This window comes from Ambystoma mexicanum, chromosome 7q, assembly GCF_040938575.1.
Source record: "Ambystoma mexicanum isolate Mex_15411 chromosome 7q, UKY_AmexF1_1, whole genome shotgun sequence".
In the NCBI taxonomy this organism is placed as follows: Eukaryota; Metazoa; Chordata; class Amphibia; order Caudata; family Ambystomatidae; genus Ambystoma; species Ambystoma mexicanum.
This window is the reverse complement of record NC_090941.1, coordinates 300,189,463-300,333,641: the sequence shown is the minus strand read 5'-3', so window position 1 is coordinate 300,333,641 and position 144,179 is coordinate 300,189,463.

Below are 144,179 nucleotides of genomic sequence, written 5' to 3'. Positions count from 1 at the left end.
ACTTCCCGCGCACCCCAGTAATACACGTACCCTGCTGAAATCGCATGTGAAACTTCCCGCGCACCCCAGTAATACACGTACTCCGCTCGCACAGGGCCAATCATGTGTGAAACTTCCCGCGCACCGCAGTAATACATGTACCCTGCTGAAATCGCGTGTGAAACTTCCCGCGCACCCCAGTAATACACGTACCCTGCTGAAATCGCGTGTGAAACTTCCTGCGCACCCCAGTAATACACGTACCCCGCTCGCACAGGGCCAATCGCGTGTGAAACTTCCCGCGCACCCCAGTAATACACATACCCTGCTGAAATCGCGTGTGAAACTTCCCGCGCACCCCAGTAATACACGTACCCTGCTGAAATCGCATGTGAAACTTCCCGCGCACCCCAGTAATACACGTATCCTGCTGAAATCGCTTGTGAAACTTCCCGCGCACCCCAGTAATACACGTACCCCGCTCGCACAGGGCCAATCGCGTGTGAAACTTCCCGCGCACCCCAGTAATACACGTACCCTGCTGTAATTGCGTGTGGAACTTCCTGCGCACCCCAGTAATACACCTACCCTGCTGAATTTGCATGTGAAACTTCCCGCGCACCCCAGTAATACACGTACCCCGCTCGCACAGGGCCAATCGTGTGTGAAACTTCCCGCGCACCCCAGTAATACACGTACCCTGCTGAAATCGCGTGTGAAACTTCCCGTGCACCCCAGTAATACACGTACCCTGCTGAAATCGCGTGTGAAACTTCCCTGCGCACCCCAGTGATACACGTTCCCCGCTTGCCGTGCTGGTACAGGGTTAGCGCAGCCCTTTGCGCTGGATTGGGGAATTTGATGGATTTTCCCTGCGCGAGGGGCGTTCTTGGGGGCGTAACTGGCGCTGCTGCAGGGTCGCTGCGCCACTGTGCGCCACGGCTGGTTTTGGTAGCTGGAATCCATGAATACGCTGTGCCTCGAAATGGATTTTAGCGCACGCGGCTGGCGCAGGGATTTGCACGCGCACACTGTGCGCCAGCCGCGTGCGCCACTTGTGCGCTAAATTCTATGAATTACCTTTTTAGAGTGTGTGAAGAATGTTACGTTGTTCATGCTGCAATCCCTGTCATTTGAGTTTGTAATAAAGACAGTTTATCTTTGTCTTATGGCTGGGTCTTCTGTTCTTGATTCAGGGGATTTCAGGGCCCAGTTCCTCTTGCATGTAAACCAGAAGGGGGGTGCAGGGGGACATGAGTGGGACATGAGTGGGGGCCTGCTGGCAGGTGCCCCGCAATGCTGGGGGGTGGGGGTGCAGGGGGACATGAGTGGGACATGAGTGGGGGCCTGCTGGCAGGTGCACCGCAATGCTGGGGGGTGGGGGTGCAGGGGGACATGAGTGGGACATGAGTGGGGGCCTGCTGGCAGGTGCCCCGCAATGCTGGGGGGTGGGGGTGCAGGGGGACATGAGTGGGACATGAGTGGGGGCCTGTTGGCAGGTGCCCCGCAATGCTGGGGGGTGGGGGTGCAGGGGGACATGAGTGGGACATGAGTGGGGGCCTGCTGGCAGGTGCCCCGCAATGCTGGGGGGTGGGGGTGCAGGGGGACATAAGTGGGACATGAGAGGGGGCCTGCTGGCAGGTGCCCCGCAATGCTGGGGGGTGGGGGTGCAAGGGGACATGAGTTGGTGATCAGTAGTGCAAGGAGACATGTGCCTTTGATGGGGGGCATGCCCATGTTGGGTGGGCTGCCTGCGGGACATGACCAGGGATGCAGGGTAGTCCCCTGTGGTGTGGGCTGCCTGCATGGGCCGTGGAGGGTGTACAGGGAACACCTGGGAGGACCCACACTGCCAAATCACGTGTGGGACTCCCTGGCAGCCCCAAAAAACACGTACCCTGCTGAAATCGCGTGTGAAACTTCCCGCGCACCCCAGTAATACACGTACCCCGCTCGCACAGGGACAATCGCGTGTGACACTTCCCGCGCACCCCAGTAATACACGTACCCTGCTGAAATCGCGTGTGAAACTTCCCGCGCACCCCAGTAATACACGTACCCTGCTGAAATCGCGTGTGAAACTTCCCGCGCACCCCAGTAATACACGTACCCTGCTGAAATTGCGTGTGAAACTTCCCGCGTACCCCAGTAATACACGTACCCCGCTCACACAGGGCCAATCGTGTGTGAAAGTTCCCGCGCACCCCAGTAATACACGTACCCTGCTGAAATTGCGTGTGAAACTTCCCGCGCACCCCAGTAATACACGTACCCTGCTGAAATCGTGTGTGAAATTTCCTGCGCACCCCAGTAATGCACGTACCCCGCTCGCACAGGGCCAATCGCGTGTGACACTTCCCGTGCACCCCAGTAATACACGTACCTTGCTGAAATCGCGTGTGAAACTTCCCGCGCACCATAATAATACACGTACCCTGCTGAAATTGCGTGTGAAACTTCCCGCGCACCCCAGTAATACACGTACCCTGCTGAAATCGCATGTGAAACTTCCCGCGCACCCCAGTAATACACGTACTCCGCTCGCACAGGGCCAATCACGTGTGAAACTTCCCGCGCACCGCAGTAATACATGTACCCTGCTGAAATCGCGTGTGAAACTTCCCGCGCACCCCAGTAATACATGTACCCTGCTGAAATCACGTGTGAAACTTCCCGCGCACCCCAGTAATACACGTACCCCGCTCGCACAGGGCCAATTGCGTGTGAAACTTCCCGCGCACCCCAGTAATACACGTACCCTGCTGAAATCGCGTGTGAAACTTCCCGCGCACCCCAGTAATACACGTACCCTGCTGAAATCGCGTGTGAAACTTCCCGCGCACCCGAGTAATACACGTACCCTGCTGAAATCGCATGTGAAACTTCCCGCGCACCCCAGTAATACACGTACCCCGCTCGCACAGGGCCAATCGCGTGTGAAACTTCCCGCGCACCCCAGTAATACACGTACCCTGCTGTAATCGCGTGTGGAACTTCCTGCGCACCCCAGTAATACACCTACCCTGCTGAATTTGCATGTGAAACTTCCCGCGCACCCCAGTAATACACGTACCCCGCTCGCACAGGGCCAATCGTGTGTGAAACTTCCCGCGCACCCCAGTAATACACGTACCCTGCTGGAATCGCGTGTGAAACTTCCCGTGCACCCCAGTAATACACGTACCCTGCTGAAATCGCGTGTGAAACTTCCCTGCGCACCCCAGTGATACACGTTTCCCGCTTGCCGTGCTGGTACAGGGTTAGCGCAGCCCTTTGCGCTGGATTGGGGAATTTGATGGATTTTCCCTGCGCGAGGGGCGTTCTTGGGGGCGTAACTGGCGCTGCTGCAGGGTCGCTGCGCCACTGTGCGCCACGGCTGGTTTTGGTAGCTGGAATCCATGAATACGCTGTGCGTGGAAATGGATTTTAGCGCACGCGGCTGGCGCAGGGATTCGCACGCGCACACTGTGCGCCAGCCGTGTGCGCCACTTGTGCGCTAAATTCTATGAATTACCTTTTTAGAGTGTGTGAAGAATGTTACGTTGTTCATGCTGCAATCCCTGTCATTTGAGTTTGTAATAAAGACAGTTTATCTTTGTCTTATGGCTGGGTCTTCTGTTCTTGATTCAGGGGATTTCAGGGCCCAGTTCCTCTTGTATGTAAACCAGAAGGCGTTTATTAGTCCCCTGAGTGCCATTACACGTGGCAGATGCTACCAGTAATGTTGGGGCACACAATGTTTTATAGTGGCTGGCTCACCGCTACAACTTCCTCTGTCATTCAAAGAGCAGTCTGTGAATTTGACTTGCACCCAGTCTTAGAGCGCCTGACCAAGCTTCCTTTCTTTATTGCTGTTGGAGGCGGCACTAATAAGCTTTGGCTCCCTTGTTTGATCACTTTGGGAATATTCCTGCCACTGGTCGCTGCAGGAACTTTGTCATCAGGGTGACCCAGTAGTTAGATCTCTTGAAGTGTAACGAGTTGTCTATTCAGACTCGTTGCAATGGTGCTGTCCTCACTCAAACCTCTTCTTCAGTAATTATGGTCAAGTCTCTGCCTCATTAGATCAATTTTGGTTGCAACCCCATCTTATTCATGTGAAAGTTCTTCTTTCATAGTTGTTATAGTGGCCATCACTTTAGATAGCCTGAATGATTGTGCAGAAGCGGCACCATCAACATTTTCACCCACTGCATCTCTGGTCTCTGGGGCTGCTGCCTCACGCCTCTCCCACGCTGGAGTGAGCTCTCTGACTCAGTGTGGGAGTGAAATGGGGGCATTTTCCTTTGCTGTTTGTTGTGCATAATTTATACTCGTAGGTATGCAGCAGTCATGTACTGATTCCCATGAGCACTGCCTGTTATAATGATTTTAGTTTAAAGTGTTTTCTTACCCAGTGAAGTGCCATTTGCCAATCAGGTGGCTGGAACAGCAGCTGAGCATGCACATTCCTCGCTCATTGTTTCCGGCCACCTGAGGCCCTTAACCAGGTGGTGCAATTATTTTTGTTTGCCTCTCCACCACCCCTCCCCACCCTCCGCAAACCAAACCAAACCAAACCTCTTCCCCACTCTTCCATTCTTCCCCAATTACCTGCTAAGGGATTTAGTCTCTTTTCCCTATTGGCAGCCATTTTGTTTTGCTTTTCTTTCTCTGGAGATTGGTGTTGCTTGCCCAGCCAATCTCCCGAGAAACATAAAACATTTACACCTTGGATAAACCCTGGGGTGCGAATAGCTTTCACCACCGCAGTGGGAGGGGAAACAGCCCTCACCGAGGCCCGCCGTTAAAGGGCATGTACGCCCCACACTGCGGGGTTGAAAGCCATAATCTTTGATGTATTTTTTCGGGGCAGTGGAGCATCTCCGGTCCTTGAACATTTTGGACTGTTTGCATCGTATGACTCCTAAAGGTCCTCTCTTTCAATCTTCACCTTTCCCTACTCTTATTCAATGGCTTACCTTCCAATCTTAGTTCTCCTCCAGTTCTAGACTTCTCTGTTGCTTTTATAGCTTGCAGATATTTTCTGTTTTTAGCAAGCAAGCTTGGTATTCTCAGTGTGTTAGGTTCCAGTGCATGGTTTCTATCTTTAGACAGTGTTGTGCAACGTCACTCCAGTAGCTTTATGTCACAAGATTGGTGGTGTGATCTTTTGGTTGAGTGCATCTGAGTTCAGCTGCACCCTCAATTGAGGCCAGGTCTTCAGCGTGCAGACTGAGGGTTCCGATGACAACGAAACCTCTCTCTTTGACTGAGGGCTGACAGTCTAAAAATGTTCACCTTACTTTTGAATTCAAGACCTACTGCTCTTAAGGAGTGTAACTCTAAGGAATTCATCCTCTGTTTTTTTTATTCTCTTTGGTATGACTTCGGTTGGGGCCGAGTGAGCCTTGACCTCTGTGATTCAGATTTATTTGATTACAATCAGGCCGAACTCTTTGTGAACCTCTTTGGTTTCTTTTGGTTTAGGCTGGAATAGGCACCGACGACAGAGCTCCATTATTTTCCTCTGTTTTCCCTTGTGCATTTTTGGGACCCTTTTACTTAATGTGGTTATCTTATTTTCATGCTTTCCTTCCACAGGTCCACAGTTATTTTATCATAAGTGTTGAGCGTTGTGCAGATTACTGTTTTACCATGGGGTAAACATCATGCATTTCTTTCTTCTTTCCTGTAGATCTCTGGAGAATGAATCAGCTAGTGGAATTTTTCATTGCTGACCTATCTTCATAATGGAGTCAAGGCTAAGTGTATGAAAATAATTTTTGAAGACCAGGGTTCTAGGCTCAGAAAAGGAGGCAGTACAAATCAATCGTGCCTGTTAAACTATCCCATTTCTAATTCACAATTCTGTTGGGGAATAATAGGACATGCAACTTATTTTAATTCTTTATTTTTAATAACTTTACTTGTAATTGCTTTCAAATTCATGCAGGGAGTGTAACCAGTAAAATCACACAAGTATTGGATGCATCCTTGGAAGAATCACAGAGAATATCATCACAATCAAACTTAGGACCGCTCCAGGTCACATCCAATCGCTTCAATCCAGTTTAATCTTCACCAATATGCCACAGATATTCTTACCTGTTCTATGTCCTACATCATTCCAGGAGGGCAACAAGGGAAAAAGAAGACAGGGGCTCAAGTGAGGAAAGATTGAAAAAGAAGAGAGAGAAGTGGGATGGGAGAAGAGGTTAAGGTGAGAACTGGGGAGACATGCCTTGCCAACCAGCATCAACATTTGTCAGTAACGATAGAGGCCTGAAAGTATTTCAAATTTGACTCAATCATCTTTCCATGATTTTGCGCTCGCGAGCTGCCAGTAATAACACATTAGTGAGCCAGGTCTCAACATCCGGTGTCCTCATATCTTTGAAGAGTCTTAAATTTACTGTACTTGTATATGTTATTGTGCGTGGGAACCATAGTTTATTTTCCTCTTGCAAAAGGTTTTAGGTAAAGGTGCTTTTAAGACAGCGATTGCTTCAACAGGGATCGGGTGAATTCTGGTCAAGATCTTCCAACAAAATGCTACCACTTTGGGACAGGGCTACATCATATGAAAAATATTAACCTTTGGGTTCGCACATAACCAGCACCTCTAGGGTCCTTTTCTGCATGTATCTGATCCTCACCTTCCTAGAGCAATTCTTCACATTATTGGCAGACTCCCCCAATCCTGATCACTCATATACACCGACAGTTCTTCATGTCATCTCCGTTTTAGAGCACTAAGATCCATCTTCTTCCGTTCAATGATGCACATGTCCTGATCAGTCCTGAACCTTCTCTTGTTTCATTTTGCAGAATATCTGTGACATTATTATGAGCCACGCCTCTCAAGATATCCTTTCTTCTCACTGCTTCCCAGAAGATCATTGCTGCATCTTCCAGCAGGACCATTTGTTTTTGCATTCAGTTGGAGAGCTGCAGCCCTACTCAATCTTGGGGTTTTCCAGGTCTGGTGCTCCTGTCACTCAATAAGGTTCCTCACTGTGCATGGCTGTCAGTGCCCTCCACTCTCCCTGAATGAACACTGCATTTTCTGATCCTGCTCCTCTTCAAATAGCAGGTTTGAGATCCCTTTGCTTCCGCTGCATGGAGCACCCACATCATTATCTCTTTCCCATTTTGCATTTTGATTAAGCTACGCAGCACTATGATATGTTCACAGATCCAAACGATGGGAACTCCCACCTATCCACCGGTAGGTACAATTTATCCAGACTCCTTAATGTCCCTAATCCCCCAGAATATTATCTTTTTTGCAGCTGAAGCCTCTTTCAGTCCCTATGTGGAATCTTCATTGGCAGAGGTCAAAGCTTTTAAAGAATGTGGTAAAGCACCATTACATTGTATTATTTTACTTTGCTTCACAACGATAAGCCCAGCTTTTACCCCATTGCACCATGACACTCAGCTCCTCTACTGGACTGTCTAGGTTTGCCTTGCTGTTTTTGACAGGTGACAGTGGAAGACCACACCTATCTAGAGAAAACATTCAGTTTCCATTTCTCATGTAATTTCTGTAGGACAAACCTGAAGCCTACTATTGATAGAGGCAGTACCCCGGACTTGTCTTGGTAGATCCTGTATCCTATGAATTGACGAAAGTGATGTGGGGGTCTAAACCCGAGCCGGAACAGAATAGCACAAGAATGTTGTTTGCGTACAGTGCAATTTTGTCTTGTCTTTCTCCCACCCAAATCCACTCAGGTCTGCATTCATTCTTATCGCCTGAGCTAGCAGTTCCAAGAGATTAAATAGGAGGGGCAACGGGCATCCCTGCCGCATAGCCCTCAACAACAGAAAGAATCAGACTACAGCCATTAACATGGACACAGGCACAGTGAGAGGTAACAGGACCTTGAACCTCTTCTTTATTTTAGGCCCAAAGCCACATCGATGATGAGTCATGGAAGAGCAGGTGCCAACAGACTTTGTCAAAGGCCTTTTTCCATGATAACTGAGACATTCGAGGATGGTTCAAGCTTGTCAGAACATATATGTTCCACGTCCAGGAGAAAGTGGCTGTTGTTGATTGCCTCACTTCCCCCACAAGACCTGCCTGGTTTGGCGTGATTAAGGCATGCAGTCTGCCACTCAAGGTGTTTGCTAAAACCTTTGCATATATGTTTTCATTCTGGATTAGATGGGAAATCGGCCTATAGATCTTACAGTTTGACTCTGGTTTACCTTCTTTATGTATCAATGTAATCATGCGCTAGCACTAGCTCTGGGCTATTAGCCCCTCATTCACATTTTCTGGCAACTCCTCCCCCAGTGTTGGCACAAGCAGGGTGCTGGAGGGCTTATGAAATTCTGTAGTGAACCCATCAAGCAGTGGCCTTTTCCCATTTTTCATAGGTTGCCTCATTTTTAGACTCATTGCCGCAGCAGTCTCAAGCTTATGGAGGTCAATGTGTTATAGGTATTGATCCATCTCTTCTTCTATGACTATGCGCTCTTCTGTATATAACTGTCTGCAGGGCATTGCATTTAAACACTTTAGAAGACATACAATCTGGCTGAGAGTGAAGCACATAATCTTATCATCAGCATTTTACGTTCCCATTGACAGTAATACAATTGGCAACAGCTAATAACAGCAAGTTCACTTGGCAGCTAGGCTGAGGTGTTCCACTTCACTTTCAGGAAAAATCGCACAAGAATGGACTTTGGCAGAGGTAGAAAGTACAGTTTTCAATCCATTAATGCAATCGAGTTGGTTTTGTGAGAAAAATGGCTGCATCTTTGAGCTGTGACTCTTTTGGCTCTAGTAGAGGAGAAGTACAATCACACACATTGACTGACAAGAGATCTTTTATGCATAAGAGAAGAGAAACTAAATCTCTCTCACACACACACGCACACGCACACGCACACGCACACACATATCAAAGCATAACGTGATTGTTTTGGGCACAAGACAAGCACAATTATCACAAACATTGCTGTGTGCAGGTTTTTGCAGAGGAGAGTAGAAACTAAATAGCACACATTCACACAGGATCACTTTTGGGCAAAGGAGAGAATATATCACACACATTTACCAATTATTTCTTTGTGAGAGAGAAGAAACCAAATCACACATATTGACATATGATTGCTTTGGGGCAAGAGAAAAATGACACACATTGGTTTGTGATTTCCTTTGCGGTGCAGGAGAGGAGGAACCAAATCACGCACATTGGCCCGTGGATGCAGGAAAGGAAAATCCAAATCGCACACTTTCATGAAACCGAATGGGATCAAGCAAACATCAGACATGAATAACCTTTCTTAGAATCCCTTTATTGAGGTATATTACAGAGGAAAAGTAAAACAATTGCCTTAGGTATAAGCATGAGCATAAAAGTAAGTTACTTGTGGTCACTCTGGTCATTTAGTGGAATCTGATCAGTGCTCAGTTTCAACACAGAGGTCAGTTTCTCAGTGGGAAGAACAAAATGTTCAAAAGGTACTTTTTTGTATGGTTGAGCCCGGGTCCTGATCTCTCCTGTCTGCTTAATGAATTCAGAAGCTGCGAAGAGAGTGTGCATGGTCCTACAAACAGACCTCTAAGTATTTCAAATGAAATGTCTTTCTTGATACCTCTCGATCCTAAACAAAAGGCAGATGATTCCAACCACAATGTCTCTCATGATTTCTCTTGCAACATCTGTGGTTCCCTCCTACTCTATCTCAGTATTTCAACAAAGTATCTTTTATGTTGAAGTGTTGTGTTGGTTCTCTTCAGAGGCGTTGCTAGTGGGGGGAGGGGCTGAGGGGGCTATAGCCCCGGGTCTTTTGGTTGTAACCCCGAACAGAAACTCAGGGACTACAACCAAAAGGCTTAAGCTAGCCCTGAATCCCGCCAGTCCCGACATTAATTTAGCCCCTGATCTTTTCCAGACCTAGCAACACCCCTGCATCTGTTCTACAGCTAGAGGACAGTGGGGATACCTCCAACTGTGTCTCGAGTATGGCGTGTAGTCTATTTGCTGGTTTGGTATTCAGCATTGCCTGGGAACCAGTCTTTCGAAGGATATAAAGCATATAAGGACAGGCTTCCCTAGGCTGTGTACTGGATTTAAATAGTCGTAGAGTTGGAGTAGTATGTAGAGGGGCGAGGAAGAGCATTCCAGAGTAGGGGCGAGAGCGAGGAGAGAGAGCAGAAACGAGAGGGAGCAGAAGGGTCTCTAGTGGTAGCAAGGAGGCGAGCTGAGGACACCCACCGACAACACCAACCGGTCAGTAAAATACACCCCCTCCCTTGGCTGGAGTCCCCAACTTGCCAGCATTTGGTCTGTTAACCTTGCTTCCGCTTGGGTGGCAGCTAGCGGCCTGACCGTGACTCTACACTTACAGTGATGAGGCCTGTTACTGACCCCTCAGTCTCTCTACCTTGATTTGTTGTCTCCTGGTCCCCAAAGATTGTATTCATCTTGGTGCAGTTTCAGTCAATGTTCCTCCTAGGTCTTGGGTTCCAGGGAAAGCGTTTAAGGAATTTGTCGGCTTCCGCTTGGGTGGTGAAGAACATTGAGCGCCCCTCGTGCTTCACCCGGTGCTTGGCTGGGAACATCATGGCATAGCGGATGCCTCTCCCTCACATCCTTTTCTTCACACCGATATATGTTCTTCGTGATGCCTGGGTAAGCGTTCAAGGAATTTGTCGCCATCTGCTGGGGTGGTGAAGAACATTGTACACCCCTCGTGTTCCACCTGGAGCTTGACTGGGAACATCATGGCATAGCAGATGCCTCTCCCCCACATCCTTTTTTTCACATCGATATATGTTCTTCGCGATGCCTGGACTTTCTCTGAGAAATCTGGGAAAAATCTTTATTGTGTCCCCTTGGTATGCGAGGGGCGCATTCTCTCTTGCTTTCTGTAGTGCTGAGTGCCTGTCCCGGTAGTTTAGCATTTGTGTGATTATTGGTCGTGGTGGGGTTCCATGAATTGGCTTCCTGCCGCTGGGTATTCTATGTGCTCTTTCCACTGCGAAGATGTTCGAAAAGACTTCCAGCCTTAATGCATCCCTTAGGATCTCCTCTACAATTGTTTCCATGCTCCTTTGTTCAGCTGCTTCGGAAATGCCAATTATTCGCAGATTGTTCCTTCTGGACCTTGATTCTAAGTAATCTTGCTTTTCTGTAAGCTCTTTCAGTGTTCTCGTCATTTGTTGCAGGTCCTTAGATGTTGTGGCTGCCTCATCCTCAACCGTTGAGATCCTTCCCTCCGCCTCATCCAGTCTTTCTCCATGCTTGTCCAGGCGAACTTGCATGTGGTCCACCTTGAAAGTCAGCGTGTCCATCTTCCCGTCGAGGGATTGTATACTTCTTTGCAACTGACTAAACATCTCCTTTATATCGTGGAACGCCGTTGAGGTGTCCTGGACGATCTGTGGGCTGCACCCCTCGGATCAATCCGTCGTCTCGATATGTCAAGGTTGTGAAGTAGCCTCGAACTGGAGCTTGGTCTGCTGTTTGCCGCTCTTCTTTTCCTTGGCCATCCTTCAGATGGTTATTATTCACCAATATCTCGCTTCCTCTAAACCCTCTTTGTGGGTTACGTACCCTTGTCCGGCGGGTGCGAGCACTGCTCTCTGGATAACATGATGTGAGGCTATTAAGTGACGTGTGACTGGTACTCCAGTAGTTTTGCCCAAAGTCTGTGTTTCAGTCACTGGAGGTGCTCCGTATTCAGAGCCCCAAATACTTGGCCTGATTGGAGTGGATCACTGCCTAATTTTTCAACCTCAGGCTTGGGCTTTTTAAGGATGAATGATTGTCTAATTTCGCTCAAGCCACCACATGGTTGATGGTGCGCCTGCTGTGGTCGTGGGGGCCTTCGGAGATTCAGGGTTGGGGAGTTGAATGTCCGACCTTGCGATGTCTACCGTTCTCAGCTCCTGTGTCCCACTAAGGGTTTGTTCTGCTAGTCACGTGTTAGTTCTGTTCTGGGTTTGTGTCCTGCTTTGTGTCCGGGGGATTCTCCCTCTGATGCTTGCAGTGACTATCTCGTTGCATGCCTCTTTCCACAGGGTGTTGCGACACAGTGGCATTGAGTGATGCGTGCTTCTTTAGTATTGTCTGACCCTTGTAATGTGCTCTTCTGTAGTTGTGCACCTCTGGAAGAAAGGAAAAATGGGCGGAACCCTCTTTTTTGTTGGGGGCCTGACTCTGGAGGGTTGGAAAGTACAGACCATTTAGTTTTGCAATTGGTAAAGGAATTCAGGGTCCACAAGTTACCCTGAATTCCTTTACCAATTGCAAAACTAAATGGTCCGTCTACATCATTAAATGCCCTTGCGACCTCATCTACGTAGGCAAATCCAAGAGAGAAATTAGACAACGCATGTGTGAACATCGGTCTTGTGTACGTAACCAAGTAGAAGATAAACCCCTAGTGGCACACTTCAAAGCTATTGTTAAAACTACACTAAACGCGTGCTTTGTTAACATCGATATTTCCCTCATTATGTTTTCATATATATTTTTTATGCTTAGATGTTTCGCAATCTTGACAATGTAACCGCACCAAATGCATTTGCACATCCAATGTTTTGTAAAGTTTACAATTCCGTCTCTAAATGAAGAGAATTGTTGTATCCGGAGATCAGTTTTTTGTGTCAACCATGACGACAATACACTAGCCCAGCTTCAATTAGAGTCCTACTAATCCATATACATATGCCTGCCATACATGACTATATGTGCTTATCCGTTACTCCACCACTGAGTTTAGGCATGATAGATGTTTTGGTTTTGAGCCTTAACGCCCCTGCGTTAAGCACTCACTCAGACACTGCCCTTCTGCACATGCGCGTTCGGCCACATTTTAGCCTCATTCTGGTTAAATAACCCTCCAAGGCACACATGCGCACAACTAGCCTGCAGTGATACAGCTCTTTTTCAATTCGGCACAGGTAAGAACTAGCACGGTCACATTTTTGATTCACTGCCGTTGGTCTCAGCACTTATTTATCAAGTGGCCTTCCTCACCTCTCTCACCCCTTGAGCCGGGGTATAATGTTAATCGTCACGATCAGATCATCCCCTAGCTACCTTCCTTTGGCCGCCATTATAATTTTAAAGGGCAATTTCAACAACAGCCCTCCCCCACTCAGGCACCAACCGCACAGTCAAGTTCCTTGCAGTACGTCTAACAGCCTAAATTATGCAATTAAAACCCATGAATGGCATTCACTTAATGCACCTTTCTCGAAAACCATTCACTAATACCTTGCACGACAAGATCTTACCTGTGCCCATTTTGTCTGAGCCAACCGCTAACTACCGCACTGTCATTTTCTGACCCCCTTCCAACTAGATTTGGGCATCTGACTAACGCAGACGGCCCACCCCAGCCGTATTTACCGACAGCTGGACAAACAAGACCACTGCCATGGCATCAACTTACTTGCACATGGTAGGTCCACTCCTTGCAGCCCTACTTTTACTATGTTTCAAATCTTGCATCACCGTTTCTAAAAGCGTTCTCCACCCTTAAACTACAGGATGACGCTCTTCTTACTTAACCAAGTCCGACTACGACTTGATGTCCTGAAGACAGTTCGGTACTACCTTGCAGCGCTGCCTCATTTCATCCAGCCACTGCCCTTTGTAACCTAACGATCCAGAAACACCAACCTATGTGTCGACAATGTTAAATGTATTGTGAATGTAAACAATACATGGAATATCTTGTCACTATTGTATGATTACTAGCTCACCGATATGCAACCTGTAAATGTACTTCAAGTATGCATACACTATGTGCCACGGCACATAAAGAATTGTGTAAACATGTCTTCCTGTTAAAATAAACCTTCCTGTTTATTATACTCCACGGTGATCCTTTTTCTCCAGCTAGTATTCTCCTAGCTCCACTGCAAGGAATATTGCGACCCCCTGTCACGCCTTAGGACTGGGTAGCCGTTGACTCTACTTCCTCTATATCGTTGTGCACCTCTGTCCAGCGGATGTGGGCACTGCCCTCAGGATGTTACAGTATGAGGATGTTGAGTAGTGTGTGGCGGGTGCTCCTTTAGCACTGTCTGCGATCTGCGTTGCAGCCTCTGATGGCCCCCTGTATTCAGCACCCGCAATGCTCGGTCTGCTTGAGGTGGATCGCCACTTTATTGTCCGGCCACAAACCTTTTAGGATAAGTCAGTGACTGCCTGTGCTCCAGCCCCCATGCAGTTGATAGTGTATCACTGGTGGTCGTGGGGGATTCGAGAGATTCAGAGCTGGGGAGCTAATTGCCTCACCTGCTGATGTCTGTAGTACTCAGTTCCAGTGTTCAGCAAGCGTCCAAGCTGTCCCGGGTTCGTGCCCTGCTTTGTGTCCAAGGGGTTCCCCCTCCGATGCCTGTATTGACTGTCTTCCGCCCTGTGCCCTTCTCTCGTCAAGACTCTCAGTGTTTGTGCACTGGGGTTGGCCTAGGGGGCTGACTGGCCGCCGGAAAGGAGAATGGTCTGCTTACTCCTTCTGCAGCCTCTCCTTGCTACGTGTTATTAGTGTCTTGTCACTGAGCACAGTGCGCCGTTATCAGGTGACTTTTCAGCGCTATGAGTCTTTGGGCAGGTGGAATGTACGCATTTTCTTGTTTTGCTGCTTTTCTAAGGGAATCCCGATGGTGGAGTAAGATTGCCCTTCGTCTTCACAACAAGCCTTACTCCTGGGGTTATCAGATGGTGCTATATTCACTGCAGCCACATATGTGTGAGAGTTCTGGGATACCACTGTATGAGTTCTTTCTGTGCTTATCGTGCCTTGTGTTGCTCTGTCATGTAACTGTATGGGTCAGAGGAGGTGTGTCCCCTCCGTGAGGCGTTGGGCCCATGCTGTTACTGCAAGCTGTGGTTTTCATTAGCGGTGCCTTTGGAGGAGGTTCTCCCTTCCTTCAGGGGGGTAGCGTTCCACTGCCATGCTGTTGCGCCTGGCCGTGGGTGTTCATGAGTCTCCTCCCTCCTCCGCTGCGTGCCTGGGGGTCCCGCTCATTCCCACCTGGTCAGGAGTGATTCCAGCAGGTCCGATTGCTGACCGGGTGGACTTGCCGTCACTTCTGTGGCCTGGGGGAGTTAGGAATGGGTGGCCCGCTGTTTGTTCATCCCTCTGCGTGCCTCTGCGCCATTGCCTCTCGCACCATGCAGTGGCCCAGCCCCGGTGCCTCCCAGCTCACCGGTGTTTACACTTGATCTCCAGGGCAGCCTCTGGTCTTCTTGGCACCCGGTAGACGGCTGGGAGTTCTCACGGGGCTCTCTGATCCTCCTCCTCACATCAAGTTGCTGGCACTCACCATGGTTGGGGTGTTTGCCCAGAGAGTTCCTCCATTGCCGGTCCTGTAGCGCCACCCTCTTCTTACTGCTTCATGTTTCTTTGCGGTCTCACAGCCCGGATTCTTTTCGTTTGTTTGTCAGTGGCGCAAGGCTCTGGAGGCCCCGGATCTCATCAGGGCGTGCCAGGGACCCTCAGTCAGCTTGTCCCACACGCAGAGTTGACTTTGAGGTAGTTGATTTTGAACTGATATGTTTTGTAGTGTGGAGAGCTCACGGGCTCGCAGCCATCCTGATCGGGCTCTCTAGTGCTCCCTTTGAAGTCATTATTAAATGAAGAATTTCACAATTTTGACAGGAACTAAAAACCGGAAAAAGATGTAAGATTTTTTTTTTTATAGCAATAATTGCAACACCCCCACTATGTTCCAGTGCCCAATTCTGGCAGGTAAAGGTATATCTGTCAGAAGTTGCCAGAGAGATCATGGGGCCACAGGTATCTGTGATCCAGGTTTCAGTTAAAAAAAGCATATCAAGATCTAACTCAAAGATATAATCATGGATGTTGATAGAATGCTTATTAAGTGACCTTGTATTTAATAAATCACATCTTAGGATCTGTGGTCGGATGGTACTCGAAGTTTCAGACCGAAAATCATTCTTTAAGGTTTTCTGATCTAAATGGGGGGTTATTTGTGAAGGCATTGTAGGTTCTCTGCTACAACTTGGATGTAAAATCAAAGGTTCAGAGGTAGAGACACCACATGGTGGGCAGTCCTCCCTTTCTCGTAAGGATGATCAGCATGATGCCAAAAGGAAGGCTTTATCCTCATGGTTAATGTTACTGTCAGCGTTAAGGAGGGAGAGATCAGCCTCAATTTTTGTAGGTGGCTTACGGTCAAAATCTCTGGGGTCGCATCGGAATGTAAAGTATGATATGATATTTTATTTGTATCACGCTCATACACAAGTGTTTCAGAGCGCGACGAGCAAAGGAGGGGAACAAGGGAGAACAAAACAACAGTCTTACTAGGCTCAGTGACATTGAGAACGCGCAAGCGCAGGCGAATAGGCCTATGATGGGATCAGGACTACACTAGTTAGCCAAGGGACATAGTGAATCTAGCTCATGTGTACGAGACGCACTAGTACCTGATATGAGAGTCGAAGAGGAATTAAGTTTCAAAGTTATGTATTTTTGTACTATGGTCAGTCACCTAGCTTTTGAATCACATGAAAAGCCCATGCTAAATCGTAGTAAACAGAAGGCAACTTAGGTGGACAAAGGAAATGAGAGATGCATTAATAAGAGCAGGCTGCACCAAGGCGTAAGCGTGGGTTGGGATATAAATTAAATCCAGTCACAAGAAGCACCAGCTTACTTAGTACCATGGGAGCTTCAAGAAAAACCTGGAGGACTATCGCACAAGTTCCACGGCCCGGCGTGGACTGGCGAAGACCGGCTTGGGTCCTGAAACACCGGCACTGAAGCATCTGACGTTTCGATAAGAAGCCTCTAAGCAGGCTGGGAGATGTAGCTCCAGTATGGAGCAATCAGCTCTGAACACTGTGGGAGTGCTTTATCTCTCTGCTTCAGTCCATATAGCTAACATAATGTTAGAAAACAATTGCTGTCAGAGCCTAAGTCAGCTAAACACTCGAATAAGCACGACAATGCAAAATCATCAAATGTCCATAAATATACACAATAGTCAGATTACAGCTAGATTACCTCCAACAAAGTTGTCCAAAGGGCATATAAAGGTGTTTATATATCAGCCATGATGAAGACAGGCAAAGAACGGCTTGGCTCCCAAAGCGCCAGTGCTGAAGTGTCTGACGTTTTGATAAGAAGCCTCTAAGCAGGCTGGGAGAAGGAGTTCTAGTATGGAGTAGTTGGGTTGGGATCGATCTCACTCTAGGACCATGCCCCTACATCCATACATTGTCATGCCTACGGGGAGCGGAGGGGCCAAAGGGGATGGAAGTTCCCAGCAGAGCTGCTGAAGGATAAAGTGATCACTGAAGCAAAAGATGATCAAATAGTTTTCTATTTTTCTACCAATGACACCCAAGAAATCAGATAAGAAGGGATATTGGACATGTTCAAAGGAGTAATGCAGGATGAACTGATTGCTCTCAGAGTGCAGAGGGAGAAACAATGGGGGAAAATGGAACCAGATCTGGAGAACCAACTAGGGGAAGTAATGCAGGCCTTTGCGGCCAAGCGGCCAAGGATTCTACAAAGGACATTGCGACATATCAAAGGTCAACATGACCAAATGCGTCCACAAAGAGCCGAAATGTCCCCATTGCATGCTAGGCAGCGGTATTATGTTAGGGCCAATAAGGCAGACCATCTTCTAGCATGACTGTTAAAGCCATCTACTGCTGCCCAAACCATTCTCCAAATTGCCAAGACCGATGGATCAATAGGGACAGATACTGCTTCCAACATATACGTGTTTGCAGATTTTTGTGAATCCTTATATACCCCTTAGAGCCCTGAACATAGGGAGGTCATGATGTACTTTGAGTCAATGCCCCTTCCGAAATTGACACACATGGAAAGGGAGACATTGGAAGCAGATATAAGGGTGTGTGATGTTGGAAATGTCTTTTGGGGGGACATGGCCTCCTAGTCCTTGTCCTACCAATTCTGTGTGTGTGTTTTCCTTATGTTTTCTGCCACTGAGGTTCAGCCTGGACCTCTGTCAGTGCAACTCTTTATTTCCCTTTTGGTGAACAACACCCATGGGATACCCTTATGGCACCCATGGGTTGGGGTACAGCCTTGTACCATTTATGTGTGTTTTGGGCACCTGTGTGTTTCCCAAAGAGCAGGGTATGGAGTGGTGGCAGCTACATACTGACTTGGCAGTGGCTTTGAGTGTCCTCCATTTTTGGGACACGCCGGCCCTGCCATAGGAATCAATGGATTCCTGAACAAAGGAAAGATGGCCACTGTAGCCTTTTGGTTTCTATTGCCTTTACATCTTGTTTCCAAAAGTCCTGGGAAGCCCTGACTCTGTCCCTTCTCCCTGACTGGCTGTTGGGTGGAAGAACCATATACGGCTCATGGGCTGCCTCCTGTCAGACTGACTGGAGCCTTCCCAGGGACTGTGTGTTGTGTGTACACCCTTGGGATGGGACCTGAATGAATGTAGTCTGAGGTCAACTCACATTCTGTGTTATGGGTGTCTGGTTTTGGTTGAGTGACACAATGCCTGAGACACCACTGATTGAAACTGGGGTGAATACAGTCTAGTGTGCTGAAAAGATGGGTGCTTACTCCAATTCACATTCTATGTTATGGGTGCCTGGGTGGAGTGAATGGCCTGAATGCCTGTGAGCCTGATTGCCTGTCTGCCTGCCTGCCTGCATGAATGAACTCGTGTATGATTGGCTGACTAAGCCGGGTCAGTCTGAGTGAATAGGGGATAAATGGGTACATGAAGAGACCCCTCACTCGCCAATTTGTTCTTGTTCTTACCTGGAAACTGAAGCGGAAGTCGAAGCTGAAGCCAGTATGATGGGTCCAGTTGGGGGAAGAAGTCTGCGGCTGCATTTCTTCATCTTTAAGGAATCCGAAAACTGCTAAGATCTGAGAGAGGACCTGGTTAGGAGACCTCTCCCTGAGCTACAAGGGAGCATCATGCAACCTGCTGCTCTTCATCAGAAGTAACCTGGAAGCTAGTCCAGTGTGCCTGCCATCCGGAGAAGGGGTCTTCTTGAGTCCAGAAGAGGAGTGCCTGGACATCTTGTGCCAAAGAAGTCCAGTGGTGTCACCCAGGGTCGGTAGGAGCGTTTGTGACCACTGGAAGCAGATTGCAGTGCAGCGCCCAGAAGAGGGGGTACTGTGGCATAGTGCTGCTTGACACCAAGAGCTGCAAAAGTTCCAAACACCTGAGGGATACTTCAAGGGACATCCTCGCCATCACTATTGACCACTTTTGCATGCCAGAGAGGGTCTAGAGTCGCTGAGTGCAGAGGATTGTGTACCAGTGGGTTTCCTACCCCCAGAATCCAACAAAGATGTCCTGAGGGTCCAGAGTTGCTGGTGGTCCATAGTCCAGACCACCTAAAGCCATCCAGACGTCCTTGCTGCGACTGAAGGTCCAGAAGACGATGAACCGTGTAATCCTACAACCCGATACCTACTTCAGGCCCTGCACCATTGCCACTGCAAGTCATGCAAGGTCCCCAAGGGTCTTATCTTCGCCTGCCAAGGATCTTTGGAATCCACAGCCAGTTTCACCTTCCTAGGACTTCCGCAGTCAGAGAAATCGTCCACTAACGAAGACCACTGCGAAGACCGAAACTGCTGTCCATGAGAGAGAGTTTGGTTCCATTTTTCATCTTGGACTAGACATCCCTGTGGCCCCTTCTTGAAAAGGGGACCATCCTCGAGGGGTACCATTGAGTAAAGGTAAGAAGCTCTGCCACTTCACCTGCCTATACACCAAATGTACTGTGACGAGGAAGATCGTCTTCCAGCCTCAGGAGTCATCCAGGGGTCCTAGAGTCATCTTGGATCCTGTTCTCCTCTGGCCTATCAGGTACATTGGGGTGGTATAACCTGTAAAAAGAAAGCAGAGTATTTTAGCGCCGGGATACCACCCAAGTCATGATAAAGCCCTTAGTCAGTTCGATAATCAATGTGCTTTATTTCAGATTTTCATTTGGTTTGGGATTCAATATGCTTCATTTCAGATTTGTATTCAATTCAGTATTCAACATACTTAGTTTCAGATTTCCATTCAATTCGGTATTCAATATACTTAGTTTCAGATTTGTTTTCAGTTCAGTATTCAATGTGCTTAAATCAGCTTGGTTTCAAGTTCTCATTCATGCGGCACTTTGTGACTTATGAACAGCCCGTGGGAAGTGCCCCGGCTTTTGAGTGATTTCCCCGGCACTCACTGGTCCTCAGCGTTCTACTCTTGTGGCTCCTGCTGCTTCCTTTCTGCTTTTTAGGTCAGTGGGCTGACCTGTGCGAGCCCTGCTTGCACGCCGGGTGTTGGCTTGCTCACGCTGGCAACTCCACTGCTTCCGCGTGGGCGCAGACGGCATCCTCTGTCCTTCCTTCTTGCTTGTAGTTCCAGCTGCTTGTTCTTCTACGCAGAGGCTCCCATACCTATGGCAGCCTAACGGCCCATCTTGCCTTGGGCTCCATAAGTCATTTAGTATGTCGGGCGGCATCCTGGCTCCTCCTCAGGTCCCACCATGGCTGTCTCCTTCCAAAAAGGGTCCCCTGCTGGTCTCTGCCACACAGGCCTCCCTGTTGCTCCCTTTGCTGCTCCACTGATCTCCCTTTATATACAGGCAACCACTTGACAGGTTTCAGGTGTGGATTCTCAATTGGGTTTGCCTGACCATAATTAAAGGGACATGCCTGACCCTCATAGTACTCTGCAGGCATCTTCTTCATCCCAGTACTAGAGTGGTGAAATGTGTTTTTAGTGTTCATTACTCTCAGTCGCCTCTTTTGCTTCCCAGTACTGTCAGGTAAAATGTGGGGAAATGAGGGGAGCTGGTTTACAGTAGTGTAGTATTGGTGGATGGAGGAAATCATCAGGAAGCAGGTATAACACCGGAGACTTATGTATATAAAAATGAGTATGTTTATTCTTAGTTACAAGGCAAGTTAAGTAGGAAAGGCAGGAGCTAAATAGGTAACATCCTTTCAGTTAGGTTCTCCCATCCTGTAATCCCAACTGTAGCTATTGGAACACTCATGTCCCATATAATTCTAAATGACATCACTGTATTCCACTATCTGTACAGTGTGCAGCCAGTACAGATAGGTACTATAAATGCTACACATCTCCCTCTCTTCCAAATAAACACACAACAAGATACCACAGCCCAAGCATTCAGAGACCATCAAGATTTCCACACTCCTGCACATCTGTAAAAACCATACAACAATCACAACCATTAAAGCGTATGCCACATTCACGTAACTAACATTCAACACAAGCAAGTACACAATTCACCACTTGCCCGGGACTGCCACTCCCGGGCCTCACAGCTGCCACCTGCGAGCACATACATTCATTGCCACACTCTCGACCACCGACACGTATCTCCTCCCACTCCATCTGCCACCTGGAGACAAGGGTCTGTCACACCCAGCACAACCGCGTACTCATGCAACCATCAGGTAACTAGCTAACATTCATATAAACCATGGATTTACATCCTTACCACAACTACATCACAACCATAATTACAATACACCACCATTCTTCTCAGAAAAACCTGTCATTTGCGCCAACCAATTATACAGTTTACATACACACTCCTGCCTGAAGAAAACACAGAAAAGTTGGAAAAGGACTGAAAAGGAAACTTACAAAACAAAGATCACATCAAAACAACACAGCTCAGAAAGAACAGCACAAGAGAAAGAAAAACACTGCGACAGAGACTGATCAGGTCTGAGTCCAAGTGTAAAATGATCTTTCATAAAAGAAATTGTGCATGCAGTCAAACTTGTGAAAGCATTCAAACAAACAGAAAATATGGCCAAATACAAACAGGTTGAATAAATATAATCATACGCAACATAACTGCGCACAAATAGCATGCTTCAATCTTACGCCCAACATCCGTGCATTAACACATCTTGCACACAGGCCATTCAACACAAAGGCAGTATTCATAATTCAATATCATACTTGTAGTGAGCTCATAAAACTCTTCATGAACATGACCACTGAATGAAGCAGTGTCACTAATATCACGAAGCAGTGTCACTAATATCACTAATGTTGAGCCTATTACCATGCCCATCATATAACAATATAATAATTCAATATCACACTTATAGTGAGCTTTTTGTTTTCATTTCATGAACATGACCACTGAACGATGCAGTGTCACTAATGTTGAACCTATTGCCATGCCCAACATACACACACATCATATAATCTTAACTAAACATACATGACAGAGCAAAATAAATATATATGTACAGATGGTATAATATGACCAATAGATGCAGTCCACATTTTTAGAAACTTGAAAATCCTGTAACTTTTGTTAAACACTACACAGAAATATATATATATATATATTTCTGAGGCTTGTGGAATCTGCTTAGATCACATGCTGTGCATAGGCCGACATCTAGTGGAAGCTGCGGAGTATTACAGTTTGTTTTTCGAAACTCGAAAATGGGCGTCGACACAGGCGTGCCAGTAATACTATCCCTAGTGTGACGTCCACTGTACCCAAGATCCCTCACGCGTCTGGGATCCTCAGATTGTTTTTTTCCGCCATACTGGTCGGAAGCATCTTGCGGAGTCCCCTGGCCTTAGCCATACTTTTGCTATTATATTGCAATTTAAAATTATTTATTGACATCCTTCCCCACCCCAACGTCGACCATCGATCTCGACGACGGCTGGAGAAGACATCGACCGTCGGCTGCACGACGGATCTGGGCCTAGGAAGGCCGCTGGCCTCGGCCCGGGCCTAGTAGGCCGCTGGCCTCGGCCCTGCAAGTAGGGAGAGTGGGGGGTGGTACATACTCTTCACTCTTGGTATATAGGTACACCTTATATATTTCCTACACTTATCAGCCCGCTGCCTCAAGGTGCGTATGGAGGGTACCCCTTTCCAATTCTGCCCCAAGTGCAATCGCAAATACCCTTGGGTCGACAGGCACGCCACGTGCAATCTCTGCTTGCCGAGGGACCACCCCGAAGCGAACTGCAGAGCGTGTAGTAGGTTTAAACCTAAGACACTTAAGGACCGTTCGACAAAGCGTTGGGCCCCACACGCCAGGCAGGCAGCCATGGCAGCGGAGGGCGCCTTCAGCGATGGCAGCGACGCCGTACTTTCGGACGGCGAGGGCATTACGGCGTCGAAAGACTGCCGAGCGCAGGTCCCCGACCTCGGAAGGTTGCCCGGCAGGGTGGCTATGGGGAAGACCCCCGGCGACGCAAGCGCTACACCTACACACACTAAACACACTAAGTCCAACCGAACCTCGACGACGTCGACTTCTCGGAAAGAGGCACGGATAGAACGGTCCGACTCGGTGTCCTCTGGGCGCTCTCGATCGAGATCGCCTCATGACGCAAGGCAATCATCCACTCTTGCCAAGAGTGCCTCGCTCCCTAGATTAACGGAAGTTCCGTCGTCAGAAGACGAAGACGACTTCCACCCCCAGGCCGCGCTCCAAGAGACCGAGAGCGCAGTTTACACCAGCGAGGCCCCACGCTCGAAACAAAATACCTCTCCAGACCCTCGGCGCCAGGCGTCGAAGGTCTCTGGGGCCTCTAAGGGGCAGGGAAAACATTTTTCCACGCACGGGGAGGGAGGGAAACAGCGGAAAGCTCAGCCTTCCACTCCTGTAAGACCATCCTTCCACCCCAAGCAGACAGATAAACATAAATCTACTGGGACAGCAACATCCAGCAAGGGTACCCTTGATAAGTCCTCTAAGTTGCCTACTAAACTCATACCCTGTTCCAAAGAATGGTCCAGTGAGGACATAGACAGGGTCATGTCAAGAATGTCTTCCTTAGCGGATTTTTATTACAAAAACCCAGAGCATTTCCTTTCGTATGACCCTCAAGGGGCCACACCCTCAGGCTCCTCTGATCCTATCCCCCTAAGTAAAAAGGCCCGGGTCGAAAGACCTGACCCCTTCGAGGTGCAGCCTTACTCTACTCCATACTCTACTCCTCACCCCAGATACCAAGGACAACCTTTCCCTGAAGGGGACCAGGAGTTTTCAATTATGGAGGAACAAACCGGGTCAGAATACTATGTGGAGGATAAGGACCTGGAGGAGGTAGAAGATGAGGAAATTTACAGAGTAGATTCCCCGGTAGAGAGCGAAGCCCCAGTTACCGACTCGCCAGTTGATAACCAACCCCTCCTTAATGAAGTTCTCGCTCGCGCAGCAGAACATTTTCACATCAACACCCACGGTGTACAGGAGGAAAGGGACTTCGCAGAAGAGTTGGTGGGAGAGAGGAGGCCGGTCGCTCAGACCATCCCTATCCTTAAATCCATCCAACGTAGAATAGATCCATCCCTGGTGAATCCTAACCTCACCAGAGCCGTCAACCCCAGAGTCGAAAAACTTTTTCGGGCAGCCCAGTCTGACCCTCTTTATATAAGAGGTCATCTTAAACCAGACTCCCTAGTGGTCACCAACACTCGGAAGAGGGCTGGGACACCCTTATCGTCGTCAGAAGCTCCTCCCGACAAGGAGAGCAAAAGACTGTACGGGTTTGGCAGGAAGGTAGCCTCAACGTCCGCCTACCAAGCAAGGATTGCTAACTCCACCACCCTGTTGGCAAGTTACAACTGCCATCAATGGGAAGAGGTCGCGGCGCTCATAGCCTCTGCTCCTGAACCGTTAAAGGGCCAGTTGGCTCGGATCTCGGCAGAAGGGAGGGCCGTGTCTGGTTGCATTTTAAAAGCAACTTTCGACGCTGCAGACAACGCAGGAAGATTGATAGCAGAAGGTACGGTTATCAAGAGACATGCGTGGTTGCGGCAGTCGGGGTTCAAGACAGAAACACAGGCGTCATTAATAGACAAGCCGGTGGAACCCGATCTATTGTTTGGGAAAGCGGTCGAAGACGCACTTAAAAATGCCAAGGACGAGTACGAGACTCTCAAATCCTTTGGCCAGCTTACCAACAAACCCCCGAACCAGAGGGGGAACAGTAATTTTCGTCGCCCACGCGGCCAAAATTCACAAAGAGGCAACTATGCCCAAGGACAGGGTACACAATGGAACAACAACCAGCAGTCTACCCAAAGTTACAGTAAAGGTAACAAGAGAGGTCGTGGAAGAGGCAGAGGCAGCCCCAACAAGGGAGGTGGCACGCCTCCGCCAAAGCAGTGACGCTCAGTTCAGGGTCCCTTCTCACGCAACCCCAGTAGGGGGACGCATTTCCAACTTCACCCAGGCTTGGGAAGGGATCACCTCAGACAGATGGGTGCTGTCAACAGTGTCCGCAGGATACTGTATAGAATTACTGCAGCGTCCCCGGAACCACCCTCCACGACAAAGAATACACTCCTTAGAACATCAGAAGATCCTTCTAGAGGAGATCGCCATTCTGCTAGAAAAGGACGCGATAGAACTCGTCCCAGGACACCAGGTAAACAAGGGTATCTATTCAACTTACTTCCTTGTGCCAAAGAAAGATTTGACAATGCGCCCAGTATTGGACTTACGGCCTGCCAACAAGTATGTCAAGCCCCAAAAATTCCGTATGACCACGCTACAAGAGGTAATCCCCCTCCTAAAAAAGGGGGATTACATGGCAACCTTGGATATGAAAGATGCTTATTTTCATATTTCCATGCTCCCAGCGCACAGAAAGTACTTGCGCTTCAAGGTGGACAGTCGCCACTACCAATTCAAGGTACTGCCCTTCGGGATAGCTTCAGCACCAAGGGTATTCACCAAGGTACTGGCGGTGGCAGCTGCACACCTACGCAGGGAGGCAATCCCAGTGTACCCTTATCTGGACGACTGGCTCATAACGGGGGAAACCCCAGGAATTTGCAGGTCAAACATTCAGAGGACTATCGACCTCCTCCACGAATTAGGCTTCTCTATCAACGAGAAGAAGTCAAGTCTGGTGCCAAGCACCTCAAAACAGTTCCTAGGAGCAATCCTAGATACTCAGAAAGGGTTGACCTTCCCTTCGGAAGAGAGAATTCGGAATATACTACTGCAAATTCCACATTATCAGTCAGGTCAACAAATAACGGTACGCAAAGCAATGCGGTTACTGGGCATGATGGCGTCATGCATTTACCTGGTCCCCCACGCGCGTCTGCGCATGCGTCCCATGCAGGAATGGTTGGCGAAACAGTGGTCTCAGGCAAGTGGTCAGTGGGACGATCTAGTGGTCGTTTCGCCAACACTCGTACAGAGCTTACACTGGTGGACAAGAGAGAATCTCGCAAGGGGAAAACCCTTTTACGATCCCGAAGTACAAGCAGTGGTGACTACAGATGCATGCCTGACTGGGTGGGGAGCTCACCATCTCCACCACACAGCTCAGGGTCTCTGGTCTCACTCAGTAGCCAAGAACCACATCAACCTGCTAGAGCTTCTGGCAGTATTCCGAGCGCTTCGGGCGTTCAAGCCCCATCTGCTAAACTTGTCGGTGCAGATCCAGACGGACAGCACGACAGCCATGTTCTATCTGAACAAACAAGGAGGGACTCGTTCGCCAAATCTGTCCAAGCTTGCCCAGAAAATCTGGATATGGGCACTCAGACGGAACATCTTCCTGTCATCACAACATGTTCCAGGGGAGCTCAATTCCCTAGCGGATGCCCTAAGCAGAGACTCCCTCCCAAAAGAACACGAATGGGTCCTTCACAGAGATATCGTAGAAGATCTCTTCTCTCAGTGGGGTTTCCCCACTATAGACCTATTCGCCACAAGCGAAAACAAACAATGCCCAGGATTTGCATCCAGGTTCCCCCAGCCAGACTCCCAGGGGAACGCCCTGTGGATGAACTGGTCAGGGATGTTTGCGTACGCTTTTCCACCAACCCCTCTCATCAGAAAGGTGGTGTACAAGATAAACAAGGAATCAATGACGCTCATCCTAGTTGCTCCCATGTGGGCGAGACAACCATGGTTTCCACACCTACGCAGGATGGCGCTGTGCGAGCCCATCAAACTCCCAGCCTGGTACAACCTACTGTCCCAGCAACAAGGTCTAACAGTGCACCAGGAACCCAGCTCAATGAACCTAGCAGCATGGCTCCTGAGGTCATAGAGTTTGGCCATCTCAATTTACCACAGAGGTGTATGGACATCCTAAAAGAATCCAGGAAACCAAACACAAGGCACTGTTACTTTGACAAGTGGAAAAGATTCGTTATTTGGTGCCAGAATAAACAAATCAACCCTGTTGATTGCACTCCTTCCAACATGGTAACATACATGCTCCACCTGCTGGATGCAGGGTTGGTTTTTAACTCTCTGAAAGTACACCTGGCAGCCCTCTCGGCTTACACCACATCCCATAACAAGGTATCGTGGTGGAAAGTACCAGTAGTTAAAGCCTTTATGGAAGGAGTAAAGAGACTTCACCCTCCTATTTCGAACCCACCGCCAGGATGGGACCTCAATGTGGTGCTAGCTAAGCTCATGGGGCCCCCTTTCGAACCCATGCATAAAAGTAGTCTCAAACACCTGACTTACAAAACTGCCTTCTTAGTAGCCATTACCTCCATAAGAAGGGTCAGTGAAATTCAGGCTCTGTCAGTGCAAGATCCTTTCTTTATTATCCACAAAGACAAACTGGTTTTACGCACACACCCTAGGTTCTCACCTAAAGTTATATCTAAATTCCATGTAAACCAGTCCATCGAGCTTCCGGCTTTCTTCCAGAACCCGCAAAGCTCGGCTGAGGTGAAACTACACACCCTTGATGTGCGTAGGGCGGTCCTCTACTATGTAAATAAGACCAGACCGCTAAGAAAAACAGATCAACTGTTTGTCTCCGTAGCTACAGGCAGAGAGGGGGATCGCGTCTCTAAAGGCGCGATCTCGAAGTGGATTATCAACTGTATACAGCTGTGTTACTCTCTTTCTGAAAGAACTCTGCCTTTTACGCCAAGGGCCCATTCTACTAGAGGCATTGGTGCCACTCTGGCTTTCATTGCAAATGTTCCCCTCGACACCATTTGCAAAGCAGCTACTTGGAGCTCCATTCACACTTTTACTCAGCATTACTGCATTGACACTCATTCCAAGACAGATACACAAGTGGGACAAGCGGTTCTAAGACACCTGTTTGCTCATGACCCTTCTCACATCCCACCTCCTTCTTCGGGTACTGCTCGCTAATCTATGCACAGCATGTGATCTAAGCAGATTCCACAAGCCTCAGAAGGGATACATTACTCACCGTAATCGTATTTCTGATGCTTGTATCTGCTTAGATTCACATGCGACCCACCCTTCCTCCCCTCCGAGAGAAGGCGCATGATTGCTTGTAGTCTTACCTTTCTGTCTATCTGCTTGGATTATCTGTACTCACGCTACTCCTCATGCTTCCTCATGTCAGAAAAAATACAATCTGAGGATCCCAGACGCGTGAGGGATCTTGGGTACAGTGGACGTCACACTAGGGATAGTATTACTGGCACGCCTGTGTCGACGCCCATTTTCGAGTTTCGAAAAACAAACTGTAATACTCCGCAGCTTCCACTAGATGTCGGCCTATGCACAGCATGTGAATCTAAGCAGATACAAGCATCAGAAATACGATTACGGTGAGTAATGTATCCCATATATATTTTCTTGGGTTGTTTGTTTGGTATTGGTTGGTGAGAGTTATAACATGCATACACCATGCATCCTCACACAAACATATAATGCATCACAAACATACAATGCAATGTGTGCCTTCCCAGCCAGGCACACCAGCATACACAAACAAGCATACATAACATCCTTACCAGAACTATTCACCATTAAGTTATCAGCAAAATCAATATTTATATTAAATCATTTCATACTCCAAATTGCCTATAATACATAATTGCATAAATAAAATTGTAGGTCCTTTCCTCGAAAGTATCCGTAACTGTCACTTCCATCAGAAAATCATTACGAGTCCTGCACTCGTGACTCGCCAACACTCCAAGAGCAGCTGTGACGTCACCATACTTCATCAATCCATGGCCCGATGCAGACCAACGGTCATATGGATTATGTATTACACTGCTTCATGTGCTGCATCACTACAGTGGGGAAATCGCCCAGCTCACAGCGGCAACGCACGGTAAAGTACAGTTCCATGTGTAACAGAATACTATATACTACACTTTGCCCTGTAACTCAGCAGCCGCAATAAGCAACGTGGTGTGGCCCTTAATTTAAATGTTGCTGCAATGCCCCAGCCAAATGCTGCACAGTACCTTAGATAGTAGACAAAACAGGATACTCCTCAGCAGACAGTTGGTCAGACTGCTACCGCGCATCGTGGCTACACTAGTGGCCCAAATCATTGCAATTGACAGTGCACAGGCCAATACTTCTGATGGCCAATATCTCATGTTGCAAATAACGCTCCAACGCAGGACCACATTAACCATAAGCTGTAAAACCCCAGCAAATGCTTGCGTAGCATGACACACTACCTTATGCTGGAAATGTACGTGATCCAGAGAAGACACTGCGTGCTGGCTGCCTGCCATCATATAGTAGCAGGACTTATACCTTGCGCAGTAGATTATATTGAACACCTTTCCTGGCAGCTGGCACGTAGGCTTTGTTACTGCTGGGCTCACCATGGATCTCTGGCATCAGCAACTTCATAACATCTGGAATTAGCAGTACTTCTCATGTGGGTCCTTAACATCTTTGGGACCAGCAGGCTATCCCCATCTCATCTCTGTTAAATTGGGGATCAACAAACACCTGTAGATCCCATCCTCGTCGCCATTTGTAGTATTGGTGGATGGAGGAAATCATCAGGAAGCAGGTATAACACAGGAGACCTATGTATATACAAATTAGTAAGTTTATTCTTAGTTACAGGGCAAGTTAAGTAGGAAAGGCAGGAGCTAAATAGGTAACATCCTTTCAGTTAGGTTCTCCCATCCTGTAATCCCAACTGTAGCTATTGGAACACTCATGTCCCATATGATTGTAAATGACATCACTGTATTCCACTATCTGTATAGTGTGCAACCAGTACAGATAGGTACTATAAATGCTACAAGTAGACTATAAAGGCTGGGGGAGGGTAAGGTTGGTCTTCAATAGGGAAAGGGGGGTAACATGTCTCACCTGTAGGCACCCCTCTGCCAATCCCCAAGGCCCTCCGTCCATGTGATCCTCCCTTACTTATCCACCTCCAGGGTCAGGATCCAGATGTGATGGCCTTTACCTGGCCAGCTGAGAAGGGGATACAAAGGGAGTAGGTGTGACAATGGGGGAGTCTCTGATGGGGCTTGCCGCTGGTGAAGTCACAGATGTTGCTGATGGGATTGCCATGTCAATTCCAAAACCCAGCATTGTTTCACAGGGAACTGCCCTGGAACTTGAGTTATTGAGGATGAAATAAGCCTTTGAATGCTAAAAGTTAGAGACTAAAGCTGAGTTGAAGAAAGGGGAGTTGACACAGCAAGTGATACCCAAAGAAAGAGATCTTGAACTCAAAGACAAAAATACTGAATATCAGAGAATCCATTGGAGAAAGCCAAGGTTGAGACTTCAGCTAGACCATTTGAGAAAGTCAGGCCTTCTACCACTACGTTCTTGAAAGATGTAGTTGCTATGTATGTGGAGAGTTCAGATATTCTCCAGTGGTTGTTAGATCAATAATGTTGACCAATTTAAGCGTTTGTTAAGTAGAGTACCTCAGACTGGTTATGACTGCATTCTGAAGTTGAGTGTGGGGGAAAGGGGCCAGTATGAGTGTATGAAATCTGCTTTGGTTGCCAGGTTTCGCAAGACACCTGCCCAGTACATTAAGAGGTTCAGGGATTATTAGAAGAGAGAGAATATGTCTTGGGTTGATTGGGTGAGTGCTGCACATATGAATATGATGTGGTGGATTGATGGTTACAAAGTTAAGTCTTTTGTGTAATTGCCTCACCTTTTGTTTTTCTTCACATTTTTCTGAGGCTTGTTCACCGGAGCTTTGTCAGTACATTGTTGACCAGAATATCTTGGACCCCTTTAAGTTGGCCAAGATGTTTGACAAGTGGGTCTCTCACAGTGTGTCCCCTAAGTAACCCAGTTGGAAGGACAAGGACAAAGAAAAAGGGACCTCTCAGAAGGCTGAGAGATCCAAGAAGCAGCTACATTCAAATAAAACTAAACCTTCGAGTAGTGGTGCTCCTTCTGCAAGGCAGGCCCCCAGTGGGTCCAGTTCAGTTCCTCACATTCTTGGCACCTGTTGGGAGTGTGGGACCATGGACCACAAGAAGGTTGATCCCAAGTGTAACGGTAAGGCACTTGGTGTCCAGGCTTTCTAGGTTAATTGATGCATTAGCCCTTCCCTCAATAGTAGCAGTGGTGAAATGCACAGCCCATACAAAGAAGCAGTACATTGTAACTGAATTACAAGAGGAGTGGTTTGTTCCCAATCTCCAAGAAAACGTAGACATTTCATATCCAACTGTACTACATGCCATCTGTTTAGTACAGGCCACACCCTGAAGATGCTGAAGCAAACATGGCCCTTCCGGCAGCTCCATATTGACTACATTGACATGTTTAACAGGTGGTGTAACATTTGTTATTTCATTGTTGTAGTGTTTCCATTCTCTCATTGGCTTGAAACAGGTCCATATGTCTACTCTGATACCAAATCGGCAGCTAGGTTTTTGGTATGCAAGGTATTTCACTTTTGGGGAATATTTGATGTCCTAAAATCTCAGAATGGGACACACTTTTTCAATGAACTCATTAAAGAAATGAGTTCTACACAATGCTTGATGCTACGTTCAACGCCTTTTGTCCACGTACAATAAAATCCACGCACCGGACCCTCTGAGGCAAAGCCAGCGCAGGCCAAAGGTGCGTTTTTGTGCTCCGGAATGTCTGCAGAGCATTCTGCCTGATGCTTTGTTGTACACGATGCTTGATGCTACGTTCAACACCTTTTCTCCATGTACGATAAAATCCACGTACCCGAGCCTCTGCGGCAAAGACCGCGTAGGCCAAGGGCGCACTGTTGTGCTCCGCAGGTCTACAAAACATGCTGCCCAACACTTCGTTCTACATGTCGCTTGACGCCACGTTCGCCTTTTCTCCAGGTACAATAAAATCCATGCACCCGACCCTCTGCAGCAAATCCCCCGTAGGCCAAGGGCACGGTGTTGTGCTGCGCAGGTGTTTGGTGTTGCAGAATGGAGCCGCTACGCTTGCGCTCCAACCAGATATATGGACACACTTCACCTGCCCACTGGATTTACAAGATATGTACTCCCATTTCGTCGGGAGAGTGACAATCGTACTCTTTCTCTCAGTATGGCCACAGCACTGCCCCCATTTTCCCAATTCCCACCTACCTTCCTACCCACATCCTAGCTCAAGAGTTCACCCTCAATGCCCCGACTGTCCCAAACAGCTCACCCCATACACCTACCCCTCGTCCCGCCAAACCATGCCTACCCCCGCCTAGTATCACATACCCCATGACTCCAGCCCAGTCACTAGTCCTCCTACAGCCACGCAACTACACAATCTCAGAATTGGACCAAGAGCAACACTAGGCCATATGCAACTTAAACAACACCTCCTGGCCCATAGCCCCAACACCAGCTGTCCGATATCCACGCGATTACGTAACCTCAGAATCGCATCCAGAACACCACTAGGCCATACGCAACTTAAACAATGCCTCCTGGCCCGTAGTTCCAACATCGGCCTCCCGATATCTACGTGATTGCGCAACCTCAGGATTGCATCCAGGACACCGCTGGGCCATACGCAACTTAAACAATGCCTCCCAGCCGGCTGCTCCAGCATCAGCCCTCTGATATCTATGCAACTATGCAATTTCGAGAATTGGCTCCAGACTCTCCCCATGCCATCCGCAACTCCCACAACCAACCTCTCAGTCCATTAGTACACCCACAGCCATCGCTGGTTTTCCCGCATCCAGCATTGACACCCCGCCTCTCCACCCACTCCTGACCACAGTATATCAGATGCCCCCAAAATCCCTTTGCTGTAACTAGCCCTCAGCAATGTCTGATCCTTGCCAGCTCATGCTCTGGACATCATCAACATCCTAACTACCAACAACCTTGATGTACTAGCAATTACGGAAACCTGGATCCACGCAGCTGCAGGACCAGCTCTCTCCCTTGCCATACCACCAACATACACCATCCTTTGGAGTGACAGGCTGGACGCTAAAGGAGGGGGTGTAGCCTTTATTAGCAAAGACCACCTATGCAACAGAGAAACCAACACCTCCCTCAACAACAACTGTGACATCCTATCACTAAAAATGCATATATCAACTTCCAACACTATCACCGCCCACCTAGTCTACCTGCCGCCTGGCCCCATCCTTACCTTCGAAGAAGACCTTCTCCAAATCTTACAAGAAAACACCAAACCTACCTCTCAAATACTCCTCCTCAGCGACCTGAATTTAGGCCTCAATTACCCTAATGACACACCAGCCACCTCTCCCGCAAACTCACTATCCGCACTTTGCTTCAATCACTGCATCAACTGCCGCACCCATGACAAAGGATGATCGTTAGACTGGATAGCTGACCATAATTGCCACATCAATATCATGTCAAACACCCCTTGCACATGGTCAGACCATCATATCCTCCTGTTCACGCATAACACACCAAAACTCCCACCATCACAATGCCCCCCTCCCTTGCCCGCAGTGCCTGCAAGCTCACTAAAGAAAACCTCCTGCCCTATCTAGAAGACCTCAACCTAGTTATCCCAACCAGCCTTGACACAAATAGTGTGGTTGACCTTTATACCAAAACCCTAGCTAAGGCCATCTAAACGATAGCCCCATTTGCTCCTAAAAAAGCGAAACCTCTTGGACACCAACTCCTGGTTTACCCAGGACCTCTCTGAACCCAGAACTAAAACAGACAATCGGATGTCTCCTGGAGAAACCGGCACTCTGACACCCTCAAACAAGAATTCCTGACTGTATCCAAACAATATAAAAATGCAATTATCCAAGCCAAAGCTAACACATTCAATTCCAGAATTGTCAGTGCAACCTCAAACACCAGAGAAATATTATCCATCCTCAAGAAACTGGAGACACCTCTCTCCCCGCCATCCCAGCTATCCAAAGATCACACATGGTGTCACAGCATCCAAAGTGCTACGTTAAATAAAATCAGGCTACTCCAAATCAAAATTGTCACCAAACAAAATACCCTGAATAACTCTAAACAACCCACCTTGACCACCATCGTCTCCGAGGCCAGACACACTGTCCCACCCAAGTCCACACCGCTATTAGAATTCAATTTCCAAACAGGACACTCTAAACATCATGAAAAGCCTCAAGCCATCTAGATGCAAAGGCAACATATGCCCATCCCCCCTGATCAAAGACTCTGCTGAAACTCTGACCCCGTTTATCACGGCAGTTATAAATTCCTCCTTCACTTCAAGTGTGGTACCCGCAAGCCTCAAAGAAGCATGGGTCTTACTGCTCCTAAAAAAAACACCTTTGATCTCACTTCGCCCAATAACTACTGCCCCATCACGACCATTCCCTTCCTGTTAAAAATACTTGACCGAGCAGCATACATCCAAATACAACACTTAGAAACAAACCATATACTTGGAATCCACCAATACGTCTTCCGCCCCGGGCATGGAACCGAATCTGCCCTCCTCAATTTAAAAAATCAAATGGATGATATCAGAGATAAAGGCAAACTGGCCCTCTTGCTGCTACTAGACCTCTCAGCAGCGTTTGATTCAGATGACCATAATATAATCTGCCGTCACCTCACCCAAGCAGCTTCCTTCTCACCAGACGCAACAGCATGGATAGCCTCCTTGTTAGAAGGTAGGAGAATGAAAGTCTTCAGTGCAACACCCTCACCAATCAATTGTGGGGTCTCCTAAAGTTAATGTGTTTACCCCACACTCTATAACATATTCACAAAACCCCTCTTTGATCTCCTTGACTCCCTTGACATTGCATATACAAATTACGCAGATGATACCCAAATTCTACTACCCCTCTCTGGCACCTACTCAGATGATGCGGCTACACTAAATTCAACCTTCGCCATCGTTCAAGCATGGATGGCCTACCACGGCCTCTGCTTGAATGATGACAAAACAGAACTCCTCATCATAGAACCCCCAACAGCTCTGAACAAACAGAACCATGACTACTCGACCTTCACTATCGATGGCATACCTATCCCAGTCTTGCGCTCAGTAAAAACCCTTGGAGTCTACCTAGATGCATCGCTCACACTCACCAGACAAGTCAACGCTATCGCCTCCTCCGCTGCATACACCACAAAACTCTTTAATGCCACAAAACCATACCTTGCGCCAGATAGTTGCCTGACAATTGCTTGTGCTGTGGTGGGTGCTATACTAGATTATTGTAATGTTTTATTTGCTGGCACCTCTTTCCACAATTGCCCACAGGAAGGTACATTCACTCCCCATCTGGGAATGAATTCTCTTCAAGACCCTAACCATTACACATAGATGCATTTCCAAATCAGCGGCACCATACCTCACTGTCATGCGCCGCCAACGTTGGGGAATTTGGTCACGGTGGAGACTGGGCGGCCATTAGCCACCCCTTCACGTCCCACCACGCACTGTGTTCAGCGGTCTAGTTGTTTCCGCGGCGTCTGCCGCGGTACGCCTATTTCTTCCCGTCACACCCGGAAGTCTGCGCGTTGCAACCCTCTCGCGTCAGGCTCCGGGTGAGACGCTAGTATTCTCCGTTCCTTTTTCGGTCCCTCTATTTGTCTGCCTGCCCTTTTCTCCAGTGCATCTCCCTCTCCCTCCTTTGTTCCTTGCGACTTTCCTGTACTCCCCTTGGTCCCCCTCTCTGTTCGTTTCACTCTCTCCTCCTGGCCTCCCATAGTATTTCGTCTGACTCCAGCGCTTCGGACTTTCCGCTTTGGCAGCTCTCGATTCATCAGTCCTCCTTACCTCTTCTTTGGACCTACTTACCACAGCTTCGCTAGGGTTTTTTTTATGCCATCAGGCTTTTTCCCCCATTTAGCTTGCTCCGGCAGAGAGGCCCCCTTTAGACCTTATTGTACCAGGTCAGGGTGGCTTCCTCCCGGGGTAGGCCCTATCCTCCGTCAAAAAAAACTGCTTGGTGGAAGAAGAGATTGGAACAGCCCCAGGAAACCATCGCCACAGGTGAGGAGGAGGTTGGAGGGTTGGAGTTAGAAGAAGAAGAGGGCAATTTGGAGTTTGACTCTGACAGTTTGCAACGCCCAAAAAAGACCATGGCTACCCCAGAACAGCTGCAAGAGCTGATTCAAGCCGTACAAGGAATGAACGTCGAACTACAGAATGTCAAAGCTGAAAATGCAGCATTAAGACAAATGATTACGGCTCGAGAATCTAGGGAGACTGATCTCCCCCCCATGTCCTTGTCTTCTGGTAAATATGACGGATCGCCGAAACGTCTCAAGGAATTTCTCGAATCTTGTGCCATTTATTTTGCCTTTCGCCCACATACTTTTGCCAGCGCTCACACCAAGGTGGGGTTCGTTATTTCTAATCTAACAGGAAACGCCCTGGCCTGGGCCTCCCCACTAGTAACCAGCAACAATCCGGTACTCCAGGACTATGGCGCCTTTGTCACCTTGTTTAAACAGACCTTCGAACAGGCTGAGATAACTCATATTGCCGCAGAAGAACTGCTAGACGTTCAGCAGGGTAGCAGCGATCTCAGGACCTATATCTCGTCCTTCAAACGCCTAGCGACAGAGGCCGGGTGGCCGGAACACGCGCAATTTACAATATTTCGCCGTGGTCTCAAAGAAGAATTAAAGGACGAACTGGCTCGTCTGGCACTTCCCACCTCTCTTTCAGATTTGATGTCCATAGCACTCCAGATAGAATTCCGCCTCAGTGAGCGGCGGGCTGAAAGACGGAAGCTGCGCACCCCAGTCAACTCACCCTCTTCTGGAACTCCTTCTCACCTGTTACCCTCAGCATCAAGCAAGGAAGAACCCATGCAGATAGGAGCCGCAAGAGCCCCATTAACACCTGAAGAACGTAGAAGACGGCGAGACACTGGTCTCTGTATGTATTGCGGTTCAGATGCACATCTACTACGAAGTTGTCCAGCGGTTCCCCCCCGGAAACCGGGAAACGACAGACCTCGGAACTGAAGGGGGCAGGTTTCCGAGGTATATCTTCTCGTCCCTATGTAACCTTAGCTGTCACTCCCCAAGGAGACACTATGGACTCTCGTTTGATGGTGGTATCCTTACAGATACAAACGTCTACCAAAAAGTTAACTACTCTAGCCCTCATTGATTGTGGTGCCGCTGGAGTCTTTATGGATACCGTTTGGGCCGATCAACAAGGTCTTCCTTTAGTTCAACGCGAGGATGCCCAGAAGGTAGAAGGCGTTGATGGGACCCCGCTTTCCTCTGGTCCCATCACTCACACTACGGAAACGCTCACTGTGGTTATCCAACATCATACTGAACGTATGAAATTCGATCTTATTCGAGCAGCCCACTTTCCAGTCATACTGGGTATCCCATGGCTGAGGAGACACAACCCCTCCATAGATTGGTTCAGGAATACCATTACCTTTGAGTCTGGATTCTGTAAGGAAGTCTGTATGCCACACCGATCACAGGAAATAGTGAAGGTTCTCGCGCCCGAATCTACCACCACGTGGGACATCTGTTGCATTCCATCTGAATTAGAGGAGTTCTACGAGGTCTTTGTTGACAGAATGATACTAGAGCTGCCCCCGCATCGTCCAGAGGATTGCGCCATAGAACTCGCCCAAGACGCATTAGTCCCCTTCGGGCGGATGTTTTCACTGTCTCTCACAGAGAAGGCAGCTCTACGAAAATACTTGGATGCCCACCTGACCAACGGATTGATCCGACCTTCAAGATCTCCCGCAGGGGCCTCATTGTTTTTCATCCCCAAGCGCGATTCTGCAGAATTGAGGCCTTGCATTGATTACCGGGGTCTCAATAAGGTCACAATAAGAGATAGATATCCTATGCCGCTTATCGCCGACATACTGGAGGCAGTGCAGGGGGCTACCATTTTTTCTAAACTAGACCTGCGAAGTGCCTATCATCTTCTGCGAATACGCGAGGGTGATGAATGGAAGACGGCATTCCGTACACCTTTTGGGCTCTATGAGTATCGGGTTATGCCCTTTGGCTTAGTGAATGCCCCAGCTGTTTTTCAGCGCTTCATGGATCGACTATTCTCTGAAGTCCTTTATATCTTTGCGGTTGTGTACTTAGATGACATCCTGATTTTCTCTCGATCCCCACAAGAACACGACCAGCATCTACGAAGTATACTAGAACGCCTTCGAGCCAACTGCCTCATGGTGAAACCAGAGAAGTGTGTTTTCAAGACCAACACGATTTCCTATCTGGGATTTATCCTATCCAAGGAAGGTGTTTCTATGGATCCCGGAAAGGTATCTGCCATACTGCAATGGCCCACACCCACCTCACTGAAGGACGTTCAACGATTCCTAGGTTTGACGAATTTCTACAGGAAGTTTATCAGTTACTTTTCTCAAACGGTATTACCTATCACGGCTTTACTCAAAAAGGAAGCTGGCTCTTTTGTTTGGACTGACCAGGCTGACAACGCTTTTGTGCAATTGAAGAAGTTGTTTTGCTCTGCTCCAGTGCTTCGCCAGCCCGATCAGACTATACCGTTTATAGTAGAGGCCGATGCATCCGCCGAAGCTTTGGGAGCTGTGTTATTACAAGTACATCAGGGGATTGAGCACCCCGTGGCCTATCTCTCTAAGACCTTGTCGGTGAGCCAGAAGAATTATTCGGTTATAGAGAAGGAACTATTAGCGCTCAAGACGGCTTGTGAGGAGTGGAGACACTTGCTACAGGGTAGCGCATCACCCTTCATTCTGCGTACTGATCATAAGAACTTGAAGGTTCTCAGGGGGATGGAATGCATTAATTCCAGACAAGCACGATGGGCACACTTCTTTAGTCAATATGACTTTGTCATAACTTACATCCCTGGCTCCCAGAATGGTCTCGCCGACGCCCTTTCCCGGCGGAATACCCCAGGGATGGGTGCCACCTCTCCGGCAGAAGTTCTAATTCCCCGCAACAGGATAGTGGGTATCATATCTACATTCCTTCAAGAAGTGAAATCCGCAACCACGGAGGGTATGGAAGACATACTACCTCCGAAAAACAGACAAGAGTTAACAAGGACAGGGGGGCTCCTTTGGTACAAACAGAAGTTATTCGTTCCCACTCAAGCTTTGCGCATGAAGGTTATGGGATGGTGTCACGACCATGTTACGGTTGGTCACCGAGGACAGAAGGGCACTTTGGAGCTAGTATCTCGTACGTTCTTTTGGCCCTCTATGACTAAGGATGTCAGGATGTACTGTAAGGCCTGCCCAGTCTGTGCGCAAAGTAAGGTTTCTGTATGTAAACCATTGGGGTTGTTAGAACAACCTGAAATACCATCACGTCCCTGGTCTCTTATCTCGATGGACTTTATCGTGGAATTACCCGTGTCCCAGGGCTATACTTGTCTCATGGTCACCGTTGACTCCTTCTCAAAATTAGCCCATTTCTCCCCCTTAGTTGGTGTCCCCACTGCCCCGGAATTGGCCGAGGTGTTTCTCAGGGACATATTCCGACTACATGGACTCCCTGATAGGATCATTTCTGATAGGGGGAGTCAGTTCACTTCTCGATTTTGGACAGCCTTGTGTCATCGCGTAGAGATTAACAGAGCACTGTCCTCGGGGTTTCATCCCCAGACCAATGGCCAAACCGAACGGCTCAATGCCACTCTAGAACAATATCTGAGGTGTTACATAAATCGCCACCAGGACAACTGGGTATCCCTTCTGCCCACTGCAGAATTTGCCTATAACAATTCTGTACACTCGGCTACCAACCTTAGCCCCTTTTTTTGTACCTACGCTCTCCATCCCCGAGGAATTCTTCCCTTACTCGGTTCCCCGACCAACATACCCTCCATCGAGTCTACATTAGCCGACATTTCCACTGCCCATAAGAGCGCCCTTGTCAGTTTGACCTCAGCTAGGGAAAGGTATAAGTCGCAAGCCGACCGACATCGCCAGCCGTGTCCCCTGTAGAAGGAAGGGGATCGCGTATGGCTATCCACTAAATACCTGCCTCGTTGGTTGCATCCTACAAAATTGTCCCCCCGTTTCGTGGGGCCGTTTAAGGTCTCACAGAGGATAAATCCTGTAGCCTTTAGGCTCAGTCTTCCCAAAGATATGCGACGCATACATCCGGTCTTCCATTCTTCTCTTCTACGCTCGGCTGATCCCAATACCCCCAGAAATAGGAACTTACATCTCCCTTCGGATCCCGACCCTATTACTAAAGAATATGAAGTTTCCCACATTAGGGATTCCAGATTTAAAAGGGGAAGACTGGAATATCTGGTGGCTTGGAAGGGTTATCCCCGTTCAGAGGATTCCTGGGAACCGGGGTCTTTTGTTCATGCCCCCCTCCTTACCCAGAGGTTCCATCGTTTTCACCCCGGCAAGCCTGGGTGGTCCAGGTATAGAAGGGGGCATACTGTCATGCGCCGCCAACGTTGGGGAATTTGGTCGCGGTGGAGACTGGGCGGCCATTAGCCACCCCTTCACGTCCCACCACGCACTGTGTTCAGCGGTCTAGTTGTTTCCGCGGCGTCTGCCGCGGTACGCCTATTTCTTCCCGTCACACCCGGAAGTCTGCGCGTTGCAACCCTCTCGCGTCAGGCTCCGGGTGAGACGCTAGTATTCTCCGTTCCTTTTTCGGTCCCTCTATTTGTCTGCCTGCCCTTTTCTCCAGTGCATCTCCCTCTCCCTCCTTTGTTCCTTGCGACTTTCCTGTACTCCCCTTGGTCCCCCTCTCTGTTCGTTTCACTCTCTCCTCCTGGCCTCCCATAGTATTTCGTCTGACTCCAGCGCTTCGGACTTTCCGCTTTGGCAGCTCTCGATTCATCAGTCCTCCTTACCTCTTCTTTGGACCTACTTACCACAGCTTCGCTAGGGGTTTTTTTATGCCATCAGGCTTTTTCCCCCATTTAGCTTGCTCCGGCAGAGAGGCCCCCTTTAGACCTTATTGTACCAGGTCAGGGTGGCTTCCTCCCGGGGTAGGCCCTATCCTCCGTCAAAAAAAACTGCTTGGTGGAAGAAGAGATTGGAACAGCCCCAGGAAACCATCGCCACAGGTGAGGAGGAGGTTGGAGGGTTGGAGTTAGAAGAAGAAGAGGGCAATTTGGAGTTTGACTCTGACACTCTCCCAGAGATTCTCCAAACCACTATCAACCAGGCCCGTCAGAACCCCCTATGCACACAGGGTTGTGCAACCCACTTTCAAATGCACCAAAGTAGGTGGCTCTAGCTTCCCTATCATTGCAGCCAAGTAATGGAAATCCCTCCAGCTCAATCTCAGGTCAGAAGACTCTTACTGGGCTTTCTGCAAAGGCCTCAAAACCTGGCTAGTCAATTAACTTTGTATGACCCTAAGTTCCCTCCACTTATGTACCCTTCCGCATTATCTTTGCATTGTTTATACCTTCTCTCAATTATATGCTACAGTGGAATCATTGCATCCATGGAACCTGCAACCTGTAACAACTGCAATATGTATGCACAATCTATACGACCTGTCTATATGCAATTAAGTATTTCAAGGCATCAGTGTAACTTGTAACTGCCTTCTGGCACCAGTGGCCTCTGTGTAACCTATTCGCCACAGCACCCTGATGCCTGAGGGCTTGCGCGCGCTATACAAATGCAAATATAATAAATAAATAAATAAATAATAATTTTTGTGATTTAGTTTAAACAATAAACTTTACACATCTTAACATGAGATTTACATAAAAGTTACATACAAATCCACTTCTAAACATAACTTAATTTCTTACAAGAATTTAATAATAAGAGCAAAAGAGAGGAAAGAAAACTGCTAGCAGAGTAAACCTATATAGATGAGTTTGCTAAAACAAGTGCGTAACAAACTGTGACCAATTATGTTCAATTCATAGCTCATATTAGTTCTTTCTAGCTACAAATGACTATACGTACACATTGACTTACAAACTTCAAAAATTACTTAAATGCCTTACAATGGGCCTCATTACGACCCAGGCGGTAAGGGGTTAACGGCAGCGTTAACAGCGCCGACCCTTACCGCCTGAGTACGAGGTCCCTTAGCGCCATGGCGCTTTTAACACCTGCTTTTAGCAGGTGTTAAAATCCATGGCGCTAAGGGACCATGGAGTTAATTACGCCACCGTAATTTACGGTGGCGTAATTAACGCCTTCCCCACTCCCATTATGCCCTATGGGGCAAAAATGGGAATGGGAAAGGGTAAATGGGGATTGGGGACTTACCGCCCCGCCAAGGTCGGAATGGGGCGGTAAGTCCGCCAACCACCAAGGCGTAAACGTAGTTTACGCCATGGTGGTAAAGTCACAGCCCAGGCGGTAACTTACCGCCTGGGTCGTAATGAGGCCCAATGAGAGGCTATATAACAGCAAAATGCTATGATTGAATTCAGAGAGAAGGATGGGAAATCTATGTCCCATGTGGTTGAGTGCAAATTCTGAAGGATTCGACCCCTAACATCACAGTCTAGCTAAAATTGTTCCCCAAACTATGCTCAATACTGGTGTGATAGGGGCTCTTTCTAACTAGCACCCACTAGTTTACTTATATTTAGATGCCCAACACCGTTTCAGTTTTCAGCCACACATTATAGAGTGCAATAAACAGACACAGTTAGAAGGACAACTCCCCAATTGTTTTCAGGTTATGGACATAGTTGCCAAGATAACGCTCATAAATTTGAGATAATGTAGAGCATTCAGTCAAAGGATGTTTAGCTGACTCTGGAGTTTCATGGTTTTTACAGAGTCGGCAATATTGTTCTTCCTTAGGGATTTTATGAATAATGCCTGTCACAGTCAAGGTAGGGAGTTGTGCTATTCTCAATAAGATTATAAAACGCCTAAGTCTCTTAGACGGACAAAGGTTGAGATAGCCCTGAGGCTTATTGAATGTATACAGCCTATGTGTTACAAACTGCAATTTACTTAACACACTCAAATGGGCATAATTCTCAAACCAATCCCAGAGTTCAATTCACTTTGCTAGTGAGTTCTGCATTCCCACCAAGACATTCCCCCCTCTAGGTGTCCAGGATAACTCAGCAAATAATTTCTCCATAGTAAATAAATAAATGACCTCCCTACTAGGCAAAAAGCACAAAATGTGATCTGTTTACCACACACAAGTCAATGGATTTGTAGAATGTCTCAATGGTCTGTTAAAAAAACGTTTGGCAAAACATGCAATTAATTACACAATAACTGGCTATATTGTCTTCCAATTGCATTGTTAGCCCTCAGGAATCAGCCAGGGAAAGAACATCATTTAAATTCTCATGAAATAATAACAGGGAGGAGACTGTTCCCCACTTACACTTGCATGCACAGCCTCCGATGCCCACAGGTCAGCGCAGATTTTAGGAAATGAGTTTGGAAGATATCTTAGGGCCTTAACCAAATCTGTCAGTCTTATCTATCTTCTGCCAGTTGGGGCCCCATTCAAGGGAGCTGGCTCTGAACACTGAAGCATCAATAATACAACAGGACACTGCATCTCAACAACCTCAGCAGCTCAACCCCGGGAATATCATTTGTGTAAAAATTTCAGCAGAAAAAATAATAAACCATGCTTTTAAGGACCATATACAGTCATCTATGCCACCCCTCACAGCAGTGAAGCTTGATGGCAGGAAATCCTGGATTCATTTGAGTGACAACCCGGAAGGCTAGCAGACTCACAACTTCCATTCAGCAGCAGTAAGAGTAAAAAGGACCTCTAAATATTATTTGAACTTTTTTGGCTCAGTAAGGCAGATGGACAATAACACTTCTTTTCAGATTTCAAGGACATGGGACAATGGGAAAAAAAATAATGCCTTGTGTTGTTTTCGTGTTCTTTTCTCTTTCTCTCTCTCGCTCTCTCTTTGTTTGTTGTCAAAATCATATATTGATCTTTTAGGGGTAGGTTTAATAATGATATCAACCTTGAATTGATGAAAAATAATAGTAGTGCTTCAGTCACCAGGATTAAGTGAGACATGGTGAATGCAGGGGGCTAAGGAGTAGCAAAGATGTGCAACACCCAGTGACTGACTATCTATGTTGCAACCACATGAGAGAGGTGGGAAGATGGAAGAGAAATGACTCCTGTTATATTTGTTCTTTAATACCCCATGCAACTAGCACACCCAGACTGTTTCTGCCATAAGGGATTCCACCTCTAATAGCACAATGCTTAGTGCACCTTGTCTTCTGTAGGATGAGTGGGTTGTTTCAGGGATACAGGTTTCAAGCAACCTTAGTAAAAGCAAACAACAGTGAGTATTTTGAGGATAATGGGCAGGAGCGGTTGCGGTGCAAAATAAGACCTCAATTACAGATGCGCCGTGCCATTTTTCACAACAATAAGTGGATTAAAGGACTGATATGGTGGAAAGCAAGTGAACTGGTGGGGTATTGGGAGGAAACAGCGGCGTATATCAATGAGACATGTTATGCTGTGTGAGAAAGATATGCAACTAACATGGATAAAGCAACGTGAGCAACACACTAAAGTACAGAAACGTACACAAGTCTACTTGTGTTCCAAGGGCAATGGCAGTGTGCCGGTTGATACCAATGCACAATGTAATAGGACACTCGACATTCCAGACCTCAATGGGGGAACTGCAGCGCTCATGGGTGTAGGTTGGACGTGTGGGGGCCTTGCATATTTCCAGCTCCCACGGTTCTGGAGTGGTGTCTGCTCTTTACATTCCCCTGTCCTCCTTATACCAGATACGCACCTCACCATATTGAATGAGCACCTGCCGGCCACACCCATATACCCCACCCAACAGTGGGCTCACCGGTCGCTGGGCCTCCGCCATTATAAACACTCAGACTATTTTTCCCAAGACTCAACAAAGAAGCACAATGCCATTCCTGAGTAGTATCGGCTGTTCACCAAAACAGAGACATTTTTCACCTCTTTGCCGACGCCAGGAGTACAGGCAGTGGTGGATTCCAAGTGGATACACATAATACCCTGGGAGATGATACAGCTGTCAAATGACACAGAGCATGGAAGAATTAAGGCCCATTAGATTAACGACACTGCAAAACAGACACATTCTCAACGTGTTCACCACCATGGAGGTTGGTGTGTGTGCAAAAATAGACAGTTCCAGTTTTACATACATCCAACCCCATGATTCAGATAACAGATCTCTGACATGCACAAATGTGTCCCTACACAATCTGTGCACTGTAATGGAAAAGGAAGGTGGGGTGGAGCAATATTGGTTATCATCAATATTCATTTGCGTCCCGTCGTGACTGAGTACTGTTTGCAAAGTATTGACTTCTAGTCTTGTAGTGGTGCTTATAACCTTTTGCTCTTGTCAACTCATTGTAAGGTGTTGCACAAAGATGCTGTCCAGAGAAACAACTATGATGTCTCTAACCCTGAAAGCAGGCAAAGCCAATCCCCTCTTGAATCATATGCACACACAGACAAATGGAATGGTGAGAAAGACCACTGTATGGTAAGGGTAGACCTTCCTATTTGCCCCCCAGGAACCCTTTCTTACCCTCTGCATGACCTGGAGAACTATTTTGAACATTGGGTTGAATGTGCAGGAGATGGGGATTGTTGTTTTCTGACATGTACAGCTGAGAAATATGCCCAGAGTGGAGAGAATTTGTGTAATGTGTGTAAAGTTTAGGTATCCAAGACAGATTCTGACAGAAAAAAGGAAGCCAGCAGATTAGTTCATGAATTAACTAAAAGGGGGGAAAGTTGGTATGAAGTTCAATATCCAAAACATGAAAAGAGGGAGAGGCTGTGTAAATTCTATTAACATGGAAAGCTAGTCCTTTCAGTGTTAGGATTTGTGGTTATTGGTTTCCATGTGTGAATTACACTTAGATTTGACACATTATCCGCAGCAAAAGATTCTGTCAATTATATTTTGAGTTAGGCCCAGGTTACTGCAAGGGTTTTCTTAAACAGCATCACTAAATTAGGTTGTGCCTTGTTTGTAGTTAATAGAGAAGGAATGTGTTGTTTTTGTAGATTGGAAAGTAAGTGTCAAGTAGTGCAAGCACTAAGTGGAAAAGAAATTGATTTTATTAGCATGAGGGCCATCTGCCACATCAACCAGAGTCCTGCCATTTTGAACCAGGCCCTATTAGAGTTAGGAACTTTCTGCCATTCAGGGTACTAGGCCGCATTTCAGAGCTTTGGTTATTGTTGCAAGACTTCGCTGTTTTCAGATGCTTCAGGCAGGAGATAACTAATGCTATGTTCCCAACATTTGATAAATGTAATGACGGGACGGACACATTTTGGTGTGAACAAGGCCTAGGGGTAAGACCTTTTTAGGATATTGAAAGATGTTGTGGTTATACTGCCCCCCATTGAGAAGTGGCAGGACCATTGGACCTGCATCGGACAGTCTAAAGAGAGCAAATAAATCGAGGAAATTAGTCCTCAAGTGCAGTATCTCGGTTGCGTTTTTTATAAAGTGACTTGGCTCCATAAAAAAGGGATATGGGGGATATGTGCTGGGAAAGCAGCATGTTTCAAGGTGAGAGTCGCATGAGGTGTTGCTAAATGTACAACTACAAGGCCTGATAATCGTTGAGGGGTGCCAAGTTGTCTGGTTCCATGAGAAAGTAGATTTGTGTCCATTTTGTTGCTATAGGGTACTGACTTCACTGTTCACATTTGCTTCAGAATTGGGTCATCTCGGGGGCATGCACATAATGAAATTGTCATGGCCAATGGGAAAAGGCCATTGTAGCAAAAGAAATATCAATAATGTTGTCCAATCAAAACTGAGTATTTTTGCTGACTACACAATTAGATCATCCTTCGGGAGCTGAATCTAAATGATCATGTGTAGGTTACTGACCAATGGGTTTAGTTTGTATAGGTTGTGCTTAGATTTGTGTATAAGGGCTAGCCAACAGGGAGTGTGGGAATGGCATGCAGTTGATATTTGTAACAAATGTTGTTTTGATGTTTTCATCTATAAAAACTGTAAACTGATGTGGGCGTGTCAGCAGCGTTTTCAGTTTTTCAGTTTTGCAGAGCTGACTGACACTCCCGGCCATATTTGCATGTAATAAAATTCAGATTTTCAACAATAACATTATAGAAAGTCATAATTCTATTAAAGACACAGAGGCAAAGAATTATGCTTTCTCCAAACTATAAATCCCAACAATGTATGAGTCTTTGGTAGTCCATACATGATTGGTGTGCAACAAACGCCTGACTTTCTTTTCACCAATCCCATGCTTTTATACATTCTAAAACTCTGTAAACCCTGTGTCCTCTTCCTCTTTCTTTAACTGGTCTTAATTCTTTAACTTTCGTGCTGAAACCGGTTGATGCCAACTGAAGTTTGTCTTCCACAAACTACTTCAAGAACCTTCTGGCTTGTTATCTGCATTGTTACCTGTAAAATAAACCATGTCTTAAAAATGAATCTAGTAAGGGTGGATAATCTTGTGACATCATTAAATTACAGTATTCATAAGAAACCATCATAGCATACAATAATCAATATATTCATGAGTGTTAGGGTGGGATAATCCCTTGCCTCTGTGTCATTAATAGAATTATGACTTTCGATAACATTAGTGTTGAAAATCTGAATTCTATGTCAACACCAGAGGATCAGATTATGCTTGTTCAAATCTTACCTACCACCTACGTTGAAATCCACTCAATCGGTTTACAATAAACATTTTGAAAGTCGACTCATGTGACCAATCATCCGTGCCCCTACGTTGTATGGTTTAGAGGCCATTGCCGGCTCAATGAGTGCACACTGTAGTGTTCCACTTCAATACCCACCTGTTGCATCACCCACCCACCCATCTCGCCAGGGTGGCTGGGGTAACTGTCACTCCTGCAGGCCTCAGGCTCTCTGTCATGATCTCATAAACCATCAGGCATCTGACTGGCCAATGTTTAGGCGGTCTGGGAAAGTGTAGAGGAGCAGCTGCATGCCTCTGCAGAAAACCCTGCCCCCCTTCCTCCCATATGGTGAAGACCTGAGATTGTGCCGTTTTTGACACCAGCAGTTGTGCCAATACAGCAGCGTGTGTTCGAAAGAAGATACCTGTTGAGACAACCCTACTGAATGTATCCCCGAAGTGATGACAACCTAAGGGAGGAACTCCCTGAAGGAATGTGAGAAAGAGCAGAAAAAAGAAGCTAGTGACATCACAAAAAGTACACGCAAAGTCCCGAGATACTGACCGAAGAGGATGTATAGATTCTAAAGAAACTAATGACGAAGTAAATAATCAAGTGAGCTTTCAAGTGTAAAATAAGAAGATTACTCTTGCACAAGTGTTGCATAAAATCAAACATTCAATAAATGTACAGATGCTGAAACGCAAGGTAGACTAAGTCATCATAGAAGCTGGCTATACGTAGTGAGTAGAACGCAGGTGAAGCCGCCATTGTATAGACGTTGGACATCGGTATCATGAATTTAGTAAGCCAGGACCCATGAAGCAGGAAGGGAAAGCTGTGTCGCAGCAAGAATAAGCAGAAACGTAGAGCTGCAAGACGAGGCTGTCTAGCCTGAAGTTAAGACTTAAGCAGCCATGGTTGGCTATCTCTTCTGGAAATGAGCTAATGTGCAAAGGATGAATCATCGCTTGTTAAGGTGCAAGAAAGAATACCAAGAGTGCAAAGTTTAATTCATTTAAAGAATTTAAAAGCTGCAAAATGGACCAAATCGTGGTCTCCTGTCACGTAAGCCAAGGATGAAAATAGAATTCGAACTTGGAGTCCCAGAACATAACAGTGAATGCTCTCAATCCCATGTATTCTAAAGACAAGGATACTTTGCAAGACCAAGTTCAAAGCCAATCTTCATGGCAGAATGCATGGGCTATGAGAAATGCTGGGCTAATAGGCAGCACCATGCCCCATCTTCTTGCACCTGGGTCTGGGTTTATGTGCTTCTAAGTGAGCCGAACGTTCCAGACCTGGCACAAGCATGCCAAACAATTGCAGTAGTCCATATACTGAAGGACCTAATAGTTTCAAATCCAATGAGAAACTGTGCATATAATGTTTCTGAAAATGAAATGTTTTAGAGTTAGGCATATGTTGTCCACCTGATAGTGGGCAGCCAATCACAATCCTAGTCCTTATAGAAAAGTATACTTAAATGTTCCCCTTAGCCAATCCCTACCCTTGATAGGTTTTTCATTATTTGCCACGTAGTATGACATCACCTCTGATGTATTTTTGATATAAAAGCTATGAGTTTTGTGAAGATCGCTGAGAGAAACTGAGCGTACGTCCGTTGATGTTCGCTGTAAACTCTCTGTTTTAGATAATTGCTAATAAAACAGTACTTTGCCATCTTCCTGAGTTGGTTCAGTTATTTGGACTTGGATTAATCAGGTGATCCCATCCAGTACATATGCACGTTCCTAAAGGGCCCTAAACTCAAAAGCATCATAGGACACTGTCCTCAAACCTATCTTTGTTCTTTTTGTGACAGTGAACGTCGTGCCCATTGGAGATATCATCTTCCTGGTAATCTCCAACACTCTCACATATGATACTCTCTTGCACAGTATGAGACATAGAAGAGTTGTCATCTTGGCTGCAAAGGCTTTTCTGGATAGCTCTGTATTTTTGGTCCATCCTGTAAACAACCTCAACACACCATCGACATTCCATACCTGCGTGTACTTCAAAGTTGGAGGCTTTAATAACCTTATGCCTCTCAGCAACCTACATGTGAAAGGGTGCTCTCCTACAGTAATCCCTTTGACACGTGGGTGTCCCACTGAAATTGCAGAGCGCACTGTATTGATTGTCCTATAAGCTTTACCATGCGCTGCCAATTGTGCTAGGATGTTAGCTTACGTGCACCACATCTGTTCTAGTGGAATGCACGTTCCTCTCCAGACCCCAGCTATGCCACAATACCCATGCTAATCTATACGCCCTTCTTGTCCCAGGAGCCCATGACTCCTCAATGATGTGATCAGTCTCTCTCAAAATTCTTGGCCTAACACAAGATCCTTGGAAATTACCCACGCTATCAGATTGAGATTTCCTGCCTGTACCAACGGGTGACTGTTCCCTGTGGGTCCTTGCACAATCATCTCCCGTCTTGGGAGAATAATCGGTTTGTCGAAAGCCATCTCTAACAGACTGGGAAACCCTGCTTGTCCCCTCCAATCTGGTGTTACCAACACCAGTGAGCCCTTCCTTCTCTTTGCTTGTGGTAGCATCCTCAGTATCACTGTAAATGGCGGTAAGGCATACTCTCTGTCCGGCCCCCTGGACTGGAGAAACGCATCTGTCACCTCTGCTTCTGGGTCCAGTCCCCAAATGAAGAAACAAGGAAACTGTTTGTTTAGCCTCAAAGGGAACAAGTCTGTCCAACATGGACACCATTGTGTCATTAGCTCGCAGAATACCTCTATATACAGCCGCCAGTCGCTGGAATCCCTGAGGTATCTAGAATTCCAGTCTGCGACTTCGTTCTGCAGTCCCGTTAGATACTCTTCTACTATCACTGAGATGTTTCTCTGTAGGCATAAATGCCAAAAGTCCTTCGCTAGCTCTGCCAGCATTTTGGACCTTATTCTGCCAAGATGATTGATATACCTGACTGCGGATACGTTGTCCATTTTGAGGAGTATACAACATTGGACTCTCTACTGGGTCCAGCATTTCACTGCAAAGGACAACGCTAGCAACTCCAGGCAGCTGATGTGTAGGTCGAGTTCCTGAGTCGACCATCTGCCTCCTCTCGTCATTTCTCTGCAATGGGCTCCCAAGCCCCATTGGCTGGCGTCAGACTCTATCACTAGGTCTGTGGATGAGCCAAATATTGCTCTGCCATTCCAGGCTTCTATATGCTGGAACCACCACTCCAATTCTACTCTTGCTTCCTGTGAAATCAGAATCTTTTGTTCGTATGACAGACCCTTTCTGAGATGCTGGGTCTGCAGTGCTATGTAATGGAATGAGACCAGGAAAATAGCCTGAATAGATGACACCAGATGCCCCACAAGTCTGGATAATTCCTTTAGTGATAACCTTTCCTTCATCAGGGTGGTTTTGATCTCTTTTTTGATGGTGTTCACCTTGTCCAATGATAAACTGAGAGTCCCCTGGTTCGTGTCTACCACAACGCCCAGAAACTCCATGGATGGCTCCAGGTGTAGTTGATACACATGATTAGCACACTAAGGGTCAGGAAGGAGGGAGACAAAGCTCAGGCTGTGCATCACAGGCATATAGCAGCAGCTGAAACAGCACTGGGTGATGTAATGATAGGGCGGCAAGCCAATCCCACGGGCACTCAGGGTAGAGGGGAAGTGGACCTGAGCCGGAGAACCGCTCAAATAGCCAAAAGTGCCTTTCGGCAGGTGGCTATGGGAATGGGGAAGCTCAGTAGAGTGCCGTTCCTGGGAGGAACAATCAGACGGTAGATTTCGATGTTCCTGGGAGGGGACCAGCCTTCAGAGTATCCATCACAAGGTTTGTGAAGGTGCCGTGTGAATGTTTCCCTTCCCACCAGAAGCAGGGTGTCCCGTGTTCCTTTCGTAATGGTGCTGACCAATGGCATAATAATAAAGTCCCAGCTGTCAGCACAAATGTTATTTTACTAATTGCAAACTAGTCCTGGGAGGTGTGTGAATTGATGTGGGGCCACATGCGAAGCAATGAGTTGGATGCTGTTGATCTGATTGCTCCAATCATGTTCTACTAACATGTGTTTAGCTCTAAGGATATGATGTAGTTTAGCCAATGAGCTTCTTGAAAAACATGGAAAATACGAAGATTTGGAATACACTTGTTTCTAATGCTTTGACCATTGTATTACTAGTAGAAAACTAATGTTCACTGTATGCTCAGATGTCAGCTCTCATCAACCAGTCCCAGTCCACTGTTCTGTTTTATTTGTGCTCGCCCAGCTGTAATAAACAGCGTTGATTCTTGCCCGGTGCGTGCTTCTTTTTTGGATTACGATGTTATATAGGTGGATCGGAGGACCCCGGTACATTTTCTTAATCGGGTCCACTGGATTCATCAGTTTGGTGTAGCACCAGGGCCCCAACAACAGTCTGAATGGCAGAAAAGTTAATTCCCATGTCTGACCTCCCCAGAGAAAACGCAGGAACTTCCGGTGCTCTACAGCAACAGGTACCATTAGATAAGCATGTCTGAGGTCTTTCCAGACAAGCCAATCCCTCTATTGCAGTATGCCCCTAGTGGATACCCTCCATTTTGAAGTGTCTGTACACTATGAAGCTGTTCAAATCTCTGAGGTTGATCACCAGCCTCAGTTTATGCTTGCCTTTCACCAGGAACATATTGTTTGTGAACCTTCTGTGTTTGACGTTTGAACAATGGCTTTCTTCCGTCCTACTTCTCTTATTTATGTGTCCAGCATCTGCTGGTCCCCTTCGCTTAGCATAATAGGCCCTGGTAGCTTTGCTTGAACTAGTAGCTGATAAAAATCCAATGAAACCCATGTACTGTATCCAGGAGTCTCCAGATATTAACTTCCAGTTTTCTATCTGCTGCGCAACTCTCCCGCCTACTGCAGGTACGTCTGTGTAATTTGGCTGGGAACGCTGTCCTGAGCTTGCTCTCACCTGCGTTACCATGTTGCTGACGCTCTGCATGACTCCAGCCCCTTCCTCTTCGCCTCGAGGGGAAAATGGGTATGGCTTTCTGTCATTTTCTTGCTCCTTCCAGTTAGTTTTTTTAAAGGGATGCTTGAGCTTTTTCTAAAGCAGCATTGGTACTGGCAAATTTGATCATTTCTTTAATAAATTAATCGCCAAATAGTCTGCCTTTGGCTGTCGCTGCGGCTTCCGATGTCGCCAATTCGCTTAGTTTAGGATCTATCTTCACAAGGATGGACCTCCTCCTCTTTGCGGTGATTGCGCTGTTGGCGTTACCCAACAGGCATATGACTCTCAGAGACCACCCTGGCAACACTGTAGGATCTTTGCTTTCGCCTTTCTCTTTTTTCTCCTCTGCCAACTACAGGATCTTTGTGAGTGGTCCCACTACATCAAGCATTTTATCTTGGCATGATCACCAAGATCTATCCAGTCCTTTCTTCACATCCTTGTTATATCTGCCCATGAACGTCAATATCCTCTCATCTATTTTTGGTGTTTCAGCAATTCCTTCAGGCAGATGTGTCCTGGGACACTCTACTCTTGTCTCTGTGACTCCCTGGGAATCACAGGTCAGGCTCTGGCGTGGCTAACCTCCTTTCTCTCCGACCGCCCATCCCAGGTGGAACTCTGAGACTTTCTCTCAACTATAGCTCTCTCAACCTGTGTCGTTCCCCAGGGATCTGACCTATCCCCCTGATTCTTCAATGTCTATATGGCTGCCCTGGCACGTGTAATTTGCACTTTCACCTCTAACTTCCAGTGTTACGCGGATGACACGCAACTTTCTTTCAGGCTACCCTCAGCCTCCTCCTCCTCCGCGCTCATAGCCGACTGTCTGTCTGCTATTCAGTCCTGGTGTGCAACTATCAACCTCTACCTTTATGCCATTAAGACTGACATTGTTCGCATTGGGACTCATGCACCCGCTTTCCGACATTCACTCTGGCCGGCCTCCCTTGGCCCTTTGCCCACACCCACCTGTGTGGCAAGAAACCTGGGGGTCATTTTTGATTCCACTTTCTCCTTAGCCTCTCATACTTCGGACATCTTTAAAAAGTCCAACTATCAGCTACACCTCCTCAGAGGTACTCTACCTTTTGTCACTTTTCCCCAACGGCTCCCTGTGTCCAGAGCTCTGGTTCTCTCTAGGCTGGACTATTGCAACAGCCTCTTTCTCAAACTCCCTTCTTCAGCCCTGCGCCCTCTGCAACTCATCCTGAACAGAACCGCGAGACTTATCCTTGGCCTCAAGCCCAGGGGCCACATCTCCCGGGCACTGAATTCCCTCCACTGGCTCCCCGTGGTTGCAAGGGTCAAGTTTAAGACCCTATGCATTATCCACAAGGCTTTCTGGGGCCTGGGACCTACCAACCTGCAATGTTGCCTACCTAAATATTGTCCCTCACAAGCCCTCCACTCATCTACCTCCAACCTTCGGCGAGTGAGCCGGTTCTCCAAGCAGAGATTTGGAGGGAGATCCTTATCCTCAGCAGGTACCTCCCTCTCGAATAGCCTCCCTGCCGCCCTCCGTCTTGAGACAGATCTTCTCAAGTTCCGGAAACTCCTCAAGACCTTCCTCTTCTCCCCTTCCTTCTCTCTCCCTGTACCCTACTAACCTAGCTGCCTGCTCTCCCCCTCTCTCCCTCTTGCGTATAACTTGTTGACTGGCAGCCTGGTGTACCCAAGAGTATCACAGGTCGCTGGCACCCCTGCCAGTCCTTTTTGCACTTGTCTTATGGCCCTACACCCCACCCACACTCACTGCACTTGAGAATTAACCCTAGAGAGTGGCTCTCTCTGCACTTACCTAAGTCTCCACTGACCGCTTGCACTTGGACCCCCTCCCTGTGACTGTGCGCATTTGTACGATACCTGGAGATTGTTTGTCAGTTTGCCCTGTCTTCACCCCTTAATTGCACTGGTAAAACTGCAGAATTGCTGTCAGGCATATTAGCTTCTTCAAATTGGTATATGTATTCTATGCACTTACTCTGCCTGTGCAGACAATTATCGCTCTGAATTTCAAGGGCTCTGAGAGACTGTTGTTCTTTCCCCTGTTCCCTGCCTGAGCACTTTGAAACACTTGCCTGTGTTTAGGCGCTATATAAATAAACACTACCATACCATACTCTTAACTTGTTTCTGTCTTCCTAGGCCAGTGGTGTCCTCAGCCTTTTCTTTAGATACGCACCTATACTAGCCGGCAGTTCCCATTCCGAGGACCTGGGATGGATGAGTGAGTTTGGGTCAAACTTGTCCCCGTCCTCCTCCTGATTCTCTGTTGTTTTCCTTTTCCTGGAAGTTTTTCTGTTCTTATCTTCACTGTAGGATGAAAGCATTTCCGCCTCCTCCTCACTGGAATGCTCTTGTCAGCTCTCGTCCAGGTCATTCGAACTTTCTGAGGAAACCTCTTGCCACCTGCTTTCCTTCACCCTAGACCTCACTGCCTTTCTCTTGCCACCCTTCATCTGTGGGGAGCCCGGGTGGGTCTTTGCACTGCGCACCCTGCATGCTTTCTTTATTCCCCCTTTCTTTCTCCCAGGCTCCCCTGAGATCCTCCATGCCTCGGGAGAACTTCTCTCCATCCTCCATTAGGGACATGTGTTGTGAAATATGCCTCAAACCAGCACCCAGTGCACCTGTATAATTCTAACTCACATTCCTAATACCAATGGGATTTTAAAGGAAAGTGCATGGATGCACATTGTTTCCTGCTGCGTGCAACTTTTTTTCTGAAGTGCGGAATCCCTGGTTAATAGCTGCTTTTGTAGAATTAGACTGCGCACAGCAGAAAGTTTCAATTTGTGTTTAATACGTGGATGTCAATGATCCTGTTATACACCCTAAGGACCAACCGGCCCACCAGGGTTGAAACCACTGGCACCACTTTTTGGGAACACAGCAGACTATTAAAGTGAGACTGTTCGGTACGCCTAATTTTGGTTCTATGTCCGTTCATCGACACCTATTTTTACAAAGGGTGTTTTGTCGCAGAGTTTTTTCCGTAAAACGTAATCACATTTTTTTACATTATTTTTGGAGGATTCCACCCCAAGCCCCTCTTCATTTAAAATGTGTTTTATTCCTGACACCTGTTAAGTTCCGACGACGTCGGAACTTGAGTAATGAGTTCCGATGATGATCGGAGCTCCGTACGATGTAATATGCTTAAATAAATCACAGGCGCACAATGAGACGCGGGAGCCGGGGCAGTAAGATCTGCTTTTCTTTATTGCCGGCGCCAAACTGGTGTCGGAGGCGGTGGCCCCGCCTCTTCCTTTCTCGTGGCCACGCCACAACCTTTTCATGAACAAGAAGAACGGACATAAATAACAACGATGAACAACATGTCCATAGAAAGAGGACACAACATCTCCCCCCCACTTAAATGAGGAGCGCACGTTATTTCATTTCTTCTATCCACCGAGTGGGTCGGCGAATGGTCCTCTTGGATGGGCTTCTCCGTGGTGTCTTCTCCCAGTGCACGGGTGTGTCACTGTCGCTGTCGTCCGCGTCTCGTACTTCCACCTGGTACTCTGACTCCACATCTGATGATTCATAGTCAGTCCTCGAGCGATCAGTGATCTGTTCGGAGTGTCCCTCAAAGTTCTTGAAGAACGACGAGTTTCTCGTAATGGTCCCTTTTGGACTGGCTGCTGTTATCATGGAGCCGTTGACGTGCGTCACCTCTAACGGTTCAGGTCTGAACGCCGGGGTGTCCTTGGTGTTTTGTTCTTGCCTTACTAACACCAGGTCGCCCACTTGAATGTGACAAGGTTTGGCCTGTCTCTTTTGATCAGTGTATGCTTTTGTCGTTTCTTTGCTCTGCTTGTCTCTTTTGATGGCGTCACCAACAGCGGTTGGCGACGGTTGGGCATGGGGATTGTGGGGCAGTTGCGTTCGTATGATGCGCCCGAACATTAGCGTGGACGGACACACCCCTGTGGTGCTGTGTGGAGTGTTCCGGTATTCGCGTAGGAGGGTGCAGATGGCCTGCATGAATGAACGATTTGTGATAGAGCATACTTGGAGAGTTCTCTTGAGAGAGCTCATGAACTTCTCAGCCATTCCGTTTGCTTGTGGCCACAGTGGTGTGATTGTTCTATGCTGGAAGCCAAGGTGTTCCGCGAACATTGCGAAGTCATGACCACTGAATGGCGGGCCATTGTCTGACTTTACTATTGAGGGTATGCCATAATCAGAAAAGGTCTTGTCCAAAGCAGGTATAACAGCTTGGGCACTTGTTGAGTGAATGAGATGTACCTCTGGGAATCGTGACATTTCGTCCACAATTACCAGCACGTATTTCCCGTTTGCCAGGGGTCCAAACATGTCTACGGCCACTCGGTCCCACACTTGCGGAGGCATCTCTGACGGTTGGAGGGGTGCTGGGAATGTTCGGGGCCCCACCGCTTGGCAGGTGAGGCAGTTACCTAGGATCTGTTCCACTTGTTCATCCATTTTGGGAACCAGACCTTTGTTCTTAGTTGTCTCTTGGTGGACACTATTCCACGGTGGCCAGCGTGAGCTATGTCCAATATTTGTTTCTGCAGGCTGGTGGGGATTACAATTCGGTTCTCTTTGAGGAGCAATCCTTCTGGAGACACGGATAATGAGTGACGTATCAGTTTGAAAACACGAAGTTGAGCCTTTTCTGCTTCTGTCAGTTCTTTGACATGCCACCGGCCCGTTCGCAGACACTCCTTTATGATGGGCATCAGCTTGTCTGCAGATGTGGCTTCCACAAGTTGAGCAATGGAGACATGCTTTGGAAGTGCATTGTTAACTAAGAAGTTAATGTATTGGTTTGCTTTTATGGACTGTCGTTCCACTTGAGCTGGTAGTGGGTATCTGGAGAGAAAGTCAGCAGGGTTGTTTTCTTTCCCTGGGCGATGTATGATTTTGAAAGAATATTCTTGTAGGCGCAGACCCCATCTGGCAATTCGGGGTGGCATTTTGGCAGTGGGTTTGCCATATATCGTGGTCAGTGCTTGGTGATCGGTCACAACGGTGAATGGGCGGCCATATAAGAAGAGGTGGTAGTGCTCACACGCCCATACAACTGCGAGACTTTCCTTTTCAGGTTGCGAGTACGCGCATTCTGCCTTTGATAGACTCCGACTGGCATAGGCTACAATACGCTTGGGTGAGTTGGGTGGTGCTCCCGGTCTGGATTGAGCTAAAAGGGCACCCAGTCCCACGGGACTGGCGTCCACAGTGAGTTCCGTGTCGTAATCGGGGTCGTAGTATGCCATGCACGAAGCTGATGATATGCGTCGTTTGATTTCCTGGAATGCCTTTTCGCATTCTGTTGTCCATTCAAATTCCTGGTCTTTGCCTGTGAGAACTCTTAACGGGGTGCTCACTGACGCAAAGTCTTGAATATATCTCGTGCAATAGCTCGCCATGCCCAGAAATGATCGTATACCCGATGAAGAAGTGGGAGTGGGGGCATCCACCAGGGCTTGTACCTTCTCTGGATCTGGCCGCATGCCCTTGTTCGAAAATATGTGTCCAAAGAACTTGAGTGTGGTCTTGTTAATCTCACATTTTTCCGGGTTGAGCGTGAGGTTGGCATTTTCTAGCGCCATGCAGACCCTTCTTAGCGTGTTATCATGACTTTCTTGGGACGTGCCGAAGATAAGAATATCATCGCTGTAATTTAGGCAGTGTGGAATGTGTTTGATTATTTGATGTATTTCATTCTGAAAGATCTCGGCCGCAGATGATACTCCGAAACTTAGTCTCTTATATCTGAAGAGTCCTAGATGAGTTGAGAATGTGGTTTTATATCGTGATGACGGGTGAAGTTCAAGTTGATGGTAGCCTTTATTCAGGTCGAGCTTCGAGAAGATGGTGGCTCCATGCAGAAGGTGTATCATGTCAGTCATGCGTGGAGCTAGATGTCGTTCTCTTTCAATGGCTACGTTTGGAGCATGCATGTCTACGCAGATGCGTATCTTGGAGGTGCCATCTTTCTTGGGTACCGGGACTATTGGTGAAACCCATGGAGTCGGGCCTGACGCTGGTTCGATTATGCCTTGTTGGAGTAGTGAGTGAATCTCATCTTCTACTTGCCGTTGTATATTGAGGGGAATGCCCCGGTAATGTTGAGCAATGGGTTTTACCTGTTGATTGATGTGTAATTTGATTTGCTTATCCTTTAAACACCCCAGTCCTTTGAAGAGTGAAGGAAATATCTTTTGTATCATGTCTTTGGCGCTGGAGGTGTATGCAGACATGGGGCCTCATTACGACCCTGGCGGTAAGGGGTTAACGCCAGCGTTAGCTGCGCCGACCCCTTACCGCCAATTACGAGGTCCCTTAGCGCCATGGCGCTTTTAACACCTGCTTTTAGCAGGTGTTAAAATCCATGGCGCTAAGGGACCATGGAGTTAATTACGCCACCGTAATTTACGGTGGCGTAATTAACGCCTTCCCCACTCCCATTATGCCCTATGGGGCAAAAATGGGAATGGGGAAGGGTAAATGGGGATTGGGGACTTACCGCCCCGCCGACCTCGGAATGGGGCGGTAAGTCCGCCAACCACCATGGCGTAAACGTAGTTTACGCCATGGTGGTAAAGTCACGGCCCAGGTGGTAACTTACCGCCTGGGTCGTAATGAGGCCCATGATCTGATACATGATGCTGATGAGACCCATTTGTATCGCTGTGCGGAAGCTTAGGATGCTTCCTCCCGGAACTTCCCCTTTGATTACATATATTTTTACTTTCTGGCTCTTCTCCTTGTAGTGACAGTGAGCGTTGAACATTCCTATACAGTCTAGCGGTCTGTTGGACCCGTAAGGGTATATTAGCGTGTCAGCTTTCTTTAAGTCTTTCTTGATTTCCAGCGATTTGTATATGATGTCGTTAATAACATTCACAGTGGCACCTGTGTCGATCAGAAATTCTAGGTTTTGGCCATTTAATTGGAGTAGCAGGGTCGGACTGTATTCAGCCGCTGTGGCATTTCCGATGGCCCAACCCTTTATGTGCCCTTTCCCACCCCTCAATAAGAATGGGAAAAATGCCTCCACGTAAATTCCTTAGATTGGTGTAAACGTTAAAAAACATTTTGGTATTTTTCTAGCTGAAGCAGCATTCTTCTTATTCATAACATGTTAGAGTTTCAAATAACATCCATCTGTATGTTCTAAAAAAAAAATGATATCTGGCTTTCGTCGGTACAGCATGCATACGTGGTTGTGGGAGGTTAGTTTGTATAAAACAGTGCAATCGACCGAAGGCAAATGCTGAGGTCACGGTGTAGCACGCCCGCTTTCAGGTAAATGTACTCATTTTTAAAGGATACCTATTGGTGAGAGCTTACTAGGTGAAAGGCGACGCACATATGCGCAGGGTGAGCGAGCGTGGTTGTCAATAAGCCTGTTTAGGAAATGTCATCAGCCATATTGAACATTAATTAAGTGCCTGACTCGGGTAATGAGCCTGCCGCTTGGTTTTTGTGAGGGCAAAAGGGCAGAGCCACTGTTGTATGTTATCCTGCATCCCATGGTAGCTTGTGGGAGGCAGTGTTTGGCAATCTTCAGAGCCACGCTCACTTGGATGCCCCGCCCACCCACAGATGGCTTACAGCCATACAAGCAGCGTCAACATGAAAAATGAGAAAATACAGCGGCATAGCACGCCCTCCAACAGCTCCATCTTGGGTTTGGCCAGTGATGCCTTTGTATCTCCGTCCCCGCCCATTCCTGTCATCTGTGGGGATGCAGAATATCAAAAAAGGGCAGGCACGCAACGAAATGTTAGCTGCAACAAAAGGAGCAGAAACATAGGACGCATTTTGTTTCTTTACAGTGTCACAGCCCCGCTGAGACACACAGTCTGTATAATAAACCCAACAACACGTTTATTTTTCTTTTGTCATCGGCAGCCGAGGCATGTTTATTCATAATGGTGACTTTCCAACTGAAAGACCACCAGTCACCTTGCAAATCTGTTACAGTTAAAGTGAGCAACACAATAAAGCACACTTTTAAAATGTGTTCCCACCCATAACGTCAAATAGCTTGATATCCTAAAACGTAAAGTGTGCTTTCATGTCCTCAGTTGAATGTTCTTAAAGCCATGTATAAACAACACGCTGGAGGTTTGGGGCAAATCTCCAAACCATTTTTAGCCTCTTTCATTGTGTGTCTTAAAGCGCTGAAAATAAAGTGGGCAAATAGATATTTTGCCTTTTGCATCTTATAGTTTTCCATTCAGGATGTGGAAAATAAAGGTCCACTGATATTATTGTGCCCAACATGCTGCTGCTATGAGTATTTAGATGTTGTCATGATGCTTTACTATGCAATTTATGGATTTTGCAAGTAAACTCTATAGGACAGTATTATTGTAGGTCTTGAGACCCAAAACTTAAATATTTGTTCCAAGTAAAGCGTGGAAGAAGATGGCCATGTCCAAATTGCAGAGTGGGTTAAAATCCCTGCTTTGCTTTTTAGCGTGTGTGATCCTGGGCAAATAATGTAATCTCACAATGGGCCTCATTACTAGTCCGGCAGTAACCCTGCCTGTGCTACCGACGGGTTGCCGCCGGACTTGCAATATTTAGTGGCACCTGGCTGATTACAACCCCAGTGTTCATGGAAGTCAGGCGCTGGTAAATGGTAAATCCCCATTCCCATTTGAGTCCCATAGGACTCAATGGGAATGGGGATGACGGAAGCACCGGCACCGTTAATAACGGTGCCGGTGCTTCTGTGAAAGTCTGTGGGCGGGCGCCGTTCCGCCCACCAGGTCTGACCCTAGCAGGCGCGACGGCCCCAGCCCTTGTTACTGGACTGGCACACTCGTAATGAGGCTCACTGACTTCAACTGCAAAAATTGGAATGCTCATAAGTGATTACGTTTGCACCCTTACAATAGGACAGTTTTAATAAGTGTAGGGAAACATTATTGTACCCTGGTGCTCTTCTGCTAGTGGCTCCAATATGATCACATAGAATTGCATTATTGCTGCACTGGCTCTCCGCCAGTCACGTATAACTTGATTTGACAGGCAGACAGTCTCAGCATCCAGTAAGTGCACCAGAGATTCTAGTATAGGGGACTAACTGTGGTAGAACCAACATTACATTTTCTCCCCTGTTGCTCCCAACCACTAAAGTTGTTTGGGCCGTCCAGAGTACTGCCCCACACTCTGTCTTGTTATGCTATGATATTGAGCCTCTAAGAGTTGGACGAGACATTGGGAGCAAAGTTGCCAGGAATAGCCCTTCAAAAAGACCAGTGCGCAGGAACTAGACATTACGTCTACACGTAATACCTTTTACTTAAACTCTGCAAGCTAGTTAGAGGAAAGATGGGGACACCAAGCAAGCTCTGCAAAAACACAATCTACTGCCAAACGTCCACATTCAGGTCAATGGAAGAGTTATATTTAGCTCAGTTTCTACATGTGTATTTATAAACCAGTTATGAACTTATCGTTTTATGTTAACAGGACTGTACGGCTGTATAGCCCTGGTGCGTAGCTACTAGGTTCTTCTCAGCCATGTTTGCTGTATACTTTGCTAGTAAGCAACAAAGACAGCACATTAGCCGAGAATCGGGGACGGTGGCAGGGCCTTTCAACCCTTTCAAATGAAAGGGGCCTCGAGCCTCAGGGGACCCCCAGCAACAGCCCCCATATTGCCACTCAGCAGTGTAATAACACAGCAATATATTCCTTTATAAATTGCTCACTTTCTGGGTCTTACAGTGTGTACATTGCAGTGCTCACCTTACAAGCTGCTGCTGGAGCCCCATGAGGAAAGCAGAAATATTGTCACCTACTTTCAACACTGTTTCCTCCACGTCACCTACTTTCTTATGAAGAAGGATCATTCACAACTATTCAGCGGTCATTCAGTGTTTCAGCTCCCTGCTGGCTTGTGATAATTGGCGGCTATTAACCTTATCTTTATCTCCATTATAATGTATGTCCTCCACCCCCACAGGAGCCTCAGACTCCTTTCTGCTCTAAGCAAGAAATAGTCCCCCACACATCTTCACCCGTGCCTGCAGCGAATATTCCATTATGATTCGAGAGGACATTTTATCAGACCTATGTGCCCCACTACATCGAAACAATTTTGACCTTGCAAATCATGGGCCATAATGCACATCACAGCGTTAAATACTATGCACATGTATCAGAGGTGCAGCATTCATACACTTACAAGAACAGTGCAAACAATTTTGATAGTGGAGGTGCAAGATATCATGGCTTGAACGCACCTATGATAATTTGCATTTCCTGTCTCCAGGGGGTTAACTCACAATGACACAAGTCGTCATCCTGTTTTATGTTTAATCTGGTCCCAACCAATGTGGAGGCTCCAAGATGTCCATTACAGACCCACAGTGTCTACGTGTGGTGCCTCAGCATCGGTCACATCAATGAGGACTGCGGTTCTTGCATGAAGATGAACCCAAAATCACTGCAAAGAGGGCTACGAAACCCGCATTAGGTTCACCCCTGTCAAAGTCTCCGACTTGCTTGACCGCCTGGTCGTCGAAGCTCAATACGGAGGGGCCCACTCCGGCAAAGGCTATAAGGCACCATAAAGAGACCAAAAAGTGATTTCATTTGCGCAGTCATTCCTTGTTCTCCTCTTCCTATAAAAAGAAATGGTGTCATCGACAAATGTACGATTCTGGTTCCTCTGACGTACGCGTTAAGTCGGCTTCAGGGCCTACATCTAGGACCGAGTGGGAGGTTTTTAAAGAGCAAATGCTCGTCCTGTCTAAGAAAGCAGCTGCAGGTACGGGTGACTCCTCGAAGCAGCACACTCCACCTGGTGCCATCTGGTGTGGATCAGTCGGCACTATAGCTTTGATTTTCGGTGACAATGATGTCCATGAGCTGTTTGATGTGATCTCGCAAATTCAGGCAATGGAGGCACATATCTTTCTCAGATGTGGCTGATTTGATAGCCGCGGCAGAGGGGCTTTGAGATGCAAGTGGCCTGGACACTTCCTCTGATGTGGAGACTCAGCAAGCCCACGCTTATGGTCAAGCATGTGCAAAGTATTGTTCCACAGTCGACGGGAGTGGATGCACTAGGTAGCAGTGCCCCAGCCAGAACTCGGTCAGGATATGATCTGACTGACATTTTGGATGAGGGAGCCCCTACAGAAAAAGCCATGCCTTTCAATATGGCCGTTGCTGACCCCATCACCACCTTGTGGCAGAAGTCTTGTACCACAGCACCTATGAATTCTTTCTTCACAACCAAGACCCATACACAACCATGATAATCTGCATTTCCTGCCTTTTAGGGGTTGACCCACAGACGGACAACAGGGTAGCCTGTTTTATATTGATTGGAATCTCAAGATGTGTTTCTGAATCATGTAGCACTTCCATGAATGACCCCCACCCATTCTTATTGTTGTGGTTTAAGATATTATAGGTTCCTAGCAAAGCCTTCCTCTCATTACAGTGATTGGATCATGTCATGCAAGCAAAAGAAAGCGATGGAATTATGTATGCAGACATCACCACCTTACACATACAACACCTTTGATACCTCAGTCATACTCTGTCCATGGGTGCCACGATAAGAGTTAATAATAGATAATGGGGCAATGGGTTAGTCATCTGTAGTAAGTGGGATACAGACAAGGTGGTGGACCAACAGAACACCTGCCAAATAAGTCAGGTGTTAAGGGTATTTATTGTAGACGTCAGGCTGGATATGGGGTAAATGAGCATGGGTACTGAGATTGTTCTCATTCGATCAGATTTTGGTTTTACAGCCTGGTATTGGGGTAGAGCAGGAGCTCTATTAGATTGTGCACAGAAGCACCCACCTCAGAAGAATATTCCCATATCGTGGTAGCATTATTAGAGGAGTTGACCAACATGGGGACCCAATACCTGCCCCCACAGGAATAGGTGTGTAGGGGAAATGCAACAGGGTCTCGGGGACCCTCAAGGCCCCACTGTGCAACTCACAAGGGGATTGTTCAGTTTGTGCAAACTTTCCAAGGTCTTCAGATTGTGTCAGTGAGCTACGCCTCTTCTGGAGCTTCAGACGATGTTTGAAAGAAGCCACTTGTACCTTGGGCTCTTGCATGACATAAACTTCCAAAAGGGGATCTCAGAATGTAGAGCCACTAAAAGGGTCTTGGATAACAAGCTGCCTGTGTAGATGAAAGAGATGGTGCAGCCAGGGCAATAATGCAGTGGAAAACGAGGGAAAATAAATGGCCTAAGAACACCCCAAAATAAATGTGATCACATCACTTATGGTTGAATTGCAACTTAGCAAGAAATGTCTGGTGTTTTTCCAGCAGAGAGAAGTGACTGATTTTAAGAGCATCATGTATGACCTGAATGATGGCAGTTTCAGTGCCAAAACTAGATTGTTAATCACAAGAGGCTGTGTTAGTTTTTCAAATCATGGAGTTGGTTGGCAACTGGCTACTGAAGGATTTCTCCAATTAATAGGAGGCTAAAAATCGGACAGTAGCTTACAAGATTGTCAGGGTTCAAGGTACTTTTTTGTAGGAGGGAGGATGAGTCCTGTTTTAGGGTCCTTTGAAAGATGCCTTGTGTGAGTGAGGTATTTACTGTTTTAAGGGGGGGAGGATAAGGGCATTCCCCTTGATTTTTTAGGATGTGTGACGATCCTTCAGATGGCGTCACTTCTCCCCAGAGAGGAGCCCCTTTCCATGAGGCCAGGGAGGTGTGACCTCTAACCAGTAGTCCCCCTGGGTGTGGTAACATGCAGGAGGATCTCATGGGGAGGGACTCTCTTCCTGGGGATAAGGATGCAAGTCTGAGATACACCCCTTTTATCCCCCAACCCCCTGCGCTGATACCAATACTCCAGTTCACTGGATGTATAGTGATGTCTGAAACAATATGTTATTGTAACATTCCTGACAAATCTATTAAGATAAATACATAGATGAAGAAAAGTCAGAAAATGCAACAGTCAAGCGGGAAGAACACTCCACCAGCTGTAAGCAATTGGACCAATGTTACGCTGGGGCTGTCCCCGATCCTTAAGCTAAACAGCAAAGAAGGACATTATTCTCGCCACCCGATGATGAGAGTGGAAGCAAGTGATCTTTGTTGCAGTGTGGGCCATCCGGCTGGACCTGAGCGACCACGGTTTGCAAAGAGGAGGAGAACCTGGTGAGCAAGAGGGCCTCCGGCGAGCCTACAAAGCTGAATGTGGGCTCTGGGGGACTATAAAGAGGCAGCAGAGGTGAGCAGCGGGATGCCTGAAATGTTTTTTGCAGGTCGGTGTGAGGCCAGCATACTGAAAGTGGAGAGAAGCAACAGTGGTGGCATGACCTGTAATGGGTGGATCATTAGGTCCAACACTTGCGCTGAAACCGCAAGTCTAACGTGAAGCCGCGTAGGTGACAGCAGTGAGAAGGAGAAAGACTAAGATGGTGGCGTACCCTGTCGTGGGTGGATCAAGCGGCCCAACAACTATGCCGAGCCCTTCAAGCATAAGAGTTGGCTGCAGAGAAGAGTAAATCGTGGAAGTAAAGTGATAGAAGAAGTGAACCTGCGCCCCCTGGAAAAACCAGTGAAGGGGTTCCCCAGGGAAAGGTAACTGGAACCAAGATAAGTCCGGGAGGAGGCTGGGAAGAGTTGAGACTGTGAAGTATCTTGAGAAAGTAGTTGATTTTTGTTTGCAAATCCCTGGCCAGTTCCACAAACGTGTGGTCCTGGAAAGTCAAGAACACCTAAGGGGTCATCTTACTCGTCCCTGTGGGGTCCAATTTCAAGTATCAAAGAACGTAGAAGATATTGACATTTCCGAAAGCGAATTACAAGAGTTGATTAAAAAAAACGCAGAACATTGAGGAACTAGCTAGGAGAAGGGAGTCCTTCTCGTAGCCCTTCTGAGAACTTTTCGTGGAGCTCATTTGGTTGCTGGAACTCTTTTTGCTGCTGAACTTTCAATAACTTTTGTTTGGAAAGACTTTCACATCCAGGAGAAGGGAACCATTCTCCTGGGCTCAGAAATTGCTTGAACTTTAGTTATTATTTGGTGTAGCGACAGGGAAAGATAGAGGTTTTGACCAAGACAGAACTTTACCATTTGGACACTACAGACACTCTGACAGACCTCAGTTTAGTTTCTTTAAGTAGGGAAACTGCCTATAGAATAGGGATAGATAGGCTTTGTCTTTGGTTAATAAAAGTCTATAGCAATCACTATGGCACCACTTGGTGTGTCTCATCATTCCTTGCCACCACAAATGACAGAGGGGATCATCTTTGTATGCTATGTGAGATTCCCAGACCCCCCCTTTTTTTGCATACATTAACTTTGGGTTTCACCCTAAGTTAACAGGGCAATCCAGACGTGGACCCCTTGCTCACTGTTCTTAGAGAGGCAACAGTTTCACCTCACTGATGATGCCCAACAAGGCTGAAACACGTGTATGGGGTTACTGATGGTACTCTTGTTCAGAGGAGAATTGCCTAGCATTTCGGCGCTGGACTGCCCCTGGGCAGGACAAAGGCTGATATGCGGGGAAATTTCTTCTCTGTGAAAAGGACAGTGAGCTAAAGACTTGGTAGAGTCTCTCCCAGGGGTTATTCACCCAAGAACAGGTCATTGGGCTGTGTTCGTGCTGGTAGAGAGATTCCCAGACCCCCCCTTTTTTTGCATACATTAACTTTGGGTTTCACCCTAAGTTAACAGGGCAATCCAGACGTGGACCCCTTGCTCACTGTTCTTAGAGAGGCAACAGTTTCACCTCAATGATGATGCCCAACAAGGCTGAAACACATGTATGGGGTTACTGATGGTACTCTTGTTCAGAGGAGAATTGCCTAGCATTTCGGCGCTGGACTGCCCCTGGGCAGGACAAAGGCTGATATGCGGGGAAATTTCTTCTCTGTGAAAAGGACAGTGAGCTAAAGACTTGGTAGAGTCTCTCCCAGGGGATATTCACCCAAGAACAGGTCATTGGGCTGTGTTCGTGCTGGTAGAGAGATTCCCAGACCCCCCCTTTTTTTGCATGCATTAACTTTGGGTTTCACCCTAAGTTAATAGGGCAATCCAGACGTGGACCCCTTGCTCACTGTTCTTAGAGAGGCAACAGTTTCACCTCACTGATGATGCCCAACAAGGCTGAAACACGTGTATGGGGTTACTGATGGTACTCTTGTTCAGAGGAGAATTGCCTAGCATTTCGGCGCTGGACTGCCCCTGGGCAGGACAAAGGCTGATATGCGGGGACATTTCTTCTCTGTGAAAAGCACAGTGAGCTAAAGACTTGGTAGAGTCTCTCCCAGGGGTTATTCACCCAAGAACAGGTCATTGGGCTGTGTTCGTGCTGGTAGAGAGATTCCCAGACCCCCCCTTTTTTTGTATGCTATGTGGTTGGTTTAAGTGGTATGTGGTTGGTTTAAGTGGCATGAGGGCAACAGGAGTGAAGGTGGTCCTGCATTGTGTTATAAGCAGTGGGGTTGAGAGCCGTGGGGAACTACGAGTTTGGGGTATGGATCAATTGCCATATGTTATCTTGATGAAAAGGTTGTTCATGGCGTTACACTTTTCTTTAGAGTCAGGGATTAAAGGGTCAGAAAGTGGGTTGAGGAGTTTTTGACTGCTGCTAAGAGAGCTTTACTCTTGTTTGTGGGTTTGTGGTGGAAAAAATAGTTGATGAGTAATAAGCAGTTTGGGCTTTGACGAGAGACAGGCAAGTACTGCATAAAGCCTTGAAGTTGAGGAGGGCTTTATTCCTCTATGCTTTACAGCAGTTTTTTTGAGTGACTGGATAGTACGGTTATGGTTGGTTATTTCTTCAGTGTACCAGGGGATGCTGAGTTTATCCCTGATGTGAAGCAGTTTAAAGGGGTCATGGGCATCAACCAATTCCATTATAGTTGTTTGAGAGTTAATATGGGACTGTCAGCATTGGAGGGTGGTGGAGTTAGAGTTGCTAGTTTGTGTCTAGTGCTTCCAAGGGGAAGTCCTCGATGGAGAAACTCAAGGACATGGTCGTTTGACAACGACCCTTGTTGGACGGGACATTAGAAGTAAGACGGATGAGGGTGGCAGCGCGGTCTGTCCAGCTGCTGACTGATTTGCACATGGCTGGTCCCTTTTTGCAATGGCGCAGACGGGCTAAAAAACGGTGGTGTGGAAGGTTGCCCAGAGCAATTGCCAGTGGTTTAGATTCATTCGAAACCTTCCACCCATCACTTTTGTGGTCAGTTTGTTTCTCCTTGTGAGAGAGGGTATGCCCAGACGTGGGTCCCTTGCTCGCTGCGCCACAGGGAACCAGGCTGCACCTCACTGAGGAGGTCCAACAAGGCCGAAACATGTCTGGGGTTGCTTGGTTTTCTGTGCAGAGGGGACCTGGCCTAGCAGTTCGGGCTGGGCTGCTACCTTCGGTGGCGGCAGCTGCTGACTGATTTGCACATGGCTGGTCCCTTTTTGCAATGCCGCAGACGGGCTAAAAAACGGTGTTGTGGAAGGTTGCCCAGAGCAATTGCCAGTGGTTTAGATTCATTCGAAACCTTCCACCCATCACTTTTGTGGTCAGTTTGTTTCTCCTTGTGAGAGAGGGTATGCCCAGACGTGGGTCCCTTGCTCGCTGCGCCACAGGGAACCAGGCTGCACCTCACTGAGGAGGTCCAACAAGGCCGAAACATGTCTGGGGTTGCTTGGTTTTCTGTGCAGAGGGGACCTGGCCTAGCAGTTCGGGCTGGGCTGCTACCTTCGGTGGCGGCAGCTGCTGACTGATTTGCACATGGCTGGTCCCTTTTTGCAATGGCGCAGACGGGCTAAAAAACGGTGGTGTGGAAGGTTGCCCAGAGCAATTGCCAGTGGTTTAGATTCATTCGAAACCTTCCACCCATCACTTTTGTGGTCAGTTTGTTTCTCCTTGTGAGAGAGGGTATGCCCAGACGTGGGTCCCTTGCTCGCTGCGCCACAGGGAACCAGGCTGCACCTCACTGAGGAGGTCCAACAAGGCCGAAACATGTCTGGGGTTGCTTGGTTTTCTGTGCAGAGGGGACCTGGCCTAGCAGTTCGGGCTGGGCTGCTACCTTCGGTGGCGGCAGCTGCTGACTGATTTGCACATGGCTCGTCCCTTTTTACAATGGCGCAGACGGGCTAAAAAACGGTGGTGTGGAAGGTTGCCCAGAGCAATTGCCAGTGGTTTAGATTAATTTGAAACCTTCCACCCATCACTTTTGTGGTCAGTTTCTTTCTCCTTGTGAGAGAGGGTATGCCCAGACGTGGGTCCCTTGCTCGCTGCACCACAGGGAACCAGGCTGCACCTCACTGAGGAGGTCCAACAAGGTCGAAACATGTCTGGGGTTGCTTGGTTTTCTGTGCAGAGGGGACCTGGCCTAGCAGTTCGGGCTGGGCTGCTACCTTCGGTGGCGGCAGCTGCTGACTGATTTGCACATGGCCGGTCCCTTTTTGCAATGGCGCAGACGGGCTAAAAAACGGTGGTGTGGAAGGTTGCCCAGAGCAATTGCCAGTGGTTTAGATTCATTCGAAACCTTCCACCCATCACTTTTGTGGTCAGTTTGTTTCTCCTGGTGAGAGAGGGTATGCCCAGACGTGGGTCCCTTGCTCGCTGCGCCACAGGGAACCAGGCTGCACCTCACTGAGGAGGTCCAACAAGGCCGAAACATGTCTGGGGTTGCTTGGTTTTCTGTGCAGAGGGGACCTGGCCTAGCAGTTCGGGCTGGGCTGCTACCTTCGGTGGCGGCAGCTGCTGACTGATTTGCACATGGCTGGTCCCCTTTTGCAATGGCGCAGACGGGCTAAAAAACGGTGTTGTGGAAGGTTGCCCAGAGCAATTGTCAGTGGTTTAGATTCATTCAAAACCTTCCACCCATCACTGTTGTGGTCAGCTTGGGAATGGACTGTGGCTGTTGAAGACACATTGGCCCTCATTACGACCCTGGCGGAAATCGCGGTGCAAAATGCACCATGGAGCACGGCAGAAAGCTGCCGATAGCGCCATGGGGGTTGGCGGATTTTCCGCCCCATTCCGACCTTGGCGGGGCGGTAAATCCCCATCCCCCATTTTACCCTTCCCCATTCCCATTTTTGCCCCATAGGGTATAATGGGAGTGGGGAAGGCGTTAATTACGCCACCTCAAAATACGGTGGCGTAATTAACGACAAGGTCCCGTAGCGCCATGGATTTCTCCGCCCGGAAAAACCAGGCGGAAAACGCTCCATGGCGCTACGGAATCTCGTAGTAGGGCGGACGGGTCCGCCGCGAATAACGCTGGCGTAAACCCACTCCGCCAGGGTCGTAAGGAGGCCCATTGTAATGTCTGCCTGTTGGAAAAGCAGGGGTTTCTCCTGTCCATTCCCTAGCCATTACAAACAGGTAATATTCTTGTCTTTGTCCTTAGCGAAGGATGCCAGCGATGAGGACACCCAGGCAAGGCTGGATGTATGGAAGGGCATGTGGCTTGTGATTGGCTGGTGGGCTGGAGGCGACTGGGCTGGCAATCTGACACTGAGCCCGGGGGAAGAGCACGGCCAGGGAGAAGAAGGCCAGGCCCTTAAGTAGTATCTAACATGTTATGCACAAGGATATCATGTGTTAGCCGAGTCTGTGTGCTCTGTGCCTATCACAGGTACAGATCCTTCCCACATTAGTGGATCAGTCTGAACTTTATCACAGGTTGACCATGGAGCCATCGCAAGTCATTGAGTCTCTCTTTATAACTATTACATGTTATGCACAGAGTTTTCTCATGTCACCGACTCTGTCTGCTATGTGGCTGTCAAAGGGAACGCAAAGAGTTGTCTTGTCAGCAAGCCTGCCTACTCTCTACCAATTATAGATGATACACTCCCACATTACTGAATCCATCCGCACTTTATCTATCACTGGTTAAACACGGGGGCCCTGACAGGTCAGCAAGTCTGTGGGCCTCATTACACGGACGGCGGTGGACCAAGGTGCTATTAGCACCTTGGTCCATGCCGGTAAAATACCGACACCGCCTTGGTGGAAAGGGGAATTACCGCCCTATTCCAAGGTTGGTGGGGCGGTAATTCCCCCTTCCCCCATTGCCCTTCCCCATTCCCATTTTTGCCCCATAGGGCATAATGGGAATGGGGAAGGTGCTAATTACGGCACCGCAAATTGCGGTACCGTAATTAGCTCCCTGGTCCCTTTGCGGGTTGGTTTTTAACGCCTGCAAAAAGCAGGCGTTAAATTCTCCAACCCGCAAAGGGACCTCGTAGTAAGGCGGTAAGGGTTTACCGGTACCGGTAAAATACCGGTACCGGTAAACCCTTACCGCCTACCGTGTAATGAGGCCCTGTGTCTTTTCTGTCTATCGCAGTACATGCACACAAATATCACAAGTATCACAAGTTAGCAAGTCTCTCTGCTATGTACCTATCACAAGTGATGCATAGAGTCACCACACATCAGCGAGTGTGTCTGAAATGTGTTCATCAAAGGTGGTACACAAAGCCATTATACGATAGTCTGTCGGCTATGTGCCTATCACAGTTAATATAATGAACAATCATATGTCAGTGTGTCTGCTATGTGCCTTTCACAGGTGGTGCACAGAGCCATCACACACTAGCAAACCTATCTTCTATGTATTGTGACAAATCTCAGGGTGTCGTCACTGCTTCCACAGGGGGAGCACCTTCTCATGAGCCCAGGTGGGTGAGTAAACTACCCGATAGTCACGGGGGGTTGGTACTCAGCGTGAGGATTGCATGGGCAGGGAGACCAACTATGAGACCAATGATGACCCTGGGAGAATGCAGTATCCCCGCCAATCACCTGACCCTAGAACTCTTGCCTACCATGACCCCACCTCTTCTTTAACTTCTCTCTCTCTCTCTACACCTTTATCTTCTTACACTATGTGTTCCTGGTAGACCAACCAAAGTAGAGAGTACTGAGGTGAGGGAGATCCCTAGTGAGTCACAACATCATGGCCCACTCAGTACTGGGGTGACCAGGAGGCGCGGAGCAATATAGAGTGCCTATCGATACCAGAACATGCACTCTAGAGGTTCTTGACAACCGGTCAAGTCAAGACAAGTTAAAAAGGAAGAGGGACTTGACAAAGTGTGAAGCCCGCACCCTGGAGGAAGCACGAGTCGGAGAACACTCAGGGAAGAAGGAAGGCAGACCAGGGAGCGTGGAGCCTGCTGGTGTGCAGAGACTGCGTTGTGTGCAGCATGGGAGGCACTCCTGGCAACCCTGAAGGTCAGCAACTGGGGACGGACAGTCCCGCACTGACGAGAGCAAACCTGGTGCGACGGAGCCAACAAATTCCAGAGAGGAGAGAGGAAGCAGGGGCAGCCCACCACTGATGGCAGGCATGCAGGAAGCATCAAGAGCATCACGCACCAGCAACCAAGGTACGTGGAAGAGCAGGAGGTGCTGGGAGCCCTGTGAACATAACAAAGGCCAATTACACACAGAACAGAGTCTGGGACCCCTACAGAGGTAGATCAAGAAGGAGGAGTTTCTGTGCAGAGGGGACCTGGCCTTGCAGTTGTGGCTGGGATGCTACCATTGGTGGCAGTGCCTGACTGATTTGCATATGGCTGGGCTGGACCCATTTTGCAATGGTGCAGACGGGCTAAAAAACGGTGGAGAGGAAGGTTGCCCAGAGCAATGCCAGTGGTACAGATTCATTCAAAACCTTCTACCCATCACTTTTGTGGTTATAGTTTGTCTCACTATGTGAGAGATGGTATGGCCAGACGTGGGTCCCTTACTCGCTGTGCCATAGGGAACCAGTCTGCACCTCACTGAGGAGGCCCAACAAGGCTGAAACATGTCTGGCATTGCTTGTGTTTCTGTGCAGAGGGGACACGGCCTAGCAGTACGGGCTGGGCTGCTACCATTGGTAGCAGTACCTGAATGATTTGCATATGGCTGGACCCCTTTTGCAATGGCGCTACGGGCAAAAAAAACGATGGTGTGGAAGGTTGTCAAGAGCAATGCCAGTGGTACAGATTCATTCAAAACCTTCCACCCATCACTTTTGTGGTTACAAGAAGGCAGAGTACCTGATCTTACTTGTGCAAGTACTTGGTCAGAAAACAAAGTCAGCCCTTCAAAGCATGAGACTATAAAGAGAACTGGGAGAGCAAAACCTATAAGCATAGTACTTGGCATGCGAGTGAACCAAGTCTTTGTTTGTGTGGCGGCATATGGTAGTGGAGGAAACCAGATCTACCAGTCGGGATTGCAGACCCACCACAGCCTGGGAGTGCATCCAGGCTGTTCTTCTTTCTCGCAGTACCTGGTGGGATGATACTAGGGCTGCCAATCAGGGTCAAGGACCCACCACAGCTTGGGGGAAGTGCATGTAGGCTGTTCTTCTTCATTGCAGACCCTGGTGAGAGGAAGCCAAGCCTGCCCATCAGGGCCGGGGACCCAGAGACAGAAAGGAAACCTGAGTATGGCCACACAGGGAACAGAGTTTCCCCAACCATTGTTTGAACTTTGTAAGAGACTTGAACTAAGCCGGGGAAGGGAGGCATTCCCCAATAGTTCATGATTGGACTATTGCAGAACTGTCTTTTGCCCGGGGAAGGGAGTCATTCTCCTTGGGCAAGAAAATACCCACATTCATTTAGTTTAAACTTAGAATGTGAGGTACAGAGTAGGATTTTGACATTGGGACGTTTACTTTGAACAATGTGACATTAGTATTTCAGTCGAGGCAGGGAAACCCCTCTTAGAGTTAGGACAAGATGGGTATATAACCACCACAAAGACCCCTCTGTGTTAGAGTCTTGCTTCTGTGCCCTTACAGTATGCACACATTATACACAGAGCCATCACATGTTAGTGAGCCTGTCACCAATGTGCCTATCACAGGTGACACACAGGGTCATCACATATAATAGTGTATGTCTGCTATGTGCCCATCACAGGTGATACACCACGCTATCAGGTCACTGAGTCTGTCTGCTGTGTGTCTGTTATGGGAGATACACAGAGACATCACAGGTCAGCAAATAGGGCTGCTCAACACCTGTCACATGTTATAAACAGAACCATCACATCAATGAGTCTGTCTGCTTTGTGCCAATCACACATTATTACAATAGCATACCACATCAGCAAGTCTGTCTGTTATGTGCCTAGAACAGGTGATACACAGAACCAGTGCATCATGTATCAGTGAGTCTGTCTGCTCTGTGTCTATCGCATGTTATACACCGAGCCATCACATTGTTAGTGATTCTGTCTGCTTTGTGCCTATCATATGGGCTACACAGAGCAAGGCCAGTGGGTGTGTCTAATATGTACTGTGAGGGCATCATGAAGCAAGACACAGACAACAGACTTTAAGTTCATACAAAAGATATTTCTTAACTTAAATACCAGGATGGTTGAAACCCTAACTTGTCCTATTGTAAGGTGGGATTTCCCTACCTGAACAAAACTAAGGAAAGTCTCAGTCAAAGAGTTTAACTTAAAAATCAGTCTGTGTCCAAAACCTATTCTTGCCCTCACACCTAAAACAAAACAATGTGTAGGGATGTTACTAACAGAATAAACAGTGCTTCACTCAAAGTTTGAGCTTTTTCCAGCTCTCGGCCTTCTTTCAGTTTCCCTTTCCCAAGTGCAAGAAAGTTACACAAAAAGTCTCAAGCAACACAGTTCCAAATATCCTTGGAGTTCCCTTCCCCAAGTTCCAAGCAACACAGTTGACAAAGTAAAGAGGTCTTGAGGCTTTGTTCTCAAGGCAACGTGTACAGTTCCTCACGTCTCGGGGTACACTTCCCTAAGATTTCATCTCTGCCAAGTTTATTTTAGTCTTTTCAAAAGTGCAACAAAACTCAAGGTCAACTTAGTCCTCCTTCTGGTTGGCTTCACCAGTTTATTCACAATGTTTCTCTTTGGTTTGTTTCCCAATTAATTCAGGGCTTACTGGTCTAGGTGCATTTCTCAGACCATACAATTCACTGATCACAGGTTGCGCAACCAGGATCCCTAGGTTCTAGGCCACACAGGTTTTTCAGTTCCAGCCCCTGTGTACCAAGTCACTTTGACTTGGTTCCACTTTGCTGGCCTCTTGGCTTTATGTGCAAGTTGACACTTTTTGGCTTCTCCTTGTCAACCTTTTGATTCTGTAACCATGTGTCAAACACCTCTCGCCAGTATGTGGCCTTGTCGCAGTCCATTCATTCATAAAAGTTCACCTTTGCTGGGTTTTATTCCTATCTCACCTTCTGTGGCACTCTTTCACACGTATATGCCCTTTTCCCGTAGTTTATTTTCACATGGGCACTTTAATTGTTCTTCAAGGTTTGCTTTGTTAATAAAGTTTTTAAAGCACTCAGTATTGAAGATATCTAGTTTAGGGGTTTAATTCAGTTCAGTATTCAATATTCTTCTGTTATGTATGATTTCGCCTTTTCATTCAGTTTGGTGTTTAATATACATTTGTGAGGCTTAATTTGATGTTTTCATTCAGTTCTGTACTTACAATGCATTTGTTACGCTCAATTGTAAGTGTTCATGCAGTTCGGCATTTATAATGCACTCATATGTAGTTTCAAGTTTCTGCTCGGTTCGGTATTCAATATGCATATATTGTATTTGTTTCAAAGACTGTTAACAATTCCGGTCTGTTCGGAGCGCCCCGGTGCCCAAGTGTTCCCTCTGACTCGCACCGGCTGATGGTAGCTCCCTCCGACGGCCCTCGCAGCTTCTCTCTAGACATGAGGCCGGCAGACCTTCTGATGCAATCCCTGCTCGCCTGCCGGCCATTCTTCCTTTCACTCGGAGGCTTCTCTCCTGATGCGGCCGGTGTTCTCTCTCTCCAGGCTTCTCCCACAGCCCCTGCTGCTGGCACTCTGCATTGGAGGCTCCCACACCTGTGCCACAAGATGGTCCACTTGCCTTGGGCCACATAAGTTCTTCAGGGTCTCTGCCGGCGACCTGGTTTCTTCTCCTGGTCTCTCCCACACAGCCTCCCTGTTGTGCTTCTCTGACCCTCATTTTATACACCTGCAACTAGTTAACAGGTTACAGGTGTGTGTCTTTACTTAGGTTTGCCTGATCACGATTAAAGGGACATCCCTGACTCTCTGCAGGCATCTTCTTCGTCCCAGTACCAGAGTGGCAAAAGGAAGGTATAGGGTTTACTACTCTGTCTCCTCTTCCTCGTACTAGAACATTTAACAGTCAAATGTGGGGAAACGAGGGGAGCAGTCTTGTAGTAGCCCATACAGGTTGGGGAGGGTTATTTAGGTCATTTTTAGGGAAAGGGGGATACCATTTCCCTCCTAAGGGTACCCCAATTTTAACCCCTCCCCTTTTCCCCATCCTCCTACTGCCTCTAGTCTAGCAAAATCTTTTATCATTTTCTTTGTCAATGGGATAGGGGTAACAATATCCCATGATTGCATTTGGGACAGGGGTTTCTTTGAGAGAAGGGAGTGTGGAATACTGTGTCTCACCTGAGGACATCTCATCTCCAATCCCCATGTATTCCCCACGCAGGTGCTCCCCCCTCGATTCTCTGACCCCATGGTTGGGATCCAAGAGTGATGGCCTTTCCCTGGCTACCTGAGAAGAGGTTCCAAGGGAATTATATTTGAGGACGCCCTCAGGTTTCTCACAGTACCTAATAAAGTGGATACACAGAGCTATCATATGACAGGACCCAACAGTGACAATGTCAGACAGTGACCAATCACAATAGCACAAGTGCCTCAATCTGACAAAGCCACCACATGGACCCCTTCCATCTTGAGAGGGTCTCTGCTAGCTAAAGGGGGCAGGGTAATGCATACAGCATGAAGGGTATCAATGATAGAGACAGGCAAACTAATACATGAAGATGTAACATCATAAAATACACATTTACCAATATCCAAAGCAAAATGCATGCTAAACATGCACTGGTCAAACAATCATGAATCCCCACAAGGAGTGAATACACAGGTTGGACTTCAGACTGGCCACAGAAATGATGGAAGCCCAATGCCTCTGTGTAAGTTACTGTCACACGCTGCCCTCCTTGCAAGCCCATGGAAAGGGGAAGCAGGAGTGGCATATGTGTCTGGACCCCAAGCCACAAACACAAAAACGAGACAAGCCTGTATGGGCCCAGCCGGAACACACAGTGGATGCCTACGGGTGCCACACAAAGCAACACACTGTTACATGAATGCACAATAGACAGAAAAATTATAAAAAATAACAAATTTAAAAAATGGCCATGGTGGACCAGGGCGGGGGGACCACCCAGGAGAGAGGAGGTGCAGGGTGCACCTCAACACCCACATGAGTGGATGTTGAGAAAAAAACAAACACTCTCCATGGGTTCATGGCCTGCATGGCTAGCCTATAGTGGGAGAGCTCTCGCCGCTGTCGACACCCTCTGATGTAACATTAGAAGGTGAGCGTGACAAGGGAAGCTGACCCCGCATAGCCCTTGTATGCTCCTCAATGGCAGCAAGCATGCATGATTATGGTACGGAGGTCCCCGTGCAGCACCTCAAGTGTTGCACGGAGTTCCGCCTCTAAGGCCTCATGTGACGCACGGATCTCCTCCCGGGTTGCATGGAGTTCCAATTGCAAGGCCTCACATGATGCACAGATCTCCTTCCGGGTTGCATGGAGTCCAGCAGAGATGTTGTGTGTCAGATGCTCCATCTGCTCCATCTGCTGTTCCGCCCCTCTACTGCGGTCCATCTCAAGTGCAGCCAGAGTAGTTTTGAGGGATTAACGACCCGCGTGGCGGTTGTCATGGCGAGTTTCTGATGCTCGTCAATTGCGTCTCATTGGTCACGTGGTCCACACTTATACACGTGACCTGTCACCATGGCAACCACTATAAACAGGCACCTTTCGCGCCACTCGCCATCAGCGTTTGGCGTTTCTTATGGTGCTTTTGCTCTCGCTTGGAACTGACTCAGTTTCTGCTTACCTGGACTGCGCCTGGCTTACCCCTTGGACTTTTCATCTTGGTTTATTTTTGTCTGCTGTTCTGAGCTGTGCTTTGACCTTGGACTGCTTACTGGACTGCTTTTGGATTCTCTTTTTCGGCACCGTTTGAACTGGACATTTGTTTGCTCCTGGAATTATTTGAGATTGTGGACTCTGCTTCATTTGGACATCTACAGACTACCTATTGGTGTCCTTTGCTGGAATTGTTCTGCTATCTTAAACCGCACTTGTACGAAGGGAGCCCAGTCCAGCCCTTAGGCTCACCCTGCTCCTTTCCCTTGGGCTTCTCTACGATTCCCATAGGTAGGTGGCTACTCACCCTTTTGTCACTGCGTTGTGCCCTGATTGCATTTTCCTTAACCTTGCTCTGTTCCTTTTCAGGTGCTGGGGAATCCAGCACAGCCATTCCAGTACACCTGTGGCGCATTCCAATGCTCACCACATTCCCGCGCAACCCCAGTGACGTCCCCACTGAACCTCTGATCATGGAGCTTGACACAGCTCCTTCCTCCCAACGAACCCAAGCGGACAAGTTGTCAGGGAAGTATGTAGGCACTCTTGTTCAGAAGCCCATCACCTGCTGCTGTATTGCACACCCTTCAGGCAACCGCTGTGCAGCAGGTCCTCCTGCAGGATGCACCGGCGCTCCTACACCTTTTGGGTCTGCTCTGGGTCCTTACTGTTTCTGGCCTCTGTTTTTCACTTTTGGAGGTGACTTTTCTATCAGTTGCAGGGCAGACCACTTCTCAGGCTCCTGTGCCATTCTTACATTGTGCTGGGATTCCCTGGTGCTCATTCCTTCTCGGCCTGGGAAATGCCTCTTCACCCTGGGTCTTCTTCCTCCTTTGGCCAGGGTGAAACTCTGCTTCTCTGTCCGGGGTCTTCTCACATGCGATGGTACCCCTTCCTTCCCTGGCCACTTACTTCTCCCTATCTTATGACCTGCAGTTTGCCGGCTACTTCTTATGCCCTGGGTGACACAACACCCCTCATATATGCCCTAGGTGATGGGACTTGCTGTTAGGGGAAGCAGCTCCTCTTACTCCTATTCTGCACCCCCTGCAGCAGACAGCTTAGCTCAATCTTTTACTTTTTGTCACGCAGGTCCATTTCCAGGTCCCTCTGGGAGACCAGCTCAATGCCATTGAAATAAAGTAGGTCCGCAGGCACTCCAGATCAGTTACAGGTAAATTACTTTATTGTTGTTGCTTCAAGTTACATTAAGTTATCTCACAGGAGCCCAATGGCTCCCATCACCCATTCAAGATCACTTCAAATTCTTGAGTATAGAACCTTTTCTCATAACACCCTCTCACTCATACAAAAACATTCTTACAGCATTCTCCCTTTCATCATACATTTCATGGATCCATTCAAGCACATTTCACCAGGCACCACTTGGTCAATCCCATCATTCCTTGTTGCCACAGTAAGTGCTGTAAAAATAGGTGTTTTACTGCCAAATGCAATACTACTTAATTTGCCAACCTTAGAAGGATTCAGCCCTGCTGAAATATGACTTTGGAAAGTGCAGGCTGGCACATGTCAGAGCTGAGCTTTTAACTCGCTGAGTTCTCCAAACGTAAGAAACCTTTATTAAGATACCTACCCTCTGACCTCTCCTATCCCTTCTAGGCCTTTAAAAAATGATAGAACATTACTATTATCACATTTACTAGTTGGCCATGACATATTCCGCCTGCGTCTAAGCACTTTAATAATAAGTGCTATATTATAGTAATAAATGTAACCCCCAGAGCCAACGCATTACCAAATGCTATAATAAGAAATAACTGTTAAGATAGATCTGCGGGTTAAGTGCTCACTGCTGGAATCTATGTATGATCTGCAAGCAACAGGTTTGAGTCTAGCAAGGTCTTCTCAACCTTTTATCCTTCTGAGGTCGACAAATCAATATTAATTTCAATTGCTGGGAATATTAATTATTTATGAGTGTTTTATGTAAAGTGCTTTGGCAAAAGCACTATATAAGTAATGGATTATTATAAATGCCTAAATGTTGGCATCGATCAATCCAAGCCCCACACCAGACAGCTGACAACAGGATAAAATTGGTCTGATTATTGAAACACGTTGGTGAGGTCTTTGGTTAGCAAATGCACATTTAAAGTGACATAGCAGTTATTCTGTGAGGACTGATGCTTCCTTAAAGAATATGTGGATACAATCAACCCCATCGTATGGCTTCATTCTGTGTCAAAATCCTAGATAAAGCGATGGAGGGAGGAGGTTAATAGCTGCAGATTATCATGGGACAGGTATATTGGACGCTACACTGCAGATCAAGGAAAAACAAACAGAAGAGGAGTTGTTACCCTAAATGACCCTTTAGGAAACATCATGAAACCTTCTTCTTCAGTGTTGAATGAAGAGAAAGGGCAATGAGCATCCTTATTCTATTTTCTTGCTCAGCCCACTGCATCTTCCCCAACCAATGTTCCGTAATCATTCTATTTATAAGTGAAAGGCAGAGCTGTCCAGTACTTGTAAGCATTTCATATTATCTGTTAGGTGTCCTCTCTTACAGATAGGATAGCGAGTTGCCCTTTCTCTTCATTAAATATGGGTCGGAAGATCTAATATCTGCAGTGCAGGACATGAAGGTTTGTACACCATCAAACCCCATGATGTACCTTGCCTGCCAGGAATCCTTGTTCATTGTTAGAAATACAATTTCTGAATTGCATTATTATATTATTACAGAGTTATTACAGAGCTAGAATTAGGGATTGGTTGGTTTTACTGCCATGGGCCTGTAAATACATGTAGTAAGTAAATGATGCCATGGACATTTCCACACACTACTGAAAGGACAACATAATTCACAACCATCTGTGGTAGATAAAACCTGACTAAAAAATAATTCTAGTGTTACCCAAAGTGAAAGTGTCAATAAAGCTTGTTAATACCACAACAAGGTTGGATAGAGAACTGGTCTGCAACCTTTGGCTCTCTAGATGTTTCATACTGCAACTCCCATCAGCCCTAGCCAGCATAGTAAATGGTGATAATGGCAGTTGTGGTTTGTTGTAGTTAGATGTTCGTTGCATTCTGCATGCATGGCTATGCTAGCAGATTGCTGTGAGGTCACCTTAGAGTGTTGGGTGAGTGTCAGGGCAAGTGTTCCATAAGTGTCAGTTTGAAGTGGAAGCTAGCTGGTGTGGATGTGCCAGTGTCTCTGTCCCAGTGTTACTTATTTTGGATGGCACTTACCTGAATAAGACACAGGGCCTCATTACGACCCTGCTGGTCTGGAAAAAACGGTGGCGGTAAAACCGCTGCCACCGTTGTTTCCAGACTGGCTGATTAAGAGTCCTGCAGGCGGGAGGTGTCACTCCCGCCAGGTATGACCTGGCAGGATTTACACCACCCACCTGCAGGCGGACATGGAAATACTGGCTCGGTCATAGACGGAACCAGTGTTTCTATGGTCCCCATCCCCATGGAGTCCTAGGGGACTCCATGGGAATGGGGACTTTCAGAGTTCTGCCTCCGGAATCCCTGGGTCACTGGGGTCGTAATGCCCCGGTGAGTCCGGGAATCACAGAGGCGGAATGGTAATACGGGTCCGGCGGTAGCCTGCCGGTTTTTCCGGCACAGTTACCGCCGGACTCGTAATGAGGCCCATAGACAGTAAATGTACCTGCAAGAAGAGAGTGTGCATGTGTCTTCTTAAACTCACAGATGTATTTTACTGGCAACAAGATGGTCTTAGCCACTGAGGAGGGGGCAGCAGGCGGACAGGACACACCTCCATCTCCACAGGTGCCAGTTGTGGCCAGGACCAAGCGGTGAGGTCCTGAACGTGCTAGTGGGCCAGGCGGTGCAGGCACAGTGGTCTGCAGGAGCTGACAGGTGGAAGAGGACCAGGTCGAATGGTGCTTTGGGCGCTTGCAGTCCGGGAGGTGCAGATGCAGGGCCTGGAAGGTGCTGGCAGGTGGTTGGGGCCCAGGCAAAACGGCTCTGAGGATATGCAGGCCAGGCAGTGTGACCCTGAGACAAGGAGCTTCAAGCTAGCTATCCAGCAGGTCTGAAGTGTGAGGAGCCTGCCGGAGGCGGGGATCCAGTTGTTGGAGTGGTCCCTGAGTTGGGCAGACGGGCAGGGCAGCGTGTACACAGCAGTCAGCTGGAATGGGGGGCTTGCAGCCAGGCAGTACAGGTCTGGATAGTTGGGTGCCATCAGACAGCGAGGGGCTGTTGGCACTGAGAAGGTGGCAGGAGTCACTGTTTGTGGAAGCCGGTGGAAGCCGGTGAGCTGGGAAGCCTGTCGTGGACATGGTGCCTGTGGCTCGTCTGATGGAGCTGGAGGTATGGAGCAGCAGGTGATGCCGGTGAATGCGGGCGGTTCATGGGCCTCTGTCCGTGTTGCTCGTGGCCACTGGAGAAATGGGGCATCATGGAGCTCCAGCTGGGTCTGCTGTCAGTGGAGGAATGATGACGGTATCCATGACCGTGAGCGCATCGATAAGTGAGGATTCCAATGGTCATCTGGGGAGTTGTCATGGTGATCGGGGACATGTCGGTGATGCGCAGGATGAAGCACAAGTGTTCACCATTATAACAGAGTCAGAGGTGGAGTGCATTGAATCGGCAGGGGGTCGGGATCATTCTACCGAAGTGGTGGACCGTTACCAGCAATGGATTTGGGACTCTGGCTCTGTTTTTGGTATAACTGCTGCAGGGTGGACAAAGATAAAAGTGGTGTTATTGCACCGTTCCGGTGAGGAAGGGACTAAGGTGTTTCGCAAAACATCATCATTTTCAGGAAGAATAATGAGTTTCAACATCACTTGGGGAGTTACTCATGTTAGTCTCTGCATCAAGGAGGAGCACATAAGATTGTTGTTTATGGAGGCCAGTGTTTTATTTCAGCCGTTTGGTTTAAGTTGTGGCCTTACAGGTTTAAGTCGTTTTAGAGCGGTTGGTCATGGGAATAAATTTAGTTAGAGGCCTGTATAACCTTAGTGATGTTGTGTTTCCGTTGTGGCCTCCTGGGGTGTCCCAATAAGGAATTGGTTGTTGGGTCCCAAAGTTTGGGGTATGGACATGAGGGTACGGGGAAAGCACTGGGTTGTGGAAAATGAATGTACCAATGGAATTTATCGAGATTCAACTTTTCCTTTTCAGGTTGACATGGACATGAGGGTGCAGGGTGGTTGTGGTTGTGCTTGCATTGTTTTGGGGCTTGAATTTGGAATAGTTGGACATGCGGGTGATGGGTGGTGGTGAAGATTGAAATTTGCGCCCGCAATTTTTGCAATCTTTTGCTGCAATCACATTGCATGTTACATATTTAATTTGTTTATGTTGTCATGTGATGTTATGGTGTTGGGTAACTGTGACTGTTTATGACAGCCAGTGTTGGAGTTTTGTTTTGGCTCTTGTTTGCAGCCAGGTGGTTACAGTCAGGTTTGGCTGTGTGATTGGTGGTTACAGTCTTTGTGGGGTTTATTTGACTGTTGGTTACAGTGTTTTTGTTGGCCTAACTGTAGGGTGAAGGTTATGGCCGGGGTTACGAATGGCTGGGTGGTTCTGTAATTTGGGGTTGGCTGTTGTCATAGTCATTGTCACTGTTGGTTAAAGTGTTTTGGTTTTTGCTTTGTAGTTGTTGAGAATGTAGGCACCATGTTAGGTGCATGGTGTTTGGTTGGGGCTCTTGGTTGCATCCAGCGGTTAAGTCCTAAAAAGAAAAGTGGGAGTACTCATTAACATACCAATTGAATGTGGTGTCACCAGAAATTAGCATATCTAGGTGCCCTCTGAAAAAAGGGGGGGGGACTTCTGAAAAATATGGGGGGAATCGACTTGAGCCCTGGTTACAGGCATATCGTTTTATGGATCATGAGAGGTGCATGGTGTTTGGTTGGGGCTGTTGGTTACAGACAGGGAGTTTTAATGTTATAGGCAATGTGAGGTGCATGGTTACGGTTTGGTGTGGTTCAACTGTCGCGCGGTATGGTGTGGCTCAACTGCGATATATTGTGGGTTTATTCCTACTGTTGGATACAGTATGGCGCTGTCCTACTGTTTGGGCTACGGTTTGGCGTTTGTTCAACTATCGTTGAAGATTTGTTTTAGTTGAAATCCTTTAGGTGGGAGTGGAGTAGGTGGTGTTACTATGCTTCTATTTTTCCCACCAGGCGGTGTTATCTGTTTTTCCATTTTTGCTACCAGGCGGTGTTATCTATGCTTTCATTTTTGTTACCTGGCTAGAGCAGGGTATGTCTTGCTTCTGTGTGGTATGGCATGTTTGTATCGTTCTATCATTTGTGGAGCATTTATTGGCTATTGCCAGTCCTGAATGGTATTGATGACTGGAAGCTTTTTGTGTGTGCCTCGGCATTTCCATTCTGGTCATCTGAAGGTTGTGGTGTTTTCCCTTCCTGTTTTCTAGATTGTGATTGTTTCGTGCAAGGAGGCTGTTATGGATTCTTTCTGTTGTGGTTGTTTTAGTTACGTTCTTTGGTGAGTTTACATGCTGGCCACATGTGTACTTAGCCAAGGATCTCGTGTGTGGCACTGATGTGGTTTTTCTTTCGATTGTTGTGTAAATTAGCAGAGGAAGAAATGTTGTAGTTCGATGTTGGTTGCATTCTGCATGTATGGCAATGTTTGCAGAATGCTGTGAGGCCATCTTAGAGTGTTGGGGGAGTGTCAGTACAAGTGTTCCAAAAGGGTCAGTTGGAAGTGGAAGCTGGCTTGTGAGCATGTGCCAGTGTCTCTGTCCCAGTGTTACTTATTTCGGATGGCACTTACCTGAACGAGACATGGACAATAAAGATTACCCCTGCTAACTGCGCAGGGAGTATTAATTCTATTAAAGACTAGGAGGCGAGCATTATGCTTCAACTTCTTTAATCTACTACTCTCCACAGCAGTTTCAACAAACTCAAAACTATACCAAAACGCTGAAAAACAGTCTGAACAGACTTTTTCTTCCTTGAACTACAATCCCCATAGTCTCTGTAGTCCATCCTACTCCAGCTCAGCTATGACCATATCCTGTCCCTGAGCTCCTCCTCTCTTTTACTCGCTCTGACAGTCCCAGAGAAAACTCCACACTTAGTCCTGCAACTGGCAATGACTTGAACCCTTCCAAACGAATGTCGCACTCCTTCAACTCAGGCAACGACTTCTACTCGTCTTTCCCTTCAATTATTCTTCTGCTCCTCTCCTAGAAATAATAGAAAAGCAGAAAATCAGGGAGGTGTCCATGTATTGCCGTCATCCACATATTATTATCACATACATACATTCAATAATATGCACAATACATTTCTCGGGTGGGAATTTAATGCTCGCCTCCTAGTCTTTAATAGAATTAATACTCCCTGCGCAGTTAGCAGGGGTAATCTTTATTCTATGGCAAGACTGGAGGCGAGCATTATGCTTGTTCAAAGCTGTCCCAATACTGCACTCGCCATACTCTCTGTTGGTTTAAAATAAAATTCCCTAAATGTGCGATCATTCGCCCAGTCTGCTGCTGCCATAATATCTTGCAAGGGAACCCCTGTCCTATATGCTTTGGACGCCATGGCCCCCCTCACTGAATGTGCACCGAATTGTTGCAAATCGATCCCTGCTGCTAGCATTACTTCTCTGACCCATCTCGCTATGGTAGCTGTCTTTACCGCCTGAAAGGGCTTCCTACGCGCTATCAGCAACTGACTTGTACTACTCGCTCTATCTTCTGCCGTCCTGGCCTCGTATTCCTTGATGCAACTAGCTACGCACCATTTGACATTATTGGGGAAATAGGGATAGTGCACTGCGGATGTACTTGATTTCGTCCTTTGCACTACTACGAAGGTCACTCCCTCTGGTCCGAACCTCCTCCTATTGATTTCTAAGGCCCTAACATCTGACACTCTCTTGCAGGATATGAGACATAACAGCATAGCCAATTTGCCTGATAACTGCTTGAGAGACAAAAATCTATTCACCGGCCAACTCTCTAATAATTCCAAAACTCTCGTGACGTCCCATAACACCGTATATCTGGGAACCGGTGGCGCTTTAAATTTAGCTCCTCGAATGAGCCTACAGACTGCTGGGTGTTCACCCGCTGGTGCCCCTTCAATCGGCATATGACCCGCGGAAATCGCTGATCTGTACACTCCAATAGTGCGGAAAGCTTTCCCATCTTGTAGCAGGTGCGCCAAAAAATTCAGAATGGCCACTATAGGAGCAGAAATGGGATGAAAACCTCTCCCTCTGCACCAACTCGTCCACCTGGCCCAAGCCGCGTCGTAGCTCCTCCGAGTCGATGGAGCCCAGGATTCGGCAATAAGCTCTGCTGCCTGCATCGAAATGCCTGGCAGTTCCCATCGTCTCCTGATATCCTGCACGCGATGAGCGGGAGTGTCTTCTTCATTCTCAGAGGATGACACTGCCCAGCTGGGTCCGTGAGCAATCGTTCCCCTTCCGGGAGGATCCTCGGCAGGTCTATCAACCGCTCTATCAGCGCCGGGAACCACACTTGGGCTTTCCACAACGGTGCTATCAGCACTAGCTCTGCTCTCTCCCTCCGACACTTCGCCAGCACTCTGCTCCGCATCATGAACGGAGGAAAGGCGTAATGCGTGCCGCCTGTCCAGTCTTGCAGGAATGCGTCCGTACCCCTCGCGTCTGGGTCTGGTCTCCAGCTGAAATAGCTGGATATCTGGGCGTTGAGACGAGACGCAAATAGATCCGTGTGTAACGGACCCCATTTCTGATCTATCATCTGAAACACTGATGGGTCTAGCTTCCAGTCGCTGGAGTCTGTGAGGTACCGGGAGTTCCAATCTGCTATCACATTCAGTGAGCCGGGTAAGTACTCCGCTGTCACTGATGTCCCCGTCCTCAGGCAATAGTGCCAGAAATCTTTCGCTAGCTCGGCTAGCAGCCTGGACTTCGTCCCTCCTAAGTGGTTTATGTAACGCACTGCCGATATGTTGTCCATCTTCAGTAGGACGCAAGACTTCACTCTGTCTCTCGTGAATGTCTTTATCGCGAAGGAGCCTGCTAGGAGCTCTAAGCAGTTTATGTGCAGGTTCAGCTCCTCTGCGCTCCATCTCCCTCCAGTTTGCAACTCTCCGCATCGCGCTCCCCATCCTATACGGCTGGCGTCTGACTCTATCACGAGGTCTGGCCGGTCCCCGAATATGGCACGCCCATTCCAGGCATCCATATTCTGCAACCACCATTCCAGTTCCGTGATCGATTCCTGATCTAGTGGTATCGATTGATGATACCTCAGCCCTTGTTGCAGATGTCTGATTTTCAATCTTTGTAAAGCTCGATAGTGTAAGGGACCTGGAAAAATAGCTTGTATTGAGGCTGCCAGTAGGCCCACAATCCTCGCTAGGATCCTCAGAGATATGACTCTCTTCCCTAGACATGCTCGGATCTCTCTCTTGATATCTCGGATCTTCCTCGCTGGAAGTTCCAGGGTGGCTTTCCTCGTGTCCAGGATGAATCCGAGAAAATCCAACCTCTGTGCCGGCTTCGTATCCGACTTCTCTGTGTTCACTAGAAACCCCAGTGACTGCAGGAGGTCTAGAACCCACTGTGTCTGATATTCCAGTGCCTTCTGATCTTCCGCTAGAAGCAATAGATCGTCTAAGTATATGATCAGCCGAATTCCTTTTTCTCGGATGGCTGCGGCTACTGGTTTCATCAGCTTCGTGAACGCCCAAGGCGCTGACGCAAGTCCGAATGGCATAGTCCTGAATTGCCAGAATTGTCCCTTCCAGCGAAAAGCCAGAAATCCTCTGAACCGCTCCTGTACTGGGACTGTAAGGTAGGCATCTTTCAGGTCTAACCTGGTTAGCCAGTCTCCCTCCCTCAGGGAGTCTCTGAGCTGATGGATTCCCTCCATCTTGAAATGATGGTAAACTATCCATCCGTTCAGCTCCTTCAAATTTATCACCGGGCGTACTTTCTCCTTCCTGTGAACGAGAAACATGTTGCTGAGAAAACTTGGGACCCCGGGGCATCTTTCTATGGCTCTCTTCCTCACTAAGAGCTCTAATTCGGTATTGAGGGCTGCTTGCTCCCCTCTTGCTAGCTGCTGGCGCTGGGGGGCTCTTGTCTGCACTGGGTCTTGGATGAACTCTAGCTGCAGACCTCTGACGGTTTGCAAAATCCAGGCATCGCTGGAAAGCGCGCGCCAGCTTCCCCAGAACCTCTTTGTTCTCCCTCCCATTGGAGGGTATGTTATCGCTCTTACCTGGTGTAAACCCTTGGCCTCGTCCGAAGCCTCTTCCTCGCCGTCCTCTGCTATTACGACCTCTGGCCGGGAAGAACGTGTCCTGTTGCCTGTTCTCCCAGTACTGGGCCCTGTGATTCGGGGGTCTTCTGCCTCCCTGTTGGCGACCGGTCGAGCGACCCCTGTAACGACCGGTCCCGGCAAAAACTCTCTGCGGGAAGATCTTACGGATGGAAGCTTGCGCCTTCTCCAGAGATGTGTATGTGCCTACAAATCGGCCCATCTCCTTCCCGAAAGTCTCTCCAAACAAGAGGCCTTGCGCTGTCTCCCCGGCCTCGTAGGATGCCAGGTCGCTGAGCTTCGAATCTATCTTCAGAAGCAATCCTCTTCTCCTCTCGGAGGCTATTGCGCAATTCGCGTTACCTAGGAGGCAAACCGCCCTTTGCGCCCATCCAGCTAGGGCCTCTGGATCCACCTCCTCGCCTGTGTCTTTCGCTCTTTCAGCTAAGTCCATGATCTTGGCGAGCGGACCGGCTAAGTCCAGGACCTTCTCCTGGCAACTCTTCCATGATCTATCAATTCCTTTACGGGGGTCCTTACTGGTCTTTGAAACAAAGGTGAGCATCTTTGGGTCCAATTCGGGGGCTTCCGCCACCTTCCCCGGTAAGTCCGGCCTGGGACATTCTGCACAAAGCCGCTGGCGGACTTCCTTATCCAAGGCTTTTCTGAGCCTTGCTGTCATGTACTGAGCCACTCTTGGAGAAGGCTGCCAGTCGGAAGATCTCGGATTTCTGATGGCGTCCGGATCGAACATCTCATCTTGCTCCTCGTCGAGGTGCTTCTCTTTGCGGGCTTTCTTACCCCCGCTGGGCGTAGCCCACTCCTCCTCGACTGGTTCCTCCGGCTCTTGAGGGGGCAAGTCCTCCTCCTCTGGCTCTTCTTCCGAGCCTGGGTCATCATCTCCCACATTATCTTCCCCGGGAGAGGGGGTCATGAGGTCCGGCACGGCTTGACGCTGCAAATATGCTCTTTTGAGCTTCGCGAAAGCGTCGGCGACCTCCGGGGCCTTATCTCCTGCCCCATCCGATGGGCCCTGGGGGTCTGCAGAGGCTTTCCTCTTGCGGGCCTGAATACTCCCCTTAGACCCTGCTCCAGAGGGTTCCATGGGCAGGCTGCGAGTCGTCTTGGTGCTTTCCTTCGGCTGATGAAGCATAGCTTCTAGTGTCTCTAGCCTTTCTTGTAAGGGTCTCACCCCTTGAGCCACCGCATCTATCAGGGAATTCCCCAGCACCTCCTTGAAACTTGCAGCCAAGTCTAGGGACTGCTCCTCCTCACTCCACTCATATTCAGACATGATAAGGGGTGCTGCGTGCCTCGGTACCTGCGTGCAGGTGTCTTCTGCTGCCCACTTCCTGATAGATGCTCCCCTGAGACCTCTCCGAGTCTCCAAATATCTTAGATCTTACTTTTTTATTTTTTTTATTTTTTATATAGTATGTGGCTGCACCGGACTCTTCTTGGTATATTATGCCTGTGGTGGCTTGCTAGCTTTGTAAGTCAGCTGTAGGTCTCTTTCCTCTTTTTTTTTTTTTATTCTCCAAGGCCTCGCTCCTGCTGCCTCTTATGAGGTAATGCAGGCCCACGCTCGCTGGGCGCTTCGCGCGCGCGGAAGTCAGGACTCTCGTCCTGGAGCTTCGGATCGCTCCGAATGTGTAATCCCTTTCTGCTGCAGCCGCGTCGCGTAATGTAAGCGACGCGGCTCAGCGCTTCTCTAGCTCCGCTCCCCCAAGGGTGGGGGGACTCTTCCTGGCCCTCCGCGAGGGCTCGCCGCGTTCGGCGCACGGCTCCTCCCCCCCAAGGGAGGGGGCCCGCTGCAGCGTGCCCGCTCCCGCTGAGTGAGGGGAGGCTCGGGGAGCTCCAAGGCCCGGCGGGACACCCCTCGAGTGCCAGAAGTGTGGCACGGGGCTGGAGGCCGCCGGAGCTCCCGATGCTGCTGTGAAGCAGCTAATTAGATCGCTCCGCGAAGATGCGGAAATGCGGCGTTTCCGACTCGCAACGCAGTTCCGTCCTACCACGCATCAAACAAAACTTTATAGTACTGTCCTAAACACTTCCTCTCAGTGTAAACTTGTCGTGTAGGCACCTGAAGCCTTCCAGATAACCTAAAACCTACGCTAATGTACACAAACCCACATTATGCTAAGAGGTAAACAGAAAGTCACTTATCTGCTTGAAGAGCAGTAAAAGAAGAGGAGGAGCTCAGGGACAGGATATGGTCATAGCTGAGCTGGAGTAGGATGGACTACAGAGACTATGGGGATTGTAGTTCAAGGAAGAAAAAGTCTGTTCAGACTGTTTTTCAGCGTTTTGGTATAGTTTTGAGTTTGTTGAAACTGCTGTGGAGAGTAGTAGATTAAAGAAGTTGAAGCATAATGCTCGCCTCCAGTCTTGCCATAGAATAAACTTACCTACGAGAAGAGAGTGTCCAGGCGTCTTCTTAAACCCACTGGGCTATTTCCTAGTCCAAAACATCTTGGGAGCCCCAGTTTGCATATCCCTGGGATAGACAGTGTTTTGATATCCAGTCTTGTACAGACGTGCTTTCTTAGTTTCCTCTCTCCTCCAGTGTCAACTGAACACTACTGAAGTACCTCCCTGGTGCCCCTCCTGCCCCTCCTTCTATGGATACACGTAACTCCTTGCTAACCTCCACCCCTGTTCTCTCTCATTAGCTTCTTGTGCATTGCCATTCCATGGGCCTCACCTCTGTACAAACAGAAAACCCTAATGCATGCTCTGCTCCTCCTCAACAGCCTTTCCCTTCACACATTCCAAGGTAAAGGCAGAGATGAGACCCTGTAGTAGACCCTGGCATGTCTCTATATATTTACTTTTCTTTTACCTGTTGAAATGCACAGACCATACAGGGGACATAGCCGCCATGGATTAGGCATCCTAATAAGGCCCATCGCTGAGCCTCTCTCCAGCCAGCTCATAACAGGTGTTCTGTTGTTCTTGAAGCATCCAAAGGCTTGGTTCTTGGTCCCGTGGACCACCCGATTTGAAATGACACCCAGCTCATATAAACATGCAAAAAAAGAACCGGACAGGGCAGTGGACGATGGCAGGCCAGTGAGTGAGACGAACCATCCATCTCTATGCCTCAAATGGTGCACAGTGCACATCACGTGACATTAACACGTGTGGGTTCTGGAGCCCTTTGTGCGGCAAATCTGTTACAATTTCCCCTGACCAGGATCGGCTGCTCTCCTTAGGTGTTTCTAACTCTGAGCCTGAGCTCAGACCTCATGTGGAACGTGTGACCTGAACAGGTCTGACACCTCAATGGAGGGAGAAATGAGGCGCTCAACTTCAGACTTTGCAATAAGCGTGGGACTAAACGCAGACTGCTGGCAAGGACAATAACAGGGCCCCCTGCGAGGCCCCTGCAGAGACTGAGGCCTGGGGAAGTGTGCCCCCTCTTCCCTCCATCTTGTGACAGCCCTGAGTGCGAGGCCTACATTGCCGATTGAAAATGTGATTCTTGGGTCACAGCAGGGCGGGAGATAAACCCATCCACAATGTTTTAGGAAGAAGCGCCTTGTAGTGTGGCTGATATGAAAGCACAGCCTACTCTTTTCTTGCTGCAGATCCGTTCCAGGTTCTGTGGACTGCACAGGGCAGTACAGTGAGGAGCAAGGCCGTTGCAACGGACACCCTATGCAGGTAAAAAAAATAGACACACACCATCCCGTGCCAGATCTGTCAGGCAGCGGTGCACATCAATGTGTGGGTGAAGAAGCACACAGGCATGGCACGATGTTCACGCTGGTAGCACATGACACATCAAATGGTAAATTAAACCTATGTCATAATAAAATTAGGCCGACACACATGTCGAATTACCAATCTTCTTTATTCTTTGACGTGCAACGAACCCATTTTCTTCATACATCATCGTCCTCCTCATGGGCGAAATTTTAGGGGGAAGGCAGGGGTGTTTGTCCCCCCCAACATTCATGGCACACCATTGTGTTCCCATTCATTTGGCTGGGGCACCTTTTCTTCAGATGTCATGTCCGCCCCAACATTTTCAGCAAAGTTACTCCACTGGTCCTCCTCCTCCTCCAAATGAGGAAACCTAAAGAACGTCCTTTCCTTAACAACGATGTAACGCTACACTGATTATTCCGTAACGTGCTGCTGCATTTAACCCTTTGTGATGTTAATCTAATAATGGCCCTCATTCCGAGATTGGAGGCAGCCATGGCGCTATTTGTGCCATGGCTGCCTCCAATACCGGGTCCGACACTGGTCTTGTTGAATGGGGACTTACCGGGACATTCCAACCTGTGCGGACCCGGTAAGTCCCCATTCAACCAACCATTCCCCATTCCCAGTTGAGCCCCCATAGGGCACAATGGGAATGGGGAAGGTGCTAATAACGGGCCCGCGAATAGCAGGCCTGTTATTAGCGCCCTGGTCCCTTAGCGGGACCCGTAAAGGACGTGTGATCAGACCACACGTCCTTTACGGTTCCCGCTAAGGGACCTCGGAATTGAAGCGGTAAGGGATTACTGGCAACGGTCTCCTTATCGGTGCCCGGTATGCCTCACCGCCCAACTCATAATGACCCCCAATGTCTTCCTGGGCAGCTGCTAGGAGAGCCAAGCACATCTTTCCCTTTGTCCCACTTGAAAACCCATTCTGCTCAGGGCATTTTAACCCTTTGTGATATTAATCTAATAATGGCCCTCATTCCGAGATTGGAGGTAGCCATGGCGCTACTTGCGCCATGGATGCCTCCAATACCGGGTCCGGCACGGGTCTGGTTGAATGGGGACTTACCCGGGCATTCCAACCTGTGCGGACCCGGTAAGTCCCCATTCAACCAACCATTCCCCATTCCCAGTTGAGCCCCCATAGGGCACAATGGGAATGGGGAAGGTGCTAATAACGTGCCCGCGAATAGCAGGCCCGTTATTAGCGCCTTGGTCCTTTACAGTTCCCGCTAAGGTATCCCTTACCGTCCAACTCATAATGACCCCCAATGACTTCCTGGGAAGTTGCTTTGAGAGCCAAGCACATCTTTCCCTTTGTCCCACTTGAAAACCCATTCTGCTCAGGGCATTTTAATGGGGTTTGGAATCTGGTCCTCTTTCTTACACAAATGTGTCTTTCTTTTTAACTCTATGATTGGAGGTCTTTGTTCTGCCACCCACGAGTGTTTATAAAGCTTGCACGCTACTGGATCCAATTTGAGAAGGTTAAAAATAGTACATTTTGCGAAAATATTATAATAATTACTTGGACTTTAATTATTCACGCAAAGTCTGGAATATCCAAGTCCTGTGTCAAGCAGCTCTTAATGCAACATATTTGAAGGATGAAAGGTTAAGTTGACCCTGATTGAATCAGGAGAGTTAACTTTTGAATTTCCCTGGGGTTGCCGGTGGCCAGATTTGAGGGAAGTTCCATTGAAGATATAGTGTGATTTAGCGCAAATTGCTTTTCCCAGGCGGTGCCCGGGCCCCAGAGCATCCTCGTACTCAGCACCCCTGGCTGGAATTAAAACACTCTGAGTACAGTACTATAGACCGAGTAGTCTTACTTGGTTTTCAAAATTTCTGTTGCGGTTTAGTTGCAAATCTGGGAAGTGAGTACATTACTTACCTGGGGTATTTTACTAAAATTGCACCCTGAGACCTGTATTTCACACGATACCAGCAGATTGGAGGCACACACATTTACCCCAGAGTTTCCTTACCCCGGGGGAGAACGCACACACTCTCTCTCACTTATGTCATCTCAATTAAAGCACTACTTTCTTCCCATACCTTTAATTCCCTTTGATATATACAGAGGTGTAGAAAAGGGACACAATAGCCTATGAACAAGAAGTGAACAAACAACTGGGAGATATTAAATCTTATAGAAAACTCCCTGGGAATCCCACTATGACACTTACGGAGGAAATAGCTAGCCTCATGAAACATGCGGCAGACCATGAGTGGATCTGCAAAGATGAATCGGAATTTTTGACAAAATCTAATCCGATAACTCCAGCCTTCTACGTTCTCCCGAAGGTGCACAAAAACGTGCTCGTTCCCCCGGGTAGACCTATTGTCTCCACAATTGGGTTACTACTGGAACCACTTTCCATCTATGCTGATTCTTTTTTAAGACCATTTATAGCATCCATGCGATCCTACATTCAGGACACCACTGCCATGATACATATCACTGACCAAATTGCCATTGAAACAACAGACATCTTAGTCACACTTGATGTTGAAGCCCTTTGTACCAACATTCCACAGAACGAATGTTTAAAGGTCATGTATTCATATCTGGAAAAAAGGGAAGACCGGACGGTACCTTCCACCTTCATCAGTGAATGTATTAGACTGGCCCTTACAAGTAACTTTTTCTTGTTTGAAAAAACTTATTACCAACAAATCCAAGGAACAAGCATGGGGCAACATTTGCCCCCGATTTAGCCAATCTGTACATGGATCAATATGAGGAATCCACTGTCTATGCGACCACCAACCCCTTCGGGGAAAAGATTGTTACGTGGCACCAGTACATAGACGATATATTCATGATATGGAGGGGCCAGGAGGAAGAGCTGGCTACCTTTTTACTTTGGTTGAATCAACAAGCCCCGACCATTAAATTCACTATGGCCTCCAACAAAGAAAAGATACCATTCCTAGACTTGATTATTTTTAAAAGACCCGATAACACTCTGTGCACCACGCTCTACAAAAAACCCACAGATAAGAACACACTATTACTGTATAGCAGCTTCCATCCTCACAGTATGCGTGACAATCTTCCATACGGTCAATTTCTCCGGATAAGACGTAACTGCAGTAACATGGATGATTTCAAATCCAACTGCAGTGAACTCAGTAAAAAACTCAAAAATCGTAGATATCCTTCCAAAACGATTAGACAGTCAATGAAGAGAGCTCGCAAAAAAAATAGAGAGGTATGTTTAACCAAACAAACAAAACATGTAGAAGACAGAATGACATGCGTCTCCACCTTTTCTCCATTGAGCAATGACCTGAGGAAGATTATCCTCAAACATTGGAAAATTGTACAAACAGATGACTTTAAACCCAATCCTCCCCGATTTGCATTCAAACGTATGCCCAACTTACGCGACAAACTTGTGCACACTTACCCCATTGATAGAAACCCAACCACAGATCAGACCCAACTATGGCACCTACCTCCAGTAGTAGGCCACTTCAAATGTGGACACTGTTCGGTATGTCACCTGACGAGTGATATGAAACAGGTTGATTTAAAAGGACGTATTTGGAAACTGAACACCTTTTCTAACTGTCTTACAAAATGGGTAGTGTATGGCATTAGATGCCCTTGCGGTCTCCTATACATTGGGAAGACCAAAAGAACAGTGAAGACACGCATATGTGAGCATAGATCAGCTATAAGAAACCACACTGCAGATCAATCACTGGGGGCACACTATGATGCAACAAAAAACACCCAAGACGAAATGTATTGGTTTGTAATTCAAGTAATTCGAGCACACCCACGAGGAGGCGATAGGGATCTAACCCTGAGGAAAACTGAACAAAGATGGATTTATAACTTGGGCACAGCAAAAACTGGTTTAAATCTAGCTGTGGAGTGGAATCTCTTTTATCATTGACTCAGGACATGCAATCCACCTGTAAGGCTCACCTGTTTCCCACGGAGGCGCTGATCCCGGCTGGGCTGCTATCGTTTCTTCAATTGAGAAGCGTAGAGCTCGGACGACTCTCAGGACTGGGCTTCCTCTTATCGAATGTCTGACTTGCAGGGTAAGTTTTCTGCAGGTGGAAGAAAAAGGGTTAATCACCGTTTGATGGGATTTCTTCTCCCACCAATCGCCAGTTTCTCCCACAGCCTAGCTTTCTACTTGTCTCGGCGAGCTCTCACCTTAGGCGTATAAATGCTGAGCTCTCCATCCTGCGTCTGGTGCAGGGGTGCATGGATTCCAGTTACGTCACTGGATGAGTTCAGTGTTGAGGCTCAAGTCTTTTGCGGCCTTAGTTGTGGCACTGGTGCTGGGATGCCGAAGAGCGATGCCGCCGTTACTGCACGAGCGGATGCCTGTAAGTATACTGTAGTCTTTAGGCTTTAAAAGATGGGCACCTCAATAATGTCCCTTTTCCTTTGTTTCAGGCCTCGGGATGCTGTGGGCGTAGTTTTCCGTTGCCGCTGCACGTGCCGATGCACGTAAGTATAATGTTCGTTGGCTGCTTTTAATAGCACCTCTAATAATGTCCTTTTTCTAGTTTTCAGGTGCCGGGATGCTGCGGGCTTTATATCCATTGCCACTGCACGTGCCGATGCACGTAAGTATAATGATCGTTGGCCGCTTTTAATGGCACCTCTAATAATGTCCTTTTTCTAGTTTTCAGGTGCCAGGATGCTGCGGTTGATGCGGCCGCTTCTGCGCGTGCAAAAACTGGTAAGTTAAGATGAATGCGACTGCCTTCACCCGAACCCCTTTTTAATTATGTCCTTTGCCTTTCCGGTGCAGAGAAGCTGCCGAAGAGAACTGAGTTCAATCACGGATGGATCAGGTAAGCGGGCGCGGCTGCAAGCGAGTTGCACTTTCCTAACCTTATGTTTATTCTTTGCAGGTTTTGCCGGTGACTGGATTCCGGGATCTGGTAAGTATTGTTCTGTGTCTTTCTTCATCCACAGGTTGCTGCGCGGAAGCTGAAGATGACTCTGGACCTGGAATGTAGGAGCCGACTCGGTGAGCGTCCTGCTGCTGCTGCAGAATAACGCGAAGCACGTGTTTTCCATCGGGCGTGGTTTAAATAGCAAAGAAGTGCTTCCAGTGTGTGTTCTTCCACCGGTTCCACCCAGGTAAGAAAAGAGTTCCTGAATGGAGGGAATAGTTCCTCCCAGCCTTGATGGCTGGGGACTTCAACCAGACTGGATTGTTCTGGGTAAATATGCAGCATGGTCTGCCTCAGGTAAGTCCACCCAAGCATTATTACACTGTTTATCAATATGAGCCTGGCGCCTATGGCGCCGGGACTGAAACCCTTCATGAGCCTGGCGCCAAAGGTGCCAGGACACGGTCCAAAGGGCCCCTGTAGGGGTCTGCTGGGTCCAGAGTAGTGGAAGACGGGTCTGCTTCCGAGGGCGCTGGGCCAGTCCTGGCCCCTCGGGAGTAGCGCCCATGACAGCACCCCCCCTCAAGGCCCCTCCCAAACTTGTCCTCCCCGGGGGTTTTGGTTTATCGGGAAAGGTTCGGTGAAATTTCTGGACTAGACGAGGAGCATGGACGTGGTCATAGGGTTCCCATGACCTTTCCTGAGGTCCGTAGCCTTTCCAGTCGATTAGGTAGAATAGCTTCGATCTGATGATTTTAGAGTCCAAAATGTCTTTTACTTCAAATTCGGGCTCCCCATTCACTTGAATGGGCTCTGGAGGATTGGTCAATCTGGTTCCAGGTTGCATGGGTTTCAAAAGAGATACGTGAAATACAGGATGTATTCTCATATGGGTTGGCAATTCTAATTTAACGGCCACTGGATTAATTATGGCCGTAATTGGATATGGTCCCAGGTATTTGGGGTTGAAGGTGCGAGGCCCTTTAAGCGATAAATGTTTGGTGGACAGCCAGACTTGATCCCCAACCTGGTATTGAGGGGCATTGCTTCGGTGTTGATCTGCTCCTTTTTGTACCTCTCTTTAGCTTGTTGTAGATGTGCAGTCGCTTCCTTAAAAGCTTGGGTAATAACGGTGTGCAATTGATCCACGGCGGGTGTTCCAAGATCTTGAGGTGGATCAAGGTTGGAGGTTTGAGGATGAATCCCATACAAGATGTAGAAGGGACTCTTCCCGGTACCCGAATGAACTGAATTGTTGTAAGCATATTCAGCTATCCAAAGGATGTCCTTCCAGTTACTCTCCGACTGCTGTAGCATGCATCGTAAATATTGCTCGAGAGTCTGGTTTGTTCTCTCGGTTTGCCCGTCAGTCTGGGGATGATGGCTGGTCGAAAGTCTTACATCGATTTGAGCTAATCGACAACAGCTACGCCAAAAGTGGGAAATAAACTGGCTCCCCCTATCTGAGATTAGTACTGACGGGAAGCCGTGTAGCCGGACGATGTTTTCAAGAAATACTTTGGCTAGGACTGATGCTGAAGGTAAGCCTTTTAGCGGAATGAAGTGGGCCATTTTAGAAAACAGGTCCATAATAACAAGAATGGTGTTGTACCCGGAACAGGAGGGTAAGTCTGTGATGAAGTCCATGGAAAGGGTATGCCAGGGACACGGTGGGATGTCTAATGGTTGCAGAAGACCAGCCGGCCTCTTCTTCTGACCCTTGTTTTGAGCGCACACACCGCAGGACATCACAAATTCCTTTATGTCTTTTCTCCACGAAGGCCACCAGAAGTGTCTCTTCACCTTTTCTGTGGTTTTGGCAATGCCAGGGTGACCCTCAATTAATGAATCATGATAGCAGGAGATTACCTGTCTTTGTAAATCGGCGTGTGGTAGGAACAATCGTCCTTGGAAATAAGGCAAGTCATTGCTTACGGTGAAATCTTTTCCTTTTTGTAACCAGTTCAGTAAGTCTGGTGAGGTTACAAGTTGTTTAGTTTTTTCTTCAATATCCTCAATGGATTGTGAAGAAATCAGACCCACGATCCTTTGTTCAGGAATTATTGTTACAGGTTCTGGATTGGCAACGTTATCTCCCATTCCAATTCGGGAAAGAGCATCCGCTTTGCCGTTCTTGTTGCCGGGGCGATAAGTGATCACAAAGTCAAATTCAGCAAAGAATAGAGCCCAGCGAAGCTGTCTGGAGGATTGAGCCTTGGCGGTTTTCAGATACTGCAGATTTCGATGATCGGTGATCACTGTGACGGTGTGTCTGGCCCCGAGGAGATAATGCCGCCATGCCTTAAAGGCTGATTTAATCGCTAGAAGCTCTTTGTCTGTGATGGTGTAGTTGATCTCAGGCGCCGAGAACTTCCAAGACCAGAATGCCACATGATGCAGTTGGTTAGTCTCTGGATCTCTTTGTGATAGGACTGCTCCCATTGCTAAGCTGGAGGCGTCGGTTTCAACGATGTAAGGGAGGTCCGGGCGTGGGTGTTTCAGTATTGGCGCCGAGGTGAATTTAGCCTTTAGCTCTTGGAAGGCTTGTTCTGCTTCTGCGGACCATTCAAAACGTTTATTTTTTCTTAAGAGGGTGGTGATGGGTTGTACCACTCGTGAAAACTCTGGAATAAATCTACGGTAAAAATTGGCAAAGCCTAGCATGCTTTGAACGCCTTTCACGGAAGTAGGAGATGGCCATTTGAGGATAGCGTCTACTTTTCTCGAGTCCATGTGGACTCCTTTGGGTGTCAGAATAAATCCCAAAAATTCGACCTCAGTGACATGAAAAACACTTTTTTCGAGCTTGGCAAAAAGTTTATGTTGGCGAAGTTTTTCAAGGACCGCCCTAACATGATTTCGATGGTCAGCTTCTGAAGATGAGTACACAAGAATGTCATCTATGTAGACGACAACGCAGACATCAATGAGCTCTCTGAGGACATCATTCATAAAATATTGGAAGGCGGCGGTGCATTGCATAGTCCAAAGGGCATCACTTGGTATTCAAATAGCCCATACTTAGTGCGAAAGGCCGTCTTCCATTCATCTCCTTCCTTGACCCGTACCAAGTGATAAGCTCCCCGGAGATCAAGCTTAGTATAAATACAGGCGTTTTTTACCTGGTCAAGTAGTTCCGGGATCAGAGGTAAGGGGTACCGTTTTTTTACTGTTATCTGGTTCAGAGCACGATAATCTATACAGGTTCTGAGGTCACCTTCTTTTTTTGGTACGAAGAACAGAGCCGAGGATGCAGGGGACTTCGACGGACGGATAAAGCCATTGGCCAGGTACTGGTCTAAATACTGTCGCAGATGAAGGTTCTCAGGCTCGGTAAGGGCGTAAATCCTACTGCAAGGGGGAGTTGCACCGGGTAGCAAATCTATCTGACAATCGTATGATCTGTGGGGTGGCAAGGTGTTAGCCTGTTCCTTTTGAAAAACATCTTGGAACTCTCGATACTCTAGAGGTAATTGTGGACCGTCAGCCGTTACTGACGCTAGGCCAATGTTGGGTCGTGGATAACAAGTTGGTGTGCACTCTGGGAACTTTATCGTCTTTGCTCGCCAATCAATCTGAGGATTGTGTTTCTCCAACCAAGGAATCCCTAGAATTACTTGGAATTGAGGAGCCTTGATCACGTCGGACACAATTACCTCCTGATGCCCGTCTTGGCCTAGTATCGTCACTTCAGTAGTGGTATGGGTCACTGGTCCGGAGGCGATTTCCGCCCCATCCACCGTGGTAATGACGTCTTTAACCACCTTTGGACAAAGAGGTAAGTTCATCCTGGAAGCCAATTCGCGGTCCACATAATTTCCAACTGCTCCGCTATCAATGTATGCCTTAATTGCATGCAAACGATCCGGTTGCTCTGGGTTTACGAGGACCATTGGCATTATGAAGTGCGAGGTCAAAGAACTGGTTTTTACGCTCGGCAAGCGGACCTCTACACTTGTCGGGCGAGGTTGTTTCCCGGCTCAGGCTTTTCAGAACTCTTATCAGAAGCTCCCACTGTCTTCTTAGGTGGTTTCACCGGGCAATCTCGAAGAAAATGTCCTGAATTTCCACAATAGAGACATAGTTGCATTTGTCGTCTCCTGTCGCGCTCTTTCTGGGTTAGGGGACCCTTTACAACCCCAATTTGCATAGGTTCGACGGCTTCAACTCCTTTGGTGTGACTTTGAGGCTTAGGGAACACTCGTGTTTCAAACCTTGATCGATCCGCCTTTCTGTTTTGTAGTCTGTGATCCAATTGGACCACCAAATCAATGTACTCTAAACAATCCTGAGGAGGATTCACTACCTGGGCAAGGACGTCTTTGAGTTCGCCACGCAAACCCCTGTGAAAAAGCGTGATTCTTTTGTCCTCAGGCCATCTGGTTTCCACGATTAGCCTATTGAATGATGCAATGTAGGCCAAAAGATCTTGATTGCCCTGTCGTAGGGAAAGGAGTTCGTTGTCCAGGGCCTGCCCCTGGGAATGCCTTGCAAAAAGTCTTTCCATATTTGCCTGGAAGGTCGGGAAATCACGAAGGATCGGGTCATCCTGTGTAACCAGAGGGATCGACCAATCAGCGGCACTGCCGCTAAGATACGAAAGCACAAAGGCTACCTTAGTCTGGTCAGTCGGAAAGGCTGCATGTCTACAAAGAAAGTGCAATCGGCATTGATTTATAAACACTGCAAACTTTTTAGGGTCACCAGAGAAGCATTCAGGCGGTGCCAATGGCACATTTCCGGGTAGGTTGATTTGAACAGGATTGGCTGAAGCCGCTGGGATATAGCTCCCTCCTGAATTAGGTAGCGGGGTTTGCCCCGCTTGTGTCTGTAGTAACTGTCTGGCGAGATCATCAGTTCGTTCTTTTGATATTATCAATTCCCTCCTAAGGGCATTCGTTTCCTGGCAGGCAGCATGAACTTCAGCTCTTAATTCCCCTAATAACTGGGCCAGTTGGTCTGTGTCAGAAGTTTCCATAGCGCCTGGATAGGAGGTTATTGGTGGGCTTCGCGTTCTGTAACGCTCACCTGATTCCCACGGAGGCGCTGATCCCGGCTGGGCTGCTATCGTTTCTTCAATTGAGAAGCGTAGAGCTTGGACGACTCTCAGGACTGGGCTTCCTCTTATCGAATGTCTGACTTGCAGGGTAAGTTTTCTGCAGGTGGAAGAAAAAGGGTTAATCACCGTTTGATGGGATTTCTTCTCCTACCAATCGCCAGTTTCTCCCACAGCCTAGCTTTCTACTTGTCTCGGCGAGCTTTCACCTTAGGCGTATAAATGCTGAGCTCTCCATCCTGCGTCTGGTGCAGGGGTGCGTGGATTCCAGTTACCTCACTGGATGAGTTCAGTGTTGAGGCTCAAGTCTTTTGCGGCCTTAGTTGTGGCACTGTTGCTGGGATGCCGAAGAGCGATGCCGCTGTTACTGCACGAGCGGATGCCTGTAAGTATACTGTAGTCTTTAGGCTTTAAAAGATGGGCACCTCAATAATGTCCCTTTTCCTTTGTTTCAGGCCTCGGGATGCTGTGGGCGTAGTTTTCCGTTGCCGCTGCACATGCCGATGCACGTAAGTATAATGTTCGTTGGCCGCTTTTAATGGCACCTCTAATAATGTCCTTTTTCTAGTTTTCAGGTGCCGGGATGCTGCGGGCTTTATATCCGTTGCCACTGCACGTGCCGATGCACGTAAGTATAATGATCGTTGGCCGCTTTTAATGGCACCTCTAATAATGTCCTTTTTCTAGTTTTCAGGTGCCGGGATGCTGCGGTTGATGCGGCCGCTTCTGCTCGTGCAAAAACTGGTAAGTTAAGATGAATGCGACTGCCTTCACCCGAACCCCTTTTTAATTATGTCCTTTGCCTTTCAGGTGCAGAGAAGCTGCCGAAGAGAAGGCCGCGGTTAGCTCCGTTGCAATCACGGATGGATCAGGTAAGCGGGCGCGGCTGCGAGCGATTTGCACTTTTCTAACCTTATGTTTATTCTTTGCAGGTTTTGCCGGTGACTGGATTCCGGGATCTGGTAAGTATTGTTCTGTGTCTTTCTTCATCCACAGGTTGCTGCGCGGAAGCTGAAGATGACTCTGGATGTCAGGAACGGAGAATGGAAGGTTTGGAAGCGCTGGAAGCATTGACTTGCGAGCGCTCTAGTCCTCATTCAATATGGTGGCCGTACCTTTAAATTCTGACTCCTCCCCCAAACCGGTGCGTTGTATCTGTACACATCGCTCCGGTTCGTGTGGAACTTCGTTCTTGGATATTTCCTCCTTGCCGACCATCCTTGCAGCTACCTTTTGCCTTCCTTGTGCCTACCTTATGTGCTCTACATAATTTCTTCCCTTGTTACCTGTCTCCTGGGTCTTGCTACTTCTGCGAGTGTTTCTTTGCCTCTCCTCGTCTGTTCTACAGCTCCGCCTCGCTTGAGCTTCTGTACTACACCTCTTGGTTTCCGCCAAAGCATTTCAGTTTAGTTGTTCGGCGTTTTCTGCCTTTCGTCTTCTCTGCACTCTCGTTTCTCGTTTGCAGACTTACTGCACTCTGCAGGCATAATTCTACTTTCTGCTTATGGTTACCTGCACACAATCTCTTACATAGCACTGTTATTTACGGGCATTTCTATCTGTTCTGTCTTCCTTAAAATTTACTTATTGGTTATTTGGGTTCCTGTATCTTTCCTCTGTGTGCTTCGCCCTACTGTCATCGCAGAGCTTAACTGCTCTCTCCACCGGAGTTGTTGGTCAACTTCATTAGTCATCAGCTGCAGCCAGACTTCAATTACTTATGAAAGGAATTCTCAACTCCTTATTAGAACCCATCTGGAAACAGGGTTTTTTCTGCCTTCGTGCTTTTTGCCTGATCTAGGTCTGGCCCCCTGGGGGTCCCTGCGGACAGGGTTCTATCTCTGCCACAGTGTCCTCCGGAGGGGCTCGACCCTATTTGCACGAAAAGAAAGCCAAGACATCAAAGGACAAGACTCCTGTAAGGAGGAAGGACCGTAAGAAGACGGAGTCGAATCCAAAGGAATCCGCCACAGAAGATTCAGGTGAGGAGGAAGGGGATAAGGCCTCCAATCTTGACAGTATACAACGCCCAATATCTACCATGGCATCGTTAGAACAATATCAAGAATTGGTAGCAGCGATGAAGAACCTTACTATGGAGGTCCAGGCTTTGAGAACAGAGAACATAGCCCTCCGACAACAGGTTGTGTTGCATCGTGATGACAGGGGAGACCTGCCTACAATGCCACTCTCCTTTGGCAAATATGATGGTCACCCGAGAGGGCTGAAGGACTTTCTTGACGCATGTAAGGTGTATTTTGCCTTTCGACCTCATGCTTATGAGACTGCTAGATCTAAGGTCGGGTTTATCATTGCAAACCTAATGGGTAATGCGCTCTCATGGGCTACACCGTTTGTCACCGGAAACGACCCGATTTTGGGTGACTATGATCGTTTTATGGAGGTGTTTAAAGAACGTTTCGACCGACCAGAAGTCTTCTATTCCTCTCTAGAAGATATCCTAGATGTCAGCCAGGGAAACACTGACGTACAAACCTATCTGTCTCGTTTCCAGAGGCTGGCAGCCAAGGCAGATTGGCCTGATTCCGCTCAGCAAACCATCTACAGACGTGGCCTTCGTGATGAAATCAAGGATGAGCTGGCCCGAGTGGCGAGACCTGCGTCCTTTCAAGATCTGGTTACATTATCTCTTCAGATTGAGTTTCGTCTACAAGAGAGACGATTAGAAAGAAGACGAACCAGAGGCGTTCCACAGCCAACCGGCCTCCCCTCTCCTGTCCCTCCCACCAGAGCTACCCATCCTCCTGAAGAACCTATGCAGATAGGGGCGGCCCGAGGACCTCTAACTCAAGAAGAAAAAAGAAGAAGAGAGGCTGGACTGTGTATGCATTGTGGCTCCTGGAAGCACTTATTGAGAGACTGTCCTGAGGTGCCACCTCGAAGACAGGGAAACTTCAACCCCCGATCTACAGCAAGGGAGGTTTCGGGGGAAGTAACAAGCACCCTTGCAACTACACAAGAGCAGTAACCACTCCGGATGACAACAGTCTAATGGTGTTTCGAGTTGACTTATGGCTGTCTGATGCAGGTCCCACAGAGGTACTCGCCATGCTTGACTGTGGAGCAGCAGGGAATTTCATCGACTCCAAGTGGGCTGCAGAACATTTTGTTCCCACAATATCTAAGGCCACTCCCATTCCAGTGGAAGGGGTGGACGGAAGACCCTTATCTTCGGGACCTATTACCAAGGAGACTACTCCGTTGAGAATGAGGTTAGGCCATCACGAGGAGTTCCTGGTATTTGACCAGATCAGAGCAGCTCATTTTCCGTTGGTCATTGGCATTCCTTGGTTAAGGAGGCACAACCCTCAAATTGATTGGACGGCTAACAAGGTAGTCTTCAATTCTACATTTTGTAAATCACACTGCATGAGCTTGTCCTCGACGTCCAACACTCTAGCATATGACCGAAACAGTACTCCAGTTCCAATCACAGTGGCATCAGTTCCCATCCATTATCAAGAATTCTCAGAGGTGTTCCTGGATGCCGTTCCCCATCAACTCCCGCCTCATAGAACAGAGGATTGCGGTATAGACCTGATACCTGAGGCGGTGGTTCCCTTTGGGAGGATGTACCCGTTGTCTCTACCAGAGAGGAAGGCTCTGAGAGAATACCTCGACGCAAATCTTCAAAACGGACTCATCCAAGAGTCCAGATCCTCCTGTGGGGCTTCCTTGTTCTTCATTCCTAAAAAGGACTCAGCAGAGCTACGCCCTTGTATAGACTACAGGGGGCTCAACAAGGTTACCATTCGAGATAGGTATCCTATGCCTTTGATCCGGGACATCTTGGAGGCCGTACATGGGGCGGTGTTCTTTACCAAGCTTGACTTGAGAGGGGCGTACCACCTCTTGAGGATCAAGAAAGGGGACGAGTGGAAGACAGCGTTCCGTACCCCTTTTGGACTCTTCGAATACCGAGTGATGCCATTTGGTCTTGTGAATGCACCGGCCATTTTCCAAAGGTATATGGACAAGATATTCACAGATATGCTGTTTGTGTCGGTGGTAGTGTACCTGGACGACATCCTCATTTTTTCCAAGACTCTATCGGAGCACAGGTCACTGGTCAGACTAGTCTTACAGCGTCTGCAATTCCATCAACTACTGGTAAAGCCGGAGAAATGCTCATTTGAAGCTACGTCCGTGTCCTATCTAGGATATATCTTATCCAAAGAAGGTATCGAGATGGACCCCAGTAAGGTGAAGGCTATCAGAGAATGGAGAAATCCTGGCAATGTCAAAGAACTCCAAAAGCTTCCTAGGATTGGCCAATTTTTATCGAAGGTTCATTCCCAACTTTTCTAACAAGGTACTTCCACTGACCTCTCTATTGAAGAAAGGAGTCAAGTTCGTATTTGATGAAGGGCCCCAAAAAGCCTTCTGTTTTCTAAAAGAATGTTTTTCCACAGCCCCCATTCTGGTCCAACCGGATCAGAATCGACCCTACATTCTGGAAACAGACGCTTCTACAGGGGCGGTGGGAGCAGTTCTGCTTCAAAGGTCAGATGACGACTATGAACATCCGATAGCTTATTACTCCAAAACACTTACCTGTAGTGAACGCAACTACTCTGTGATAGAAAAGGAGCTATTGGCTATCAAACTGGCCTGTCACGAGTGGAGACATCTTTTACAGGGAGCTACTCATCCGTTTACTATTAGAACAGACCATCGTAACCTTCGGGTTTTACAACAGTTGGAATGTTCCAACGCCAGGCATGCCAGATGGGCATATTTTTTTTTACAATATGATTTTGTAATTACATACTTACCTGGTACAGAGAACATGAAGGCTGATGCCTTGTCAAGAAGTCTTGGGGATACCTCTGGCTCCTACACGGGACACAAATTGGTTTTCCCTAATCTCAAGGTATTGGCTTCAACTGTTTCATTTCTTCAAGACCTAATTCCACAGTATCAGATGGGCACCGAGCTTCCGTCAACTGTCATTCAAGATAAGGACGGATTGTATTATCATGAAGGAGCTCTCTATGTTCCCACTAAGAAGCTACAAAATCAGATACTTTCCTGGTGTCATGACACTCCTTTATCTGGACATCCCGGAATCAGGAAGACATTGGATCTGCTACGGAGGGGTTTCTGGTGGCCGACCTTAAGAAGAGACGTAAGCCAGTACGTTTCCACTTGTTCGGTTTGTGCTTCTAACAAACACCGAACGGGAAGACCTCTGGGGCTACTGCAGCAAGAACCCTTACCGGACAATCCTTGGGAACACATCTCTACTGATTTTATTGTAGACCTCCCTCCGTCATATGGCATGACTACGATTATGGTGACAGTTGACTCATTTAGCAAGCTTGCCCATTTTTCGGCCTTTAAACAGGTTCCTTCAGCCTCCGAAATGGCCGCAACCTTCCTTCAGGATATAGTCCGTCTACATGGTTTGCCCAGGACCATAGTGTCGGACAGAGGACCCCAATTCGCCTCCAAGTTCTAGGCTTCTCTCTGCCAAGTTCTAGGGATTCACAAGGCACTCTCTTCTGGATACCACCCACGGAGCAATGACCAAACTGAAAGATTAAATGCCAGCCTAGAACAGTACCTCAGGTGTTTTTGCAGTCTGCAACAAGAAGAATGGTATCGTTTCCTCCCACAGGCAGAATTTCCCTACAATAACTCTCTCCATACCTCGATCCAGATGAGTCCTTTCTATTGTACCTACGGATATCATCCTCAACATTTACCCTGGCTCAATCCTCCTTCTACCAAAATTCCGGCGTTGGATGGGGTTCTACAGGACCTACAGGAGATACACAGACTCGCTAAGGAAGCACACCAAGCGAGTCAACTTACACACAAGAAATGGGCAGACAAGGGTCGTACTGCCAATCCGAGCTGGAAGATAGGGCAGCTTGTCTGGTTGTCCACCAGATTTCTACCCAGATGGGTTCAAAAGGGGAAGTTCTGCTCTCGTTTCCTTGGGCCATTTCCCATTCTTCAACAGATCAACCCTGTTGCATATAAGATCAAGCTACCAGAATATCTCAGAAATTGTACATCCCGTCTTCCATGTCTCCCTTCTCAAGGAACATAAGGAGGACCTTTTTAAGAGACCTGTGTTCAAAACGCGTGCTCAGGTGAGCCCTACGCCAGAAGAATATGAGGTGTCTCGTCTTGTCGATTCCAGATACCACAAGGGACGGTTGCACTATTTGGTTCATTGGAAGGGTTATCCAGTGGAAGAGAGGACATGGGAACCTGTGAGCCATATACATGCCAAACGCCTTGTGCAGAGTTTCCATCGCCTTCATCCGGGCAAACCAGGGAGTCCCCCGAGAAGACGGGGGTATACTGTCAGGAACGGAGAATGGAAGGTTTGGAAGCGCTGGAAGCATTGACTTGCGAGCGCTCTAGTCCTCATTCAATATGGTGGCCGTACCTTTAAATTCTGACTCCTCCCCCAAACCGGTGCGTTGTATCTGTACACATCGCTCCGGTTCGTGTGGAACTTCGTTCTTGGATATTTCCTCCTTGCCGACCATCCTTGCAGCTACCTTTTGCCTTCCTTGTGCCTACCTTCTGTGCTCTACATAATTTCTTCCCTTGTTACCTGTCTCCTGGGTCTTGCTACTTCTGCGAGTGTTTCTTTGCCTCTCCTCGTCTGTTCTACAGCTCCGCCTCGCTTGAGCTTCTGTAATACACCTCTTGGTTTCCGCCGAAGCATTTCAGTTTAGTTGTTCGGCGTTTTCTGCCTTTCGTCTTCTCTGCACTCTCGTTTCTCGTTTGCAGACTTACTGCACTCTGCAGGCGTAATTCTACTTTCTGCTTATGGTTACCTGCACACAATCTCTTACTTAGCACTGTTATTTACGGGCATTTCTATCTGTTCTGTCTTCCTTATAATTTACTCATTGGTTATTTGGGTTCCTGTATCTTTCCTCTGTGTGCTTCGCCCTACTGTCATCGCAGAGCTTAACTGCTCTCTCCACCGGAGTTGTTGGTCAACTTCATTAGTCATCAGCTGCAGCCAGACTTCAAATACTTATGAAAGGAATTCTCAACTCCTTATTAGAACCCATCTGGAAACAGGGTTTTTTCTGCCTTCGTGCTTTTTCCCTGATCTAGGTCTGGCCCCCTGGGGGTCCCTGCAGACAGGGTTCTATCTCTGCCACGGTGGCCTCCGGAGGGGTCCGACCCTATTTGCACGAAAAGAAAGCCAAGACATCAAAGGACAAGACTCCTGTACGGAGGAAGGACCGTAAGAAGACGGAGTCGAATCCAAAGGAATCCGCCACAGAAGATTCAGGTGAGGAGGAAGGGGATAAGGCCTCCAATCTTGACACTGGACCTGGAATGCAGGAGCCGACTCGGTGAGCGTCCTGCTGCTGCTGCAGAATAACGCGAAGCACGTGTTTTCCATCGGGCGTGGTTTAAATAGCAGAGAAGTGCTTCCAGTGTGTGTTCTTCCACCGGTTCCACCCAGGTAAGAAAAGAGTTCCTGAATGGAGGGAATAGTTCCTCCCAGCCCTGATGGCTGGGGACTTCAACCAGACTGGATTGTTCTGGGTAAATATGCAGCATGCTCTGCCTCAGGTAAGTCCACCCAAGCATTATTACACTGTTTATCAATATGAGCCCGGCGCCTATGGCGCCGGGACTGAAACCCTTCATGAGCCTGGCGCCAAAGGGCCCCTGTAGGGGTCTGCTGGGTCCGGAGTAGTGGAAGACGGGTCTGCTTCCGAGGGCGCTGGGCCAGTCCTGGCCCCTCGTGAGTAGCGCCCATGACACCACCTTCCCCGTCTCTATTGAGCTACAACGGTATTCCCATACATTAAGGGTCTCCCTGTTCGGATATTCCTTTCATTGGTTTCATTCTCAAACATCTAGGGTGACCCAGAACAAGGTCCTACTTGTGTATTACCATGCACACATTTTTAAGTGTGCGCACTGAATCGATATCGCTACCATGTGATGGTAAACACAATCACTTATATGTACATTTTATAGCACCAAGATGTCACTGCACCCTTATTAAACATGGTCTCTCGTACAGGACAAACAGATTTAACATCTGGGTACGAGCAGAGAATAGATTAACAACATCTATCCCTTGTGTGTCCATCCGCGGCACCAATCCAAGATGGCCGCCAAGTTGTGCGCACACAGACGTCAGTTGAGCGGTCTAGCTTAAGTACGCCTTTTTCCAACATGGCGGCTGGATGCACACAAGCCACCATGGAAACGTTGCCGCGAGACGAACATACAAAGATTTCCATTCCTTACGAGTAAGTGAAGCGGTAACACCATTAATCCATTAGGACCTGTAGAACAGATACGTAAATGCAGGTCCATTAAAAATCACTATCTCTGAATCTTAGGAAACTCTCCAGTTTTGAAAGATTTCACGATCGGCAGGCTCCAGCGGATCACTGACACGTGGACTGCCATTTCGTCACAAAATGTAATCATGGCATTCGGATTACCTCGCGAACGCCGCAGAAGTAAGTGCAAACTTCCACATTTGTAACATTTGGTAACAGTACTCATGACTGGAAACATGTAGGCTAAAAGTTTTTTGGTCTGTGTCTCTCCCCTCCTCCCCTTCCCCTTCTCTCTCTCATGTCAGCAGCACCACAACAACAGATGCTGCTGACGTCTGGATGTGGAGATTTTTCTTCGCCCACTCCAGATAAGGTGGTTATGCACCAGAATGTCGTACTTATACCTTACCGTGAACAGGTAATGGTTCAAAACAGAATATCTCATAGATTTGTCTACGTAGCAGTAAGGAGAGAATCTACATAACCTCTCCTATCTGCTGTTTTTTGCTGTATTTCAGTAAGGAATAATCCACTGGGCAAAATAGTGATGCCAAACAATGAAAATTGACTCCCACACGAACAAACTAGCTACGTGAGTAGCAGGTCAGTGGGGTGCTTAGCCCCTGTGCTGCTAGATGAAACCATTATGGTCACATGAATATGAGGTTTTTAATAGTCAGCCACTTTTATTTGTTTGCATTTACAGGCAGTATATGCTGATCACATGACTGCTCCTTTGTATGTATATTGGATTATGCACTGAAAAATTGACAGCGTCCTGAAGAAGGCGACAGACTACACACTTTACATCAAGATACATCAGTTGTGGTGTATGCCTCTCCCCCGAAACACTATTTGGTGTAGACGTGTCATGACAAAAGATAGGATGTCATGTTGTTTTCGCATCACTTTGAAACTAACATCACAGTTGCTGGTATAGATAGGAAAGATTTTTTTTTTAAATAAGACGTTTTCATAATATATTTGTAAAATGCATAAAGATGATGCTTTGATCCAAACTGTGAAGCTCTCTGAGAAAATATCTACTTGTCTGTACATCTGTGATTTGTTTTTTTAGTCACACCATCGTTATATTGGCTTTTCAGATGGTTGTTTTAACAATTGGATTATGAATTAAAAGTTGTTATATTTTTGCTAATATTCATGTGATCTTTGCAGCTAAGTGAAATAAGTATCACTTTTAGGAACTACCACCCCGTTGACAGTGTAGAGGAAGTTGGGTAGCAAGTGGTGTTTGTTGCTTTTGTATATGGTGTAGAGAAGGAGCCAAGTACCCCCACGTCAAGCGTCCCACCCATATTACCTGTCTGTTAGAAACCACAGTATGAGACATACACAGAGCAGTTGAACAGACAAAGAGCAGAGTATGGACTCTGTGCAGTACCAGTGAAAGTACCAATACCTAAGAGAATCTGGGAGGCAAGGTACCCATTGAGAAAACCGTACCTGCATACAAGAAAATATGATGGCCATTTGAATGAGATTCCTGAAGAAGCAGAGAAGATAAATGGCAAGGACGAATGGTAACGTCGAGCCGAATCGAGCTGACGCACACAGAAGAGATGCAGAGACCAGAGAATGCAGATATTCTATAACGGCATCAAGAAAGGGTACCAAGGATAAGTGACATCTTGGGATCAAGATGAAGAAGCTTATGCCATAGAAACAGATGAAGATATTAAGCTAGTTTATATGTGTACAGATGCAAAAGAAACGCAAGCAGACAAAGTAATCTTGAGGCTAGGTTCATACTGAATAGATTGCGGCAAGCGCCAATATATATATATACATATGGACATGTAAAGGATGGATGTTTCCACTATGCATTACAGCAGTGCTGGACAGTAATAAGAAGGCCTCATTTCAGTGTGACGCAGTTAAAAAAGGAGAATTGAATTACAAAATGAATCTCCGCAGAAAGAGTTGGATGAGCCAAAGAAGCCATGGTCTTGTCAAACTCGAGTGAACTGACATTGGATACAAATCATGTGAAAGAACAGAAACTCCTGTTCAGAAGACATGATCAAAACAAAAGACGTCAGAGGACTATTAGAAAATAGTATTTGAATACACTAAAAGGCTTGATTCCACGGTCTCCAGTCACGTGGAAGAATTAAGTTGGACAAACAAGGTGTTCACACCTACGCACGAGGGCAGCGTGTGCCCACACTCCTTAAAAATTCTCAGAGCACAGTACAAATTCAAGGCCGAGCTTCAAAGTACTCTAATTGACATTAGACCACTGAGGTGATGATGGATTGATATGCTAATTGGTGGGAAGCTAGTGTTAAGATGAGCTCTCCAGCACCTGGATGTTCGGTATTACCCAAATTGTTCGTTTACAATTGTTCGAATGAACAATTGACCGAATTTAAAGGGTCACAATTGACCTTTTCACAACACAATTGACCGAATATATATATATAACTTGTCAATCAAATTGGGCAGACAGATTACCTGTCAAACATATTGCCGTTCCTTAATCGTTTGCTTTGGAAACTCTGATGTTATAGCATGAAACTCCCAGATATATGTCAAAAGCAATGAAATAGGACTCAGGGCTAACACTAAAGCATATTGCCCTTAATGAATCCAGAACTTTCGCACGCAGTGAGAAAGTGAAACTGTACATTGCTTGCAACCAGAGAGATTTTTTACAAATAAGAAATAAACGGGAACAATGGTGGACAAGGAGCAAAGTAGGGATGCGGAAGCTTCCGCTTTGTTTAGTGAAAATATCAATGTCAAGAAAGCCATACAACAGGTACAAGGCGGGCAAACCAAGACATTACAGCAATCCATGGTAACTTTGGAAAAACTACACAAGAAAGAAACGAATAAATGGTGGGAAATAAAATCCCTACAAAATTACATTGACAACAAACGGATCTCAAGGGGCTTAAGAATCCTAACAATTCCAACCTATGAAGACCCGGATCCCCAGATGTTACAGGAATGGGGGATGCCACCAATGAATGTTCTTTCAAAATGCTAACGACCTTAGTAAAATACGCCAAAAGTGACAGACTGAAAGCCCTTAATGAAATCGAGGCCCTTGAAGCAAAGGTTTATACAGGAGCTGAGTCCAACACAGCTAAAGAGTTAAAAATACAAATGGATAAAAATGTCAGCAAGTACGAAGAGGAAATAAAAGAGAGAAAGCAGAGGAAGTTTCTTCGCGATAAAGAAGACTACGCCAGTGGAAGAATATATACCTTTTCCAAAAAATATGATACAGTTAGGAAGGGACTACAGAGTCAAAAGAAAAATCCCATACCGGTAATTGCAGATTTGGACTCAGAAACGGAAACAAGTGCAGGCTCATCAACCGATACCTCAACTTCAAGCAGTACCAACGAACCTCTTCCCAAATTAAATTTTTTAGAAGAAATGAAACTCCTACATCAAGTAGGGAAAAATACGCAAGGCAGGAATCAGCCAAGGTACACAAGAGGAAGAACAGACGGGGGACCAGAGGCCAACCCAAAAAAAAGAGGACAGTCAGAAACCGGGCCGACACGCTCTGGCAAGGCCAAAAAACAGAAGCAATAATGACAACTCAAAACCCACAAGTCATTAACTTATCAGAGAAATACTAACTGATGCAGAAACCAACATTTTGTCAAAGGGCCTGTCATTCTTTCCAATATCAAACTTCGACTATGCCCAATGTAGAGTAGACGTGCACCTGTTCATCAGAAAAATCAGATTGGCCAAATTCTTTGCCAACACAAATTATACTGAAAGATCTAATACTATGGGAATTGAAGTACCATCTGAATTATCGATCAGAGATATACCTACTCTATGCACATTAACATCATTACAAGAAGAAAACGAATCTGTGGCAAGACTAGTATCGCATGAGCTTGAATGGAGTACCAACATACCGGAGGATCTATCCACCAATATGCCGGCACCTAGTCTTTTAAGGAAAAAATCGAAATGTATTCCTCCAAACAAAAACATGACATATATAGACCTTTTTGAGGACTTAATCATAGACGATTTTAAAAAATTGGCCTCCGCTAATCAAAAACTGAACCATAATGTGACCTCAGATGAACGGAAAGCAATAAACAACTTGAAACAAGACAAATCAATTGTCATTCGTTCATCAGACAAGGGAGGAAATATTGTAATCTTAAATTCAAGTGATTACAAACGGGAGGCCATGCGTCAACTCAATCAAATCAATAACTATGAAAAGTTACCTGCGAATCCATATAAAATGTATAAAACAGAGTATGATTTGAAACTGTCTAACTGGCAAGCAATGGGCTTACTAACTCCACAAGAAATGACATTCTTATCAAAAGATTTTCCCATTTTACCAATCATACAATTCATTCCGAAAATCCACAAATGCATGAGAAAACCACTGGGTAGACCGATAGTCGCATCAATTGACTCCCTGCTTGAAAATACATCCAAATATCTGGACCATTTTCTTTTTCCGTTTGTTCAAACTCTGCCCTCCTACATCAAAGATACATCAGATTTCCTCCAGCAGATTGACCAAATACCATGGAAACCAGGATATTTGCTCATAACCTTAGACGTTGTTTCATTGTACACGTGTATTGAACATCAAGAAGGCATGGAAGCTGCCAGAAGATACCTATCCACCAGATCTCTCAGTTTTAGAGATCACTCTCAGATGTTACTGGACATGCTCCATTATTGTCTTACTCATAATGCCTTTATGTTTGATGGACTACATTACAAGCAACTATGCGGTACTGCCATGGGTACTACAGTAGCACCGACATATGCAAACCTATTTATGGGCAACTGGGAGGCAAATTTGCTGGCTGATGAAACAATGCATCTACATACCAACAAGGTAGCTCTATGGCGTCGCTATATCGACGATTTGTTCATAATATGGGAGGGCAGTGAAACAGAATGGATGTGTTTTTTCAATACCTTGAATGCACAGAACAGCAATCTCAAATTCAGCCAACATCATGATCCAACAGAAGTGGTATTTCTGGACAGTAAAGTCAAGATCAAAGATGGAGTGATTACTACGGAAACATATCGAAAACCAACAAGTACTAACTCATTACTCCATGCAGATAGTGCACATCCAAGATGCCTCAAAAACAGTATACCATATGGTGAATTTCTGCGTTTGAAAAGGAATTGCAGCGAGAGTAAAACATTTGAAGAAAATGCAATTAGAACAGCGGCCAACTTTGTAGCAAGAGGCTATAAGAAGTCAACAATCAATAGCGCATTTAACCAATGTGCCAAACAAACCAGAGGGGCCATCTTAAGAAAAAACAAAGAGAAAAGCCAATTGAAACTACAGGACACAAAAATTGACAATATAAGATTTATCACAACGTACAATAACAGGGCCAGAGAAATCCAAAACATTATGGGTAAACATTGGTCAATACTAAAGAGAGATTTGGACATAAAAAAGCACATCCAGCCAAATGCAAGTGTGACATTCAGGAAAGCCAAATCATTACAATCAGAATTGTCGCCAAGTCTCTTTGTTACCCCTGTTCAATCTACACACAGTGGTTAGCAAGCAACCAAAATGGGTTCTACAAATGTACCAAGTGCAAAGCTTGCAAATATGGGATTTCTCTCAAACTTTATATACACCCTCGGACACAGAGAAAGATAACAATAACTAAACACATTACCTGTTCTACATCTTACGTAGTGTACGCAATTACATGTGACTGTAACCTCTGGTACATCGGAAGCACAAAGTTGGAAGTAAAACTCTGCGTGTTGCAACACCTTCGAGCCATCAAAAATAAAGATCCATCCTATCCTCTCGCAAAACATTTTGAAGAAAAGCACAATGGGGATATATCTTCTTTAAAATATTTTGGAATAGATAAAATATCCCCACATCCGAGAGGTGGCAATCGGGAAAGAAAATTGCGACAAACAGAATGCAAATATATTGTTGATTACCATACTAAGAACCCGGGAGGTCACAATAAAGATGAAGAACTCTATACCTTTGTGGGGGAATAGAACATTCTAGGAACAAGCTGTGGTTACAAATGTCTTCCCACTAAGTGTTTATATGTATCCATTATATCCTTTCTTGAACAAGATATTTGGTTTTAAACAAGTATTAATTTTTGTATACAACTTTGCAAAATATACGGTTTTAATAATTTTTTAAGAAGCTTTCTTAAATATATTGTAATATATGTGACAATTACAGGTCTCCAGTTTTAACATCCATTAGTCCATGTCTCAGACATCTTTGCATTTTTCAATTGCGCAGATCTTGGAAATATGACGAACAAAACAAAATCAACTAAAGATTACACCCTTAAAGAATATAATTCCTAGAAGTGAATAGCCACATAGTGGGGCTGATCTAATTTTATGGACACTAATTCTGAAATGCTAAGATGAAATTTAATTAAATTTATGGAATTTTGTCATTACTGGCCTTCAAAAGAAAAAAATGAATGAAAATTATGTATTAACTGAATGCCATACAAATTGTTAGCATTATGCACTTTATTGAGGCGAATATGGATAATAGCATTTAACTATTATTTTTTACTAACCTGTTCTTTCTTCATACAAAAACAACCGATAAACCAGGCCAACATGACAGCCCATTTAATTTAAGACCATTATCAATCCCTATACTACATATCTATATACCAACGATGGAGAACAATTAGCAATTGTGTAAAATATATGCAAAATTATAAAATTGCTTTTAATCATTAGCACCGTGCACTTTAAGCACTATGCACTTTAAGGTCATGATAAAACATATGCACTTTACGGTCATGACAGCTGTGCAGAATATGTGCAAAATTATAACATTGCTCTTAATCTCTAGCACCGTGCACTTTAAACACTATGCACTTTAAGGTCAAGATAAAGCACTATGCACTTTATGGTCTTGACAAAGCACTATGCACTACATGGCTAACATAATCCATCAGCAAATAACAATGGAAGGATTCGGATAGAGCATGGTCAAATAGTTAACACAATATGAATATTAAATATTCTATGCTAATATTATGGCAATAATGTGAAGGTAGTCTCCATGCAGGATCAGTTATTCACAGACTGCCATCAGGAATCCCAAACAATTGGAATTTTAAAAAGATGTGGTGTTCCAAAAATATCATATGCACTTGTGAATTCAAACAAAGATTATCTATTTATATGATTTTGATTTTGACTACAGTCACGTCAAGCTTTTGTACCAAAAAAAGATAAATTATATGAATGAAATTCTTAAGCAAATGAAATGATGTAAGTACAAGATGTATGAGAAAGTTGGCAATACACGTTGTAAGAAAGCCTTTCCAATATGGCACCCATGTTAACCAGGTTAAGTGCAATGCATTTTTTCACATGAAAGTGAAGAGGGACTATAACATCAGAGAAATGTTAAATGGAGATACCTGTTTTCTATGTTTACAATCCGACGAAGCCCGGAAGAGTGAAAAGCGTAATTGTTTGTTCTCTCCTGAAACTGCTTGTCCACCGTGTTTTTCTGGCAAAATAAAGGACGTGTGATGGAGATCCTTTTTTGCATCTGGTGCATTTTTACTTGGGAGAAGAGTGCCGCCTAAAAAAGCTTTGATTAGCTTTTTTTTCTTGTTTTTCTTTCTTTGATATATCTATATCTATATATATATATATTGGGTTTTGGAGGTTTGGCGTTGGGTGGGGGGTTGTGGGGGGTTTCCCCCCACATATATGGTACAATTGACCTTCACAATTGGGTCAATTGTGAAAAGGTCAATTATCATTCGAGCAGTTGTAAAACGAACAATTCGTATACAAGCGGATGTTCAGCCTGCCTGCTGGTGGAAAGGTACTGATGGGGGTTAGAAGCCAAGCAATTGCAGAGTACCGCGTAATTAAGGGTCCTATAGTTTGTGTAGCCAATGGTACGTTCTGTATTTAGTGACGTTCATAGTGGCCATTTTGATGGGAGGGCTTAGTTTCCCCACCTTATGTTAAGTACCCTATCACTTTCATTCACTGCCCCATACTGATATGGAACGTATACTTAGATATTCACTGAGAGCCTATCACTTTCTTCAATAGGTTTTTGTAGTTTGCCACAGAGGATGACATTGGTAATGAGGCAGGTCAAAACGTCACTGATGACGAATCTTCGGAACATGACCTCAGTTTTTTGTAAGCTTCGTTGAGTAAGAGGATTGAGCGAGTGCTGATGTTCGTTGTACTCCCTGTTTTATATAATTGACATTAAAACAGCTTTCCTTTTGCCAAACTACTGAGTCATTTTGATTATTGAAGTATGAATAAAATCTGCATCCCCATCCATCTCCAGGGTAATTGCTACTCATCAAAGGGGCTGGGATATCCTGTTCACTGGGCATAATGGAGGCAACCCTGTGCACTTGCGGTTTATCCTGCCAGTGGAATCCCTTGCTAGCACTATATGAACACAATACATGTCATGCAATATTTTTTCACATTTTTCACTTGTGGGGAATTGTTAATTAACAGGAATAACATTATTTCTGGACCTTAAATACAAACAATCTTGTTTTCTTAAAATGGGAAATAAATTTATTGTGTACGCAGTAGGATGTACCGCATGCTACAATGAGCAACTCTCCTGCGGAAATTCAAGCCCTTCTTCACAGCAAACAACTTCTGCTGTTCAAACCTTGATCCTTTCCCACGGGATGGTGGAAATGCTCTTTTGGAAGTCTTCCGACGACTACTCTAGCACCCCAGGGATGCGTCCTACATGCTGCAGCACGACGCATCAAAGAACATATCAAATTCTACCACTGCACTGACTCTCATCGATCTGCATTGGCTCCCAATGCAAGCATGTATCATCTTCAAATTCTGCTGCATCATCTGCAAGCCTGTTGTCCTGAAGTCTCCAAGCTACCTCACTGGAAAACTCCAGAGGCCTACAATCCACCAGAAGTAAGGACAGGTGCAGACTTGAACTCCTCACAACACAATGGGGGTCATTACGACCCTGATGTTAAGGGTTTAACGGCGCCGTAAAAGGTGTTGGCGCTTTTAAACCCTTAACGCCTGATTACGAGGTCCCTTTGCGGGACCCGACCTTAACGGCTGGTTAAGTAGGGTGCCGCAAAAGGACCTCGGTGCTAATTATGGTACCGCAATTTGCGGTACCGTACTTAGCGCCTTCCCCAGTCCCATTGAGCCCTATGGGGCGAAAATGGGAATGGGAATGGGGAAGGGCCATGGTGAAATGGGGAAATACCTCCCCGCCAACCTTGAAATGGGGCGGTATTTCCCCATTCCACCATGGCGGACTCGTTACAACACCAGCACCAACCATGGTGCTAATAGCGCCATGGTTTAGCGCCGGGGTTGTAATGAGGCCCAATGAGACAAGAGGGTGGTTTACCGACTCAATTTAGCTATCCCTCTATAGAACACTATCCTTACAAATTACAAAAAAGCTAAAGGGTCTAGTCATTTCAGAAAAAAAGAGAGTCATCACACACAAAAACAAGTGTCCAAATCTGAAAAGTCAACAATGTATTAATCCACAAAATGTACATTTCATACAGTTCAAAACACATGAATAGCAGCATAATACTTTCAATATAGCAGCAGACAGACATTAGAACACGATATGTCCCTATAGAATCTGCCAACATTGCTCTTAATAACAACAGAAAAGCAGTCCTCGGCTCTTCACCACCATTTTGTTGTTAAAGCGCTAGTGCTCTTAATACAGTATGATTCACAGAGCTTAAAAATAGCCATTCATTCACTCAGATACCTAATGCTCTCATTCAAATTCACACCCCATACGCCCTACATGTTTCATTCCTCTCTACCCATTAAATGTATATAGGAATTTCTTCAAGGTCACGCCGGCTCCCGCTTTTCCCAAATATACTGTCTGTCTAGGCTTAGAGCTGCACACTGTTACAACTAATAGCCTGTCTCTTCTTCTGGTTGGTTCCAATCTGTAGACTGATATAGCAATTTCAAGACGATTCTCTCTTTTTCTATGGAACGACATTAACATGGATATAAGTTCTCATGTAGTCATATACCTTGTTAGACTAACAAGGGCTATAAATCCCCATCCTATGACATTCGAATGACTTACGTCTGGGCATATACACCGCCCTATTACTCCATTCCACCTCCTCTCGCGTATTTCCTGATTGAGCAGATCTCTGATGTAAGTAATCATTTACCAAGAACTGGGGTCCCTTGTTCCTCCTTATGGCCATGTAATCAGCCTAAACTTCATGGACCTACCAATTAAATTGGACAGCAAGTAGCAGGATGTAATACCATTTTGAAAAACACCTCCCTCACATAATTAGAAACTCAAGAGGCATTTTGAAATGGCAACTAACTTACATGTTCACCTCTCATGATTGGATCGTCACGTGTGCCTCTTCTTTTTGATGTCTTACTCAATTGGGGTATAGGACCACTTCGCACTTCGAGGCTGTTGGGAAGCAGAGGACAAGAGAGGCATGCAGGAGCTATTACCAGTATGTTTAACTGGTTATCCTTATGAACCTAATGCTGTCCTTAGCCCTTATTTACCTTCTGTGCTTTACAGTATCATTCCATGTCAGTTTTTTCCCATGTTGTGCAGCTAATTAATACTTGTTCAGCAGGGCTTCCAAACTCTCCCAAACAAAGTGTACCTCTTCTGGACCTACAGGCCAATACAACACACTTACTACCCGAGTTACGTGTGTTCTTAGCCCCTTCTAGGCGGTGGCATATATGTGTTATTCCCCTTCCCTCAGCACTACCTTGTATGGTCTCCGAAAGTCTTCCCTGCATTCAGCACTTCTACTTCTGTACTTCTTTCGTTATGCTCGTATAGTGTCCCAAAGTGTGACCAGTACCGCCTTGCATCTAAGGAAGCAAGTACAGGGCACAAGCAATGTTTCACTCGGCGATTCATAATCTGCTATTCACACAACTCATCTTTACCCCTCAATCGCTTTCGGTCGTGTTAGGCAGAATTATATGCAGTACCCTTTGGGAACACCACACACAATTAAGACTACAAGTGACAGTACAAATTCACCTTTGGTACAAGCCTGTACTGCACAGCTAAAGTGGTAGCGATGGCTGAGCAGCCAGACTTATCTCAAGAGTAAGTGAGCAGTATCAGATAGTTACACAAAGGACAGCAATTACTAGGTTTCCGGCAAACACTGACTCAAGGTTTTCAAGTAAAGGAATATACATTTATTTCACTCTTCAGTTGTATAACATTACACTATTATAAGCAGTCTAAAAATAACACTCTTAATACACCACACCACTTCCCTTAAATTCCAGACAAGTTAAGCCCACAAAATGAAGTGGGAGCAAAATGGCACTCCAGCAATTTAAAACGGAGGGAAAGACAAAGTTAATAGAAATTAAATCACACCAACAGGTAAGTACTCAGGGCAATTGAACAAGAGGAACTACAGTGATAGAATCAGGTGGAAAAGGCTTAGGGCCAAAGTCAATGTGTCAAAAGTCTTTTGCTCAAGATCACACAGTTCAGAGTAGTTCGCAGTAAAGTTTGTGTCACGGATTCCGGACGAGGTTGGTTGACAGAAAAGTTAGTTCAAAGAGAAGAGAAGGAAAAGCCCTCGGATTGGAGAAAGATTTCAAACACTTTCATCGCGGTTGAACGAAACGAACAACCGGATTTGCACAGTACCTTAAAACGGAGAGGGAGCTGTAGCTGAGGCGGATGTTCCTGGTAGTTCCTGCAGGCACATGGTTCCTGAAGCGACTGTCGGACTGACAATAAGTAGGAAGACTGGAGGGTCCTGCACTACCCAGGGAAGAAACCAGCAGCAGAGCAAAGCAACAAATAAAAGGTTTGCTCCTTAAAACCCAAGCAGGGTCCCACCTTCCTGGCTATCCGGCCCACTGTAGCTCTGTACAGTGAATTCGAGGAGGGGTCCTGGCTTGCAGTTTGGGCGAACTGGTTGGTCCCACCAGCCCAAGGGAAGAAGTTTCCTGGAGGATCTTCTCTGTTGTCGGATTCTGAAGATTCAGACCTGCAGCAGGGCTTCACCAGGCGGTTCAGTCGTTGTAGGGGTCCTCTTCCATCAGCTCCTCGTTGGTTCTTTCGTTCGAGTGGCAACTCTGCCTTTCCAGTCCCAGAGACCTGCTTTTTATGCAGTTTTACCTATTCATACAGCCTGGCTGTCAATCACACAGCAGGGTGGCTGTCCTGGCAAGGACAGTCCCCTCAGTCAATCAATCAGGAGTGCGACTTGGGTTACCAAGGGAACCCATGGCAGCAGTCCGAAGATCCCTCCCTCGCATCCTGCCTACCCAGACTTCCAGGTGCTTTAAGGAGGGCTTCTGTGCAGAAGCCTGCGAAAAGACGGCAAACAAAGGAATCATCCCCGGTTTGGCACGCAGAGTAAAACACGAAAAAGACTTTAACAAAAAGAAATGGCGAATAAACCCAGCTGGAGCCAAAATAAAATGTATTTGGTCAAGCGGGTTTATGTTCGAGGCTAATATAATAGCCTAAAACAATACCATGGTTGTATAAGATAACGGCGGTAGAAAATTTAGGGTATTTACCACTGCCACCAGACAAGTCTTGTTGTAAAGGGGACGAAACAATGCTCCAAGAGACACAGACAAAAAGGGATAAGAATTAACCATTTCCAATACTCCATGTAAGATGGGGTGTACTGGGTCTGTGGTTTAAAGTGACTAAAATAAAGTTAATGGCAACTTTACCTTTTCTGGGGAACAGTAGTCAGCCCCAGAAAATGGAGTCAGGGGAAGTCTCAAAGACAACCCTGTGTCACTGCAATGAAGGTGCTGTGTAACACACATGAAAAATGTGAGGCCATGGAGTAGGTGAGGCTCCAGTGCCCAAGATCACACAAAAAGTGAAAACACACACAGAAAAACACATGTAAGATTGGGAAAAAGGCTCACACTCTTACCAGGTGAAAAAAATAAACCCTAGAAATCCAGCAAAGCTGCTGAGGGACTCATTAGGTAAGGGAAATCAGCCATTTATGAGAATTCTCCTTAACAGGTCGCCGTTCCGTGATTGTATTTTCCCTTACTGTCAGTTTCTTAATAGTGCTCCTGCGGCTTCCTTCAATCTTCTGTGTCTGCTGTATCTGGGCAGCAATGTCCCTTTTCTATGTTTGGTTTGCATCTTGGATGTCGTTGCCGGGAAACGTACGTCCTCCATTGTGGACGCAAAGCATTGCACATCTCAGTCTGCGCATTCTACTAGACTCAGAGTCCTCGTTCCTTATCTAGTAGAGCCAGAGTGTCTCTTTGTAAATACATTCTCCTGTGCGTTTCCTCTGAGCTAAAAAGCACCGTTACTTCCATGTCTCAGTATTGTTCTATGTTCTTTACACCAAACACTGTTTATATTAATGCATTCTTCAGTCTTTAAAGGCACATATAGGAAAAGTCATGTTCCCATTGTCCATCCAAAATAATGCTTGGCCCGTACTGCACTCAAGATTTGGCTAGGGCTTTGGAGGGTTACTCAAAAGATATTTAGGAAAAACCTCCACCGGATGCACTATAGTTATTTCTACTCCAGCTATTCAATCTGTTAGTTTAAGCCTTTTTCAACACTATTTGCCAAAAAGATTAGTTCTTGTTCTTTGGCCTCATTATTGGGGTCATTCCCTGTCTTCAGCTGGAGTAGCACTGTCCACTTTAACTCTTCTGCTGTATGTATGAATTCGATAAAGTGGGCCACTAGAGGTGCTGTTGTTACCCGATTTCTAATGCAACTCCTATCTTCTGTCACCCAGATCTTTATTTTCCTTTCCGTTTTTCCTATATAAAGTTTGTTACAGGGGCACCAGATCCCATATATAACAAGGTTTGAGTTACAATTGGTGAAATGCATCTGTCTCTATGGCTTACGTAAACACATGTGTACCTCAGTACTCCTGAAGGTCTGGGTACAGCAAGTGCACATCCCACAGGGCAAATGTACACTTATATGTGGCATGCCCCATGTTTCAGTCATCGTCTTATGTCTTCCTGAGCTCACACTGATATAATTTTGTGTGATCCGGTCCTTTAAATTCTCACTTACTCTTGAAGGCTATTATTGGATTTTCGATAAGACATTTGCTTTTCTCCAAGATCTTCCAATTTTTGTTTACAACCTTATTTATTTGGTTTGATAAATAACTGAAGGTGTTCACGAAAACAAGTTTCTCATCTTTTTTGTTTCACCGTGCCTCCCTATACTCCAGTAGGTATTCACAGTTGTTGTTATTCGCTCTCTTCAATGCTTTTGTCATTAGCTCACTTGGATAGCCTCTACTATGTAGCTTCACTCATAAATTGCCTGCTTCCTTTTTAAAATCCTGCCACCATGTGCTGTTTCTTCTTAATCGTAAGAACTGGCCCATTGGTAGGTTATCTCTTATATGATGCGGATGAAGACTGGTGTAATGCAACAGTGCATTTCGATCTGTCGGCTTGTGAAATGGGTTCACAAAAGGCACTTGGTTGCCTTCATCCACAGTGAAAGTGATGTCTAAGAAGTTAAGTGAGGTCTTATGCACATTAAACGTAAACTTTAAGTACCTATCTTGTGTAATAATCCAATCGCAAAACTGTCTGGCCTCCACTTCATTACTTCTACAGATAACCAAAATGCCATCTGTGTATCAGCGCCATAGGTGCACCCTGTTTTTGAAAGGGTTGCCGTCTTCATAAATCCTATTCTCTTCAAAAGCTTCCATATATACATTGGCTACACTATGAGTGTGTTGTCCCCATCATTGTTACAAGGATCTGGCAATAAAATGCCTTATTGAAGTGGAAATCATTTTCGGCCAGCGCAGTTTCTGTGAACCAGAGGATGATGGAAGCAAGTGTGGTAGTCTCACCCTGGTTCAAGAGCATCAGTTCTTCTAGCATGCTATTTGAAGCCCCTTGTGGGATGCTTGTATACAGTGCTACTACATCTAATCCTAACAGTAGCTCTTCTTCATGGATTGAAACACATCCCTTCTATTTCTTTAATTATCTGGCTAGTATCCTGGATAAACAAGATCATACCTTTAACTTTTGGTTGGAGAAAAGCATCTGCAAATCTCGATAGAGGTTCCATTACTGAATTCACTCCAGATACAATTGCGTGTCCCGGGGGTGCCACTAGTGATTTATGTATCTTAGGGAGCATATAAAATTGGGGAATCATTGGTTTCTCCTTAACCAAATAATCTACCTCTTTCTTAGACACGCAAACACTTTGTAATGCTTTTTCAGTTTTTGGTGTTATCATTTGTTGGAGTCTTGCAGTGGGATCCTCGTTCAGTCTCTGATAACATATGGCATCTGTCAGTTGTCTTTCACATTCTTTGACATATGCGATCCTGTCTTAAATCACAATCGCACCTCCTTTGTCAACTTTGTGGATCACAATCTCCAGGGGTCAAGTCCTAAAAATGTAAGTGTGGGGACTCATCAACAAACGCTAGGGGATGTGACATCAACAGAAATTTGCATATTAAGGTCAAATATGCAAATTTCATTAAATTGGCTTTGCATAACAACACAAATCGCACAGGACGAATGGCATTTGCCTTTCCTAAAATCAACACACACACAAAATCAAGAGAGGATATTTTCTTCTAATAGTGTTTCTGAAAGCGTTAAAGGTGTTCATGTTTTAAACTCCAAGAACCAATACAAATGTTTTCCCTAGAACTTGCATTACCGAAATGGGACATTTCACCTTTAGTTGTTCGTTATTTTTCATCAGGTTATATAGTGCAGTGGTGAACTGTCCAGCCTACCAACCTCACGACTGCAGTTTGATCCCGAGGTCGGCTTTAATTCAAAGAGGAAATTCAATGTTTCTCATTTTAGCTGGGGGGACCGAGTCCACCCTCTGTAAAAAAGTGGGTGGACTGCGTCCACCCGCTTGTACCCTCGACTTGAGCCCTGACAATCTCTTAATTGTTTAATAAAGCCTAAATAGCCACATGTTCTACAGTACTCATATTCTTGAAGACGGCTGTTCCTATGTTGCATTCTTCCAGTGCTTCTATATCTTGCAACACTCTACTTTCAAACATTTGTGCTTCCACACTTTGTGATTGTAATGGTACACAATAAGTGAATTTTTAATGAACACCTGTGCCAGTGGCATCAATTTCAGGTTGCTTATCCTGGAAAAATTGACCTAAATGTACTTTCCTCATAAAACCAAAGAATTCCTGTTGGAACGTGAATTTGTTATGTAAGTTGGTGGTCACAAAACCCATGCCTCTCTCCAAAGCCTTTTGTTCCTCAGCACTTAAGCAATGTTTTGAAAGGTTCACCACAAGGCTCTCATGCTCTTTGTTATGCATGGTTATGTATCCCATGTCTGGTTGCCCCTCTCTAAAAATAATTCACCATTGCCTCTTCTGCCTTGGTTCCATCAATTTTCACCTCTTCTCCCTCTGAAGTTATTTGTTCTTACCGGGTAGGTGAAACGCTGGCCTATGGAACTTTTTTTATTTTTATGTTTTTTTGTTTTTTTTATTGTAAGTTTTGTAGTTTGATCATACAAACTTTTATTACAATATTTCTCTGTCACAGTTCTCTAAAAGCCACTTAATGATCTGTTTCATCCTCACATTTTTTCCGTTTATTAAATTCTGGAATTAAGGAATTAGACAGGATAGCATGGTGGAAAAAAGTCAGAAGGCTTTCTTAGCCGTTTCCACCAGTTTCTATATTAATTTGGTCAATCAAGATCGAGTCCAAAAAATCAATTGTTCTACAAGTCAGCATCACATTTTTCCCCCCAAGAATTACAAACCACCAGTCTTCCATGTTCAGTTTTGCTGGAGAAAATTTTCCTAGATGAAATGTTCGTGGAATTTTTAGTTCCACAAATTCGATTAGTAGATGTTTACTGGACTCTACTTCAGCATTGCAGAATCTGCATTGGTTATCGTCTGTATCTTTATCATGTATCATGTAGAGTAACTCCTTGGTCCTCAATACATTCAACCGCAGTTTCAGAAACCTATCTCAATGATATCTAGAAGGAAATTGTTTCAAATCGGAGGGTGGCGAATCCAAACTGTTCGCGACCCGACCCATATAAACCACAGATGCCAGGTTGTTGTATCGTTCTTGATTCAGGATCCATTGCCATTGTTTTATTTTTTTCTTTGCAATTTGTGGACAATTTAGGAGAGTATCCATGTTGATGCCAGCATAGGTCAATGTGGTTTTTAGTTTTGCTTCCCAGTCTTTGATCAAGGAGCTCTGCTGCACATTGCCAGAGTTTCTGAAGATTTCATACGCCGGTTCAGGGGTGCTTAGGCTCATCTTTCTTAGGAGTGACATTGACTTCCAAAGGACTGTTCCTTGAAGTGAGTCCAAGGCAAGTTCATTTCGGATCTTGATAACTGAAATGTACTTGGGGAGCCTTAAAACCTTTCTCCAGAATAGGCCTTCTAAGTAAGGCCAAATTCTGTGGTTTTGGTTCCATGATGCTTCTGTGCCATAAGTTAATGCTGGTGTCACTTTCAGTTGATAGAACTCACGTACAGGTAGTATCGTGAACTTGCCGTAGAGGGTGTGTAGTTTTGCAGCTTGTAGTGCAAATGTCAATTTTCAATGTATTAGGTCCTGTGAACACCCCCATTCTCTTATAGAGGTGTTAAAAAGGATGCCTAAGTATCATATTTCAGTTGTGTTTTCTATGGTTTCAGATGCAATTGACCACTTAAAATGTTTGTTCCTTTTGCCTATAGAGGTCCCAATTGTCATTCCTTTCGTTTTAGCTACGTTAATGAGTAGCTTGTTTGCCGCCATGTACTTATCTTACGCAGCAAGAAGCCTTTGAAGACCTATCTTTGTTAAATCGATAAGCACTATGTCGTCAGCATACGTAATTCCTCTTATTTGTTGACCATTGATCTTCAGAGGAAAGCATTTGGCATAACTTAGAGCAGCTGGGATGTCTGTAATAAACAGCTTAAACAGTAGGGCAGCCAACGGACAGCCTTGTTTTACGCCTGTGTTTGTTTCAATGGGATTTGTCAAGTCGCCTTGCTTGTTTAGGCGTACTCTGATCGATAAATTTACATGCAGTGCAATTATTGGCTGCAGAATTTCCTCCGGACAAGCCCAGTTTCTTAATTTCTTCCATAGTAGCTCCCGATTGATTGAATCAAATGCTTGACGCATGTCGATGAAAGCCAAGTGGAGATTTCTTTTTTATTTCAAGGCTTCAAGCTTTAGTAAATTCAAGACCACTAGGTTTACTTCAGTCCCCACTCCTTTCGTGAACCCTGTTTGTCGAGGGTCCAGTCGGTTGGTCTTTGAGGCCCAGGTTGCCGGTTTCTGCTGCAGAAAGGAAGCCATTATCTTTCCAATTGTGTCCAACAACGCGATTGGTCGGTAGTTGTTCGGGTCTTCCCGGTTTCCTTTTTTGTAAATTGGCACTATTATTGCCGTTGTCCATGATTGAGGCAATATTTTATCCTTTGCAATGTGCCTAAAAAGGATTTCGATGAATAATGACCATTCCAGTCTGTTTCTTTTTAGCATTATATTGCTGATGCCATCCGGGCCTGCTGCTCAGGAATTTTTTAATTTCGAGATTTTGGTGCTTATGTCATCTAGTGATTCAATCATGTCCCACTCCTTTTGGGGAACATTGTCTAGACCAGATGCGTTTCCGTCCGTAGCAAAGAATAACTTGGCAAAATGGTTTGTCCAGGTGGCCTCTGCGATGCCGTTTGATAGCATTGCGCTCTGGGCTATCGCCTCGATATTCAGTATGGACCAGGTTTCTCTCGAGTTGTGGGTCATAATTAATTTTAGCATCAGTGCTCCACGTTCTTGGTCTCTCATTGATGCAAAGGTTTTCAGCCAGTTTCGATATTTTGTTTCCTTTTTTTGATCATTATAGATGTCGCTGCACTAGGATTTTTCTTCATTTTTCTTACCTCTTTCAATAAGGTCTTTTTTTCGTTGTGTACCATTTTACTCCAGATATGTTTATGTTGGAAATTGTTACCTGTTGAGCTGCCCTGTGGAATACGGAATTGCATCAGCAGTTGGATGTAATTTATCTGGTCCTCTGCCAAAACGTCTTTTGTTTGAAATAAATTAGTCATGTTTGCAATCTGTTTCTTGTTTAGTCTTAGCCGATTGCCCACTTGATTAATCTCCAATTGGCCTCCAGGCATTCTTGCCACTTTGTTTTGTTCGATTGACCAGAGTAGCACCAGAGCATCATGGTCACTCCTTGTTGTTACGTTTACTGTTAGCTCCACCACTTGGGACCATAGGTTCGAGGAAACCCAGATGCAGTCAAGTGTTTTATGGGATTCCCTCATTGTGCTATGTTGGGTGAGGTGGGGAGTCACCAGTAACATTTCCGTTTGTCATAACACAGTTGCGCATTTCCATCGCTTGGGTCCAGCTCTTACATCTCGAGGATGGAACTGAACTCATGCCAGAAGTTGCATTCATTTGCTGAGTTGTATTGATTAGTTCTGCAAGATTCAAATCCCCACATAGTATGATCTTTAAGTCTGTGTGGTCTAATTGGCCTTGATCTATTATAAATGTTATTGACTTAATAAAATTATTCGTAGAGATCTTCGCAGGATTCCAGCACATATTAATCACAAGCATATGTTTGAGCTTCACATCACTAGGAAACTTGCACTGAAGCAGTGTACATTGTACAAAGGGGTTTGGGTTAGATGTGTCAATCACATCCCAACCTGTCCCTTGTTTAATCATTGTGATTAGACCGGAGAAGGGTCTTCCTAGTCTGTTTTTAACAGCGTGGTTTAGCAAGATGAGATAACCATCTTTTATGGGTGTCTCGCGTAACCACGTCTCTTGTAGACATATTATCAAATTCGTCTCAAGGTCAATAGGGAATTCATTGAAAAGGTGTAGGAAACCCCTTGTGTTCCAAGATATAGCAGACAACCGGTCCTCCTTGTCCTCATGTCATTGCTAGTTGGATTTTCTTCCAGATCTTCGATCAGATATGCTCACTTTTTTTGTTGTGTCAACTTTGTCGCTGGTGTTAAAAGATTTAACAGATAGTTGCATCATTTTCCTGAGGTTCAGTCTGTTTAATTCTTTAGCTTTTACTTTGGGTGTGTATGTGTGGTCATGATCGAGTTGAGGGTTAGTTGAGGACACTTTTATTTTGACTTCAAAGCCGAAGAACAGCAGTTCCTCCGCAGCGGCAAGTATTGCCCTTCGAACCACATGGGATTTAATATGCAGCAGTACTATGTTTGTACTGGTCTCTGACACATATTCGACAATCTCAATGTCTTCTGTAGTTATTGTCTGAAGTGACGGGACACTCTGGAGTAATTTTATGATGTTACTACGGTTTAGGTTCATTGGGTCTTCGTCGGCGAGCACATTCTCTACTCGCAGTTTACCCAGAGAATCATGAGCCTTCTCAGTTGGTTCTGTGTGTCCTCGTTTATTTATTCTTGATCTTTGTGCTGCTGTAAATTTTGGGTTTGGGTTAAAACCCATTTTGTCAGAACTTGACGCCGCATCAACCCTTGATTTTTGGTCGTTCCAATGACTTGAGGCGTCATTATTGGCCGAGCTTTGGGACTTTGCCAAGTTTGTTGGCCTTGGTGCCTCACGAGCAGGCCGTCTGAGTCCTGAATTAGAATTTGAACCATCGTCGTGTTTTCTTTTGGGAGCAGTGTGAGCTTGAATGTCTGATTGATGAGACATGTCTACTGTTCCTACTCTTGTGTTATGGTTGATGCTGGGCAACATGGTTTGACTGAGTTCATCAACCGAGCTCACTATGTATGTTGAGTGGGCTTCGAGATCAATAGCAGAAACTATGGAATGTGTTGAGCTTTCTCCCGATTCTCGACGAGGACGCTTTTTTGGATTTTCTTTACAGGCTGCAGAGGCCTCGTTGATGTTGTTAGACGTTTTTTGTTTTTTCTTCGCCTGGGCCATGGGGTTCGATGCCCCCGCACCAATAAACCAGGCCTTATTGGCGTTGTTATGTTTATTGTAAATTTTCTCGAGCTAGAGGTTTGTTTCTTTGCATGGATGTTTTTGTTGTTAGTTTTCCTCTTCCCGGTTGGTGCCAGCTTTTCTTTTACTTCTAGGCTCGGGATAATTTGAGTTGTCTTAGCCGACCCTCTAAAGATGTCAAAGTGGGGCATTATGGACCGGGAGGCTATTTCGAGCCTGCACAAGGCTCTATTGTGTTGAAGTTTGTGGGGTTTTGTTGGAGAGGTATCACAGCATTCTGTCGTGCCGGCAGTGTGGAATTATTGCCGGACTGGACTTGTTGGCTGGTCTGCACAGATGTCTCCTCAGAGGTTGGATTGGGGGAATTTCCTTCGGCACGTTGTGCTCTTTCACCCCGAACAGGTGACTCATCAATTTCCATTATCACTTGAGTGAAGGCGTCCTTTGTATGTTTTCTGTGATTGCACGGCGTTGTTATCATTGACACTGGAATGTTCAAGGCTGGGGGTAAAGTGGTTGCATCGGTGGCTAGATTGTCTCACCGACCACTGTGGCCGAGCCATTTCATACATTCCATCACAGCCTCCATTAAGGCTGTCTTGTCGTGATTTTCACGGATCGCAAGGTCACTTAGTCATACTTGCCATGCAGCTGAAAGTTCTGCTTCCTTTTCCAAGCATGTTTGCAATTTTATGTTTAGGGTTTCCATTCTGATAAATTTGTCAATAACATTGTTTAGGATTGTGCCCTGTGTGCATATGCCATCACTCAACGTTTCATATAACTTGGTGAAGGGAATGAGGGCCAATGAAGTGGCGGCAAGTACATTATTGTGAATATGTATTGCAGCTGCTGTAGATAAATTGGGTTTAGTATGTCCTTCCTTTGTTTTTGTGACTTGCGGATCGGTACCATTTGGCTCCGTCTGCTTGTTTTTCTGCACGACCGCCCCAACGGTTTTCTCCATCGAGCTTGAGTTTAAGTTTATTTTTGGAGTGGTATTAGTGGTGTAGGTTGACTCACCCCCCTTTGTTGGTGCTGCTAATGGAGAGCTCATTCGGGCAAGATATGTAGAAGCACTGTTTTGGAGTCTAAGGGGGGAGTGCCTCTCCAGATCGTCAAGGCTGGCACTTCTTTCCTTTTTTTAAAATTTTTGATGTGTTTCAATCAATTTTGCCTTCATGAGTTCAAAGTCTCCTTTTAATCTCTGCATTAAGCGGGCTTCCCGTGTTGCAGCATCTTGTGTGGATTCAGGGGCAAGTTGTGTTGGCAATTTTGTGCCCGACCCCAGGAGGCTGGGGGCAGAATCCTCCACTACTGTGGGACTTAAGAGTTTTTTTGACAGGGGGCTGGACTCCTGAACAATTGAGTCATTGGCATTGTCATATGTTGCATTTGCAGGCGACATGGCGAGTTGCTCGTCATATTCCAGCCTCCATTTTGTCTTTGCCGCCGTCATCTTAGCCATTCGTTCTATAGTCGTTGTGGTGAGTGCCGGTTTAATCGGCGCCGTCGGTGTCCCTTGAGGCACGTTTTGCCCTCTGTTTGCTACACTTGACGAAGCCAGGTCTGCCATGTTAGAGCGCCGACTTTCCAACCACTTTTGTTGAAATTTAAGGGTCTCATCGTGATCCGTCGTGCCGCATTCTACTGTTGTTATAGTAATGGGGCCACGAGCATGTAATTGCCTGGAGGGAGACAGCGCTGCTGAAACTTCTAACAAGTCTTTGTCGGTGTTATCTGACAGAACATGAAGCGATAGATCGTTCTCTTCTGCTTGGGGCATCGCTTGTTTTGCCGGAGCCTCAGGGCCTGTCGCACACAGGATGCAACCTTCGCAGTCTTTAGATTTCACTGAATCCAACAGTTTATCTGCCGACAACTGCGTTGGGTTGTCACAGCACAGTATGTTGGCCGTCGCATGCAAGGTTGGAGCATTGGACGCGTTTACTAATGTCGAGATCGCCCAGTTATTCATGCTGGTAATCAGTAGTACAGAGAGACGCCGGATCTTACGATCATTGGCGATCCCGCCCCCACTTGCTCGATTCACCGAGGGTAAGGTCAGTTGCGTGGCGTCCCAACATTCATTTTGTGTTTGCCTAATCAGTGGCACAAAGGGAAAGGGGGGATGATTTTCATGCGTGTTTACCGCGTTTGCCAATGAATTTAGCATTAGGTCATTCATTTGTGGTGTCTGTATTTCACTTTCATTATCCTGATTAATAGATGACATTACTGCCGTGTCTGACAGGGGTGTCGCTGGGACACGGCCCCGATTATTTTTGGCTTTTAAGCGGGTTTGTGGCCCGATGTCGGACACCTTAGACTCACCTCTCCTGCGACCTGCAGACTGCAGACTGAACTCTGCCGAACTCTGCGCGCGCTCCGCGCACGCCAAGGGTTTAAGTATCTTGAATCAAAGTTCAGGAAAGAAAAGTAGCTGCAGCTCCTCACTCCATGCTCCACGACTGCAGACTGAACTCTGCCGAACTCCGAACTAGTGTCTGTTCATCATTGGCGCTCCCTTCACTGGAGATAAACAACGTCTCCCTAAACCTCACCCTTTTCTTCTGCTCGCTTTGATAGTTATCCTGCGGCTCGTCATATTGCTCACTTGGGTTGTAGTTATCCTGTATATCGAAAGGCCTTGTCATGGATGAAATTTTGAAGGTTTTTCTTCATTATAATGACCTTTTCTTTAGTACTAGATTCTTTAAATTCATTCCTTTCCAGCAGAAGTGCATGTAGCCTCTTTTTGTATAGGTCCAAAGGGACTATTTTCCTTATTTCGTCTTCAAGTGTCTGGAGGTGTATGGTTATTTTATCAGTCATGTCAGTAGCAGTAGCTATTATAATGATTACCCAATCCCTTCCACACTTGTTGGCAATGTAGCTCCACTGTAGTGTAACATTTGTATTATCTATAAAGTGTCTCAGCACGTTTCTAACTACAAGTCCCTGCGGAAGGGTCCCTTTCTGTAGATGTTCTAGCATAATTGAACCGTGCAACTCTGTTCTTTTCAGTCTTTTCTTCTTGAGTTGTGATAACTCATCCCAACTGGCCAAGCAAGGGGCGTCTTCCATAGGGCCCCCAAATAGTGAAGATTTCTGCAATAATTCTGTGACATATTGGTCATTGTAGCTCTTGTAGCGTTCCACTGTGCTCACTTTCACACTACTTATTGATCTTTGTCTATATTTGTTTGTCCACAGGGGACGAGAGAGGGGAACCAATAGGACAAATCCATTTTCATATACCCAATCACTATCTACTTTGAACATGTCTCACGGCCAAACAGCTTTTCTCGAAACCTCACAACACAATGAGACAAGGTGGTTTACCGACTCAATTTAGCTATCCCTTTATGGAATACTATCCTTACAAATTACAAAAAAGCTAAAGGGTCTAGTCATTTCACAAAAAAACAGAGTCATCACACACAAAAACAAGTGTCCAAATCTAAAATGTCAACAATGTATTAATCCGCAAAATGTAATATCATTTCATACAGTTCAAAACACATCAATAGCAGCATAATACTTTCAATATAGCAGCAGACAGATATTAGACCAACACAATATTATCCCTACAGCATCTGCCAACATTTCACTTAATATTAACAGAAAAGCAGTCCTCGGCTCTTCACCACCATTTCGTTATTGAAGTGCTAGTGCTCGTAATACAGTATGATTCACAGAGCTTAAAAATAGCCATTCATTCACTCAGATACCTAATGCTCTCATTCAAATTAACACCACATACGCCCTACATGTTTCATTCCTCTCTACACATTAAAAAACGTACCTAGGAATTTCACACGCCGGCTCCCGCTTTTCCCAAATATACTGTCTGTCTAGGCTTAGAGCTGCACACTCTTACAACTAATAGCCTGTCTCTTCTTCTGGCTGGTACCAATCTGTAGACTGATATAGCAATTTCAAGACGTTAACATGGATATAAGTTCTCATGTGGTCATATACCTTTTTAGACCAATAAGGGCTATACATCCCCATATTATTGCATTTGATTGACTTATGTCTGGGCATATACACCACCCTATTACTCCATTCCACCTCCTCTCGCTTATTTCCTGATAGAACGGATCTCTCATGTTAGCAATCATTTACCAAGAACTGGGGTACCTTGTTCCTCCTTATGGCCATGTAATCAGCCTAAACATCCTGAACCTGTCATCCATGTTGGACAGCAAGTATCAGGATGTAATAAGATTTTGAAAAACACCCCCAGCACATAATTAGAAACTCAAGAGGCTTTCGAAATGGCGACTAACTCACATGTTCAACTCTCGTGATTGTATCGTCACGTGTGCTTCTTCTTTTCATGACTTACTCATTTGGGGTATAGGACCACTTTGCACTTCGAGGCTGTTGGGAAGCAGAAGACAAGTGAGGCATGCAGGAGCTAATACCAGTATGTTTAACCGGTTATGCTTATGAACGTAATGTTGCACTTAGCCAATTTTTTACCTTCCGTGGCTTTACCGTATGATTCCACTGAGTTTGTTTCCAGGTTGTGCAGCTAATTAATACTTGTTCAGACTTGAACTCCACCACTGCAGAAAGGAACAAACTGGAAGACAGACCTTTTCAGTCCATGCCCCCAACTCTTGAACCTCATCCCCCTCCCCGTTAGCACCAGACTGAGCCCCTCCCTTGTACATTTCTTTAAGGAGGTTAAGACCCTCCTCTTCAAGGACTGGCTCCTCACCATCACATAAGTCCACACACCCTGCACTCCCCACCTAACCTATAAAACCTCAATAAATACTTTAATAATAGAATAATAACACAAATGGACCCCTGAAATACATCTAGCGCCTGACTGAGCAATCTGACGTTTTATTTAAAATCAGGGAGCATAATGCGGGTAAATGGAAAGTGAATGTTACATCTTCAGTGAGTAATGTAGCCAGCCAAACCCGAAACACAGGAGTTTGCACATCCATGCTGCATGACGAAAACAAGAGGTATGAGCTGGCATTCAAAGGGAAGGGCACACCCTTGGAACACCTGTCAGAGCAGATAACAGATGCAACATCACACAGGGAGTGTCAAGAGACAGCAAGCAATTGTACTCTGTAACAACACACATCCTGCAATCCCCAACTCCCCCCTCTGCTCCAGACTCACCATTTCTGGATTTGAAATCTGCTGTTGTGGGGGAGGTGGGTGAACGCTTTCAAGATGTGAATGGAGTGCTTTTTTGAGAGGAAAGTTCCAGGGCTCAAAGGCAAGAGGATTTCACCGCTCCTCTCCTCATATGCTTCCTCTATTCTGCCCAGGGGAAAATTGATGTTTCCTTTCATTAAGTGTTGCCATTCCTCCTTCCTTTAAGAGGTGTTAAGCCTTCTGGACAGAGGAAGGAACATTTGGGGCCTTTTTTGGCAAGTAGATTGCTTCCAGAAATTGAGTTTCTTTTTCTTCTTATTTCTGATATTCTTATTGGAATATTTGGGTGTTCTCAACCCCTAAAGGAGGGAAATTATGTATTTCTGTCGTGGTATTTTGTGATTTCTCTTTGAATTCTTTTATGGTTTAGTGATGGGCACCTGTTTGTTTCCTGGTATTTGTACAGTGAATATTAACCAAAGATACTCACATATGGAGAGTCACTGTTGTTACTTTGTGTGAGCCATGTTTTGAATGTAACTTTTCAGGTTTTATGTTTGGCACTATGAACTCCTGGGTCCTTATCTCTATCAAAACATATATCTCGAATCTCACAGAGATATTTTTGCAGCTCGTCTGCATCATATCCCGCTCCTCTACCTCGCATATATTTGGGGATGCAGCAATTCTGCTTACAGGAAGAGTGGCCAGTGCTTTAGGATAGGAACAATGCCCTCTTATAGATGAGCTTTTTGTGTGCAGTTAAGCAAACTAACTTCAAGAAAGGGAACCTGTCGCGTTCTGTTCATTGTGAGCATGAGGTGACAATTAAGGTGGATGAGACATCCATGACACTTTGGGCCTCATTACACATTGTGCGGTAAGGGAATAACGGTACCCGTAAGCGATTACCGGTACCGCTAAATTCCCTAGCTAATTACGACCCGGACTTGCCGCTATTAGCGGAACCGGTAAGTACGGTGCCACTAATAGCGACAAGTCCGTGGGCGTGCGCGCCCCAGACCGGAAATAGCAGCATGGCGCTAATTTCACGGCATCCCAAGCCATGCGGATATGGCAATAGCAGCACGGTAAAGACCCAAAAACCCCTTACCGGCATGGCGCTAATACCGGCATCGCGAACCACCCGTTAAGAGACATGAGCAGTGTTCCCACCTGCCACAGGTGGACACATCCAGCACAGGTGGAGGCAATGGAGACTTGCAGCACAAAAGAGCACATCACACCCCTTCCCACACACCTTCCCACACCAAAATGGTTCCAATACTGGCAGCATTACATGGGCTGGAGGACACGATTGCAGTGTGGCAGCACCAACAACAGGCAGCACAGAGGAGACGCAGGAGGAAGAGGAGGAGGAGGAGGAGGGCAAGACAGGCGCAGCAAGCACCACCAGGGCACCCAGAAATACCACAGAGCCAGCCACCAATACCCAGGATCCAAGCCAGTCCATTTAACCAAACACCTGAGCAAATACATACCCCGTACTGTCTGCACCGGGATACCATCACCAGCATCGTGGATAAGATACATGACGACAGCGTGAGCCTCATAGACATCAGAACTGCAATCCCCCCTCTACTGAAGGTGATGACTGTGTTCCACTTCCTGGCCACAGGCTCCTAGCAGCATACTGTGTGGCAGATGCATGGCATCTCACAACCAGTAGTCCCATGCACGCCGAACCAGGTACACAATGCCCTCCTGAAGCTTGCACATGAACACATATTCCTGCCACGGACTGTCCAGGAGATCGCAAACACCAAAGTTGGCATCTGTTCACTTGCAACAATCCCAAGTAGCATCGGGGCCATCAACTGTACCCATGTGGATTTGGTGGTCGCACATCACAATGAAGTAGTCCACCGAGGGGCGTGGCTAACTGCCATGTGAAGAGGACTTGCTCTGGGTGCGCTCCTTTCGATGCGACCAACATAAGCTGTTTTTCTACATCATTTGTGAACCCCTGAAGCCCGCGAACCTCCCCATCGAACGCTGATACCTTCCAGCACCCGCAGGCTGTTTTTCCGTGCTCGAGAGTGACCTGCTGGGACTGAACGGCTGCACGAAAAGACACTACGGATCCGAGCCAAAATGGCGGCTCCCTCACACTAAGATACGCGGCAGCCCATACACCAGAGCTGCACCCGGACCACGGCGCCGAGCCGGCTGAGCCGATCCGACACCCTTGGACCCAACAGTACCTGCGGTCCTGCCCGACCTGAGCGGGGTGCCTGCGGAGGACACAAGCGACTGGGTGCACGGCCGAGAGGAGGTGCCCTTCTGCCGCAAACATAGCCCTCGGAGCTGCTGCCAGGAGGTGCCGCGGAGGTGGTGATCGGGGGAGACAGGCCCTACAACATCTCGAGCGCCACAAGTGCCGTGCCTGCGCCCCCCCCACCCTGCTCCTCCTCACCACCTACGCAACTGCCTTTTCTTTAGTACTAGATTCTTTAAATTCATTCCTTTCCAGCAGAAGTGCATGTAGCCTCTTTTTGTATAGGTCCAAAGGGACTATTTTCCTTATTTCGTCTTCAAGTGTCTGGAGGTGTATAGTTATTTTATCAGTCATGTCAGTAGCAGTAGCTATTATAATGATTACCCAATCCCTTCCACACTTGTTGGCAATGTAGCTCCACTGTAGTGTAACATTTGTATTATCTATAAAGTGTCTCAGCACGTTTCTAACTACAAGTCCCTGCGGAAGGGTCCCTTTCTGTAGATGTTCTAGCATAATTGAACCGTGCAACTCTGTTCTCTTCAGTCTTTTCTTCTTGAGTTGTGATAACTCATCCCAACTGGCCAAACAAGGGGCGTCTTCCATAGGGCCCCCAAATAGTGAAGATTTCTGCAATAATTCTGTGACATATTGGTCATTGTAGCTCTTGTAGCGTTCCACCGTGCTCACTTTCACACTACTTATTGATCTTTGTCTATATTTGTTTGTCCACAGGGGACGAGAGAGGGGAACCAATAGGACAAATCCATTTTCATATACCCAATCACTATCTACTTTGAACATGTCTCACGGCCAAACAGCTTTTCTCGAAACCTCACAACACAATGAGACAAGGTGGTTTACCGACTCAATTTAGCTATCCCTTTATAGAATACTATCCTTACAAATTACAAAAAAGCTAAAGGGTCTAGTCATTTCAGAAAAAAACAGAGTCATCACACACAAAAACAAGTGTCCAAATCTAAAATGTCAACAATGTATTAATCCGCAAAATGTAATATCATTTCATACAGTTCAAAACACATGAATAGCAGCATAATACTTTCAATATAGCAGCAGACAGATATTAGACCAACACAATATTATCCCTACAGCATCTGCCAACATTTCACTTAATAATAACAGAAAAGCAGTCCTCGGCTCTTCACCACCATTTCGTTATTGAAGTGCTAGTGCTCGTAATACAGTATGATTCACAGAGCTTAAAAATAGCCATTCATTCACTCAGATACCTAATGCTCTCATTCAAATTAACACCACATACGCCCTACATGTTTCATTCCTCTCTACACATTAAAAAACGTACCTAGGAATTTCACACGCCGGCTCCAGCTTTTCCCAAATATACTGTCTGTCTAGGCTTAGAGCTGCACACTCTTACAACTAATAGCCTGTCTCTTCTTCTGGCTGGTACCAATCTGTAGACTGATATAGCAATTTCAAGACGATTCTCTCTTTTTCTCTGAAACGACAGTAACATGGATATAAGTTCTCATGTGGTCATATACCTTTTTAGACCAATAAGAGCTATACATCCCCATATTATTGCATTTGATTGACTTATGTCTGGGCATATACACCGCCCTATTACTCCATTCCACCTCCTCTCGCTTATTTCCTGATAGAACGGATCTCTCATGTTAGCAATCATTTACCAAGAACTGGGGTACCTTGTTCCTCCTTATGGCCATGTAATCAGCCTAAACATCCTGAACCTGTCATCCATGTTGGACAGCAAGTATCAGGATGTAATAAGATTTTGAAAAACACCTCCAGCACATAATTAGAAACTCAAGAGGCTTTCGAAATGGCGACTAACTCACATGTTCAACTCTCGTGATTGTATCGTCACGTGTGCTTCTTATTTTCATGACTTACTCATTTGGGGTATAGGACCACTTTGCACTTCGAGGCTGTTGGGAAGCAGAAGACAAGTGAGGCATGCAGGAGCTAATACCAGTATGTTTAACCGGTTATGCTTATGAACGTAATGTTGCACTTAGCCAATTTTTTACCTTCCGTGGCTTTACCGTATGATTCCACTGAGTTTGTTTCCAGGTTGTGCAGCTAATTAATACTTGTTCAGACTTGAACTCCACCACTGCAGAAAGGAACAAACTGGAAGACAGACCTTTTCAGTCCATGCCCCCAACTCTTGAACCTCATCCCCCTCCCCGTTAGCACCAGACTGAGCCCCTCCCTTGTACATTTCTTTAAGGAGGTTAAGACCCTCCTCTTCAAGGACTGGCTCCTCACCATCACATAAGTCCACACACCCTGCACTCCCCACCTAACCTATAAAACCTCAATAAATACTTTAATAATAGAATAATAACACAAATGGACCCCTGAAATACATCTAGCGCCTGACTGAGCAATCTGACGTTTTATTTAAAATCAGGGAGCATAATGCGGGTAAATGGAAAGTGAATGTTACATCTTCAGTGAGTAATGTAGCCAGCCAAACCCGAAACACAGGAGTTTGCACATCCATGCTGCATGACGAAAACAAGAGGTATGAGCTGGCATTCAAAGGGAAGGGCACACCCTTGGAACACCTGTCAGAGCAGATAACAGATGCAACATCACACAGGGAGTGTCAAGAGACAGCAAGCAATTGTACTCTGTAACAACACACATCCTGCAATCCCCAACTCCCCCCTCTGCTCCAGACTCACCATTTCTGGATTTGAAATCTGCTGTTGTGGGGGAGGTGGGTGAACGCTTTCAAGATGTGAATGGAGTGCTTTTTTGAGAGGAAAGTTCCAGGGCTCAAAGGCAAGAGGATTTCACCGCTCCTCTCCTCATATGCTTCCTCTATTCTGCCCAGGGGAAAATTGATGTTTCCTTTCATTAAGTGTTGCCATTCCTCCTTCCTTTAAGAGGTGTTAAGCCTTCTGGACAGAGGAAGGAACATTTGGGGCCTTTTTTGGCAAGTAGATTGCTTCCAGAAATTGAGTTTCTTTTTCTTCTTATTTCTGATATTCTTATTGGAATATTTGGGTGTTCTCAACCCCTAAAGGAGGGAAATTATGTATTTCTGTCGTGGTATTTTGTGATTTCTCTTTGAATTCTTTTATGGTTTAGTGATGGGCACCTGTTTGTTTCCTGGTATTTGTACAGTGAATATTAACCAAAGATACTCACATATGGAGAGTCACTGTTGTTACTTTGTGTGAGCCATGTTTTGAATGTAACTTTTCAGGTTTTATGTTTGGCACTATGAACTCCTGGGTCCTTATCTCTATCAAAACATATATCTCGAATCTCACAGAGATATTTTTGCAGCTCGTCTGCATCATATCCCGCTCCTCTACCTCGCATATATTTGGGGATGCAGCAATTCTGCTTACAGGAAGAGTGGCCAGTGCTTTAGGATAGGAACAATGCCCTCTTATAGATGAGCTTTTTGTGTGCAGTTAAGCAAACTAACTTCAAGAAAGGGAACCTGTCGCGTTCTGTTCATTGTGAGCATGATGTGACAATTAAGGTGGATGAGACATCCATGACACTTTGGGCCTCATTACACGTTGTGCGGTAAGGGAATAACGGTACCAGTAAGCGATTACCGGTACCGCTAAATTCCCTAGCTAATTACGACCCGGACTTGCCGCTATTAGCGGAACCGGTAAGTACGGTGCCACTAATAGCGACAAGTCCGTGGGCGTGCGCGCCCCAGACCGGAAATAGCAGCATGGCGCTAATTTCACGGCATCACAAGCCATGCGGATATGGCAATAGCAGCACGGTAAAGACCCAAAAACCCCTTACCGGCATGGCGCTAATACCGGCATCGCGAACCACCCGTTAAGAGACATGAGCAGTGTTCCCACCTGCCACAGGTGGACACATCCAGCACAGGTGGAGGCAATGGAGACTTGCAGCACAAAAGAGCACACCACACCCCTTCCCACACACCTTCCCACACCAAAATGGTTCCAATACTGGCAGCATTACATGGGCTGGAGGACACGATTGCAGTGCGGCAGCACCAACAACAGGCAGCACAGAGGAGACGCAGGAGAAAGAGGAGGAGGAGGAGGAGGGCAAGACAGGCGCAGCAAGCACCACCAGGGCACCCAGAAATACCACAGAGCCAGCCACCAATACCCAGGATCCAAGCCAGTCCATTTAACCAAACACCTGAGCAAATACATACCCCGTACCGTCTGCACCTGGATACCATCACCAGCATCGTGGATAAGATACATGACGACATCGTGAGCCTCATAGATATCAGAACTGCAATCCCCCCTCTACTGAAGGTGATGACTGTTCCACTTCCTGGCCACAGGCTCCTAGCAGCATACTGTGTGGCAGATGCATGGCATCTCACAACCAGTAGTCCCATGCACGCCGAACCAGGTACACAATGCCTTCCTGAAGCTTGCACATGAACACATATTCCTGCCACGGACTGTCCAGGAGATCGCAAACACCAAAGTTGGCATCTGTTCACTTGCAACAATCCCAAGTAGCATCAGGGCCATCAACTGTACCCATGTGGATTTGGTGGTCGCACATCACAATGAAGTAGTCCACCGAGGGGCGTGGCTAACTGCCATGTGAAGAGGACGCGCTCTGGGTGCGCTCCGTTCGATGCGACCAACATAAGCTGTTTTTCTACATAATTTGTGAACCCCTGAAGCCCGCGAACCTCCCCATCGAACGCTGATACCTTCCAGCACCCGCAGGCTGTTTTTCCGCGCTCGAGAGTGACCTGCTGGGACTGAACGGCTGCACGAAAAGACACTACGGATCCGAGCCAAAATGGCGGCTCCCTCACACTAAAATACGCGGCAGCCCATACACCAGAGCTGCACCCGGACCGCGGCGCCGAGCCGGCTGAGCCGATCCGACACCCTTGGACCCAACAGTACCTGCGGTCCTGCCC